At 49.4% G+C, this 121,896-nt stretch overlaps 9 protein-coding genes and 1 non-coding gene across 33 annotated transcripts; 7 read left to right on the top strand and 3 right to left on the bottom strand.

Moving 5' to 3' along the window:
• Positions 1–1,118: 1,118 nt before the first annotated feature.
• CHTOP (chromatin target of PRMT1) lies at positions 1,119–10,600 on the bottom strand. 6 transcript variants are annotated; one of them, XM_032635667.1, is made up of 8 exons: positions 10,297–10,589; positions 9,744–9,810; positions 9,224–9,305; positions 7,720–7,873; positions 7,019–7,102; positions 4,988–5,174; positions 4,024–4,161; positions 1,119–2,336 (listed from the first exon to the last, which is right to left on the bottom strand). In XM_032635667.1, exons 3-8 carry the CDS (start codon positions 9,286–9,288, stop codon positions 2,131–2,133), a joined length of 834 nt encoding a protein of 277 aa, XP_032491558.1. In that variant the 5' UTR covers positions 9,289–9,305; positions 9,744–9,810; positions 10,297–10,589; the 3' UTR covers positions 1,119–2,130. The 6 variants fall into 6 exon arrangements, with proteins under 6 accessions (XP_032491558.1, XP_032491550.1, XP_032491568.1 ...); XM_032635659.1 differs by lacking the exon at positions 9,744–9,810; XM_032635677.1 differs by lacking the exons at positions 7,019–7,102; positions 9,744–9,810 and having other exon boundaries at positions 10,297–10,600.
• A 1,935-nt stretch (positions 10,601–12,535) lies between these two features.
• S100A1 (S100 calcium binding protein A1) lies at positions 12,536–17,248 on the bottom strand. Of its 4 annotated transcripts, none has more exons than XM_032611246.1 (4): positions 17,186–17,248; positions 16,091–16,149; positions 14,016–14,168; positions 12,536–12,846 (listed from the first exon to the last, which is right to left on the bottom strand). In XM_032611246.1, exons 3-4 carry the CDS (start codon positions 14,154–14,156, stop codon positions 12,703–12,705), a joined length of 285 nt encoding a protein of 94 aa, XP_032467137.1. In that variant the 5' UTR covers positions 14,157–14,168; positions 16,091–16,149; positions 17,186–17,248; the 3' UTR covers positions 12,536–12,702. The 4 variants fall into 4 exon arrangements, with proteins under 4 accessions (XP_032467137.1, XP_032467127.1, XP_032467144.1 ...); XM_032611253.1 differs by having other exon boundaries at positions 12,538–12,846; positions 14,016–14,179; positions 17,186–17,243; XM_032611264.1 differs by having other exon boundaries at positions 12,538–12,846; positions 14,016–14,172; positions 17,186–17,243.
• On the top strand, positions 17,040–25,356 carry S100A13 (S100 calcium binding protein A13). 2 transcript variants are annotated; one of them, XM_032611214.1, is made up of 3 exons: positions 17,040–17,167; positions 18,164–18,357; positions 25,113–25,356. In XM_032611214.1, exons 2-3 carry the CDS (start codon positions 18,205–18,207, stop codon positions 25,254–25,256), a joined length of 297 nt encoding a protein of 98 aa, XP_032467105.1. In that variant the 5' UTR covers positions 17,040–17,167; positions 18,164–18,204; the 3' UTR covers positions 25,257–25,356. The 2 variants fall into 2 exon arrangements, with proteins under 2 accessions (XP_032467105.1, XP_032467114.1); XM_032611223.1 differs by lacking the exon at positions 17,040–17,167 and adding an exon at positions 17,708–18,005.
• A 2,116-nt stretch (positions 25,357–27,472) lies between these two features.
• Positions 27,473–33,210, top strand: S100A14 (S100 calcium binding protein A14). Of its 2 annotated transcripts, XR_004347016.1 has the most exons (6): positions 27,473–27,568; positions 27,980–28,078; positions 28,519–28,665; positions 28,889–29,569; positions 33,084–33,088; positions 33,198–33,210. XR_004347016.1 is itself a non-coding variant. In XM_032613935.1 (4 exons), the coding sequence occupies exons 2-4, from the start codon at positions 28,049–28,051 to the stop codon at positions 29,024–29,026; spliced, it is 315 nt and encodes a 104-aa protein (XP_032469826.1). In that variant the 5' UTR covers positions 27,473–27,568; positions 27,980–28,048; the 3' UTR covers positions 29,027–29,660. The 2 variants fall into 2 exon arrangements, 1 of the variants encoding a protein (XP_032469826.1); XM_032613935.1 differs by lacking the exons at positions 33,084–33,088; positions 33,198–33,210 and having other exon boundaries at positions 28,889–29,660.
• On the top strand, positions 30,702–36,673 carry S100A16 (S100 calcium binding protein A16). Of its 3 annotated transcripts, none has more exons than XM_032613956.1 (3): positions 30,702–30,860; positions 35,450–35,627; positions 35,942–36,673. In XM_032613956.1, the coding sequence occupies exons 2-3, from the start codon at positions 35,475–35,477 to the stop codon at positions 36,098–36,100; spliced, it is 312 nt and encodes a 103-aa protein (XP_032469847.1). In that variant the 5' UTR covers positions 30,702–30,860; positions 35,450–35,474; the 3' UTR covers positions 36,101–36,673. The 3 variants fall into 3 exon arrangements, with proteins under 3 accessions (XP_032469847.1, XP_032469837.1, XP_032469842.1); XM_032613946.1 differs by having other exon boundaries at positions 30,703–30,856; XM_032613951.1 differs by lacking the exon at positions 30,702–30,860 and adding an exon at positions 34,665–34,773.
• Positions 36,674–39,404: 2,731 nt separating this feature from the next.
• Positions 39,405–39,477, bottom strand: TRNAD-AUC. Its single transcript has one exon. It is a non-coding gene; the product is annotated as a tRNA-Asp (tRNA).
• A 15,866-nt stretch (positions 39,478–55,343) lies between these two features.
• On the top strand, positions 55,344–69,077 carry S100A3 (S100 calcium binding protein A3). 11 transcript variants are annotated; one of them, XM_032603672.1, is made up of 6 exons: positions 58,336–58,392; positions 59,292–59,371; positions 66,288–66,353; positions 66,605–66,682; positions 68,271–68,413; positions 68,892–69,077. In XM_032603672.1, exons 5-6 carry the CDS (start codon positions 68,276–68,278, stop codon positions 69,054–69,056), a joined length of 303 nt encoding a protein of 100 aa, XP_032459563.1. In that variant the 5' UTR covers positions 58,336–58,392; positions 59,292–59,371; positions 66,288–66,353; positions 66,605–66,682; positions 68,271–68,275; the 3' UTR covers positions 69,057–69,077. The 11 variants fall into 11 exon arrangements, with proteins under 11 accessions (XP_032459589.1, XP_032459533.1, XP_032459540.1 ...); XM_032603663.1 differs by having other exon boundaries at positions 67,607–68,413; XM_032603642.1 differs by lacking the exon at positions 66,605–66,682 and having other exon boundaries at positions 58,258–58,392; positions 59,295–59,371.
• S100A2 (S100 calcium binding protein A2) lies at positions 58,252–59,558 on the top strand. The gene is given in 2 exon segments (XM_032603733.1): positions 58,252–58,392; positions 59,292–59,558. Coding segments are annotated over 2 exon segments (294 nt in total). The 3' UTR covers positions 59,445–59,558.
• Positions 69,078–69,128: 51 nt separating the features above from the next.
• LOC116739354 (protein S100-A4) lies at positions 69,129–73,472 on the top strand. Of its 2 annotated transcripts, none has more exons than XM_032603724.1 (3): positions 69,129–69,373; positions 71,946–72,101; positions 73,174–73,472. In XM_032603724.1, the coding sequence occupies exons 2-3, from the start codon at positions 71,961–71,963 to the stop codon at positions 73,336–73,338; spliced, it is 306 nt and encodes a 101-aa protein (XP_032459615.1). In that variant the 5' UTR covers positions 69,129–69,373; positions 71,946–71,960; the 3' UTR covers positions 73,339–73,472. The 2 variants fall into 2 exon arrangements, with proteins under 2 accessions (XP_032459615.1, XP_032459606.1); XM_032603715.1 differs by lacking the exon at positions 69,129–69,373 and adding an exon at positions 70,945–71,006.
• A 6,836-nt stretch (positions 73,473–80,308) lies between these two features.
• On the top strand, positions 80,309–81,708 carry LOC116747130 (protein S100-A6). The gene is made up of 3 exons (XM_032619297.1): positions 80,309–80,418; positions 80,962–81,120; positions 81,486–81,708. The coding sequence occupies exons 2-3, from the start codon at positions 80,983–80,985 to the stop codon at positions 81,618–81,620; spliced, it is 273 nt and encodes a 90-aa protein (XP_032475188.1). The 5' UTR covers positions 80,309–80,418; positions 80,962–80,982; the 3' UTR covers positions 81,621–81,708.
• The last annotated feature ends 40,188 nt before the right edge of the window (positions 81,709–121,896 follow it).

Below are 121,896 nucleotides of genomic sequence, written 5' to 3'. Positions count from 1 at the left end.
TACCCCACCTCTTGCATAAGCTTCACAAGTGGTGCCTCTTTCACTACTTATTCTTACACAGAGGATCTCAGTGGATTATGGAGAGTGGTACCAAAAGCCACCAGATTAAAAATATCCTGAGGGCACATACCTGTTAGCTGCCTTGAAGGAGGGTCAAAGTATTTGGGAAGGACGGGGCTGGGGATAAAATCCCAGAGACGGGTCAACCCAAGTTGTGTGGTTGGGGGATAGAAAAACTCTCACCCTGCAGCTCCCTCCCTTTCTCCCAAAGGTGTTCTGGAGGCCCTGGAAGATGACAAAAGGCTACCAGTGGATGTGAAGTTCGCAAGGGGTAGCCTGCCCACTGCCAATCAGCACCTCTCCCACAGAAGAGCCTTGGGGGCTGACTGGAGTTTGGCATCTAAGAAATTATCCTTAAAATCGGCCTTGCCCACACAAAAATACCTTTTTCACTCTTTCCGATTAAAGGTTTATAAATACTTGTTTGGGCTAAAGACCTCCAGTCTCACGGTCCACTTCTATTAAGAGTAAGTAGTTACAGTACAGACACTTCAAAACTAGGTCTGATTGGTTATGTCAGCATGGCTCTGTCCTAACTCCGCATGGTCTTTCCAAGCTCTCCCTTCTACAACTAAACTTGCTTCACAATCCAGAGGTTAAGTAGCCCAGGTCATACAAATGGGATTCAAGTTCAGGTTGTCCTGGCCAAAATTTCCTTCCCAGTCTACAATAACACACAACCTCCCAACAGTTTAGGGTACCAGGTAGCTCAATGGCAACTGGTTTGATTAGAGGTGGTTAGCTTCTTCTTTTCCCTTAAACAGCAGAGAAAAAGGGAAACCAGGGCCGGGGTCCTCAACTGCCTCCTGAGACCATTATGTTTGAGCTTCCTATGGACCAAATGTGTTGGTACATTACTTTGTGTGGTTAATCTCACCTCGGGGATTATTCAAAAGAGGGCAAATTGTTCACTTTCTGCCCCAAAGTCACATTCCCCTCCCACCCCAAATTTTAATACAACTATGAAGGACTCTCAACTCTACAAGGGGTGTATCAAAATATTGTTATAGTGGCCATAATATTTCAAAGAGCCCAACAAATAAAGAGAAAGTCCTGACTAGATTTCAGAGAACAATTTGTTATAATGAACCAGAAACAAAAGATTCTACTGAAACTGGAACAGTTGACAGAATAAGGTTGAACTTAATTAAACCTTCAAGGGGAATAAGGGTCAAAGTCAATGAATGAAGCCCAAGATCGGCCTAGTATAAACGTAGCAGCATTTCAGCATGGATATCTTCTGACCCCTCCCACCAGATATCTGCCATCAATTTCCAGTCCTTTCCCTTCTGAAGCATCTGCCAAACCAAATGGCTTTCCCCACTCTTTTGCAGGTGTAAGCCAATCCAAAAATACCCTCTTTGGGCATGATGCAAAGCCAAGAGGAAGTTTATAAATCCCATTCCAGGGTAGAAAGTGCACATACCTGACCCAGTACACTGGTTATGTGGTGTAAATGTACATGGTAATAACTTTAATTAAATCAGAGCTGCTACCGTGTGTAACTTGTTAGGTGGCCCTGTAGCTATGTCAGAGTTCCTAATTTACTTTACTAAAACATCAGCGTGGCAGAATGCATTTTTGAGCTCCACATTTTCTAAACACTTTTAAGAGGCTCTTTAAAGATGATGCAGAACAGAACTGTTATCTCAGAAACCTAGATATTAAGGAGGGACATTGATGGGCTCTTTCTGGGACTTTTTCACAGGAGATGAACAGAGGAAATGTCAGAATGCCAAAGCATATGACAAGTGAGGGAAGGCAGAGCGGGGAAGAGGGTGTACTAGCCACAAGGCCAACACATTCATGTTCAAAGAGAAGTCTGGGCGAAGGGAAAAAAAACCCAACGACAATAAAACAAAACCCAAGTCAGAGGAAAAAAGGGTTTCATACAACACAGTATCAAAAAGTAAAAGGAACACACTAAATGCACAAACTGGTGGCGAGTCAGTCCATAGCCTATTATGGTAGGTCCTTCCAGCATCAATCAAGTTTCTTCTCATCTGTTATCTCAAGGTTATTTACAGATGTGTGACTTTAACAAGAGTCTCACAGGAGGGTGGGCAGGCTTCAATCATTGGTTTCGGGATCTGTCTGAGCCATGTAGGCATCCAACTCAGCATCCAGGTGTCCTTTCGTTTTTGACATGTATGCATCCAGTTGGTTGTCCAGCTGCTCCTTGGTCAGTACAGGGCGAGCAAGGGCACCTCTCCCTCGTCCACGGCCTCGTCCTCTGCCTCCAAAGCCCCCTCTTCCCCGACCTATCATACCCCGACCTGGCCCAAGGGAAAAACAAGAAAAACAGTTACAAGTAAGTTTAATTGGTGCTATGGTAAATGCCCCTTAGAGCAGTGGGGCCTAGCTGAGAAAGGCTGAAGGGCAGGGCAAGAGGAGAAATCTGGAAAAACAGGAAACACACTGGGTAGAAAGCAACACATGGAAAGCACACATAATGAATCCCTCATTACATGCTCATCTCTAAATGCTATTTAAATTTTTTTAATTCTACCAACAAAGTAAGGGAATATAGTTAACTGATAATTAAAAATTTCTTAATCTCTCCTAAGACAGAGAAACTAAAATTTGAGACTCGCTATAAGTTTACAATTAAAATACAAGTACATTAAAGATAACCCCATTTAGCAAGATAGGGAGGAAGTAACAAGGGCACAGAAAACAGGGGTGTGAAGCTAGACAGTTTTCAAATTAAACTTTACTGGAGATCCTTCTGAAAAATTAGCTCGTCTCCTCAAATTTATCAAACCTAATGAACTGATCCTATGTCAGGAGACTGAGGAGTTATTCTGACATAGGAACAATGAAGGGAATTGGGGAAAAACATTTTGAGTAGTCCCAGCCATTTCTATCTCCCGATTCTATTCACATTTTAACAATTATGGTTATCTGAGAGGTGGTTTCAATTCACTTAACAAAACATACCCAGCTTTCTGAAAAGCTACTTCAGACTCCTCCCCGCCCAATCCCTGTGATGTCTCTCTCAGAAACCAAGTCAAGATAATTTGGAAACACGCTATTTCATCCTGAAACCCAAACTAGCTTGTACTTCACTCAATAAGCCAAGCAACATATAATGCGAGAGAAGAAAACAAGCCCTCTGTTATCAAATTTCTTTTCCCAATAGTTATTATCCCTTGGCAACTTCAAGGTCATAAATTATGGAAGACCCACCACACACTTTAAAAAGACCAAAGCAAATATACCCAGGGGCTAAAAGAATATATATTATTTTTCCTGGACAGGTGTTGCTGGGAGTTTTCCACTAAACTCTAAGCCAGAAAACTCCCATGAGATTTGGCATTAACAGCAACACCATTAAAAACTCTCTTCCAGTCTGGGCCATGAGGTCACAGGACAAATATCACCAAGTCTCAAGGTAAGATTATCAACAAGAGTCAGTTAGTTAACTGACACAATACCATCTTGCTTTTTCTACTTTGATCAAAAAGAGTCATCTCTGATTTCGCATAGACACAAACTTTATCTTGAATTTACTTGGTTTCAGAGTCAATACCTAGCTCCAAGTCTCACCATCCTCTTTAACTCTGCTTCATTTTTGTACATCTCCCTCTTCTCTCTTCTTAGACTCAAAGTGGGTTTTGAGCTATGGGGTGGGGTGTGTGGTGGTGGGTCAGGGACAGAAAAAGATAAAACGCCAAACTGACCATTCTGTCATTTTTAACAATACAATTTAAATTTGCAAGAGCCTGAAAGAAGTCTGAATATAATCTGGCTCTGTAACACATACCTGACTGTTCTTGGAAAACCCATGACAGACCTCCACATTACCAGCATGTGAATTTATAAAATAAGCCAGTTTCATAAAACAAACAAGACAAACAAATAAGCCTGCCTATGACTTGAAGCTGTGCAGAAAGGTGGCTCTGAGTTTTGAAGGGAGAGAAATAAGGGGAAGCTAGTCTCTGAAGTTGGTAGCTGACTAACCTCTACCACCGATTCCGCCACGACCCATAGCTCCACGCCCTAGGCCCCCTCTCCCAGGACCTCCACGACCTCGAACACCACCTCTTCTTAAGCCCATTCGGGGAGCTACGGCTCGTCCACCTCGGAGCAGGTTTTGACCTTGGAGAGGAGGCATACAATGTATATGCAGGTAAATCCAAGAGAGACAAAGTAGATTCTAACCAAAGGAAGGCGGTGAGGGTTAAATGAGTTAATTCAGTTAATTTTTAGGTTGGGTGGGGCAAGCTGCACACTGAGTGTGAAAAGATTAAGCTGCTCTTTATTCAATCAATTCAACAAGTCTGACCACAAATCCACTTTTGGAAGAAGCTGGGAGTTAAGTCAATTAGTTAAGTACATACATTTAATGAATATCTATTGAATAATTACAGGTAGGTGCCTAGCATTATGGCAGCTTTAAAAATAAATGATATGGTTCCTGCTCTCAATACATTTTTGTAGGGGACAAGAACTATACAGAGAACAGTATAACAGTGCCTAAAATGTAACATATAGCTAAGTGCTATTGGTCAACTTGTCCTCTTTTTTTCCAGATGTAATAGAGTATTTCACTAGAACCAGGAACAGAGATGATTAATTAAGATATAGGCCAACAGGCCAAGAAGTTTCTTAGATTTGACTTATTTCTAGAACTTGAATGTGCTTTGATTCAAGCAGCAGCAGGTGTTTTAAAATGGAATGGAGATGACATGAATTACCTGTTGTAACGCAGGTCCTAGCCTCTCACCATTGCACATTATCAGAAAAGGAATGGTATCGATAAAAGACATGCAGCACTATTAAAAACACGTCATTTCAAAAGTTATTAATTATATTAATACAAATTCAGGCTTAAAGATGTTAAACAAATGTGTCCGTCCATAAGCAGCCCAAGAGAAAAGGGAAGGGGGTGGGGCCCGACAATTATCAGGTACAGAGCACTGACCTCGGAGCGACATCCCGCCCCTAAGTAGGGTTCTTGTGGCACGTCCCCCACGAAGTCCTCCTCTGGACAAGCCTCTCTGGATAATGGGCAGGCCTCGTCCTCCGATTGCTCCCCTGGCCAGGGTCCCTATTGGTCGGCCTAACCGTGCCTGGATGTTACTCTTACCCAGGCGCTGCTTTAAGCTCTTCTGGAAGAAAAGGTGTTAGGGAATTGAGATCAAAAAAGCAATCCAATGGGATTTAGCAACTCAAAGTGCAGAGAAAAAGAAGCAAGTGAGATGTCTGTGTGGCGGGAGATAAACCTGCACGGGGTGTCATAAGGATCCCAAACCAGAAGCAAGCCTTTGCCTCAGAACATGGTAGAAAACAAGCAGAATTCTGATCCAGAGCTTCTAAGAAGCTTGAGTATGGTCCCATGAAACTGGCATCACCACAAATTACCTCACTAGTTTGGCTACAGAAGTCATATACCACTACTTGGAATGTAAGTTTTAATAAGAACACTGTATTTCAAATCCTGGATTCTGCTGTTTTTGAACCACCAGTTGACAATGACAGGACTGGATTCATACCTGCCCAAGGACTACCACTGTCTTCAAAGGCTTACTCAAACACCATAGGAAGGTCATCACACTCTGGGCAAAGTTTAAATTACAATTTCATTTGAATTCTTGTGACTTAAGAACAAGTTTGATTTCTCAGTCAAAGAGGCCAGTGTGTTCCATTTTTCCTCTGAGTATCTATCTCCAGACGGTCCACTTTTTACCTTAAGATGTAAATAAACACAAAAAAGTCAAATCTCCTTTCCTTACATATCTTAAATAGCTGTAATTCCATGTCTACCTTTGCAAACAGCTCCATTAATTCAGTGTAATGACTTTTAATTCACAATAAACACATAACTCAAATGTATCTCCAGAGAAAGCTAGCCAAACCTGCATTAGAATTAAGACAGTTTAGCTATAATCATAAAACTCAGGGCCACATTTGAGAACAAGGACATACCATAGATAGAAATTTTTCAATAATCTGTCCCTCAAAGAGAAACTACAAAGACCACATCTCAGACAATTAAATTCCTTCAGAGGAAAGGGTGACTGTGTAGCCTTGACCACCACCAAAGCCCTAGCAAACCTGTTCTCCTATAACGCCGTAAGTCAGTATGAACGAAAGTAAATTATGCGTCCTCAGGCTTCACCCACAAACGACTACAACGACTTTCTCTGCAACCATATGCTGCAAGTTATTATTATTAGCTTTCTAGCATGAGATCATAAACTGCTTCTAATCAGAGGGGCAGGCTCTGAACAACATGAGGTCAGGACTTCTTTCTACAAGTCTCTTGTGTTTAGTCATCCCTAGTACATTCTCCCAAGATCTGTGCTTTAAGGGGAGAATGCATAGTACTTAGAAGTTCTTCTCCCTTCCCATCCCTTACTTGCCACCAATACTAGTCTCTAATATTGAAAAGAAGCTGAAGGATGTCAACTGTATCATTCAGTTTCCACTCTAGAGCTGTGCTATATGCTAAGGTAACCACTAGCCACATGTGGCTAATTTAAATTACAAGTAAAAAAATTAATAAAAATAAAAATTTAAGCTCCTCAATGGCACTAGCCACATTTTGAGCACTCAACAGTCAACGTGGCTAATGGCTACTGTATTGGAGAGCACAGATACAGAACATTTCCAACACCGTGGAAAGTTCTATTGGACAGCAGTGCTCTAGAGGCTACTTTCTTCGGCACAGCCTCTGTTCCAAGCTTCTTGTTAAAAGGTCCTTTGCAATAATATGTCAGAGACCTGTCTTCAACAATTTTTATTATTTCCTCTTAGAAAACAGTGGCACCTTTTACTGCTTTCCTGAGTCTGGGATGAATGCAGCCACTCCAGGGCTTAAGGTAGCTAAAGCAGAAGGCCTTGTTTATTTTTGGTCAGTGAGCCCAATGGTTCAGGGTGGGGGTGGAAGGGTGTTATATTTAACTGCTGATTTTATGCACAGCCATGCAGTGCTACCAGTTAAAGTCCTTACAGTTGCATGGCACCGCCCTCCAGACGCCCAGCCACAGCTTGGACATATCCTTCCACAGCCACTGTCCGGACTTGCATATAAAGTCTATGAATAATAAAGAGCAGGTTTTATTTCAGATCTGAATAGGATTATCTCTTACTGGAAATTTGAAAGAGAACCGCTAACTCTTAAATTACTCAGTGTTCTCGCTCTACTTTACTGACAAAACTTTAGGTGCTGTGAAGATGAGGGTCACCCCACTCTTTCTACTGTTTAGCATTGAAAACCTTTGACTAAAAGGCCTTTCAGACTCCCTGTATTAGGGAAGAAAGAATAAAATCATTTCCCTAATTTGTAAACCATTTAGTGAGAAATAAAGGATTTTTTGAAGATCATCTAAAACAGAAACCAAAATTTCTTTGTGGAAAAAGCCAGTGAATCTATTTTAAGGGCAAAGGATCAGAGAACAAAAGAGATTAATACTCATTGATAACACAGAAACAGGCCACCTTGATGGCAAACTCCCTAAAAGAGAAAGACAACAAAAAGTTACTTATTGGTACCTGCCAAAATGGGAATTCTCTGAACTTCTCTTTCCTCCAGAAAAGTTCAGCTTTTGCCCTGAGCCACCTTGTAATTATCCATGGCGTCCTGACAGCCTCAGTGGACTACCTGACAGGGATCACCAGCTGCTTCTGGCGCATTAAGACCCATCCTCTCACCTGCTTAAGTTTTAATGCTGCCTGGACAGAGGGTCTATTCTCCATCTGCTGGGCCAGTCTTCTGTTTCTGGCACTGGCTAGCTGCTGTTGTTGCTGCATCGAAGCCCGAATATTCACTGGCATCGGCTGTTTGTTCTTCAGCATATTAGTAAAGCTTCAAGGTCGAACAAAATGGATGTTTAAATAAACGCTTTATTACAAAACATTTATTGGCATTTTCATGGCTTGCTAGACCAGGAGCTCCAGATCCCACGAACTTTAAGTAAAGTGGTACACTTAGATCAAGGCTGATGTGGGTTAAAGACTCCTCTGCTTCCACAAACTTGCAAGAATCAGAAACTTAGAAATGCAGCTAAGTGTAGCACATTCAATCAAAAGTGATAACAAGGGCTCAGGTAACGGCTTTTAGAGAGGTAGAAAGTATGAAAAGCATGCAATAAGCAGATGTGATGACAAGAGACAGAAGATGTAGTTTCAAAGACAGACAAAGCAAGCCAAAACCTTTGGGGACCTGAGGGTGCATTTTAAGGGCAAATATAAGGAAGGACTAGAGCACCTTCAAAGCCCATGGAAATGATACACCCACATAAATTATAGGAGCATATCACATTCTCTCATGTATTTGTTCACGCAGTAATGTGAATATGGAGAATTAGTGTATCACTAAGGGATAAAGAGAAGTACATATGCTTCAGAAAAGGCAAACAAACATAAGTAAATTTTTTAGTGGTCTAACATTAACTTAATAAAGTCACTGGTCAAAGGCACTCAATGAACAAAGCTCTCAGAGACAGAAAGTGCCTTTAAATGCCTTAACTTTTCTTAGTGTCAAATGATTACTTTTTCTGACTCTAAGTGATTACTTCTGAAAAAGTTAAGATTAGTTTAATCATTTAAGAGCTTGTGAAGACACTCTTCTATTATTCCTGTCAAGGTAAGTTTAATGGAATGAAAGAGAAGAACATTCAATTGTAAAAGAATTGAAAACAAAAACAAACTAAAAGCAGAATGGAAAGAAAGTGAAATGGAGCAAAGCGAGTGCCTCTTACAAGGCCCAAGAATGACATTCAAGGGCCTTTGGACATATTCATAGCTTGCTACCCGCCTCTTACAGGCCAGACACAACACTGCTGGCCTTGGACTGGGCAGCAAGCCTACTGCAGCTAGGGTACCATGCTACCAAGCTGCACCACCCCTGTATCAATGTAAAAAAAAAAAAAAAAAAAAAAAAAAAGTGAAGAAAAGGGAGGGTGTGAGGAGTCTTTTTAAAATACATCCCACCAGATAAATATTTCAGACAGCATAACATAAAAATCTACTGATAAGGGGTTTTGAAACAACCGCCCAATTTGTTTTGTGTACCACATACGATGCAACTAAGAACAGAGGTCTGTAGCCTTCTGTTGGTATTTAGTTTAAAACCGGTTTTTGTGCATTGGACCCCTGGGCCAATTTAAGTAATGTTTTCTTATGAACGAGCTGAAGTTGCTGTTGGCTGCCTCACCGCTCATTTAGAGACATCTTGGTGGTGCTTTTTAGCACAACTTTCGGCGCTGACTGTGCAGCCATCTTCAAATCCCGAGAATCTACAAAGGACAATGGACAGAATGAGCAAATGAGAATGATGACCACCTCATTTCAACAAGTGCCAAAGGCCCAAACCAAAAATGAATGAAAAGGCCTGTATCGATGACTATTGACGATCACACCAAAACTCATTTCAGGTGCTTAAACTTAAGAAGCTAGTTACCTCAAACTAATAAACTCCAAGGCCACAGGACAGAAAATATCTGCTCAAGCCTCCAAAATGGCAGACTTAGACCCAGCCAAAGAAGTATTAAGAGTTTGGCTTTTCATCTAGAGCGATCCTTCTCAACCTTGGCTGCAAGAAGCTTTTTTTTTTAAAAAAAAAACAACAACGAAACACAGAAGCCTGGGCCCAAACTATTTAAAGCACAATCTCTGATGGTGAGGTCTGGGGATCAGCAATTAGAATGGGAAAAAAAAAAAAAAAAAAAGTCTACCTCGAAGGGGTGGGGGGAAGTCTACCTCGGTGCTTCTCTTGTGCAGCCACAACTGAGAACCACTGATCTAGAGACATGACACAAGCATTCCAGTTTCAAAATCAAGTAGGAGACTTAGCAAGGGCCTGCGGAGCTGGGGGAGGGAGGGAGTAGGCAAGGTTTCCCTAAATGGGCATTCACCTGGGAGTTCGCTCCCGGGAGCGCTCCACAAAATTTAACCCTGAAGCCGCCATTACTTTCCAACGTTCCCTAAGGTCGTGCAGTCCTCCTTTGATTGCCCTTCCCTCTCAAAGCCCTGTCAGGACCGCCGACATTGCTCAACCCACCAAACAACATTCTTTTTTAACTCTATCAAATCCCCACCTTTTCCATCAATCCCGTGGCGAGTTTCCAGTTCGGGGTCTCCCCCGCCTCCCTCTCAGGGGCTCCGCCCCCCTCCGGGGCCTCCACCTCGACTACCCTGTCTGCCTCCACATCCCGCCAGCTCCCGTTCCGCGTCCGCCGGACCCCTCCGTTCCCCAGGACTCTTGCCCTCCTCACCACAGACACGTACCGAAGGAAACGGACGCCAGTGCTCCTCCCGGGGCTGCCACCACGGCTGCGGCAGGCGGGCCGGGGGCCGGCCGAACCTGAGTTGACGGTGGAGGGGCTCGGGTTAACTTGGTGGGCGGTTAGTTAGATGTGTTAAGCGGTAGATTTCTAGGTTAGTTCTTTGCTGTTGGCTGGCTGTCCGGTTGGCCCGTCCGCCTGCTAACCGGCCTGCCCTTTCCTGCCTTTCACCGCAGCGGCTGCCGTCAACTCCCGCTCGGTGTCGAAAACAAAATGGCCGCCACACCCAGTGCGGAGAGGGACCGGCTAAAATGGCGTCGACGCAGTTACGTTAGGCGTCAGATCCGCCGCACCACGAAGGGGCGGGAAAATTTGTGCCACGCCTGCGCGGGATTAGGGCGGAGCCCTAGGAAGAAGACGGGGCTTTAGCAAAGTCCTGGTCTGTATTAAACAGCCCCCCCGCCTAGGAAGGGGCGTGGCCAAGTGGCATAGCTCTGTTTATTTTTGGAAAATGGATTATTTTTTAAAGCTTTTAAAAAATATGTATTTATTTGGCAGCATTGGGTCTTAGTTGCAGCATGCGGGATCTTTAGTTGTGGCATGTGAACTCTTAGTTGCAGCATGTGGGATCTAGTTCCCTGACCAGGGATTGAACCTGGTCCCCTTGCATTGAGAGTGCAGAGTCTTAGCCACTGGACCGCCAGGGAAGTCCCTGCTCCCAGGTTTTAAGGGGACTGCAGGTTAGTAATTTGGGTCGCTGGGGCTGATTCGGTCCCCCTGAAAAAGATGTTCATATTTCCTGGCACATCCCTCTGCCCCTCAAGCTAAGGCAGACAAACTACAATTCTTTATGCAGATGTTCCTCGGTCTCTCTCTCCCCCTTTGTTTTCAAAAAATTAATTAATTTTATTATTTATTTTTGGCTGCGTTGGGTCTTTGTTGCTGTGTGTGGGCTTTCTCTAGCTGTGTCGAATGGAGGCTACTCTTCCTTGCGGTGCATGGGCTTCTCACTGCAGTGGCTTCTCGTTTCAGAGCACGGGCTCTAGGCACGCGGGCTTCAGTAGTTGTGGCACGCAGGCTCAATAGTTGTGGCACGCAGGCTCAATAGTTGTGGCACACAGGCTTAGTTGCTCCGCAGCATGTGGGATCTTCCCAGACCAGGGATGGAACCCGTGTCCCCTGCACTGGCAGGTGGATTCTTTTTTTTTTTTTTGCGGTACGCGGGCCTCTCACTGTTGCGGAGCACAGGCTCCGGACGCGCAGGCTCAGCCACTCCGCGGCATTGTGGGATCCTCCCAGACCAGGGCACGAACCCGTGTCCCCTGCACCGGCAGGCAGACTCCCAACCACTGCGCCACCAGGGAAGCCCGGCAGGTGGATTCTTAACCACTGCGCCACCAGGGAAGTCCCTCCTTGGTCTCTCTTGTGGACCACTGGGCCCAGGTAATTTGCACTGGCTCTCCCCTCATCATTTGCCTTGGCCCCGGTCAGAGAGTTGCAGATTGCTGCAAACGCCCCAGCCAAGGCCTGGGGGCCAGTGCTGGGAGCACACCTCTGCTAGATCCTGCACCGCTCATCACCACCCGTCCATATTTTCCTCTTCACTTCCATCCCCAACTTGGCCTGAACATCGTTAAATAGTTATTTGGGGGGGACCTTTGTGTCCCCGCTCCCCCTTCTGTGTCCTCTCTCGCCATCTGCCATCCATGTGGATTTTGATGTAGACCTATGCGGGATTTTCATTATGGCTGGACGCACAATAAAAGGCTCGCATGTTTGAAGAATGAGTGTACGAACACGTCTTCAACACCCCCCCCCCACCCCAATCACGTGCATCAGATCCTTTCATTTTCCTTCCTAGCATGTATGTGTGTATGTTTTGGCATCCCTACTGGACTTTACCTATGTGATGTTGAGAGTCGTGTTTGTTTTGCTCACTGCTGTGTCCCCAGTTCCCATAGGATGTCTAAGCGCATGGTAAGTCTTTAGTAAATATTCTTTGAAGGTTGAAGGGAAATTCTTCTGGCTTTATATCTGAGAAAGCTGATGTCTCCTCCCACTTCCAGCTGGGACATTGAACCCCAATGTTCCTGGGCCTTGAGCATTCCTTAAGTAGGAAGATGTAATGGCCCCTTGACCTCTCTCAAAATAAGATCCCTCCCCAAATAAGGCAAGTTGGGAGTGAGCAGCTTTCACTTCCCCACCCACTTCCATACCCCAAAGGAGACAGACAGCAGCTGGCGGCTTGTGAGAGAAGAGCCTTTAATGAAAGATGAGTTGCAGGCCTGGCCCACTACTCTTGCGCCCTTATTGGTGGGGGAGGGAAAAGTGGGTGAGGGGGAAGCAGGGTTGAAGGGGCAGGTATGGCAGGGTGGAGGCGAAGGGCGCTTGCCCCACTGGGGCTGTCTGCTCAACTGTTCTCCCAGAAGAAGTTGTTACAGGCCACTGTGAGGGCAGCCACCAGCACCACATACTCCTGGAAGTCCACCTCTCCATCTCCATTCTCATCTAACTCCTTCATCACCTTGTCCACAGCATCCGCATCCTTCTGGGCCTGTGGAGGGAGGAGATGGAGAGGTAGGTGTATAGGGAAATGAACAGCACTGAGTCAGGGGCATGGGGGCAGAAGGAGGCAGAGATGAGCAAGAGAGAGAACTACTAATTATGGGACTCTCGCTGCTGTCCTCAAAACTAACAAATATTTCCTGTTGCCTACAGAATCAGCTCCTTAACAAGGCAGAATAATAAAAACAATTACCGTATATTGAGTGCCTACAATGTGAGAAGCACTACACTAGGAGCTTTACAAGCACTGTCTCATTTAATTCTAGCACAAATAGTAAGAAGTAGCTTTCATTAGTCCCATTCTAGAGAAGAAACAAATTGACAGTCGACGGTTAAGGAACATGCCCAAAGTCACACAGCTATTAAGTGGCAGCGCCAGAATTTTTTTTTTTTTTTTTTTTTTTTTTTTTTTCGGTACGCGGGCCTCTCACTGTTGCGGCCTCTCCCGTTGCGGAGCACAGGCTCCGGACACGCAGGCCCAGCGGCCATGGCTCACGGGCCCAGCCGCTCCGCGGCATGTGGGATCCTCCCGGACTGGGGCACGAACCCGTGTCTCCTGCATCGGCAGGCGGACTCTCAACCACTGCGCCACCAGGGAAGCCCTCAGCGCCAGAATTTGAACCCAGGTCTCATAAAACCTCAAAGCTGGTACACTTTCTACTGGCTTCTCTTTTGCATCCTTCAGTCCAGTCAAAACTACCAAGCACGCTCCATCTGCTTTCTCACATGCTCTTGTTCAGATACTATACCTCCTCCTAAAATGTCTACATTTACCCTAATGATCTTCCAGGGGCCTGAGTGCCACCTCTTTGGAGAAGCCGTCCACTTCAGTCAGGTTAATATTCTCCCCATAATTCTTTCTGGGGACATCTGTTAAGGCCCCGGGTGCTTCCTGGTGTTCAAGGTTTACTTTCAAGTGTCAGTCCTTCCCTGCTAGACTGTGTGTTTTGTTATTGATGCATCTACACAAGGCCTAGCCCTTAGCAGGTGGTCAGTAAATCAGGGCATTTTGACTTGAACCCAGAAGAGTAGGGGAGCCTGGGAGAGGAAGGAGATGGTTGGGCTGAGCTGGGGTGGGATGGGGATGTGGCAGGGAGGTGCCCACTCTGTTCCCCCACCCCTCGCCCACTCCACCCTGTACCCCCACCCTGTGCTCACGTCCAGGAAGCCGGAGAGCTCCGTCTGCAGCAGCTCTTTCAGCTCCTTCTTGCTCAGCTTGTACTTGTCCCCCTCCTTGCCCGAGTGGGCGTGGAACACATTGATGAGAGTCTCCATTGCCGTCTCCAGCTCAGAGCCCATCTTGTAGCTCACCTACCCACGTCCCACCATGGAAGTGAGCTGGGGACCGTGCCTGGGGTAGCTGGGGTTGGGGTAGGGGCCCACAGCTCAAAGAGCCATGAGATCGAAGCCCCACCACAACTGATCAGACCTAAGTCTAGCCTCATTCTCTGTGCCCTTCAGTCCACACCCCAGCCAGAGGGAATCAGGGCTTTGGGCATGGAGGTAGAACAGCTGGAGCTGGGCTGGCTCTAGAGGCCTGCAGTGCACTTTGCAGTTGCTCCTGGCTGCCTGCACACTGAGGAGGGTGGGGCAGGCAGGTAGGGGTGGTCACAGGACCCGGCCTGGCTTCCTCTGGCTCTATTTTTACCCTGGACTTGCCTGCCCAGCACAGCCAAGATCTGCTGTTGGGGATGGTGGGCTGGGCTCCCCTCTATAGCCTTGACTCTGCTGCCCACCCCGAGCAAGGAGTCAATCTGGTGCCCTTAGTCGGCCTGGTGGATAGGGTGGCAGTCTGAGTGGGTGGCCCAAGGTTCATGGGGACGGGGGCGTCTCACTGCCTCTGAGTTTCTTGTCAGCAGACCGGGGGCCTCTCTTGGTCCTTCTACACTGCTCTCTCCTGAACATGTCACTTTGGCTTCCCTCTGTTACCTCTAGTTTGGTTCGCCTTGCTTCTCTGCAGATTCAGCCCTTCTACTGTGTGGTGGAGGGAAGGGAAAGAGGGATGTCTGAGCCTTTTTCTTGGAGCCAGGGCTTCCAGGGAGGGGGAGAGGACACTTGTGGGATCTTGTCCCTGCCACTCCCACCCCCAGGCCCAACTTGGGTGATGTGGGGACATGGCAGCAGGGAGAATGGGGCTGGTATGTGTTAGGGGAGATAAAGGCTGAGTGCATGAGGGGCTGGGAGAGAGGAGGGGAAAAATGGAGGGGTCTGTTGAGGAGAGGGGACTGCCAAGCCAGGGGGTCTCTTTCCCTTGGCCTTGGGACGGTTGGCCCCTCCACAGCCTCAAGGGGCAGCTCAGGTGTCTCAGATCAGGTGTCCCCATCCTTCCCCAGACCTGAGGGGCTGGACAATGGGCCCTGATCGGATGACATCCTAGCTCTTCAATGGGGCCCTTGTGAATGTCACCTGAACTCCGGACGTGAGAAGCGGTTGTCACAGAGACACGGGGGAGATGGAACCCAAGCCGGGGCTGATGGAGGGGATAAGCTGGGGGGTGGGTGGGGGGCGGAGGGAGGGGTGCTGGTGGCTCAGTTATCAGCCCCATCCAGGAGAGGCACATAGAGGTTTCCTGGAGACCTCAAGCAGCCTGGGATTTTGCGTAGGGGCCATTCTTGGCAGGGAGGGGGCAGACAGAAAAACAAAGGGAAAGAATGAGAGGAAAGAGGAGTGGAGAAACTGGGCCAAGAAAGAGGAGGAGGAGAAAGGGGACGTCACATGAAGGGACAGTGGGAGTGGGTATAGTACCCTAGTGCCCCCTTCCTGGTATCACATGATTCATGCTCTGCCACCCCCGCCCCCCAACTTCCCTGGGACCTGAGCTCTTGGCAAGGCTGGGTGGGGTGGCAGAGAGACCACGGCTGGGGGGGTGGTGGGTGGGCAGAAGGAGCTGGTCCATCTGCTTTCTTATTCTTACACCGCTGGAAGCAAGGCGAGAGCTGGGTCTCCTCCCCAGCACCTGGGAGATGGAGGGAGCCTTGCGGGGGCACGTGAGAGCTCTGTGGGAGGAGGGCCTGGTCTCCTGGAAACTCAGTGGCTGCGTTCCCCACTGGCTTCCTTATTCACTGAGCTCCCAGATCTCCCTCTGACCTTCACTTGCCTCCCCTCACCACCTTCCAAACACTGTCTCCCCCAAATCCCGAGCTCTTCCCCAGACTTTTGGAGCCCTGCTGAAGTCCCCTTTCCACAAGGCTGGCCAGGGCAGGGACCCAGGGCAGATGGGGCAGGATACTCACTGTCAGCCTGGGAGCAGGTTCTGGACAGACAGACGAGGCTGCAAATGTGGCTACCGGAGCTGTGTGGGGAGACCTGTCTTCAGTCGTCCTTCCCCCTCCCCCCCCCGCCCCCCCCCCCCCCCCGCCGACACCCCCACTGGCTCCACCCCTTCACAGACAGACACCCAGTGGGGCAAGGGGCCAGGAGTGGACAGAGGCGCCCTCTGTCTCCTGGGCTGGAACAGGCTGGCCTGTGTCCTCTTCTCCAGCCTCCCCTGCCTCCCCCTACGCTGGGTCCCAAAAGGCAGGGCCCAGGAGGAAGGCAGGTGGGAAAGGTCCTGGGAAGAAGGAACACTCAGAGGCCTTCTCGGCTCCCCCGGCCTCCCGCAGTACTGGGTATGCTGCTAGGCTAGGAAGAGGTACACGCACTTGGCTGAGGGGCTCAGCGGGGGAACTTCTCAGTGAATAATTTAGTCTTGGTAGTCTCCCCGAGGGGTTTCAGCCTGAGACCCCACTGCGGGATTTCAATCCAGGGTCTCCTCTATCGGGGGCTCGGCCTGGGTCCCCCTCTGTTTGTGGGGTCTCAGTCTGGATCCTCTGTAGGGGTCTAGGGCTGCAGGGTCCTTGGTGGGATCCCATTCTGAGGGCCCTCTTGTGGTGTTTCTTAGATGGGACCTCTCAGTGCCGAGCTCCCTCAGTTGATTTTTTGAATTTACAGTGGCCTCCCCACGCCCCAACATACATACTCCAGATCAGACGGGGCGGGTGTAGTGGGGCAGCAGGCTCCCTGTGTTGGGAGGGATGGGACCCCAGGATGCCTGCTGAATGGAATCTGGCCAGGCAGCTCCAGGCGGGCCCTCCCCCTCACCAAGTGGAGGCTGCGGTGGGCTGCGTTGGGTGGGGCCAGGGTTCCAGGCCTGATTGCTTGGGGTGGGGAGGGCCGGGCGGGAGGCGTGACTGGGCGCGCTCCTCTCTTCAGAATGCACGACGGAAACTTGACACCTCCGGGCTTGGGAGGGGCTCTTTCCTCCCTCCAGGGAAGCTTATAAACCTCAGCCCTAGGGCTCCTGTCTCGCTGCATCCCATCTCCTTGCCCCGGTGAGTCGCAACCCTTACCCCTGGAGGGTTCCTGGGGAGCCTTTTTCCGCCCTGGCCTCCCAGGTTCCTACCCTGGAGCCGGCTCAGACTGGGATTCAGGAAATGGCTTTGGGAAATCCAGCAGCAGTCCTTGCAGAGGGCAGGGGGTGGGTGGGAAAAGGGAGGATGATTGGGCATGACCCCTTGCCCCAGCCGTACCCGTACCCTCCCTCCGCCCCCGGCGCCCCTCCACTCCGGGCGCTGTGGGTGAGTGCCAGTACCAAATCCCTCCTGGGCGCCGGCAGTCAGCGGAGCCCCATCCAGGACCTGTTGCTGGGAGACGGGGACGGGGAGGGCTATGGGGTCCTGGGCTCCGCACTCTGCCCAGCTGCCCCCGAGGGGAGGGGCGAGCGGGACGACAGAGAGGCGGGGTCTGCCCAGACCAAGCCAGCCCTGACCACAGCTGGGCATTTGCCAGACCCCGGCCTCTCTGCTGGGAAGAGCAGCCAGTGTGTGTGTGTGTGTGTGTGTGTGTGTGTGTGTGTGTGTGTGTGTGTAGACCCAGGTCCTTGCACAAACAAGCTTTGGAGACAAACAACCCCATGACCCTTTGAGGCCGGTTAAGCTCCAAGAAAGGACCCTTGGGACTGAACCCCACAGAGGGGCCACCAGACTGAGAGGACTCCAAAGAAGGACCCCAGACTGAAAGCCTGCTCCCAGACAGAGGGGTCTCCAGACTGAGGGACCACCACACACGGGTCCCTGAGACACGGACACTTCAAAAGGACCCCCAGACTGTGAGACCTAGAGAGGAAGGGGTTTCTGGAAGTGAACATTTCTTCCCCCCACCTACACTGAGGTACCATTGCCTGGTCCCCTGCCCCAAGCTCCATCCCTGCATCCCTGTCCCTTCCCTGCTTCCCCTTGAGGCCTCCTCCAGGCAGAGGCTTGAGGTGGCAGCGCCAGGGCAGCGGCGCTCTGGCCTGTCCTGACTCTCTCTTCTTCCCCCTCCTGCAGATCAGCCCTGTGAGGACATCAGCTCCAGCCCCAGGGTCCTAATGGCAGCCGAACCACTGACTGAGCTGGAGGCGGCCATTGAGACTGTGGTCACCACCTTCTTCACCTTTGCAGGGCAGGAGGGCCGGAAGGGCAGCCTCAGCATCAATGAGTTTAAGGAACTGGTCACTCAGCAGTTGCCTCACCTGCTCAAGGTAGGTGGGGGTCTCTGGGTGTGAGGTTTTGGGAGCCAGTGGCTGTGGGACCCTGTGTATATGAGGAGATATTACTGAGCATGATAAGGTGACCACAGGTGTACTGTGGAGGAGGGTGTGATGACTGCACATGTAAATGGTTCTGGGTGTTCTTGCTTGGTGTGTGTTTGTGTGTATAGTTAGGTAATATTATGTCTGTGTGAGTGCGAGTGTTGTATTGGGATTTGTGCTCCCATCAGATGATGCTGTTGGGTTCTCGTGGTGTCTCTCTGTGCCTCTCTGGTCTCATTTCCCCAGCACAGGACTGGACCCAGAGCTGGCTTCCAGGAGATTCATAGGCCATCAGAGCTAGAAGGAGGCCAAGAGAAAACACGGTCCAAATTCCTCGCTTCACGTATATAGAAACCGAGGCCCAGCTATGGGAAAGGGTTTGTCAAAAATCAAAACACAGCCAAATTAATGGAGTCATAGAATCTCAGTATAGGAGGTTCCTGTAAGTGGTCTGTGATTATTCCCCACCTGCTCTGGGAATCCCCTCAATAATGCAACTGACAGGATTATTCTTTCTCTCCTGTTCACAGGAGGGAGTAGGGATTTACATTTCATCTGCTCTGGGTTGGCACATCATCCCAGGCCTGTTAACAGTTTCTTTTTACATCCTTTCTAAAAATTCAAAGCACATAAAAGTGTGTGAACATGGATTAAAAAAAAAACAACACAAACTAGTCTCTGAAATTCATAGTCTATCATTTGCAATATCTCCTACATCCTTAGACTTTTCCCTTCCTCTTCTCACAGGAAACTTCAGGCTCTGCCCTGAAAGTACAGCATTCCCTGTAGCCTTGTCAAATAATTGACTGGTTTTTCTTCCAAATCCGACTCCCTCTGGGCCTGGAAATGCAGATAGTGACCCTTTGCTTTTCCTTGCAACTTCCAGATCTTAGTTTCTTCTTCTTCTTTTTTTATTGGCTGCACCCCGTGCAGCTTGTGAGATTTTAGTTCCCCGACCAGGGGTTAAAACCCGGGCCCTCAGCAGTGAGAGCACACAGTCCTAACCACTGGACTGCCAGGGAATTCCCTGTTTCTCCTTCCTAAGACACCCAGCTCCTTGGAAGCTTGTATGTACCACGTGCCACCCTTCTAATCGCACACCTTATAGCGCTTCAGCTTCTGGCTTTTTACTGTTTTTCTTCTCATCACTGCCACTGTCATTACCTTCAGTATCCACACAGACAACTTATTCAACACCTGGGCCTTTCAGTTTCTTTTTTTTTTGGCCACGCTGCACGGCATGTGGAATCTTAGTTCCCAGACAAGTGATCGAACCCACGCCCACTGCATTGGGAGCACGGCATCATAACCACTGGACCACCATGGAAGTCCCTGGGCCTTTCCAATTTCTTCAACTCCTTACTTTCAAAGGTTCTGTCTTCCTGCACCTCAGCATCCCTGCCCCTCCACTCTGCTGCCCTGTCCATTCTTTAGTCTTGTCATTACCAATGCGCCATCTCCAAAATTTGCAATTTCAGGCCTCTCTTCCTCTGCCTACCGCCTCCTGTCATTACAGTTCTATTCCTCTATCTATTTCCTCCCACTCCATGACTTCCTGACTCCACTGGGAACTTCAGTCTCTTGACCCCTATCACTTTTTTCATCTTCTATCAACCATCCCTCGAGACCTTATTTCCCTTCTTACTCAGCTGGGTTCTAAGGCTCACCACTATAATCACTTGCTCAACTCCCTTGATTCTCTTTCTCTCTGTCCTAGTTATTTGGCAAAATCCCAACTCAGGTTAATCCAACATTTCAGCTTCATTAGCTTGTTGGTGAAACCCACCGTTCTGTGTCTGCGCTTGTACAGCTGAATCTGGTAGAGAAAATGCACTGCCATGTTGTTGATTTGTCTCACTTTAAATCTATAACCACAGCCCCAATAGGACCCTTAGCAATACCTGGAAATTCTTCTACATTTCCCTATTAATTCATTTACTAGCTCTTTCAGGTGATTATTTCACAACTTTTCCTTTCTCCTTAAACTCCAGTACCTCTTTTCATAGTCTCCCTCTCACTGAGAAATTTTCTTACTGAGAAAAATAAAAGCCATCGGGAAACTTCTAATGTGCTTCCTCCCCCAAACTACCAACGGATCAGCACATTTCCTGCCTTCCTTCCTGTTAACACGAATGATCTGTCTCTGCTGCTAAGGCCAGCCCCTCCACTGGTGCACTAAATCCCATCCCTTCTCACCTACTTAAAGACATTACTCTTTGAATTCTTCCTCCTTTTTTTTTTCTTAAAATTAATTAATTAATTAAATTTATTTTGGCTGCATTGGGTCCTCGTAGCTGTGCACGGGCTTTCTCTAGTTGCGCAGAGCAGGGGCTACTCCTCGTTGCAGTGTGCAGGCATCTCATTGTGGTGGCTTCTCTTGTTGTGGAGCATGGGCTCTAGGTGCGTGGGCTTCAGTGGTTGTGGCATGCAGGCTCAGCAGTTGTGGCTTGCGGCTCTAGAGCGCAGGCTCAGTAGTTGTGGCGCACGGGCTTAGTTGCTCCGCGGCATGTGGGGTCTTCCCAGCCCAGGGCTCAAACCCGTGTCCCCTGCATTGTCAGGCGGATTCTTAACCACTGCGCCATCAGGGAAGCCCTCAATTCTTCCTCTTCTCTCTTGCATCATCAAAATTTCTGTCTCTACTAGGTTGTTCTGATCAGTTTACAAATATGCTGTACTATCTCCCGTCTTAAAAGAAAACCTCCCTTGACCCTATAATTCCCTCCAGCTATGCCTTACATCTCTGTTCCCCTTTGTAGTAAAACTCCTCAAAAGCAGTGAGAGTTATTTATACTCTCCACTTTATGCTGTCTCTACTTTTCCTCTCCTGGTTCAGAATGCTCATACCCCAGGTATCTGCTAGGCTTATTCCTCATTTGACAGATTTCTGCTTAGATGGCAAATCCTCAGCATGACCTTCCTTCACCACTGAGTACAGAGATCACCTCCTTGTGTTCTGTTCCTTTACCTTGGGCTATTTTCTTTCAGAACACTTCCTTCACAACTTAGCTTCCATTATACAATTTTACGTTACCGAGAAGTAACATATAATTTTCTTCCTTTCCATGTAGGAAACATTCTTGTTCTATAAAGGAAAGGAATCTGCTCACTGTTTTATCCCCAGCACTTAGTGTCTGACTCCTAGTTAGGTGCTCAATAAAATACTGAGAGAGGGCTTCCCTGGTGGCGCAGTGGTTGAGAGTCCGCCTGCCGATGCAGGGGACACGGGTTCGTGCCCCGGTCTGGGAAGATCCCACGTGCCGCGGAGCGGCTGGGCCTGTGAGCCATGGCCGCTGAGCCTGCGCGTCCGGAGCCTGTGCTCCGCAACAGGAGAGGCCACAACAGTGAGAGGCCCGTGTACCGCAAAAAAAAAAAAAAAATACTGAGGGAATAAGTGAGATAGTAAAAAAGTTTAAAAGAAGTAAAAATTGTTGAGTGAGTGAATGAATAAATGCATCTTACCTACGGTTCTACAAATAGCTTTTTAAAAATGTAACAATGCATATAGGCTGTTTTCCCAGTTTAAAAAATGATGTACTGTATTCTAATATGTAGCTTAACACAAATTTATGTAGTCAATCCTCTATTGATGAACATTTCTCTTGTGTTCACTTTTCCCTTTTGCAAACGTTGTTTATATAGATATATCTTTACATACTAAAGGGAAAATATTTATAGAGTAAATGTCTGGCAGTATAAATATTAGGTCAAAAGGTTTGTTCTTAATTTTTATGGATATTATTAATTTGCCTCCCAACAAGTTTGTACTTGTTTTCATGGCCAACAGCAATGCATGCGACTGCCTGTTTCCCACATCCTTGCCCCAAATGGGTCTAACTGAGAGTTTATTTTTTAATTTAATTTTTTTTGTTTTTATAAATTTATTTATTTTATTTTTGGCTGCATTGGTTCTTCTTGCTGGGCGCAGGCTTTCTCTAGTTGCGGAGAGCAGGGGCTACTCTTTGTTGCGGTGCGCGGGCTTCTCATTGCTGTGGCTTCTCTTGTTGTGGAGCACGGGCTGTAGGCGCGTGGGCATCAGTAGTTGTGGCACGTGGGCTCGGTAGTTGTGGCTCGCGGGCTCTAGAGCGCAGGCTCAGTAGTTGTGGCACACATGGCATGTGGGATCTTCCCTGACCGGGGCTCAAACCCGTGCCCCCTGCATTGGCAGGCGGATTCTTAACCACTGCACCACCAGGGAAGCCCTTACTGAGCTTTTAAATTTTGCCAATCTAATATGTGGAAATGGTGTCTTGTTCTGATTTACACTTCTTTAATTCTGAGTGTAATAGAACTTTAAAAAATATTTTTGATAGGCATATATATTGCCTTTTGTGAACTTCTTGTTTCTTTTATCAAAGTGTTTTTCTTTTCATATTGATTTATTATAGCTCTTTATAAATAAAGAAAATAGCCTTTGTCTGTTATGTGCATTGCAAACATTTCCCCCTAATTTGCCTTTTCGTCCTTTGAGTTTGTTTTTGGTCTTTTTTGCCATACAGAATATAAAAAATTTTTATGTAGTCAAATTTGTCAAACTTTTCCTGAATGGCTTCTGTGTTTTATGCCATGTTTAGAAATGTCTTCCTCAGTTTAACTTATTAAAAAAACTCCCAGACTTTATTTTATTATTAAAATTTTCTTATTGATGTTAAATACCCCACTTATTATTTATTCAATTCCCATGTATATTTTGGGGCTCTTTATTCTGTTTCATTGATGTTTATTATTTAGAAACATTCTCATTTAATTACTGTGGTTTTAAAATATGCTTTGATAACCTGTAGGGTTGGTTCTCCCTCATTATTGTTTTCTTTTCAGAATTTTACCAGTAGATCCCACATGTTGATTTTTCAAGAAGAATTTTAGTAACATTTAATCATATTAAAAAGAATCCTGTAAATATTTTAATTGGGATTATATAAAAATGTTATTTTAGGGAAAATTGACATCTTTACACTATTGAATCTTTCTCTGTTAAAAAAAGTATGTTTTTCTATTTATTCTTGTTTTCTTTCATATCCTTCAGTTCAGTTTTCTTCACAAAAGCTTAATAGAGTCCTACATTTTTTCCTGAGTGCTTTATTTTATTTTTTACTATTTTAAGTGGGATTTTTCATATTATATTTTCAAACTGGTATTTGTTTTTGTGTATTAATATTGTCACCTGATACTTTATCATTTCTAATAGTTTTTTGGGGGAAGAAATACAGATTAGTGGGTAAGAGCATAAGCTCTGAGTCAGACAATCTAGGTTCAAATGCAGGGTCTAGCTTGTCATCCCGGGTTAGTTATTTAATCTTTCTGAGCCTTCATTTCTCATCTGTGAAATGGACTCATAGTAATACTGTTCTTGTTGGATTGGTCTTGCATTTATTCAGTCAGTATTTATTGAGTGCCTACTGCGTTCTGTTCTGACACTGTCCTAGGCTTTGGGTTATAGTGGTGAACAAGCCTCCGCTATGTGCCAGACATTCTCCCAGGCACTGGCATTATGGTGGTGAACAAGACGGACAAGGTCCTTGTGCTCAGGAGACTTTCATCCTAGCAGATTATGAAGATTAAATGATGTAAAGCATGTAGGGTGTTCAGCATATGCTCAGAACGGTCAGCACTATTACGTGCTTACACTTGTTGAAATGTTAACCTTTATCACTCTTTCGTTTTTTTCTAGGTATACAATTATATAATTGCTAATATAAGAGGTGAATTTACGTCTTCTTTCCCAACAATTTTACCTTTTATTTCTTTCTCTTGACTAATTGTATGTTTTCCCCCTCCATCTGTGTGTTACACTGGGCATCGTTGCCTTCCACTGGCAATGCTTATAGTATTTTATAAATAAGCATGATTGTAGCTTTAAAAAACGTCTTGTTTAGCTCTTCTATAAATTAGCTTTGTGCCATCTATAGATTTGGCAAGCCTTCTCTGCCTTCCTCCAAATGTTGATTCAAATGTTTAGCATGAGCTCCTCCTGAGGCACCCTTGTCTGGTTTGACATGGATCCATTGTTCAACAGTCAACTTTCTGGTTGTGGTTACTTACCTGGCAACCAATCCTTTGATCACGATGGTCCAACTTAGAATATCCTTAGATTTCACAGGTCTGCTGGGAGAGACTTTGCCAAGGGCCCCCTGGGAAACCACATACCTTGTGTCCTTGCCATTCCTCTGATCTACCAGGCTAGTGACCCAACTGGAAGAATGAGAAGACACTAGGATTATGCAAATGGGCAGCCAAGTGCTGTGAACTTCTCCAGCTTTCTGTAAAGGAGGAGTGTGGCCTGAGAAGGCTCTGTGGGTGGTCAGAGTGAGTCAAGGCCTACAAGGGCTCCCCTAGTGTCTTTGGGCTTATCCCAGGACTTGCACAGCGGCGTGCTGGAGCCCACCCATACCTGCCGTTGAAGGCTCGTTGTGTGCAGCTCTTCCCCTCTCTGCGTTCAGTGACATCATGTTTATGGTTCATGATCTGCCACGGTGGGTATATTTAGACCACAGCAAACACTATAACCAGGCTCCCCACTTCCCTCCTCTGCTTCCCCCTGGAGTTGGGCACCAGGGCGGTGCTGTGTTGGGGCTGCAGCTTCGTCCTGAAGGTTTGGGGCAGATCCTAGTGCTCTCTGAGGGAAGGGAGTGGCGATTGGCAATTCTTCCCTCCCTGTGTCAAAACCCTCGTTTCTAACCCCACTCTTCCCTGTGGTGTCTCCTCAGGATGTGGGCTCCTTAGAGGAGAAGATGAAGAGCTTGGATGTGAATCAGGACTCAGAGCTCAAGTTCAATGAGTACTGGAGACTGATTGGGGAGCTGGCCAAGGAGATCAGGAAGGAGAAGGCCCTGCAGATCCGAAAGAAGTAAAGCCGGCTGGCCGGGATGGGGGTGGGCATGGCAGGGCTGGGCAGTACCCCACTCCCCACAAATAAAGCTTTCTCCTTGAAACACAGATGTTTCTTACTCACACCCACCTTGATGATTTCTTCTCTTGAGACTAGGGGGTGGGAAAGCTCTGTCCCCACCTGAGGTTGGGTCCAAAAATTATGAGCTCCTTGAGGACCAGGAATGTTATTCATCTTCAGATACTCTGCAGCATCAGATCTTGTACAGGATAGGTGCTCAATAAATACATGGTTGATGAATGAATATCTGAAAGGTAGAGACAGATCTCTGGGGCAGGTGAGGTGACTCATATCCCACCAGGTCTCAGGGGCTTGGTCTTGGTTCCCACTTTCTTATTCCTGGGTTTTGTGTCATTGGATGGTAATGATAGCGGTGAACATGTGTTGAGGGCTTGCTCTGTGCCAGGAACAGGGCTGAACATTTTCTTGTATTATTTTAGTTAATGCTCACAGCCTGTTGAGGTAGGTACTGTTTTTAAGTCTTGTATTAAAGATGAGGAAACAGATTTTAGAGAGGTTAAGTCACAAAGACAAGAATAGGTAGAACTGGGTTGAAATTCCAGAGCCTCTGTAATGAACCAGGATCCTCTCTGGATGGGTGCTTGGGAACCCTGGACCCTCCTCTCCTCCCTCCTACCATGGCAGGGGTGAAGCAGAAGGATGAACACAGGGTTCTGGTTCGAGGACTGGGGTGAGGGTGGCGGTCGTGCTGCAGGAAGCAGAACTTTAGGGCACCCAAGCGCTGCTCTCCCCATCCTTCTTGGCTAGAGAGGCATGTGGTTTGAACTGTCTGCCACCAGAGGGAGCAGGGGTGGGGCAGCCCAGCAGGCACTGCCTTCCAAGGACTGTCACTGCCTTACTGTCAGGTGTCCATCATTTGAGGCAGCTGTGAGTCCAGAGGAACATTTAGGCTGAGACAAGCTCCCCATCACACACCATGAAAGGGTCCTAGATTGAGACCTTCCATCTAAGTGCCCCTGGACTGAGAGACCTCAGAGGGACTGCCAGGCTGGGACTCTGAGGGTCCATTTGAGACATTCCAGAGGGGCTCCCTCACAGTGAGAGACTGAGACATTCCAGAGGGACCCCCAGACTGAGACATTAGAGACCTCCGTCTTGGAGAAACCCTGAAATCGAGATAGCCTCAGAGGGGTCCCCAGATCGAGACACTTATAGACACCCAGTGGAGGCCAAAAGTACATAGGAGCCCTAGAAGGAGACCCGTGGAGGGGCACTGGGAGGTATGCTTTGATCTCAGAGTTTAGGAAAGGAGTCCAGGAACTCTGGCTCTCAGCACTGCCCCCTTCTTTCCTGATTCACACAGACTCCCCTGCCTTCTCCCTTTCTCTTCCCTCATCAGGTGGGGAAGGCCATGGGGTTGGGCTGAATTCCCCCCAGACCTACAGCCCAGGATCCCTGGGATGTTATCCCAGGTGCTGGATTGGGCGGGGCGGGGAGGGCGGTTTGCTGTGGAGTCTCTGGGTTAGGGAAGGCATGGGATTCTGAGGGAGGGAGGAGCAGGTAGCCCAACCAGTTTGGAGAGGTTGTTAGCTGACAGATAACCCATCTGGGCCTCCCATACGTGCATGCTGGCTGCGGGGAGCTGAAAGGACATCAGGACAACACTCATTCTGCCCCCTTCACCAGGCTACCCTTCTCTGGCTCCTTCCTCCAGACCCAAATTTCTGCCATTAGGACTCGGCAAGGCTGGGCAGGCTTGAGTGTCACTATCTAAATCGGCCTTGAGGGGAGGAATGTGTGTGTGTGACACATTAAAGTACTTCAACCCACGTGTCCCTCATTCCTTCAAGGCCACAAAACCCGCCTTGACCAGCCTCTGCTTCTCCTTCTTTCCTGGTGACTGACTCAGAGCCCCCTAAGAACCCTTTCCTGTCCTACATTTCCTCCAGGCCTTTCCTCCCAGGCTCCACGCCACAGCGTTTCCAAGTCCTCCCCCACCCCCACCCCACCCCCCGCCCCCAGCTTCCCCTCCCTATCTTCCCTGGACTCTGCCTGCTGGTCTGGGGCCAGGGGCATCCCAGACCCAGCTCTCCATGGTTCCCTCCTCGTGGCCCGGGTGCGGGGCGGGATCTCGGAGCTGCGGCCAATGGAGGTGGGGCCCCCGCTGGGCTGGCTCACAGCCCAGGCGGCTGCAGGAGCAGGGCTGGCTTCGGGATGAGGCCCAGCCCCCTGCCTCCCCTCCCTTCCCCCAGGTATAAGAGCTGAGCTCAGGTGCACTGGCTCTTCCAGTCCTGTCTCAGCGGTTGCCAGCAGGTAAGGAGTCCCAGGGCTTTTCACCCAAAATGGGCTGTCCCCGGTCCAGAAGGCATGCTTAACCTATCCTACCCTAGTCTGCCAGGGGAGGGTCTGGGGGACCAGGCCCTGGAGGCTGGTGTGTGTGTTTGTGTGTGTGTGTGTGTGTGTGTGTGTGTATGGAACGGGTGGGGGGGTTGGAAGGGATGGGAGGAAGGAGGCTAAGGTGAGGCTCAAGGAATTCCCTCTAAATAGGTTGGCGTGGGGGCTGTGACCTTAGCTCCGGGAGCCTGGGCAGGGATGGGGCTTGTGTGGAGTTGGCTCTGACCCCCTGGGTGAGGCACAGAATATCTGGGGTGCAGCCAAAGGGGATAGTTGAGAAAGAAATGCTGAGTTCTCTCCTTAGCTCAGCCTCCCCCCTCCTCTGAGCAGATCATGAGACATCAGCTCCTCTGGGGCCGGCTGTAGGACGACAACACTCTCACCAAAGGACCAAGCACCATGGGACAGTGTGGGTCAGCCAACGTGCAGGTGGGCCCATTCATTCCTGGCCTTTCTGTTCCCACTCTCCCCTCCTTCACCCTGAGCGTCTATGTCCCTCACTGACTTCTGCCCCCTCACCTTGGCCTTGCTCTGCACTCCAGACCCTGCCTGTGAGACCTGAACCCTCTCTGGTGCCTACATAGGGTGATGCAGATGGGCCCTCCCTGGAAGAGGACGCCTGGGTCTCATGCTGGGACCTGCCCTGCCTGGAGGCTGGGGGGAGGTGGGGAGGAAGCCTTGCCCGACACATGGCTCAGGGCAGAGGACAGTGGGGGCAAAGGGGCTGGATGCTGGGCTCTGGAGTGGGCGAGGGCCCACGTTCCTGCCAGCTGTCTTCTGCCCTGTTGGCTCTGCCGGGCTCCTGGGGAAACGGGGTGTCATAGGATGGGTGGGACCTCTGCAACATGGGCCATGTCCCTTGCCCTCAGGATGCCCAGGAATTCAGTGACGTGGAGAGGGCCATCGAGACCCTGATCAAGAACTTCCACCAGTATTCGGTGGAGGGTGGGAAGGAGACGCTGACCCCCTCCGAGCTACGGGACCTGGTCACCCAGCAGCTGCCCCACCTCATGCCGGTACTGAGGGAGTGGACCCCGCCCCAGACAGTACCCTGACTTCCCAAGCAAGTACTCCAAGACCCCACCCACACTGCCAAGGCCCCTGGCACTGGCAAACCCCAGCCCTTCCCCTTGTCAGTGCCAGGTAGGCTCAGGACCTGCTTTCTGCCCCTGGGTAGGGCGGAGTGGGAAGATTGGAAGGTGCTGCTTGGCTGAGCTGTGGTGTCTTCCCTCCTTTCAGAACAACTGTGGGCTGGAAGAGAAAATTGCCAACTTGGGCAGCTGTAAAGACTCTAAACTGGAGTTCGGGACTTTCTGGGAGCTGATTGGAGAAGCAGCCAAGAGTGTGAAGCTGGAGAGCCCTGTCCGGGGGAGTTGAAAACCTTCCCCTGGAATTCGGCGGCGGGGGGATATTGGGGAAAGGGGGCCTCCAGAGCCTGGGGGGCCTGGAAATAAAACTCCTCTCTCCACCACCCCCGCACTATTCCCCAGCCCCACCTGTCTCACCTCTGCAACGTTCAGGTTCATCATGGCCCTTCCTGGGGCCTCTGTGTACTTCATCCCTGGGAGCTCCGTGGGGCTAATGGGTCCAGGGGTCCCCACCTGGGGGAGGCTCAGGGGGTGGCTGGGGCCAGGGATGTATTGGAGGGCTGCTGGAGGGTTGAGGATGCTGTAAGGGCCAAGTCATTTAGTAGTGGTGGAAGGGCAGAGAGGAGCTGAGCTATGGGAACTGATTTGAAGGGGGTGGAAGGAGGAATGGATATTCGGTACTAAAAAGGGTCTCTACGAACCTACCCCTCCTAATCTCTTCCCCAACCCCAACCGCCTGTCCAGTGCTGTCCCTCCCTGCCCCCAGCTCTGCCCCAGCCTCCTCTCAGGACCCTGTCTCCCTGGCTTAGGGCAGGGGAAGAGAGAGAGCAGGGTGAGTTTTGGAAGTGAGAGGACCAGCTGGGTGCTTGGGCATTTACAGAATGATAGTTGTTTTGTATCATTTGATTAATAAAGAAGATGGAAAAAATGAAAGACGTTGTCTTGACTGAACCCCATCCCCACCCCAAGTGTCCGTGGGTGAGGAGGTGTTGGGGTGAATGGCAGAGTCATTGGGTGGCACGGTACCTGTGGGACTGCAGTGGTCGGCAGTGGAGGCAAATAGGGGCCTCACTTTCCCCCGTGGATTTGGGTTGAGGATGGCAAAAGGCCTAAAAGGTGGAAGACCTGGTTCTCTCTGAGGGACAGGCTGTACTTTGCCAGTGACCTGGCCCTCTGACAGGAGAGGCGGGCGTGTGTGCACATGTGGGGAGAAGAATATGAACCCAGGTGAGCCTGGCTGACTGGTAGCAGGGGAAATGTGAGGCCGAGAAACAGGCTGACCAACCTGGGTTTGAATCCCAGCTCTGCCACGTACTATCTTTGGAACTTGGGGCGTATTCTCAGAGTATCAGTTTCCTCATCTGTAAAATGGGGATGGGACACAAGATGTAAAGCACTTAGCAGAGAGCCTGACACAGAGTGAGAGGCCAGTGAGCAGAAGTCACTGGAGTGGGGGGATGGGTCCCTTCTGGCGTCAGCTGTTGCCTCTGGGACATCAAACTGGCCAATCTCCTTGGGTATCTTGGAGAAGGGGTGGAGGGGTGTTTCCAGAGGGATCCGCTGCTGCACACAAGAGGTCCTAGGGACGGGTGCACTGGAGGTGGAAGGCAAGGAACCATGCTCTGGGCCCTTTTGACTGTAGCCCACGGAAATCCCAACAGCAAGGAGATTTAAGCGGCCAGCCAGGCTGGCCTGGAATACTAACTGAACTTGCCTGTTAGGGGTCCCTGAAACGGGGCTCCCAGTGACCCAGGTGAGAAGGGCAGGTGACAGTCTTTCCCTTCCTTTCTCAAAGTTGTAAATTCTGTTCAGGCCCTGCAGGGTTAGGAGGGTGGGGTTGGGGGAGCGCCAGCTTGCACCACTCCCTCTGGGGTGGGGGCAGAAGGGTGTTAAAAAGGTGTGTATCCCTTTAACATGGGCCCAACCCCAGGGCCAAGTCAAGAGGGAGCTCAGACCTTACCTCCCCACTGAGCCAGCTGCGCCAGGCAGGGCTGGGAGGGAGTGGGACAGATTCTGGGAGTGCAGCGGGGAGGAGTCCTGGCTGGCTGAGCTCGTAGCTACTTGGCAGTGCCAGAGCCCAGGTCTCAGAGCCCTGCAGGAGAGGAGGTGGACCAAGAAGGTAGGTGAGCACCCCAGGCCCGTCCTGGGAGGTCTGGGGCTGCCGGAGGGGCCCTGCAGGCTTGGGAGGCCCGGACAAGGGGCAGTGAAGGGGGCCTGAGGAGGGGGGCCTGCAGAGACTGAGCAGGAAGATTTCGTCAATTGTTAACTTTCCCAAAAGGCCAGTACGGGAATGGAGCGTTCCGGTGGACTTGGGGGTTGGAGAGGCCTTCAGATGAGTGGATGGGGTGGCAAGACCCCCTCCCCAGCCCAGCAGCTGACCGGGTTCCTCTCCCAGGGCTGGGCCACCGGGCAGAGTGTTCAGAAGCTTTGCTCTCAGCTGCTCTGATTTTCCCCAGCAGAAAAAGGGCAGATGTGTTTGGTGGAGGTTGGGGAGTAGCCAGACCCTGGACACAGGCCTCGCTGGGCGCTGTGTCTGGGAGAGGTGATGGGGTCCAGGAGAAGCCAGGGAGGGCCCAGGGAGCCTGAGAGCAGCCCGAGGAGGGGAGGCAGGGGCCTGGGTTGCTTCTCTCGACTCAGGTAGGTGCCGGACACTGGCCCCAAGTGCTCTGGGAGCTGTTTCTTGGGAGGGACGATGGGGCCCAGGAGGAACCTGGGTGAGGCCCCCCTGGAGCCTGAACTCCAGGAGAGGGGCCCAGAAACTGGGCAGCTTCTCCTCTACCTCAAGACCCAGGCAGGTTCTGGCTTGACTTGCTTTGCTTGGTGGAGTCCCCTGCCCTGTAGAGCATTTGCCCTGCCTGGCCCAGGTCGGAGGGAATGAGGGCTGGTGTGCTTAGAGACCCACGACGGAGCCCTGGAGTGCCGGTGAGCAGGAGCTCATTTCCCCATCGACTAGAAAAGAGCTCTCTTGGTGTTGGTGAGGCCTGGGGCAGCAGTGTGTGTGTGTGTCCACACCAAACTCCTCCAACTTCACTTGTTTGGAAAGAAATTTCTGAGGAATAGTCGTCTTCCTCCAGCTACGTATTCTGAAAGCAGAAGAGTTTGGAGGGTAGATGGGTCACCCAAGCAGAGGGTATCAGAAATGGCAGAATTCCTTGCTCATTGTGATTGTGTACATTTGTGTGGATTAGATGCAGTGAGTCCTGTGAGGGTGGGGCTGGGGGGTAGGCAGGGACACTTGTGTGAGATAGTAGCCTCTGGAACTGGGAAAAGAGCAGGAGAAGAGGGAACAGAGAATGGAGCTGGAGAGGCTGGAGAGGTTAATTTGAAACAACCTTGCAAATTGAGTAAAGCATTACCAGCCCAGTGTAGATTGCAGCCTTCCCTGTGTATTGCAGGCAGCTGGGGCAAATGAGTGAATTAAGTAGGAAATGAAGGAGAGAGTAAGCGAGTGAATGGTGGATAAATGAGTGAACAAATTCAAGGTAGATGAAAGGAATGCAGAGAATGCCAAATTGAGGCTTGAGAGTGGCCTAGGCTCTAGAGGAGAGGTGACTAGGAGGGATAGGAGTCCAGGGACATATCCCAACACTTGGGAACAATTTAAGACTCAAGAAATGTGTGTGGAGGTGGGAAGAGGAGGTGAGTTTTAGAGGGTGTGGTGGATGTTCAGGGCTCCACACGGAAAGGGACTGGGGAGTTGAAGAGATGGAGGGTGAAGAGGAGGCACTTGGAGGGGTGGGGCCCAGCACCTGGGGGTGGGAGGGTGAGGCTGGAGTGGCTGAGACCCAGGAGCATGGTGTCAGGGCAATTTGGGCTTTTGGAGAAGTCAGCAAGCTGGGCTGAGGTGGGCAGGGTGGGGGCCTCTTGGTTGCTCAGTGATGAATCAGCCAAGGAGGAGACAGTGAACATTGCAGGAGGGTTGGGGGCCCAGGTGAGAGGGTCCTTTGGAGGCTGAGTCCCTCCATTCTCATTGTTTTGGAAGGCTCCAGTGTACTGTCCACCTCCTCCCTCCCCCTCAGGCCAGGATCAACCTGTGGCAAAGTCAATGCAGGAGTTACCTCCTGCCCCACCCTTCCCAGGGAGGGGCTGACGGGATGGCCCACCACCTCCCCTCCCCCCAACCACATGCCTGGGGACCCTCTGGCCTGGTTTGGTGGGAGGACTGAGCAGGCAGGAGGGGCAGGTGACCTTGGCATGGGTGTGGTGGCAGAGCCTGTCTCCTGACCCCCAGGGAAGGGAGGGAGAAAGGGTAATGACACCTGACTCTTCTTTTCCTTCAGAAGAAGCTTCAGAAAAGCATTTGTCCAAATTGTTAACTCCAGCATTGTCCAATTGATCAGAAGAAGGTGGGGTGGGGACTACTGGGAGGCCTGGGAGCTGAAGCGCAGCTCTCTGGGGTGACTGTGTACCTGACAGCAGGTGCTGAGATGTCTCCTGGGAGCTCACCTGTGTCTTGCCAGGTAGAGGCTGAGGCATGGTATCAAGGAAGGGCAGGACTGGGCTCCAAGATGGCAGGTGGTGGGAGGGGAGTGCTTGGCCAGTGGCGAGAGGGACAGAGACACACTGCCCCCCAAACCCATTTATTATCCTTTCCTCTCCCTGACTATTTCCCACAGGATTCCTCACTTGGGGAACAAGGTCTGGGATGGTGAAAGTGGGGGATTCTCTGAACTTTCTCCCCACTCCCAAGGCTGGTTGGGAGTAGGGCATGACACAGTCCTTGCCGACACGGGTGCAGCTTTCGGAATCCCCAGGAATACTGGTCGTAGGCCTGGGCAACTGCCCACCCAAGGGCAGCAGGGCAGACAGTTCATGGATTGAAACATTTTTGTCCTCATTTGTGAATGTTAGAGCATTTGTATGAAAGTCTTACAAAGGTATAAACATTGAACTGCACAATTACACACAATAAATAAAAAGTACTGGAAAAAGAAAATGGTTTCCTACAGTCCTGGTTCCATACTTCATTCTTTCGGCCACAGACCAGAGTGGTCAGGTGGACAAGGCAGGAGAGAGAAGGGTAGGATTCCTGGTTAGAGTTGCCCTAAACTGACCCCTCTCCCTCTCAACTCTCCTTCCTTCCTCCATCCTGGCTTAGTCCTTCTGGGTCTCACCCTTTCTCCAGAAGAAGTTTAGTAAAAGAAAAATCTTCGAAGAGTGGTCAGGGGCCTTGGATACCTGGTATCAGGGCTGGCAGGAGGTGGAATATTTATAGAGCATCTACCTTGAGCAAAGCATTGGGCCAGGCCACGTGGGCGAGAGGAGATGCAGAGATTAAAAGCAGGGAGGTTGTATATCCAGGATTTAAAAATTTTTTAAAGTTGTATATCCAGAATTTTTGGGACTCACTTGGTCCCAAAGTCTCCCAGTCCTAACACAATGGCTGCATATAAGAAACACTATCCTTGCTTCAAGGAAGTTCTGGTGTCTGGGGAGAGATGATCCAGGAAGAGACTGCAGTCACAGCAGCTAGTGGGCCCAGCCAAGGCTGGCTGAGAGTCTGTGGGAGTCAGGGGAGGAGGACCAGAGGGCAAGGGTCAGGGCAGTCTTCCCTGGAGGTGCGGTTTGGGCAGGCTTCAGCTAGGTGGAGAGGGCAGGGCAATGGGCACAGGAGGAGGGATGGATGGTCAGGAGGAGGATTAGAAAGCAGGTGGCAGGGGCAGGGGCTGCGGTGGGGCTCGGGGAAGCAGACTTCCCTTCCATTATCGAACCATGAGATGCCCTGGTGGCGGTGTCCACCTTCCCTTGCCAAGACCCGATGGGCAAGGCAGCTGCAACTCATTCCTGGGCTTGGGGGCGGGAAGGGAGGCTCATTTGCCAGGGTTCACTTGGGGGGGCTCTGGGCATGGGCGGCGACTCACAGAGGAGATCCGCCTGTTCCCCTCATATCCTGTTATTCAGTAGGCTGTATCCGCTTGCAATGTGAGTGCCTTTTGTCCTGGAGCAGGGGGCTGTTGTGTGTAGCCTCTGGCTGGCTGTGGAGGCTCCATCTTCAGCTGTCTCCAGCTGGGGCTGAACCTCTGGGCTCCTCCTTAGGTAATGGGGTGGGGAGGGGCCCTTGTATCCTGCTGTATATTTTGGGGTGGGTATGAGGGAGGTTAGGCTAGCCGGGGCTGGCTGGGGGCCTGCACAAAGCCTCACTTGATGGATCGGGACATCATCCTTTATCAGAGAAGGGCAGCCATGGCCTGAGACCCGGGACGCACTGTCCTGGAGCCTGGCGGAAAGGACTGAGGAGAGCCTAGGTCCCCGCCTCCTGCTTTGTTGCCTGGGGCAGGGGTCTCGGCCAGCCCTGGGGGTGGGGGACGTGGCCCGTCCTAGCAGTTTCTAGCTGTGCTTGTCCCCGGGCCAGGGCCTCTGGGTGGGCCAGGTATGGAGAAGGCGGAAGGATGGGCACCGGCTCTCATCCTCTTCCCAGGAGCCTCTTGTTCTCTCTGGGGCTCTGACAAGCTCAGTGCCTGGGGCTGGGGAAGTGCCTGGAAAACCCGTTGAGGCTGTTGAGCTGGAGAGCACCTGGATGAGAGGAGACACATAGTTCTCATTCCAGGCCCACCCTGGGTTCCCCTTTCCCTGCTTACTTCCTCCTGAGGACCAGCCAGCCTGGGGGGCCAGATGCCCAGGGGGTGGGCCCAGCGGGTGGACAGGGGCAGAGAGGCGAAGGAGCAGGTGTGGCCTGTGGCGTCTCCTCACCTCCCCTCATCCTGGCACCCAGGCCCTGCGAGGTGTGAGGCTGTGAGATGGCGGACTCCTACACAGAGCTGGAGAAGGCGGTGGTCGTCCTGGTGGAAAACTTCTACAAATACGTGTCCAAGCACAGCCTGGCCAAGGACAAGATCAGCAAAAGCAGCTTCCGGAAGATGCTTCAGAAGGAGCTCAACCATATGCTGACGGTGAGGTCCCCCCACCCAAGGGCCTGGCCTCTCCGTGCCCCTACCCCACCCAGCTCCTGAAGCTCTTGCCCTCTCTGGGTTTCCTTCCCCACCTCCGCTTCTGTCCTTTCAGAGTTATCCCCCCAAAACCAGGGGTCTCCACCCCGCCCAGCCCTCTGTCCTCAGGGTGCCCAGGCCTGAGCCAGTGAGGGCTCTGTTCCCATCTTCCAAGGGCAGCAGCAGCCCAGGCCAGACCCTGGACTCTGCCTAGGGTCCTTGCTGGGGCCTCTGTAGAGCTGCCACCTCAGTATTGCTGACCCTCAGTTCCTCGCCAGGACACCGGGAACCGAAGGGCTGCTGATAAGCTCATCCAGAACCTGGACGCCAACCACGATGGGCGCATCAGCTTCGACGAGTACTGGATCTTGATAGGCGGCATCACTAGTCCCATCGCCAACCTTATCCGCCAGCAGGAGCAGCAGAGCAGCAGCTAGAGGACCCTCCCACCGTCCCCTCCCCCATGCTCTTCCTAGGCTCCCTCCTCTGCCCACCCAGACCCCTGTCCTCTCTTCTCCCTCTAGACCTTCTCCTGACAATTGCTGAACGGGGCAAGGGGGGATGTCAGGGCCTCTTTGTGAGTGTCTCTGTCTGGGGGTGTCTCCCTGAGGGTCTCAGTCCCTGGAGCCAGCAGACCCTGGGGCCCCTCTGTGACAGTGCTGTATGGGGACCCAAGAGTTTCCCCACCTGTTATCTACCCTTCTGACCTCTGATGTTCCTGCCTGATTCCGGGTCTCTCCTGACCTTAGAGGTCAGCTTGCTGCTTCAGGTCTCCCTGTTCCTGGTAACACCAGCAGAGACTCCTCTCTCCCCTTTCCCTCAGCCCCTCTGCTGGGTAGAGGAGACTTCCAGGGATTGCCCTCCAGCTGCCTCTGGGTCTGGAAACAGGGTTGAGCCCCCTCCCTCCTGAGCCACTGAAATGGGCAACAAAGGCTGGATTTGGAGTTTGTGTCCCCCTCACCAAGTCCCTTTGTGATGTTCATTAAAACCTTTCCACTCCTTGGAACTTCCTCATGCCTTGGTGATCTTTGCCATGGGCCCCGGTGCAAGGGGGGTGGCAAGGGGAAATCTCACCGAGAGGGCAGAGCAAGAAAGAAGTAGAACTCTGGGTCCCAGCTGGTGCTGTCAGCCCCGGGTCAGCACCTACTTCCCTCCTCCATAAAGGGCCAAAGGCCACACGTGTCATCACCTCTGGGCCCTCCTAGACCAAGCTCAACTCACATTCAACTTCTGGGCACACAGTGTATCCCATTTTGTCCTCACTGAAATTCCATGAGAGAGGCGCTGCAACCCTCAGTCTTGAGTCATGAATAGCACAGAGATACTGAATTCTCATGTACAGATTGTTCTAATACACAGAGAAGTTTATGGGATGAGAAAGTGGGTTGCAAAGAAAGAGGGGTGTGGAAGGCCAGAGTTGGGACTTGTGCCTGGTGTAGGGGACAATGACAGCTTCTATGTTTCTCCCCTGCCATAGAAAGACAGCACATGCCCCCAAGAGAAACGGGGCAGGAAATCCAGCCTGTGCGCTCTGGATCAATGGTTTTCAACCCAGGGCAGCTTACCCCTAGGGTTTAAGGTTTTTCTAAAGATGCACAGGCATAGACAGTTTTATTGGAATCCATTACAGATCCTCAACCTTCTAAAAGTGACCTGCCTCAGAATGGGCTTGCAGTCAAGGTAGCACACTAGTCTTCTTTACCATCTCTCCTTCACAGCAACCCTTCTCTAGTTAAAAATGTAAAGAACAGGGACTTCCCTGGTGGCACAGTGGTTAAGAATCCGCCTGCCAATGCAGGGGACACGGGTTCGAGACCTGGTCTGGGAAGATCCCACATGCCGTGGAGCAACTAAGCCAGTGCGCCACAACTACTGAGCCTGCGCTCTAGAGCCTGTGAGCTACAAATACTGAGCCCACATGCCACAACTACTGAAGCCCGCGTGCCTAGAGCCTGTGCTCTGCAGCAAGAGAAGCCACCGCAAGGAGAAGCCCGCGCATTGTAGAGAAGACCCAATATAGCCAAAAAAAGAGTAAAGAACACCCTTTGCCTGTCCTGGGGAGTCACAATGCTACCTTGACTGAATGGTGAAGAACTCATTCACATTATCTATATATAATTGTGATAAAATACACACATCAATTTACTCTCTTCATAAATTTTAAGTGCACATTGTTGTACAGCCGATCTCTAGAGCTTTTTCATCTTACAGGACTGAACCTCTATAGTCACTGAACAGCAACTCCCCATTCCCCACCTCTCAGGCCCTGGCAACCACCATTCTACTTTCTGTTTCTATGAGTTTGATTACTTTAGTTACCTCATATTAAGTGGAATCATGCAGTACTTGCCCTTTTGTGACTGGCTAATTTCACTTAACATAATATCCTCAAGGTTCATCCATGTTGTAGCATATGACAGAATTTCCTTTTTTTGGAAGGCTGAATGATATTCCATTGTATGTATATACAACATTTTCTTTATCCTTTCATCTGTCAATGGGCATTTAGGTTGCTTCTAGATCTTGGCTAATGTGAATAAAGCTGTAATGAACATGGGAGTGATACTATCTCTTCAAGATCCTATTTTTAATTTTTTTCTCTTCTTTTTTAAAGAATTTTTTGGCCGCACAGCATGGCATGTGGGATCTTAATTCCCCGACCAGGGATCGAACTCATGTCCCCTGCAGTGGAAGCACGGAGTCTTAACCACTGGACAGCCAGGGAAGTCCCTTCAATTATTTTCGATGTATACCCAGAAGTGGGATTGCTGGGTTATATGGCAGTTCTATTTAAAAAATTTTGAGGAACCTCCATACTATTCCATAGTGGATGCACCATTTTACATTCCCACCAACAGTGCACAAGGGTTCCAATTTCTCCACATTCTCACCAATACTTGTTATTTTCTGTTTTAATTTTTTTTGATAGTAACCATCCTAATGAAAGTGAGGTGATATCTTATGTCTTTTTCTTTTTAATTTGCATTTCACTAATAATTAGTGATGTTGAGCATCTTTTCATATGCTTCTTGGCCATTTGTGTAATCTACTTTGGAGAAATGTCTATTCAAATCCTTTGCTCATTTTTAAGTGGGTTATTTTTTGTTTTATTTTGTTGAGTTGTAGTTCTTTATACATCCTGGATATTAATTAACCTGTTATCTGACATATGGCTTGCAAATATTTTCCCCCATTCTGTAAGTTATCTTTTTACTTTGTTGATTATTTCCTTTGTTCCCCAGAAGTTTTTAAGTTTAATGTAGTCCTATTTGTCTATTTTTTGCTTTTGTTATCTTTTTTTGGTGTCATATTCAAGGAATCTTTGCTTGTTACAATGTCATGAGGGTTTTCCTTGATGTTTTCTTCTAGGAGTTTTATAGTTTCAGGTCTTACTTTTAGGTTTCCATTTTGAGTTAATTTTTGTATATGGTATAAGGTAAGGGTCCAAATTCATTCTTTTGTATATGAATATACAGTTTTCCTAACACCATTTGTTGAAGAGACTATCATTCCCCATTGTGTGTTCTTGATATCCTTGTTGAAAATCATTCAATCAAATATGTGAGGGTGTATTTTTGGGCTCTCCATTCTGGTCCATTGGTCTGTCTGTCTTTTTAATTAATTAATTGATTTTGGTTGCACTGGGTCTTAGTTGTGGCACGCAGGATTTTCATTGTGGCATGTGGGATCTTTTAGTTGTGGCATGCGAACTCTTAGTTGTGGCATGCATGTGGGATCTAGTTCCCTGACCAGGGATCGAACCTGGGCCCCCTGCATTGATAGCGCAGTGTCTTACCCACTGGACCACCAGTGAAGTCCCTGTATGTCTGTCTGTCTTTTTGCCAGTTCCATACTGTTTTGATTACTGTAGCTTTATAATACGTTTTGAAATCAGGAAGTGTGACACTTCCAGCTTTACTCTTCTCTCTCAAGACTGTTTTGGCTATTTGGGGTCCTTTGAGATTCCATATGACTTTTAGGATAGTTTTATTTCTAAAAAAATGCCACTGGGATTTTGATAGGGATTGTATTTAATCTGTAGGTCACTTTGGATAGTATGGATATTTAATGATATTAAGTCTTCTAATACATGAACATGGGATGTCTTTCCCTCTATTTGTGCCTTCTTCAATTTCTTTCAGCAATGGTTTGTCATTTTCAGTGTACAAGTCTTTTGCCAAGGACTTGATATGAAGCCTAAGGTGTGGGGATGGCATGAGAGATCCCGGAGGCAACTCAGAATAGAGCTCCCTTCACTGCCCCTGGTTTGTGTCTGGAAACAAACACTTCATTGGTCAAGACTTAAGAGCAGCTGGCAGGAAATGAGCTGGTGTGTGACCCCAGTTACAGGCCTGTTTCTAAAGGGGTCTAAGTGTAAGCCTAGAGCACTGGGGAGGATGCTGAGCTTCAGTGGAGGTCAGAGAAACTTAACAACAATCAAGGATTGGGCTCCAGGGCCTGGAGCCAGAGAGGCCCTAAAGGAGCAAAAGCAGCTACTTTGAGGTCAGGCAGCTCAGCTGGAGGACTCTCTGGGGAGTGTTGGGGCCAGAGAAGGGTGGGCCTTCCTCCTTCACCCAGGAGTCCAAGGACCAGATGGCCTGAGCAGGGCCCGAGCAGAGCAGGAGATAGGGGGCCAGAACAGGCCCCTGTGGGGGTCCCACAGTGGAGCTGAGAAGGGTCCCTCTGCCTTGTGTCTCACACTGGCCTGGCCTAGTGTCTAAACTATTGGGACTGACGTGTAGCCAGGCTTGTCATTCTATGGGATGAGAACCCGGCTTATCTTGCCACATTAGGGTAAGGAAACTAAAGCCACCTGGGTCAGCTTTTGTACCTCCTGTGTATTTGGCTTTTCTTTCCATTTCAATTCCTAGTAAAGTTCCCTTTTGGAAAATAAAACAATTCTTTCTGTTTGTTCAATGTTAAAAGTTTTAAAAAACACTTTCTCATCCAAGGCTCATTTGGTCCTCCTTAACCCTGTGAGATAAGAATCATGGTCCACATTTTACAGATGAAGATATGGGGGCTCAGAGAGGTGACGTGACTTAGTCAAAGACACACTGCTGGTGACCAGCAGACCTGCCACTCAGACCCCCTCTCTTACTAACTCTGTGAACTGCCCAAAGGGCAGAGACTGTCGTCTGTGTCTTGGTCCCGATAACTATGAAGGGTTAAGCCCTTTACAGGCCCTGTATGGTGGTTGTGGTTGCTTCTGCTGAGGACCCATTCATTCATTTATTCATTCACTCATTCAGAAGGTAGTACTTTGTATGTGCCAGGCACAGTAGATACTGCAATAAAAAGAGGAGGAAAAATATGTTTCCTGATTTTATGGGGCTTTCAGTTTAGAGAAGACAATAAATAACCACGTGATAACACAAACAAGTGGATAATTACAAATTGAGGTCAACTGCTAAGGGATCAAATTTACAGTAATTTTTTTTTCTTTTTGGCCACACCACATGGCTTGCGGACTCTTAGTTCCTTGACCACAGATTGAACCCAGGCCACGGCACTGAAAGTGCTGAGTCCTAACCACTGGACCACCAGGGAATTCCCTATGGTAATTTTAAACAAAGAAACTTGAATTTTAGTCTGGGAGTGGGGAATGTCATTATGGAAGTGACTCTTGAGTTGAAATCTGAAAGATGAGCAGAAGTTATCCAGGCAAAGGGAGGAGGGAGGGTGAGAGTGAAGTTGAGGGGAGGAAGTGCTACCTAGATAGAAGGACCATTATATGCAAAGGCTCTGTGGCAGGAAGGGGGCATGATGAGTTACTGAGGGAAAGTTAAGTGTGGCTAAAACCCAAGAACAAGGTGGAGAGAGATACGAGGTGAGCCTGGAGGCGTGGGCAAGACCCTGAGGGACATGTTAAGGATTGGTAGCTGCTGAATGGTTTTTTCAGCAATGTGAGTGTGTGTGTGTGTGTGTGTGTGTGTGCGCTTGGGTGTGCGACATGATCAGAGTTGCACTTTGAAAAATTTCACTTAAAATTCCATTTTGCAATAATGGAAAAGATTAAGAGAGGGGGTAGAGTTGGGACAGAGAGCCCAGTGAAGAGGTAATTTAACAAATAATAGCAAATAATTGCTAATTGTTACTGAGTACTTACTCTATACCAGGCATTGTTCTATTTCACAGATATTAACTCCCTAATCCCCACAACCCAATGAAGTAAGTACTTTTGTTATCTCCATTTTACAGGTGAGGAAACTGAGGCACAGAGAAGTTACATAACTTGCCAGAGATCATAGAACTGACAAGTGGTGGAACCCAGGCAGTCTGATTTGGGAGCTGCTGTTCTTAACTACGATTATCTCCTGAACTCGGGTGGAGAGAGTGTAGGTCATTCATCCAGTCAACACGTGCTTATTTAGTGCTCACTACATGCCAGGCACTATTCTATCTCTATGGAGCTTGGAGTCTAGGCAGGTGGAGATACGTGAGCAGCAAACAAACAAAGAAATCATATGATGTGTAAAGAAAAATAAAGCAGAGATGAAGAACAGTGAGTTCTGGGGAGTGGTGTGGTGGGGAAATGTGAGAAGTGGATGCGTTCATGAGAGATTTAGGGGGTAAAATAGTCAGGCCTTGATGGGCTGGACATGATGGATCAGGGAGAGGCAGGTGTGCATGTGACTCCCGTATTTCTGGCTTGTGAAACCAAATACATGGTGGTGCCGTTTATCGCCACAGGGAAAACTGGAGGATGCCCAGATTTGGGGCAGTAGGTGTGTGGATATTGCAATTTTAGTTTTAGACATCTTCTTGTAATAGTCCCATGGTAACGTCAAAGAAGTAGTTGGATATACACATCCAGAGTTCAGAGAGGAGGGCTGGATTGGCAGTTTGGGAGGCAGAAACATAGATGGAAACCTAAGCATTGGGCATGGATGAGCACGCCAAGGGATAGAGCATGGAGTGAGAAGAGAAGAGGTTGTGTCTAAAAAGCATCTGCAATTCTGACACCAATTCCAATTCAATGTGTGAGATTTTCCCCCATGCCACCAAGCAATTCTCTGACACTAGCTGGGTCTCTTATAATTCAGCTCAATTCTGAAACTATCTACCTGGAGATAGCATCAGATCTACAGGTTAAGGGCTCAGTCCTACAAAACGTCCCCCCGAATTCCCCCCCCTCATTTCAGATACCAATTGAACTTCTGCCTATAAATCAGAGGTTCCCACTATCCCCTCTTTGGGTGCTAGAGAAGAACTCTCTTCCCCAGATAGTCACATGGCCTCTCCCTCATCTACTTCAGGTCTTTGATCAAATATCTCTCTCCCAGTGGAAAATTCCTTGACCACTTTATTTAAAATTGAACCTCTTGAGACTTCCCTGGTGGTCCAGTGGTTAAGACCACACGCTCCCAATGCAGGGGACCTGGGTTCGATCCCTGGTCAGGGAACTAGATGCTGCATGCTGCAACTAAGAGCCTGCGTGCTGCAACAAAGATCCCGCGTACCGCAGCTAAGACCTGGTGCAGCCAAATAAATAAATTAAAAAAATAAATATTAAAAAAAAATTGAACCTCTCCACAGGCTGTTATACCCTATTCCTGCTTCCTGCTTTATTTTTCCTCATGGCACTTGTGACCTCTAAAATACTATGTGTTTTACTTATTGTTTCTTTTTAATTTTTATTTAAAAAAATTTTTATTATTTAAAAAAAATTATTTTATTTTATTTATTTTTGGCTGTGCTTGGTCTTTGTTGCTGTGCGCGGGCTTTCTTTAGTTGCGGCGAGTGGGGGCTACTCTTTGTTACGTTGCGCGGGCTTCTCACTGTGGTGGCTTCTTTTGTTGCGGAGCACGGGCTCTAGGTGTGTGGGCTTCAGTAGTTGTGGCATGCAGGCTCAGTAGTTGTGGCTCGTGGGCTCTAGAGCACAGGCTCAGTAGTTGTGGCACACAGGCTTAGTCACTCTGCGGCAGGTGGGATCTTCCCAGACCAGGGCTCGAACCCGTGTCCCCTGCATTGGCAGGCGGATTCTTCCCGGTAAGTCCCTACTTATTGTTTATTGCAAGCACCACGAGGGAAGATTTCATTGTCTCTCTTGTTCACTGTAGCATCCCACAGTGCCTAGCACATAGTAAGTGTAAATCCATATAACATTGTTCAAAATAGAGTAACGCCTGTCAAGGGCCACTATCAAGTCTCTTTCAGACACCCAAGGACTGGGAAACTTCTGAAGACAAAAAGTTACAGATTCTCAGAGAAAACACACCCCGTAGAAGCACATCCAATTTTGAAACAACTCTGGACCAAAATAGATATGAACCCACCCCCTCTTTCCTGCACCTTGCCCTTTGAAGCCCAGTGAAAGGCTCAAACCCCCAGCCTTTGGGGCTAATGCCACTCTATTCATCTGGCCTCTTTCCTCCCTCAGAAAGTGAATAACTTTCTCTTTTTCCCTTGTTAATACTTCTGTGAATTCTTTCACAACCCGTGTTGGCTCACCTAACAGTAAGTACTCAATATTTGTTGAATAAATGAACTTCCACATGGATGTCTCACAGTATATGAACTGACCCAAGTCCAAAAACAAACTCCTGGTTTTCCCTCCAAATCCACATCCTCAACCCCACCTTCCCATATAAACGACACTACAATCTGCTCAGCCGTACAAGTCAAATCCAGAAGTTTTCTTGGGGTCTTCCTTACCTCTCACTCCCCATACCTAACTGATCAGCAAGTTCTATTGGTTCTACCTCAAAAACAAACCTCAAATATTTTCACTTCTTTTCCTCTCTAATGCCCTTCCATCATTTCAAAACCATCACCATCTCCCCCACTGCAAGGGCCAATCTCCTCTGCTTCCCACAAGTCCTCCCTTGATCCATTCCTGAAATTACTGCCAAGGTCATCTTTTCTGTTTCTTCTGAAAGAATGCCCATGACCCATATCTATTAGCAGCAGCAACAACAGCAACAATTAAGCAGCAAAATACAGAGAAGAAAGAAAAAAATTAATCACTATCCACCACCCAGAAATAAGCATTAACATTTGTTGAATACCATTTGGCTCTCTATCAGTATAGACAGCTAGAGAGACTGATAGACAGACTTACAGAAAAAACAGTTACAAAAAATGGGACCACAATACATGTTATTCATAATAAAAAGTACTCTTTAAGTTTTACTTGTAGATAACAAAAGGGAAAAATGGAAAATGAACAAATTACTAAATTTTATGAAATAAAATAAATCTCGTGGTGAAAAATAAATTATTTTTCATCATGAGAAATATTAGCTTGTAAAAGAGTCAGAGATAAAAAACAACTCCTCACCACCTACCAGAAGGATGAGGAAAACAGTATATTTACACTTATTCCCATTTCCCCTGCCCCAATCTACCAATTTCTGATAGTTATATTAGTTAATTTAAAAATGTCGATGTATACAGTATTCGCATTCTGTTTTGTAAACATGATTTCCAATGCAAATTTGGTCTTAGTTCTAGTTCTATGATTCATCTCTCACAAAACAGACCTTTTAGCCTGGCTTCTTCATTCTGGCATCCTTTATTTGAGTCATTATTTGGTTGGTTGGATTTCAAAGGGCTCTTGGCTTCTGTATTCCCTGGAGTTCTTTCAGCTTGAGACTGTTGCTGCTTGGCAGGGCATAAAATTGTCAGGTCATACATTCTTTCTCTCTGTGCCCTGTAGACATGGCTCCTCTGTTTGCTGCCATTGTTTGTTCCATGGGAAATCTCAGGCTAACTGGATTTTTCCTACCTTGTCTGTGGCTGGCTTTCCTTCCATGGATGCTCTCATCTTCTTTTCTTTCTTTTCTTTTCCTACTATTTTAATGTAGAAATATTTCAAGCATACAGAAGAGTATAGAAAATAGCACATTATCCAGTCATAAGCTTTGTTGAATTTAAAAAATATTTGCTTTAGATCCCTTAAAACAAAGAAATTTACAGATCTAGGTGAAGGCCTCCACATGCTATCCTATATTGCACTGGCCCTCTCCACAGCTGTAGCCACTATTGGGAGGAAGAAATTTCCTCTGCCCTTCTAGGTTCTTCTGGCTGGTCTAAGAATTAAATTGACATGAGACAGATTAACAGGAGAAAATCAAACAGAAGGTTAATAAGATGTATACATGGGCGAGACCTAGGAAAACTAAGTAACTCACCAAAATGGTCAAAAACCCTTACCTTAAATACAATCTTCAGCTAAAGACAAAAGGAATTTGGGGTAGTTGTTTGGAACTTCAAAAGAGAGGAAGACAATTCAGTAAGAGATAGCGAAGCAAATATTTTGTAAATAAATATTTGCTTGGCCATGCAGAGACAATCGGACACTAGTGGACTCTGATGTCTCCCTACCACATCTAGCCTATATTCTTTGCAGATAGCTCTGGTGATAGCTTTATTCTGGCTTTTATCAAATTCTTTAGGCAGCAAAGGGGACGTTAATAGAAAGACTTCCCGAGTCTTATGTTTCTTAAAATTAAATTAATCTTCAAGCCAAAGAGACACATTTTGGGGTGGCAAATTTTGCTCCTGAATTATGAGTTTATAGTTTTTTACCGCTATCCTGAATTATGCATTTATGATTCCCTTGATTAAAAAAATAATTTTGATCACATGTGTACATATTCCTAAGCAATATGTTATTTAGTATTGCATGTTTTTTGCACTTTACATAAATAGTACCATAACGCATGGATTCTTCTGCAACTTCCTCTCTTGTTTTATCCATATTGATGAAGTTCATCCATTTACATTACTGTGTCATATTTCATTGTTTAAATATGCTCTAGGGCTTCCCTGGTGGTGCAGTGGTTGAGAGTCCGCCTGCCGATGCAGGGGACACGGGTTTGTGCCCTGGTCCGGGAAGATCCCACATGCCGCAGAGCAGCTGGGCCCGTGAGCCATGGCCGCTGAGCCTGCACATCCGGAGCCTGTGCTCCACAAGAGTGAGAGGCCCGCGTACCAGAAAAAAAAAAAAAAAGCTCTAATTTATTTCTCTATACTGTTGATGAACAGTAGGGCTGTTTTCATTTTTTTTCTGTTTCTTTTAAAACTATTTTATTATCTATTAATTAAAATTATTATTGTATTATAGTAAGAAAACATAATCTGTGTAATAATGATTCTTTGAATTTATTGAGACTTCTGTTTGTGTCCTAGAGCTTATTCAATATTACATGATCCACATGTGCTAGAAAAAATGTTTATGTTCTCTTGTTGGGTGTAGGATTCTCTATATATACCAAATAGTTTGAATTTACCAATAACATTATTCAGTTATTTTATATTTCTGCTTTTTTTTGTCTCCTTGATCAGTTTCTGAGAAGAGTGCATTACAATTTCTAACCATAATTTATTTATTCTTCCAGAAGTTTTGTTAGCTGTTGCTTTATATATTTTGAGGCTATATTATTGGTGTTTTAATGTTCATGATGTTTGTATTTTCTTGTATTATGTTCCTCTTGTCTCATATTTTTTCATCTTGAATTCTCTTTTATCAAATATCAAAATTACTTCCATGATATTTCTTATGCTTTATATTTCCCTGGTGTATTTTCTCCTGTTCTTTTATTTAAAATATTTAAAATTTAAACATTTAATACATTTTTCTTTTAAATGTTTCTCTTGTATGCAACATATTGCTGAAAAAAATTTTAAACCCAACTTGGGAATCTTTGTCTTTTAACAAGTATGTTTATTTTGTTCATCTTTATTACAGATTCCTTTATAGTATTAGGACTTATTCTGACATTAAAATTTTCTGTATACTGTGCCTTTTTTGTCGTTTTTTTCTTTCTTGCTTTCCAACGGATGGAGCCAACTTTCTTCTTATATTGTAAAAGTTATATATTCTATATTTTTACAATGTTGTGATTGCTTTAATTTAACTCCATGTTCCTCCTTTGAATAATTTCTAAATGTATCATTCATTTTATATTTCCCTTAATAGCAAAAGTACTTTTTCACACCCTCATATCCTTTTAGTCTTGCCCTTTCCTCTCTCTTCTCTCATCATCTTGACAGTTCTTAAAATTCAGTTTGATTCTTCTTTTGTGTAATTCCCCAACCAAAGGCTAGCTGTCTTGTCCCTCAGGTACTTTTCCTCAAGCCGATGATAAAATTGTGTGCCAAGTCCTTTTTTTGCAAATATAACCTGCGGCAACTGGAGACGCTGCTCTCCAACCAACCATTTCATTCTCTCTCTCTCTCTCTCTCTCCCTTGCCCTTTGGCTTTTAAAAATAATCAGTTTTATTATATTATTTAACCAGTTTTACTCCCCATGTCTCAGGCATCATCCTCATTTCTCTCTTCTTATTTGAGTACTTTCTCTAAGAGTGTTGTTTTCTTTAAAAAAATAAATTTATTTATTATTTTTGGCTGTGTTGGGTCTTTGTTGCTGCATGCGGGCTTTCTCTAGTTGTGGTGAGCAGGCGCTACTCTTTGTTGCAGTGCGAGGGCTTCTCATTGTGGTGGCTTCTCTTGTTGCAGAGCATGGGCTCTAGGCACGCAGGCTTCAGTAGTTGTGGCACGAGGTCTCAGTAGTTGTGGTGCACGGGATTAGTTGCTCCATGGCATGTGGGATCTTCCCGGACCAGGGCTCGAACCCGTGTCCCCTGCATTGACAGGCGGATTCTTAACCACTGTGTCACCAGGGAAGTCCCGAAGAGTGTTTTTTTTTTTTTTTTTTTTTTTTTTGCGGTACGCAGGCCTCTCACTGTTGTGACCTCTCCCGTTGCGGAGCACAGGCTCCAGACGCACAGGCTCAGTGGCCATGGCTCACGGGCCCAGCTGCTACATGGCATGTGGGATCTTCCCGGGCCGGGGCACGAACCCGTGTTCCCTGCATCAGCAGGCAGACTATCAACCACTGCGCCACCAGGGAAGCCCCCGAAGAGTGTTTTTAATGTTGGCCTTTTTCCTGAGGCCTACTATGCCTGAGGATTTTTTTTTTTTGGCTGTGCCAGGCTGCTTGTGGGATCCTATTTCCCCCACCAGGGATTGAACCCGGCCCCAGGCAGCGGAAGAGCAGTCCCAACCCCTGGACCACCAGAGTTTAATACCCTCGCATTGGAATGACTATTTGGCTATTTTGACTATTTCTTTCAACGTTTAAAAACATTGCTACTTTGTCTTCTTGCGTCTAGTGTTTCTGTTGAGAAGTCTGATGCAGTTTGATTTTTGTTCCTTTGTATTTCTTTTGGAGATGTTTATAATTTTATCTGATTTGATACACTTAAATTTCAGTATGAGTCTAAATGTGTTTTTTTCCCCTCCTTAGTTACCCCAGTTACCACTCTGTGAGCCATTTCAAGCTGAGAACTTTCACCTTACTCTAACTCTCAGAAATGTATTACCATATTTCTTCAACTATTCCCCCCTACCTTTTTTTCTTCCTCTCTTTGGGGAATCCTATTATCCTGATCTCACACTTTTATTCTCTATGTCATTTAGCTCCTTTTGAAGTATTCTCTCTTTAATCTTTTCTTCTGCCCTCTGGGAGATTTTCTCAGTCTGATCTCCCAGTTCACTCATTTGTTCTCCAGCTGTATCCATCCTTTATTTTTTCCATTTGTTGTGTTCTTAATGTCAACAAATATATTTTTTTATATTTGATATGTCTACTTGGTTCTTTTTTTATGACCTCTTGTTCTTATTTCTATCAGTTGTTCTTTATCTTTTTGACGATATTTATTATTTTAATTTCTTGGTTCATCAATTTCAACAATTCTACTTCAAATGGTTTAGCTTGCTCTTATTATGTCATTATAATGGCTATACACCTCAGGTTCTGATTATTTTGGCTTGTAAGTACATGTTTCCTGGGCTGGGGTGGGGTTTGTTCTCAGTTATTGTGTCTGGTGATGGGTATTGGGGCCCTCAGTGTGGACAGCCAAAGACACCAGAGAACTAGGGTCACTATTCTCTTTGCTGTCACTCTACTAGGCAACATTCTGGGAAGGGCTATGCCTTCGAACTTTAATTTAAAACACAGCTCTGGGAAGAGGCAGTCTCTTTAGGTCGTAATCCTCCAGCTCTGGGGATTTGCAGGAGGGGGCTTTGCTGCCCCAGGTCAGCCCACACCTAGGTTCATCCGTGTCTTATCCCAACAGGGCTTTTATGTTGCACTGTTTGTAGTCAGCAGTCAGGGTTCTTGTTTTTCCATGGAGACAATTGTATCATCTTGTTATTTTTTCCTAATCCTTAGACCTTAAGAAAAATGGCCATACTCTTCAGTTTAACGTAGAGTGAAGTGATAATAGTGGGAATCCTTTCCTTGTTCTTGACTTTAATAAGAATGATTTAGGGACTTCCCTGGTGGTGCAGTGGTTAAGAATCTGCCTGCTAATGTAGGGGACACAGGTTCGAGCCCTGGTCGGGGAAGATCCCACATGCCGCGGAGCAACTAATCCCGTGTGCCACAACTACTAAGCCTGCTCTCTAGAGCCCGTGTGCCACAACGACTGAGCCCACGTGCCACAACTACTGAAGCCTGCACACCTAGATCCCATGCTCCACAAAAAGAGGAGCCACAACAGTGAGAAGCCTGCGCACCACAACGAAGAGTAGCCCCTGCTCGCCGCAACCAGAGAAAGCCTGCGTGCGGCAACGAAGACCCAATGCAGCCAAAAATAAATAAATTTATATTAAAAAAAGAATAATTTAAATCATTTACTATTGAGAATGAAATTGAACTAAGTTTTTGATAGATGCCCTTTGTTGGTCAAGATATTTCTTTTCCATTCCTAGATTACTAAGAGTTTCATTATGAATGGGTATTGAATTTATTCTGGCATCTCTTGAGATAATCATATAATTTTAATTTTTAATCTGTTAATGGGGTGACTTATATTAATACATTTGCTCATGTTAAAACCATCTCTGCATTCATGATGTTGACCCAACTTAGGCATGATGCATTTTTCTTAAGTATAATGATGGATTCCATTTGCTAATAGTTTACTGAGGATTTTGTATCTGTAAGCATAATTGAGATTGGTTTCTAATTTTCCTTTCTCATATGGTACATTTCTGGCGTTCACATGTAGGGCGATTTACTTAGTACACAGATTTGGCTGTGTGTAACAAATACCAAAAATAGCAGAGGCAAGGAGGAAGAAGTTGACTGCTTTGTCACGTACTGTCTGGAGGTTTATGGTCTAGGGCTAGTTTGGGGGTTCTGCTCAGCTATCCCTGGTTTGTATGGTCCAAATGGCTCATCTGTATTCTAAACAGCAGTGAAAGAACAGCATGTTCTCTGCCATTAAGGGCATGAATCAGAAGTTGCATCTATCGCTGTTACTGGCCAGAGTTGGAATCAAACTCAGATTTGGCTCAAAAGTCAATGTTCGAGAGACAAGGGTTGGTGGAAAAAGATGCTTTATACAGGAAGCTGGCAACCTGGGAAGATGGTGGACTAGTGCCCCCCAAACCATCTCCAAGTTGCCAGTTAGAGGGAAAAGGATTTTATAGGAAAAAACTGGGAAGATTCAGGGGTGTGCAGGCTGGGGCTATGTGCCGAACAGTAACAGTCAACTCTGACAATCATCTCAGAACTGGTCATGCAGTGATCTGGTCAGCATCATCTTGATTGTTTTAAGAGCAGTCAATCTATAGCTCCAGGGTTGCTTTGTTCCCATTTCCTTGAGGCCAGTTTCTGGAATTAGGCAAGCCATAGATTTAGTACTGCTCAGGATGGAGCAGCTTATATCATGGCTATAGTCTGGTTACCATGTAGTTAGCTTTTTCCCTCTGGTGGTGGTTTTAGTATCTGCAAAACAACTCAGGAATGTGCATCAGACTCTGTTCTCTGTGTCCTTCAGGGAGGAGTGAGCGATTCTGTGACTGCCATGTGGCTGACCTGTTTAAATTGTTACCAGTTCTCCTGGCCAAACTGCTATCTTTTGTTACTATATGTTCCCATTCTTTCAATCCTTGACTCTTGAGACTGCATTTTGTGACTCATGGGAGGCCTTGGAGACCAAAGCTTTTCTACAAATAAGAGGCAGGAGGAGGACATGGTGGTGTGGGGGAGGTCTGTCCGGGGAAGTCTCCATAATGTCCTGCTCAGTAACATCACTTCTGTTTACTTCTCTAGGCCAGAGCTCAGTCATGTGGCTACTCCTAGATGCAAGGAAGGCTGGGGAGTGTGGCCTTTATTTGAACTTAAAAGTACAGATTCTTTTGCTATGAGAGACAAGAGAATAGGTAATGGCGCAACCAGCAGTCTTTACTGCAAAGCTTATTTCATATCTGCCACATAAAATAAGCTGGGCACTCTTTCCTTTTTTTCTAGAAATATAAGTTTGTATAAGTTTTTTTTCTTGGCTATTTGATAAACTTGCCTGCAAAAATCATTTGGATCGGTTTTATTTATTTATTATTTTTTTTGTGGTACGCGGACCTCTCACTGTTGTGACCTCTCCCATTGCGGAGCACAGGCTCCGGATGCGCAGGCTCAGTGGCCATGGCTCACGGGCCCAGCCACTCCATGGCATGTGGGATCTTCCCAGACTGGGGCACGAACCCGTGTCCCCTGCATCGGCAGGCGGACTCTAAACCGCTGCGCCACCAGGGAAGCCCGGATCTGTTTTATTTTTAATTTTTATCATTATTGTGTGGATCTATACTACAGATCAATTTCTTTAATAGTTATAGGTCTTCAGATTTCCTCTCTCTTAGTCAATTTTGGTGAATTATATATATATATATATATAAATATATTTTCCCCCTGCAAAGCTGCCTATTTTATGTAATTTTTCAAATTTCACTCTCAGTTTTTTTTTTTAAGATTGATTGATTGATTAGCTGTGTTGGGTCTTCTTTGCTGTGCGGGCTTCTCATTGCGGTGGCTTCTCTTGTTGCAGAGCACGGGCTCTAGGCGCACGGGCTCAGTAGTTGTGGCTCGCCGGCTCTAGAGTGCAGGCTCGGTAGTTGTGGCTCACAGTTGCTCCGCGGCATGTGGGATCCTCCCGGACCAGGGCTCGAACCCGTGTCCCCTGCATTGACAGGTGGATTCTTAACCACTGTGCCACCAGGGAAGCCCCTCTTGGAGATTCTTGGTGATTGGACATTATAGGGGAGGTTTACCATTGTGATCATCTGTGTTTAAGTCATGCCTCATTCATTGTGTGAGCTTGGGGAAACTTCCCTGAACCTCATTTTTCTCCTTTGTAAAGTGGGGTAAGACTGTACTAATTTCCAGGGATTGTTCTGTAAATTAAACGGGATGATATACAGACAGTTACCCAGCACACAGCAGGTGTCCCATAATGTCAGTCTGCACCCCTCCAGCAAAGGGAATGACAAATGCATTACACACGGCAGATCCAGAATGACCCACACCCAGTGTGATAATGCAGGTTCTCTCATGCTGAGCAGGCTGTCAGGGGATAGTAGATAAATTATTTCATAAAGTTTGCTAAGAGAAAATATTTAAAAGCATATTTGCGGGGGGCTGGGTGGGGAGAAGAAGAATAAAAGGGGTCCTTGTAGTGAAAAAGTTTAAGCTCAGAGGTTGGTGCAACTCCCCCAAAGTCACACGGTAAGTCAGGAGAAAGCCAGGGCTTGAATCTGGGGCCCCAACAGCAAGACCATTTCTCTTCCCGCCAAGTTGCCCCCGGGATAGTGAGTGGGTTGGCAGAGCTTGGCAGTGTTCAGCCCCTCACTTCTGCCACCTAGTTCCCTCCTGACTCCTCCCTGTGGCTTTTAAACAGTTTACAGGCGTACAGTTTCCATCTTAGAAGTCCACCTGGGCTGGAAAAACTTCATACATCAGGCAGGTGTGAGAGGTGTGGGTGTGGGAAGGCTCGCTGGAGATGAATCAGCACTGCCTACTCCTGCCTGAGTCAGGAGCAGGGCAGGGCAAGAACAGGCAGACCCCGACGGGAGGGAGGGAAAGGAGAGCCCAGAGACCAGCCTGCAATGCCACGTCGCAACCACCAGGAGGCATAAACAAGACAGGCAAAGCCCAGGAGCCGCTGGTGGGAAACCTCTGACACCTGGAGCTGGGGCGAGGGAATGGACGGAAAGCAGACACCCAGTTTCCCAGTCTGGGCATGGGCACAGTCACTGCCAGGATGTGCCCACTGCCTGCCTGTGTCCTGGCTTCTCTGCCTTCATGGAGAAGTGGAGAATGTAGAGCGGGATTGGAATCTAGGGGTCGGTCAATCCAATCCTCCTGTTCTGCCAGGAGGGGGAGGGAATTGCTCTAGATCACACAGCAAGTTAGTGGCAAATTATGTGATTTTCATCAGTCTCAGGAATATGGCCCCTTGATGGGCACTGTCCTGGCCTCAGTTCCTATTTAAGGACAGGTGTCCAGGTAGTGCCCCTAGCAATCAGTGGCGCTCTTGTCCTCTCTCTCTCTCTCATCTTTCTGGTCTTCTTCCCTTTTCCCTCACAGTCCCGTTGTTTCTGTGACTCTATTTTTCTCAGACCTTTTCTCCCAGTTTCCATCCGTCTGCCTCCCATCTCCATCCCTGCCCGCTGGGGAGTTTGCTCTGCTCCTTCCCTCACAGGGTCCACGAGCGTGAGGTTTCCTGCAGTCACTTCTCAGGGATTCATAGCTCTCTGAAGCTCCATTTTCCAACCCAGTGTCTCAGTTCCACTCCTGGGATCCAGAGGAGAAGTTATGATTTGGTAGCATAATCAGTGATGTGATTTGGGGAGGTGGGAAGGCCCCCTGGCTCCTAAATACTGCCCCCAGCACGCCACCCCGCATTCGGTAACCATAAACTCCCGGTTATCACCTGGTGTGGGCAAGACCCTTTGCTCATGCAGTCCCTGCCCTGTGAGCTCACCATGTGGGAGTGAGGGCGAGAGGAGACAAGCACACGAGTGATTCAATGGACAGCAGAATGCTCTGAGCACACAGGACAGAAGGAGTGCTTGGTGCGGGACAGAGCAGGTAGAGACAGAATTGGGGGCAGGCTCTGGGAGGTCGGGGGCATTAAAATGGCCTTTGAAGGATAGGTGGGATTTCAGCAGGAAGGGGTGTGGTGAGTGGGCACATTCTAAGCAGAAGGATGAACATGAACGGAGTCTTGGCCACCCCAGGTGCACGTACCCCCATGTGCTCAGGTACAGTGAGCAGGCAGTTAGGAGATACACAGGGGAGGTTGGAGTGCAGGTGGGGGGTCAAAGCCTGAAGCACGTCACTGCCAGCAAGAGCCATGGGGACACCACTGTAGTTTCTGAGCAGAAGTGGCGTCTGCTGAAGTCCTCAGTTAAAATGGAAGAGCTGCTGTAAAAAGCAATGCATTGCACCCCAGTGGTCTTTAACCTCAGGGTGAACAACTTTTATTCCAGGCTCGGCCTGAAGTAGGTTTTGATGGGGAAGAGCAGTAGCATGAGGGGTCCAAGTGCCTTGGGGAGGAGGGACACTGGGTGGTTTGCAAGGTGTAGGAGAGGATGCTGGGGGCCGCAAGGCCTGACTTCATGTATGCCGCTCAGGTTGCCTCCAAGTCCCACGGTGGCCTGCGGGAAGACAGCAGCCCGGCTTGATGTCTGACCCTCTGTGGGTGCTCAGTCTGAGCTTCTCTGTGGTATCATGATCCGAAACTCCTTGGGTGGGCCTGATGCGGGGTGTCTGTGCCAGTGCTCTCTCCTCCCAAGCTGGGTTGGGATTTCTGCCTACTGCCCTGGGACTGCGGCTGCCCTGGCCCTGGGAGAGGAGGGCGGTGCCGCTGACTCATTGCCTGGGCATCTGGGCCTGGAACCACGGGTGAGTCACCTAGGACTAGCGGTGCTGGGGGAGGGGAAATAAGCTGGTGGACGTCTGGAAGGGGGAGGGGAGCTGGTCCCACAGGAAGTGCGGTGCCGGGACTGGATTGGGGCAGTAGGCGACGGGGGCCTGGGAAGGGGCAGCGTGAAGCCCGCTCTTCTCTGAAAGCCCCTTCCCTGGGCTGGGTCCTGAAAGGCCTCAGTGTTTGCCTTTCTCTGGGGAGGGGCCTGGAGGAGTGGGGTGAGGGAGGCTGTGGCCTCACCCAGGCCTGGCCACCGGGCTTGGGGAGCTGTCCGGCCCCTCGTCACCTGCCCACGTCGCAATCTGCAGGAGGCCCGAGTTTTCTCCTCTCCCTTCAACCCTCCCGGGGCGTCCTTACACCCCACAGACCGCTGCTCACCCCAGCTGACTATAACAGAGCCATCTCCACCTCTCACTGCCTTCCTGCCTCCTGCCAGACCCTCCTCCTACCCAAAGGGGGCTTTTCCAGGTATGTTCTGGTGCCGGCTATTAAAAGTAACTTTGGGGACTTCCCTGGTGGTCCAGTGGCTAAGACTCCGCGCTCCTAATGCAGGGGGCCCACGTTCGATCTCTGGTCAGGGAACTAGAACCCGTGTGCCGCAACTAAGACCCGGTGCAGCCAAATAAATAAATAAATGAATATTAAGCCAAAACAGTGACTTTGTCTCCCTCATTCCCTGAGGTGACCCCTGCCCTCTTCTTCCTGATGACCCCCCAGTTGCCTTCTGGCTTCTCCAGCGCACATACACAGGCCTGTGCAGTCCCAGCGGGCACCTGCAGCCACTGACACACCAGTGAGCTGGGACTCGCAGGCGTGTGTTATGAGAACAAAGCCTGGCCTGAGTCACCAGGCCCTGCAAACAGGGGCTGTCTCCCCTGCTCTGGGCCCAGGCTACCCCTTCCCCATGACACCTCCCACTCCCCTCTGTGGCGTGGGTGGGGCTGGGGAAGGGGCTGCCCTTGGCTGGCCTAGAGCTCTCCCCGAGCTGAGCTGGCCAGCTGGCGGTGCCCCTGGCAGTCTCTGGGATGGACGAGGCTGGGAGTGGCAGGAGGCCAGGCTTTGGCAGGATCAGGTTAGGGCAGGTTTGGTTTTCTTAAAATACAATGTTGGGGGCCAGTGGGGTTGACGTATAAATCCCCACTCTGGGCACCTGGCCCTTTGCTTTCCTTCCCGGGTGTCTCTCTGCTATCAGGTCTGGTAAGTACCTCTGTCCTGCTGAGGGCTGGGTGGGGCCGACCCCCATGGGTCTCTACCTTTGTCCCTTTGTCTTTTTATTTTTATTTATTTATTTATTTGTGGTACGTGGGCCTCTCACTGTTGTGGCCTCTCCCGTTGCGGAGCACAGGCTCCAGACGCGCAGGCTCAGCGGCCATGGCTCACAGGCCCAGCCGCTCTGCGGCATGTGGGATCTTCCGGACCCGGGAACAAACCCGCGTCCCCTGCATCGGCAGGCGGACTGTCAACCACTGCGCCGCCCGGGAAGCCCTGTCTTTTTTTTTTAATTAAATTTTATTGGAGCATAGTTGATTTACAATGTTGTGCTACTTTGTGCCGTCTGTCCCTTTGTCTTGATCTCTGTCTCCTGCTGGCTCCCTTGGTGGAAGAGGCCTGGGGCTTCTGTGGGTCTCTGCATCTGGGGGGACCTCCTGTGAAGTGTCAGACTGAGGCCTTTTCCACGTTCCTCTGTGGTGTTTAGGGGTTACTCTGAGGCTCTCTCTTGGGTCTCGCAGTCCGGCTGTCAGTCTAGAGGCACTTCTTGGGGCTTTAGGCCCAGGAGTATGAAGCGTGCATGGGGCGGGTGAGGGTGGGATGGGTGCTTTAAGGAGGATCCTGGGTTTGTTTGGGTTTTGTTTTTGTTGTTTTGCAAAGTCCTGGATTCCAGCAGGACTGAGGAACAAAAGCCAGGGATCTGGAGCATGCAGGCTGGGTTCCTGCCCACTGCTTCTTCCTGTCTTCTCCTACCTCCCGAAGGCAGGGCTGGCAGGATGGGCCCCGGGGCTCTTCTCGCTTCTGGTGCCAGCTCCTCTGGCCTCACCCTGCGACCCGCTTAACCCTCCTGGGGTGGTGTGACCATTCTCAGAGGCAGAGCCTTGGAAAAGATGACCTCCGAGGTCTGTCCTTGGTCTTAGATTCCGCCCTGATCCCAGGGTGCTGGGCTTTTAATTTCTTTAATTCCAGTCCCAATAGGACTCTTCCTGGTGGGGAGGGTGTTTGGTTGCCTCCACCCTACCCATGCCCTGTCTGCATAGAGCCAGCACCCCTGCTCAGGGGCCTCCAGTATGAGGGGACACACATTCCCTACCTGGTGAGAGCCCCTAGTCTGAGGGAAGATATGAGCCCACCCAAGGGAGCTTCCAGTTAGATGGGAGAGCGACACCCTCTGGCAGAGTAAGGAATTGACTCCTCAGGGAACCTCGTACCCCTGCGCCATAGCCATGGCCACTGCCAGAGCCCAGTGAGCCCCACTGACTAGCCCATGGAGACGCCCATCTCCGCAGCACTGGCACAGAGCCCACTGGCCTGTGGAAGGAGCTGCACAGAGAGGATCCCAAAGGGGACTCTGGCTACCCTGCCATTTCCTTTCCACAGATGCTCAAAGAGGGGAGCCCTGCACTCAGGGGTGGGCCCCAAGTGTGATGGGAGGAGACATGAGGCCCTTCCAAATACAGAGGAAGGTCTAGCATCTGCCCGCAGTGTGAGTTGGAGGTATGGCCCCTGCCCAGGGAGCCATAGGCCGAGCGGGAGATGCAGCCCTGTTTGCCCATTCAGAGAGGGGCTTGGAGAGGCAGTTTGGGGCAGAAGTGGGTCCTGCAGGCTGGGCTGAGGCGTCTCCATTACTTGCCAGCCCTGCAGCCCCAGATCTAAGATGTCCAGTCCTCTGGAGTAGGCGCTGGCTGTGATGGTCACCACCTTCCACAAGTACTCTGGCCAAGAGGGTGACAACTTCAAGCTGAGTAAGGGGGAGATGAAGAAACTTCTGCACAAGGAGCTGCCCAGCTTTGTGGGGGTGAGTGGGGCCGGCCTGGGATGGGGAGGGTCCTGGTGTGTGCGTGCAGGGGCACAGGTTGAATCTCTTCTCCCTTCCTCGAGGGTGCCTGCTGACACCGACACCAGGGTGGGATCGAGCCCTCCACGGCCTCACTGGAGTGAGAGTTGAGGCCCGTGTGTGAATGCGTGTGTGAATGCTCTATTGCTGGCTCTTCCCCGCAGCTTTCCAGAGAATGGGTGTGCTGTCAGAGCCCAGAGAGGGGGAGAGACCGGCTCAAGATTACACAGCTCTCACGTGTGATCTCTCTCTCTTTCATTTTCCATATTTATATGCCAAACTAAGAAGGTGTGTAGGGAGAGAAAAGCCCAGCTAAGACACTCACCCTGAGATATTTTGCAGAGAAATGCCGTCAACTCTCAACTTGCCCCTCGCCCTTCTCTTGCCGACTCCTGGATAATCCCAAAGTCAGGTCTCAGGCTTTGAACGTATGAGGCATGTCCTTCTTTTTTTAAAAAAATTGTTTTGGTCACACTTTTCTAATTTGGTTTCATTTTGTCTGGTATAAAAAAGAGTCCGTCTTTTTTGAATTCACTTTTCTGGTGATGGGGAGTGGTGGTGGCTTCAGAAAGCTTTAGTTTCCTCCTCAGCAAACTGGGGGTAATGCCCACCTTGCTGGGCTCCTGTGGGGAGTAGAGCTGATCCTGCGCCTAGGGAATGCCTGGCGTGCTCCCCACTCCCAGCAGGGAGCGCTGGAGACTCCCACTGATGCACTTCTCTCTGTCCTCACTCACTGGGCCTCCTAGTGGCTCCCAGGGGCTCCCTGCCCACCACATACCTGGCTGCCCAGTGTGGAAGGAGAGCTGGGCTCTGACCCGTGAGAGCAGCCTGGTGATAACCCCCTTGTCTCTCACTTTTAGAAGAAGGTGGATGAGGAGGGCCCGAAGAGGATGATGGGTGATCTGGATAAGAACAGAGACCAGGAGGTGGACTTCCAGGGGTATGCTCTCTCCCTCGCCCTCGACGCTATCATGTGCAACGACTTCTTCCAGGGCTTCCCAGCACAGTCCTGATGTAGAGCTCGTGGTTCCCTCCATGGGTTTCTTGGGCCCAGGAGGACTCTCTACCTTTTTTAGTTTTATACTCAGTAAACTCTTTTGCTTGTTGACAATATTTTAATTGCTCAGTGATGCCCTGTCACCTGGCTGGCTCAAAGACTCAAAGCTTCTTTCTTTTTTTTTTTTTTTTTTTTTTTTTTTTGCGGTACGCGGGCCTCTCACTGTTGTGGCCTCTCCCGTTGCGGAGCACAGGCTCCGGACGCGCAGGCTCAGCGGCCATGGCTCAAGGGCCCATCCGCTCCACGGCATGTGGGATCTTCTCGGACCGGGGCACGAACGTGTTTCCCCTGCATCAGCAGGCGGACTCTCAGCCACTGCGCCACCAGGGAAGCCCCTCAAAACTTCTTTTCTTTTGAGCTGTCTCTATCCCTTTCAGTCCAAGATGATATAATGCCTTTAAAAATGTTGTGGGCTTCCTGTGTATCAACTTATAATTCACTTAATTAGACAAAAAAACATATCTTCAAATTTCTTTGAGACTGGCCCTCTGTACCTTAGAGGTAGAGAGCTGTTAGAAAATACCCTTATGATTCTTAGAGGCCCTCTTGCCTGAAAGAGACACACTGCTAAAATTATTAGAAGCCTTATTGGTGTTTTTTTGTTTGTTTTTGGCTGCGTTGGGTCTTCGTTGCTGTGCATGGGCTTTCTCTAGTTGTGGCAAGTGCGGGCTACTCTTCGTTGTGGTTCACGGGCTTACTCATTGCAGTGGCTTCCCTTGTTGCGTAGCACGGGCTCTAGGCATGCGGCCTTTAGTAATTGCAGCACACGGGCTCAGTAGTTGCGACGCATGAGCTGTAGGGCGTGTGGGCTCAGTAGTTGTGGCGCACAGGCTTAGTTGCTCCACGGCATGTGGGATCTTCCCAGACCAGGGATTGAACCTGTGTCCCCCTGAATTGGCAAGCAGATTCTTAACCACTGCGTCACCAGGGAAGTCCCTAGAAGCCTTGTTGTCTATCTGAGATCTGAGAATTGCCCTTTAATCTTTTTGAAGTTTCCATGAAAGATCTCATCTTTGACTTTATCTTACCCCTGAGGCCCTTTTTGTTGGCAGGGCCATGGATTTGATCTTTGCCCTGAGGCCATTTATTACTTTGAGAGCCATTTGCTGCCTGGAAAGACTGTCCTGGGCCCTCTATATTTCCTCTAAATTCCACTCAGAATTGAAGAGTTCCTTCTTTAGTTCATCTCTTTCTTCTCATATTTTACCATAGGCAGCCAGAAGAAGCCAATTGGCATTTTCAGTATTCTGTCCAAAAAGCTCCTTAGCCCATCCATGCGTTCATTATGTAATCTTTCTATTTTCCACGTTACCATGGATAATAGTGTTTCCAGACATTCCACCACTACATAATAGGGGTTGCCTTTTCTTCAGTCTCCAGTAACAATTTCCTCACTGCCCTTCAAATTATTACTAGCAATCTTCTTGAGATCCTTCTACCTTTCACCCATGGCTTTGTCCCAAAGCCAGTAACACCTGCTTTAGGTTTTTGTAATAGAAGCCTCCTTCTCTTTCAGGTCTTTGATGAAAGATTCATGGAGCCAACTCATGCTGATTTTCTAAGCTTTTCCTACCACTTCCTCTATCACTACACCTAGGTTTCCATTTGGTCTGCATCCCAAGATACATCAGGGGACAATTTGACTAAATATTTTGTCATTTCATAACAAACGTCCTTGACTTTCAGCCTGCGCATATTGGGTCCTCATATCTCACTGTCTTCCCTCCTCCACTTGGTCAATTCCACATTTTATCTTATTTTATTTTATTTTTCTCGGTACGCAGGCCTCCCACTGCTGTGGCCTCTCCCATTGTGGAGCACAGGCTCTGGACGCGCAGGCTCAGCGGCCACGGCTCACGGGCCCAGCCGCTCCGCGGCATGCGGGATCTTTCCGGACCGGGGCACGAACCCGTGTCCCCTGTATCGGCAGGCGGACTCTCAACTACTGCACCACCAGGGAAGCCCCCAATTCCACATTTTAGATTCTTTTGTTTGAGGACTCTGCTTTATGAATTTATTAAGCTTTGAGTTACAGATCACCTGACTAACAGTGGCTTTAATTGTCTTACATAACAAGACATCTGAGACAGGCAGTTCAGGGTTAATTCAAGGTTGGTTCAGGGGCCCAGAGATGTCATATGACACCTATTTTTTGCTCTGTAATCTACAGCATGTATACCTTTTCCCTCATGCATGTTGCTTCATGATCACAAGATGGCTGCTCTACCTCCAGGTCTCACTGTCCATGTTCCAGGCTAACAGACAGAGGAAGTATAGGGTGCAGAAAGCTTTTCCTCAGGAGACTTTGCCTTTTTATTATACAAGAAATACTCTCTCCAAAGATTTCTACTTATATCTCTTTGGCCTTAACTATGTAATATGGCTGTGACCAAGTAGTTTTAGCTGGGCATGTTGACACTTTGAAAGAAAAGAAAAAAGGTTTTAATAATAAGGAAAGGGGGGGATGGATAGCAGACAAGCAATAGACAATATTTTTCTGAATTGTTTTCTTACTTTTCTTACTTCCCTGGGAAGCTCTGATGCTTGGGAACTGCTTACAGAGTAGCTCAGAAAAGAGCTCCCCAAAGACAGAAAGGAGTGAGAAGGTTCTGGGACACACTGCTTATTCTCACTGTTCCAACTGCATGTCTGGGGCTGGTGAGGCAAGGCTGGGCAGGCCCCAGCAATGAAAAGAGAGAGGCCCACTTTCCTAATATCCTATAGGAAAAGGAGCTGGTGAATATAGGTCAGGGACTCATCATAATGGTAATTAACATTTCCACAGCAGTTCCCAAAGCTTCTTTCATGCCCACTGTCACTTCAGCCTCATGGTAACCCCCAATAGAGCTATCATTAGGCCCTTTTTACAGACAAGGAAACCCAGAGGATGCAGCATCTGCCATTCATGGAGCATCCCCTCCGGCCAGGCTCTCTGCTAGGCCTGTTCTAGCCTCATCTCGTTGAATCCTCACAGCACTTGGATGAGGGATGTGTTATTAGTTTCTGCATTTCACAGAGGAGGAAATAGGGGCTGGGAGAGGTTAAATGAGTAGTGTTGGGACTTGACCTAGGTTGTAAGAAAGGGTCTCACCCCTATGGGACATGGGGGTGGCAGCTTGGGCCTTCCTCCCCTTCCTCCAAAGCCTTGGAGATGAAGGGGACCTGGCTGGGCAGAGTCCAGATGCTCTTGGTGTCTCAATCCTGAATCCACGGGGAAGTGGGTCCACTTGCTGGTGATTGCACGACTGTAGTCTGTTTGCTCACAGTGGATCCCGGCTTCTGCAGGGGCTCAGTTCCAGGTTCTGGGGCTGTTCTGGCTGGTGGATACTGGCATGGGCTGGCTGCCTCTGGAGCTTTCCCCGGCTGGCTAGGCACCCGATGGGACTAATTTCGTTCTGTATATTTGACAGACTAACAAACACGTGACTTTCTTAGCTGGTCTCAATAATCTTCCCTCATCCTGCCCCTTCCTGCAAATCTTCCTGCTGAGGCAGAGACGAGGAGGGTCCAGAATATGGTGCTGTTCAAAGGCCCGCTGGCCGGATTCTCTCTCACTTCCTCCTGGAATTGCGGCAGGGAGGAGAGCCTCAGGGATCCATATGTCACCTCCCATAGTGTCGCTTTGCTCTTTGTTCTTTTGGGTCTATCCTTGCAATCTGTTGACCCTCCAAGAAAAGAGAGACTGGAGGCAAAGGTGGATTCTGAGGCAGGGGAGTGACTGAAATAGGGCTCCCCATGCTCCCATCTTTAGGTCACTTGGTCTCCCCTCTAACTCAGTTCTCCCATCTGGAAAATGGGCAGTCAGGCATAGGTCTAAGCCCCACAGGCTCTCCTTGATCCCAGTTCAGATCCTCTCCCCACCCCCATCCCCTAATTCTGTAGCAAAGGCCTCCCTGGCTCCAGCGTCAGTAATCAAATACCCACTCCCACCCTCTCCCTACCTTGGGCTCAGATGATGAGAAAGGAGATGAATCAGTGTGACGAGGTTCATGGACCCCCATGGGGCTATGAGATTGGGGTGGTGTCACCCTGTCCCTCGAGCCCAGGTCCTTTTGGCGCAAGCACATGAACGTCCAGACGCTCTAAGACACTTCATCTTATTTCTCCCTGAGGTGCAGAACCAGACACTGACTTTCATGGCGCAAGGTGGTTTCCCAGAGGATTTTGTAAGGTGATGGTGATGATAGTGGGGGACGGAGGCAGGGAGACAGGACGGGAGAGAGAGGGACAGTCCTGCCGGGTCAGAGAGCATCTGCGCCCACCCTCCCTCATGCTGCTCCTGTTGGGGAGAGACCCTTACCTTCCCCTTGGGGCACACTTCTCTGTAGTCAGCTCTACATCTGCAGTGGAGCAGCACGAATGACAGGCCAAGGGTGTTGAGCTCCACTCCCAGGTAGAGAATCAAGTGGACAGTGTGGACAGCAGAGGGTGGGAAAGGAAGAGGATGCTCCCTGTCTGGGCCTCGGAGGAGCGGCTAGTGTCGTGTGCATTTGGGGGATTCAGGGTAGATGCTGGCGAAGAACTCCCAGCAGGGCAGGAAGATTCTAATCCCTGTAAGAACAACTTGGGAAAGCAAGATAAGAAAGGCTGCAGCTCTGCCTCTAGCCTATGGGGATGCAGAAGGCTGGACAAAATGACCTGGGGGTTAGGCGGGGGAGGAGGTTTGGTTCTCTCCCTGCTGCCCCCATCGAGGGGACTTAGCGTGTGGTTGTTGAGTTAGACTCCGAGACCTCTGCCCTGACACCATCCACAGGACCAGCAAAGCACTTTCACATCGGAGTCTCAGGGTAGGAATCTTCCAAATCCATTTTGGGGGCAAAAAATTAAGGCCCAAACAAGGTAAAGGACATGCTCGGGGTGGAGGCAAGAGGATGGTGGATCTTGGAGTGAGGGTCCAGTAAGGGTTCTTCCCACGACGGTCCTCCAGCCCCAAAGCGCCTGCACCCAGACCTCTCCGTCCACCAACCTGCCCCTCAGCTGTTGCCTCCCTGGGGAAGCTCCTGCCTTCCCTGCACCCCACCTCAGTCGGAGCCTCTCCCAGTGGGCAAACAAAGGTGAGGCCTCCCAGAGGGGCGTGGCCAGGCTTCGAAATGTGAAAGGCTGGGGGATAAGGACTCAGGCCGGGAACAGGCTGCCCAGCCCTTCCCTGACCATGCATATAAAGTACCCCAGGCCCCACCACCATTTTTCCCCCTTAGCCCTGCTTTATTGTTCTTCCTAGCATTTATGTCGCTGGTCTATCATACATTTATTTACTTGTTACTGTCTGTTGTGTGCATTAGATGGCTTTTGTCTGTTTTGTTTATGGCTGTACCTCCAATGCTTAGGACAGGCGCCTCTAAATATTCACATGAAAAATGAATGGCTCTCACCCTGCCACAAATTAGTTGTGTGACTTGGGCAAGTTACCTACCTCTCAGTTAACATTTATGCCCTTACCATGTGCCAGCACTATTTATCTATGAGCTTTGTACATAGAAAGCCCTTTAAGCCTCACGGCAATCCTATGAACTTATGACCATTATTCTCCTTGGTCATTGGCAGGTGAGGAAAATGAGGCCCAGAGAGGTGAGGTGACCTGCTTAAGGGAGGTGGCTGTTGGCAGAGATGGGCTGTCACAGGTGGGAATAAGGGCTTGACCTAGAACTGAATGAATTGCTGGTCTACTCTGGCCTCTGCTTCTGTCCCCTACTCCCCATAATTCCTTGCCTATAAAACAGGGTTAATCACAGCCCTCCTTTCCCTGCCCCCCCCCACCCCCACTGTTCGCTCCCATCACCCACAGGGGCTGAGTCTTCGGGGAGGTGATGGCACAGTTGAGGTTTGGGGGCAGGGGGCCTGGGAAGAGGCCAAGGTGTCATGAGCTCTCTGGCTGCCCCACAAGTATTAGGGCTTCTTCAGAGGCCTGGGGGTTGACTCCTCTTCCCCTTCCCACACTCTTCTGGTCTTGGGTTCCCTTTCTGTGAAATGGGGAGGGGTCTCTCAGGCCCAGGGATGAGGGCGGGAGAAGTGATACGAAGAGATTTCCGTTTCTGGCAACATGGTGGTCTGTGCCAGCTCCGGCTGAAAAGAAAACAAAAAGTGCTGGATAGAATAAAAACACCTTTTTCAAAGCGTTGAAGAGCTCACAAGGCATTAAAGAATGGGATCAAAATCTTAGCGAAAGCAGACTCCAGGAAGTGAGTGGGGCACTGGGGCCCCTCATGCCCTGAGGGCATCGGCCAAACTGAGCCAAAGTGACCTTTGGCTTTGACGGAGTGTGGAGTGAGGAGGGGCTCGCTTGAGGGGGGGAGGCAAGGGGGACACCCCACATAACGCTGAGACCCCAAAGGGCTACACGCTTAAGCCAAAAACCAGAGGAAATCTACCCGCACCCCATGGGAGTGTAGGGAACTTGGCCTTGGTGCTGAATGGAGCCAGGGAGGACAGGAAACAGGCCTTAGGAGCTCAAGCTCCAGGCCACCCTGGTGTGAGTCTGAACTAGGGGAGGAGGAGGGGCACCAGGAGAACACAGCCTAGACTTCTGGAAGCGCCCCTAGGAGCAGCACACCTTCCTCCCGGGCCTCAAAGACATCCTACGGGTGACCTTCCCGGGGAAGCAAGCAGTTCTCAGCCCAAAGCATCCAAGGACCATCGATCTGGAGATCAGGCAGCAAGGGTGTCTCACAGGCTCAGAGCTCTCACCGTAAATGAGGGGGCTTAACCAGGGGCACACCAAGATCCCCTCTGGCAGAGGGATTCTCCGGGGGTGAGGCGAAAGTGTGTCCCCACTTTGTCTTCTTCTGGGGTGCCTTTTCAGGGTGAAGACATAGGGGATGGCTGTGATGAATGACCTGTCTTCTCTAACCAGGCTGGAAGGAGATGGGTAGGAGGCTGTGCCCGGATCCCAGCTCTGGGGGAGGGCAGAGGGAAAATGACGAGGTGGTGGTGTCTGCCGCCCAGACGGGACCTTTGATGGGTGCATGGCAAGGTGGGCGGGTGGGGTCTGTAATATGGGTTGCCAGGGAAGGAGGCAGGGGAACCCCTGGGGGCATCCTTAGCTTGACCTACTTGGGCCCCCCATAATTGCTCCCTTCCTTCCTTGGGAGGCTACAAGTAGGGATGCCCTGTCTCTAGGCTCCTCCAGCTGAAACGCCAACACCTGTGGTGGGTGCCGGCTGCTTAGGTCCTGTCCTGGGCGTCCGGCAGCTCCAGGTCTGTCTCCTGGCCCAGGGTCTGGGCTTTTGGGGGCAGAGGGATGACCACAGCAGGGACTGATGAGGTGAAGGAAGTCAGATATGATGGGTTCAGGGGTTCCCTTGTACAGTGAGGGGCTGCTGGGGAACCTGGGTTTAGGGGGTGTGCAGAGCTGAGGTCTGGCGGAGGGGTCGGGGGAATGCTGCTGTTGCCCTCAGTCAGCTCCCCCTTCGCCCACACCTTCCATTCCTGCCAACGGGTTGAGATGGGCCAGGGCTGTGGGGAAGAGAGGATTCCCTCCAGTCTCCAGGCACCGAGCTTCTGACAAAGCAACAGTGGTGGCGCCAGGCAGGCTGGCAGGAGCCCAGAAGGGCAACTCGGCCCCTCTGAGGTTCCCTATTCCCTGCGATCACGGCCCTTTCCTCTCCTGGGAACCCGGAACCCTACTCCAAGCCTGGGCTGTCACAAAGCGTTAGACCCCAGGCAGCACTTAACCCCATTCTTCTTCCCTCCGACCGTGACCATCTACAGGGCCTGGCAGAGAGTAAATCATTAGGGAGAGGGCCTTGGCCCAGGCTGCCTCGTGCTACAGGACTCCTGTCCCCTGGGGGCACCAGGAGTGAGTCACTGGGCTCACATGGAAACAACACATGCCTTCCTGGCTGCCTTAGGATTTTTCCAGACTGGAGGCATCTCCCAGAAGGGCGGTGGGAGGGGCCCGTGGAATGGGGGTGAGTGAGCAATTCTGGGAAGCGCTTCCTCTCTAACAGAATGGGGTACCCCTCTGCAGAGCCTTCTGTCTCAAGAGCCCCAGAGGTCAGGGGGATGGCCTCAGGGAGAGCAGATTACAGATTGGTACATACCTGAGCTCGCTGTCTCCAGAGACCAACTGGTTCAGGTCCCTGACGAGGCCTGTGAGGGGGGAGTAACCCTATTTTACAGATAAGGCACCTGAGACCCAGACAGGGTAAATGGCTCATCTTCCGCTGCACGGCTGGTCAGAGGCATAGAGTGTCGCGGCAGATTTTCCTTTGGTTGCAGCTTCCCTGAGTTCAGCGCAGGAGGGATGGTGATGGGGTCGTGGTGAGGCGGTGGAGGTTCTTCTGAGACCTGACTCTCCCTGAGAAGGTCCAGCTTCGCCAAGGGCCTGAGGCCGGGAGCATGGGGCAAGGGTGCTCCCCTGTGCAGGAGCTCTGGGGTCCTGAGGGCGATGAGGCTTCTAGGGCCAGGGGGCTGTGTCTCAGAGGGTGCTACAGAGCTGGACTGGGCGTCCGATGAGAAAAGCTGGAGAGAATCAGGGAGTCCTCAGGGACCCCCAGTGTGCGGGGTGCAGGTAAAGGGTGGGCACCTCTCCCTGAGGAGTTTGCAGTGAGGTTGGGCAAATGAGGCCTCTGTCCAGAAATAGGGGGGCAGTCGGGAAATAAATGAGGAGGGGCTGGTGTAGTCAGGGAGGGCTGCTCAGAGGAGGGGGAGCTTGTGGGGTGGGAAGGCTGCAGGGGATTAAGTCAGGTCTGGGTGCATTTCCTGGGGCGCATGGAGGGCAGAGTTGAGCAGGGGGTCTGACTCGGCCTCTGCCGTGAGTCACACCCTTGTTCTTCTGTGACAGTAACGATGGCGCCTCTGGAGCAGGCCGTGGCTGCTATTGTGTGCACCTTCCAGGAATATTCAGGGCCCTGTTGGAGACAAGTAAAGCTCTGCCAGGCAGAGCGCAAGGAGCTGCTAGAGAAGGAGCTGCCCACCTGGACCCCGGTGAGCACCTGGGGTGAGTCCCCATGGGAAGCACTGCTTGGATGCTGCAAAGAGACACCTGGAGACGAGCTCTGAGCATTGGACAGCAAGCGGGGGGAAGCTAGACTGTGGGGAGGGGATGCTGGGAGGGGGACGGGCACAGCAGGAATCTCAGTTTCCTCATCTGCAAAGTGGGAGGATGAACATCTCAAGGGCTGCCTGGCCTGGCTGTTGGGGGCACTGAGCGAGAGCTCTGTGAAGAACCCCTGACACAGGGTTGGCACTCAGTAGCAAGTAGTAGGTGCTCTGTAAATGGTCTGAGAGAGGATTTGGGAGGGGGATTGACAATGGAGAATGATCAGAACAGGGAGGCTGAGGTTGGCCCCCAGAGGGCTGTGGGTTGGGATGGCTGGGACCCCACAGGAGGGGAGGGAGGGAAGCGGGATGTGCGCACCAGGCTGTTCTGCACTCCTCACCCTGCCATCCCCGCCCTGCACAGACAGAGCTTCGGGAATGTGACCACAATAAGTTCATGAGTGTCCTGGACACCAGCAAGGATCGAGAGGTGGACTTTGTGGAGTACACGTGCCTGCTTGCCTGCCTCTGCGCCTGCTGCCATGAGTACTTCAAGAACTGCGCCCTGGGCCCCCACTGCTCCCAGTAATGGGCGGGGCTGCCATCGGAGGGTAGGGGTCTGGGTCTACTCCGGACCTGCTCCATCTCTGCCCTGAGGTCATCCTGGGCATGTCAGCTCTCCCCCCTCCCCCCTCTCCCCTCCTTTGTCCTCTCCCTCTAGAATCTCCCAGGTTGGCCCCTGGTATGTTAACCCCTTTTACCCATGAGTCTAGGAGACGTGAGGGGACCTTCCCCGGGATCACAGCCAGTGACCTGTAGAACAGCCAGCCGCTGACTCCCCACTGTGGCCCATGATGGACGAAGGCTGTCAAGGCCCAGCAGAGCGTGTGAGGGAAGGAGACCACGGTGGGAAAGGGCCTATTTTGCTCCTTATAAAGAACTGGCATCCCTTGGCTCGGCTTGGTTCTTCTGAGAGGACAGCCGGGGCCTGGGAACAGAGTCCTGCTGAGGCTTCACTCCCCTCTGGCCTTTTCCACTGGAGGACAGGAGGCTGAGGGCACTTTCAGACCTCGTGGAAATGAAATGGTCTTAAAGTCCTGCAGGAGGGGGTGGGGTCAACACGGGAACAATGTCCATGGGAGGCTGGTGTGTGTGTGGGTCTCTCTCTCTCTCTCTCTCTCTCTCTGGGGTGTCTCTGAAGGAGAAGCTCCCTTGGGGACTTCCCTGGTGGTCCAGTGGTTAAGACTCCGCACCCCCAATGCAGGGGCCCTAGGTTTGATCCCTGGTCAGGGAACTAGATCCCGCGTGGGGCAACTAAGACCCGGCGCAGCCTAAATAAATAAATAAGTAAATAAATATCGTTTTTTTAAAAAAGAAGCTCCCTTGGGCTGTCTAGGAGGGTGAGAGGGTACGGAACTCAGTCCACTGGACAGGATGTTCTGAGGGGAGGGGAGGGCCGTAGTGGAGGGGGTGGGTCTGTTCCCTGCCCGGGGCTGTGGGAACCCAGAGTGCAGTACTAATAGGATTAGGGTGTCTGAGGTCCAACTAGGGTGTTTCTCCCTGATGTAGGGGGTGCCCTACATTGGAGGGGAAAGGGGAGACCTGCAGGCCGACCCCCTCCCTGAAGCCACAGCCACCTGAGGGGCTTCACATCCCCTCTCCTGACCCTCTCTCAATCCCTGAGTTCATACCCTACCCTGAGAGGTTCCCCTGACCCCTGCCTCCCCCATTCTGTGCTGTATCACCTCTAACTTTCCACCGCAACCTGCCCTCTTCATTCCCGATGCCCATCCTAACTCTAAATCCCCCTCCTGACACCCTCCTCTTTCCCATGTGCTCGTGGTCCCGTCAGTCGATCCCTGAGACCCGAGGCCTGACGCCCCTCCCCATTCCATCACTCCGTCATCCAGGTCCTTTCTCCACAGATGTGTCTTTGGGGGTCCCGACGCCTCCTTTGGGTGTTAGCCTGTTCCCCCTCCCAGACCCCCCAGCTCCTGTCCTGGGCCTCACTCAGCATGGTAGAAAGCCCCCTTGGGAGGGGAGAAGGGCAGTGTGAGCTGTCCCCAGCACTGAACCTGGGGTCCCCTCCCTGCGTTCCAGGGCAACCCCATTCCAGGACCACCTCCCACCTGTCACCCCCCACCCCTTAATCCCCTTTCCTTTATGCCGGCTGCCCAGTGGGACCACTCCCTTCCCTGTCCCTCATGCCCCAGGCACAGCCTGCCCTTCCCCCAGCTCCCTAAAACTCAATCCGAGCTGCGCACACCCACCCACTGAGGCCCCTGCCCGTGCCCACTGGGGCTCTCCCATTGTCCATGTGTGCGTGCCCACAGCAGGAAGCTGGGTTCCCAGGCTGGCTGGTGGAGGGACCCGTAGCCGTTACCATATCGGCCCAGGATAGGAGGGCTGTCTCCCGCTCTTCTCCATCCCCTGACATGGGCAGGGCCTGGCCAGGGGTATAAATAGGTCAGACTGCAGGGCTTCCCCCACTCTTCCTCTCTCTCCAACCCTCTCTCTTCGGCACTTCTCTCTTGGCCTGGTGAGTTGCGGTCGCATGGCTGGCATGCAAGTGGTGTGCAAGGGGTGTCAGGCCGAGGCTGGGGCAGGAGAAGGGGAGGCTGGTGGGGGCCAGATGTGCTAAGTGGGTCCAGATGTGAGATTCCGATGTGGAGGCTCTGGGGAGGGATGTGTGTGTGTGCACATGTACGTGTGTGTGCATGCAAGAGACAAAAAACAAAAAGTGTGCAGGTGGCTGAGGGGGAGCTATCGGAGCCGTCCTGTGATTCTGGGGCTTGCACGCGTTGTTGCTGTAGTATGTTTTGGGGTGCGTGTGACTAGGGGGTATGCATGTTGGCTTGTGTTTGCTGGGTTGCCCTAGCCTGTGCGTGCACACTCACGGGGCGTAGGAAGCACAGTGAAGGCAGGAGGCGACGGCGGGCTTTTGTCTGGTTGTGTCCTAGGAGGCTCTGCCCTGCACGCAGCAGCCTGACCCAAGGGAGGGTGGCCTCCCCATCCCTCCTGCATCTGTGCCCCTGCCACCGCACCCTGCCCCTCCCCATGCTAGGCGCTAGGCCACTGGTTTTTTCCGCTACAGGGCCCTGGGCAGGCTGCCAGCAGCCTCGCCCAGCCCAACGACCCAGCCCAACGCTTGGAGGGAGAAGAATGGGCTGGGGTGGGGCTGCTGTAGACTAAGCGTGGGAGTGAATGGACCGCGTGAGGGGTGAAGAAAGCGCTCTTGTGGAGCTGGCTTTCCGAAACGCAGAGCCTGTGCCCCGGGCCCTGCAGGGGTTCGCTGCCCCAAGCACGGATTTCCCATTGTGCACACCCATCCGCCAGGAGCCGAACCCCACTTTTTGGGCTGCCTCTATGGTGGGAGCACCAAGTGCTCCCTGAGGGATGGGATTGGGGTGGGCATTCTGAATACATAGCCGGGGGTGGGGTGGGGAAAATTAGGGTGTCTCTGTGACCCTGCCCCCAGGTCCTGACTGCCGGCATGGCGTGCCCCCTGGAGAAGGCCCTCGATGTGATGGTGTCCACCTTCCACAAGTACTCAGGCAAGGAGGGTGACAAGTTCAAGCTCAACAAGTCTGAGCTGAAGGAGCTGTTGACCCGGGAGCTGCCCAGCTTCTTGGGGGTGAGTGATACAGCCTGGGAGGCACCTGTTTTCTGCGAAGCATTAGCTACAGCTGGCGTCTATAGCTGTCGATCAGCCATCTTGCTGAGACGGGCAAGTCGGGGCAGAGAGCTTGCTCTGATTGCCTGGGGTGGAAGCACAGTGAGCACCCACTGCTCACTTCCTGGCTCTCTGCAGAAAGATGGCTGAGAACAAGCCGGTAGGCTATGGGTCAGACTCTGCCAGGTGTTTGCACAACTTAACTGGAGGTAAACTGAAGCTCAGAGAGGCTACATAACTTTCCAAGGTAGTCAGTGTATAAAGCCGAGATCCATAAGCCAGGACGTTCCGACACTTGCCATCACTACAGCAATGAACAATTTTTTTTTTTTTTACGATTGTATGAAAATTGTGTGTCTTCTTTTTTTTTAAAATTGAAGTATAGTTAATTTACAATGTTGTGTTAGTTTCAGGTGTACAGCAAAGTGATTCAGTTATATATACACATATATATTTTTTCAGATTCTTTTCCACTATAGGTTATTACAATATATTGAATATAGTTCCCTATGTTATACAGTAAATCCTTGTTGCTTATCTATTTTATATATAGTAGTGTGTATCTGTTAATCCCATATTCCTAATTTATCCCCCCAACCCCAAACCATTTTTGAGTTTCTATTTGGCTTGTGGATGTGAAGACACAGTTATGGAGACCCTCATACACCTACAGACTCCCCCTGAGCAATCATAGATGCCATCCGTATCAACCTTTATGCAGTTTATACATTGCTTTCATGACCATTGTCTGATTGGATTCTTAAAATGACCTTGGCAGAAGATGCTGTGGTCCCCTTTATCCAGTTGTACCCAGGTACTCAAGACTTCTTTGTCTGAGGGGTGGCCTTCCTCCAGCTCTAGCCTAGCCCCCAGGGCTAGAGGTCCAAAGCTGGGTCCCCCAAGGAGTGGCTAAGCCTTCTTGGGCTCCCATCTGGAGGTGCAAACCTGGTCTAGTCCTAGCTCTGGCCACTCCCACACCTGCCCTGCCCGGCCCCGACTCCTAGTTTCTACCTGCAGCCTCTTCTTCCTGCAGAAAAAGACAGATGAAGCTGCATTCCAGAAGCTGATGAGCAACCTAGACAGCAACAAGGACAACGAGGTGGACTTCCAGGAGTACTGCGTCTTCCTGTCCTGCATCGCCATGATGTGCAACGAGTTCTTCGAAGGCTGCCCCGATAAGCAACCCCGGAAGAAATGAAGTCTCCTCAGATGTGCGGGGCGGGGCCTGCCAGCTGGGGTCTTCCCTGTTGGCGGTGGGCACAGCGCCTCACACTGGTTTCTCCAGATGTGAGCACGATACTAAACAAGTTCAATAAAGATTCTTGAAAGCTATGAGGCTGATGGTCTGAGAGACTCTGGGGGCGCTGGGAGCTGAGCTGCGGTTTTGTGGCAAGTGGAGAGCAGACCAGAGAAGGTGGGAGATGGATATGGGTGACTGTGCACACGTGTGGGGGACAGAGTTGACTGTGGATGGAGCGGAAGGCAGGGAAAGGGACCCCCAGAGGCTTGGAACTGTAGGATCTTAGCCAGGACACTCAACCATCCCACCTCCCCAACATTGCCTCTGGCAGGACCTCTGAGTGAGGCTGGGATGGGATCGAAGATCACATCTGCTCCTGGTTGGGGTCCGGAATGGAGTGTGGGTGCCCTGGGGGTGGGGGGTTGGTGGGGGAAGGGCTGAGTCATGGGGAGGAAGTAGTGAGGCCAGAGTGGGATGGGGAGGAAGGCTCAGTCCTGACATTTACGGCCCAGGTGCTGCCTGCCACCCCTTCCAGTGCCCTGGCTTCAAAGCCCAGGGATGGATGAATCCTACCATTCCACAGTCAGATCAGGGAGGTGATGTGGAGGAAGAGAAACCACAGCATGAGAATATCATCCTTCCCTAACTCCCATCTCTGTCCCAGGGGCCCTAGGATGGGATTCATTACCAGTTAGCAGTCATGCTCCAACAGAGGAGGACAAAGGATCTTGGGAGGGATGAGGGGAGGATAGTGGCTGGGGTGGGAGGGAGGGAGGGAGGTGGTGGGAGGTGACCATAGTTTTGGAGACAAAATTCCCGGCATAGGGATCTGATAAATGAAGTTGAGATTTTTTTCCCCCCAGAAAATATCAGGCATGGTATTAGTTCTCCTTAGGTTGAAGCCAACAGTTCTAGCCTGCAGTGGGTGGGATTGTGGTTAGTTTCCAGGTCATGCCTGGGTGGTACAGGGATCTTCAAGGAAGAGGTGAGTAGAGGGCAGGTCCAGAGGCAGGGAAGGTCTGGTTCCCTTGACTTTTCTAGCTTTCCCGTTTCCTTCTCATCACATTGTGTTTTTGTCTCAAGTTTCAGAGGAGTGGGGTAGGTGACTCAGATGTTCCCTCAGAGTGTGACTATAGAGACTTGGGTAGAATTTTGATCCAGGAAAGAGTTTGCCACTTCCCCCTTCTCCCTCCCCCCAGCCCCCCGTCTGCCCATCTTCCACGGAGTGCCCTCCCCTGGGCCTCCTCCTGCATCACTCCCTACTTGGGAAACTCCTGTTGCTTAGCGACCAGTCCCTGCTGCCTCTCTACCTGGGCAGCTGGGGGTGGGAGTGGAGTGGGGGGCAGTGGGGACCACCCAGGCAGGCTAGGGTGGGGCTAAGCCCCTAACTCCATTCTGTTCTCATATTTGGACTGGTTGGTGGTAGAACAATGTCTGAGTCTCTCCTAGCATACAAGCAACTCTCCCTGATCCCCACCCTGGTCATTTCTGCACCCTGAACCAGTTCCCCACAGTCCACAGCCTCTACCCCATCACCCAGCCCTATCCTTCCCTGATCTCTGCCTCAGTCCCTGATTCTCAGTTCTCCACTCCAAGAGTCTCTGACAATTCTTTCCCATGGTGATGAGTGAGGTTTAGAAGAAATCATTCATTGAAAAGCCTTTTAAAAATCTTAGGCTCCATACTTGCTGATGACCTTGACTATGCCCTTGGCAGGAAACATCTTCCCCCACTGATTCCCATCTTGAGATGTCTGTTCTGCTTTTGGAGTGGGTGGGAGGGCCCCAATGTGGACAGTGGCCTAGGGTATGGGTGGACACCCTGCATTTGTCCTGTACCTCCTGAATCTTCTTTCCAGGGAGCCTGGCTGTTGACCCATCAGACGGTGAGTTCTGATTTTTGGTTGGGAAGACAAAGCTTCCAGGACTGAAGACGTGTGTGCCGTGGTAAACTCAGTGTGCACCCCCGTCCCATCCTTGTTTGGAAACAAGGAAGGTGAGATTGGCAGAGGGGGTTTCTCCCCACCTGTGTCCCAGGAGGCTCTGACCTGGGCCTCCTTGTCTCCGGACCCTTCTTATTGGCCCTCTCTCTTCCCTGGTTCCCTGGGGACTGGAGCAAGGGAATTAAAGTCAGAGACCAGTGGGAGGGAGCCTGCTTCTGCTGCGTGGGTTCTCTGGCTCTCTCCTTCCTTGGTGAGTCCTTCTCATCTCCCTGCTCATTTATATGGTGGGGCAAGCTGGGCGATGAGGCCACAGGGTGACTAGCTCTGGTGACCTCCGCCAAGGAAGGCCGGGCCCGATGAGTGGGCACGTGTTTGGAGAGGAGAGGGCAGAGTATTTGGAATCGTGGCCCTGGGGGTGGAGGTGGGGATCAGAACCAGCCAGGACGTTGCTGCAGATGCCCAGAGGCCTCGCCTTCCACTGTGGTCCTGGTTGAGTCTCCTGGCAGTGGGGAGAGGCTGAGGGTTTGGGGTGGTAAGAGATGAATTTCAGGTCCAGTTCAAGAATCGTCAGGTGGGCTTTGGTCTGTAGGTAAGAGGCAGCAGCTTCTTCCTCCTTTCCTTGCTCCAGACTCAACACAGATTTACCTGTAGCCCCCAGCTTCTTGGGTGTTGGCTCCTTCCTGCCTAAGAGGGAAGTGGTTTCCAAGTCTGAGTCACAGGAGCTCCAGCTGCTTCTTCTCTTGGGCGGGTGTGGCTGTGCTGATGGACTGGGGGGCCCCATTTAGACCCAACCTCCGGATCCAGCTCTCAGAATGATCCTGGAGGTTTCAACAGTCCCACCCCCTTCATTGCCTCGGGGCTAGTCTGTATGTACAGTTCTCTGGGCCAGAGGCTGGTGACCAGCTGGACAAGTCCTGGCACCCCTCCCCGATTTCCTGTTGAGATCTTACCTTCCAGTTCCAGCCCCAGCCTCCTCCAACCCCTGGACTCTCTCTTTGCCCTGCCCCCCACTTCTATAATGGGACACTCCCTGATATTAGGTGATTCAGGGACCCGGGCCAAGGAGGGTGACTTGGGTGAGGACGGCCTCTGGAAAATGAGTGTCCAAGATGGATCGGGCAGGGAGAAAATCCTGACCCTTCACTGGCTCCACCATCTGTCACCAGTTCTTCTTTTGGGGAGGCCATCCTGTCACCCCTCTGTCCCTAGACCCCTTTTTCAACATCTCCTAAGTGGGAGAGTGTGCAGTGTCCTTCCGGCCTGGTCAGTCTCACTGCTCCTGCTGATCCAAGTCTGCCTTGGTTCTCACTACAACCTGTCCTGAGACATTGGGGTCCGCTTGGTAGATTTTGATCTCATCGTGGGTTCCAGTAGCTGGTCCTTGAGGGAGAGGCTTGGAGGTGGGCTAGTGCTGGGGGGAAGCAGAAGGTCCAGCTTCCTGGGAAATGGGATCGTTTCCTTTCCCTTCAGCCCCCAGAACTGTACACCATGCTGGAGATGTCTTTGGAGAAGGCCCTGACCACTGTGGTCACCACTTTCCATAATATTCAGGGAGAGAGGGCAGCAAACTGACTCTGAGTGGGAAGGAGCTGAAGGAACTGATTGAGAAAGACCTGTGTCTTGGTGAGGTAGGTGTCAGTCCCTCCCCTGCACCCCAGAGTCCCAGTGCTCCATGCTCTGTGGGCACCGTGGGGGAGGGGACGGAAAAAAAGAGGAAGCACTGATGCCACCCCCGAGGGCTTCCCAGCATGAGGTGGGAGGCCCAGCGTGAGGGGATACACACCTACCCGCAGGGTACACTAGTCTCAGCAAGGACAGGATGGCCAAAGGGTACAGACAGAGACCCAAGGAAGAGGGTGAACATCTTGGGCCACGCCTGGGGATGAGTCAGGTCTCACTGGGAATGGAGACGGGCAGTGTCTGGAGGGTGGACCTCAGTGTGCACGAAGGTTTAGAGAAGGAGATCAAGGAAACTTCCATGTTGAGGCATGGCTCTCACAGCTGTGGAGGTTGTACAAGGGATGGAGTGGGGGTGGGCGAGGTGATTCAGGGTTCCAGGTCAGCTGTGCACAGCTCAAGGGCAGGGCCCCCCCCGGCTCTCCTCCATGTACCTGGCACGTCTGGGGCTCTCAGCTGGTGCTGACACGGGAACCAAAAGGATCCTTCTACTAGTTTGTGAACACAGTTTGGAAGGGGGAAGAACAGATTCTTACCAGATGGAGATGGTGGGCGGGAAGCAACTGACAAAGGGAAAGGCCTATAAGGTAGTCATTATGTTATTATTACAGTTAAAAAATAAATTGAGGCTCAGATATGTTATATAACTTGTCTGAGGACACCCAGCTAGTGAGAGGCTGGAATTCCAGCCCGGGCCCATGTATCAACCTCCCTCATTCCTTTAAAATCAGCCTGCGGGCCTCTCCTGTCGCATCTTGAACCCTAGTGGACCTCCCCAGAGAGAAGCTCCACCTAGTGTGTCCCTGTGGACAGGGGACCAAAGCAGGCGTGGGTGTCACCAGGCCTCCCCTCTGGCCTTCCTGCCAAGCTCTCTGCATTCTGGAGTTAATGAGGACAGAGGGAGGGGCCATGGGTCCAGCAGGGTTAACTACAAGGGGACAGAGGCCCTGGGGAGGGCCTGGCTATAACAGGAGCCCAGACTGGGGACAAGGGTGGCGTCACAGAGAGGCTGTTTCCATCTCTATGTCCCGAAGTCCTGTCTCCTGTGGAAAAGTTGGAGGTGAGGGCAGTGAAGGGGAGAGGGCAGGATGTGTCTGTATTTTCTTCCTGTTCCCCCTGAGGGTGCTGTCTCCATCCTCTTGGTGGAGCTGGGCTGGTTGGGCAGGGGACCAGACAAGGAAGAGGACTGGATGCCAGGCACTCACCCTATGCAGCTGTCCTGCAGGGATGGAATAAGGCTTGGATCTCGCTTAGTGCCACATAGTCACCAAGCCGTTTCTATTAGGTGCTGTATGAAATCTAGCTTATTATTTCTCTGGGTGGTAGAAAGTGTCGAGGGGAAGGGGGGCTGCACTAGCCTTCCTCTTGTAATTGATTCCGATTCAGGAGTCAGGTCACTGAGCTCTGCTTGGTGGCACCCTGTGCTGGGTGTGGCCTGGGGGGAGACTCTGGGGGTTGAGATGCTCCGTTGCTGACTCACCTGGGGATCAGCCTGAGGCTGCCTTCCCAGGGGTCAGGGCAGGGCTGGGAGGGGTGGCTGACCTGTCTCTCTACCTGGGCCCTCGAAGAAGATGAGGGAGAGCAGCATCGATGACCTGATGAAGAGCTTGGACAAGAACAGCGACCAGGAGATCGACTTCAAGGAGTACTCGGGGACTTCCCTGGTGGCGCAGTGGTTAAGAATCCACCTGCCAATGCAGGGGACACGGGTTTGAACCATGGTCCTGGAAGATCCCACATGCCGCGGAGCAACTAAGCCTGGGCGCCACAACTACTGAGCCTGCACTCTAGAGTCCACGAGCCACAACTACTGAGCCGTGTGCCACAACTACTGAAGCCCACGTGCCTAGAGCCTGTGCTCTGCAACAAGAGAAGCCGAAGCCCGTGCACTGCAATGAAGAGTAGCCCCCACTCGCCGCAACTAGAGAAAGCCTGTGCGCAGCAATGAAGACCCATCGCAGCCAAAAATAAATAAATGAATAAACAAATTTATTAAAAAAACCAACAAAAAAACAAACAAAAAAAGGAGTACTCGGTGTTCCCAACCATGCTGTGCGTGGCCTACAACGACTTCTTCCTGGCGGACAACCAATGACTGGGCCCTGGCCCCTGGCCCCTGCAGCTCCTCTCACAGACCCTCCGTAGCCCCTTGCCTTCTTCTCCCTCCCAGATGGACCCTGCTTCAGCCTTCCCTTCCAGCAGAGGAAATAAAGGTTTTTGATTCCAGGTGTCCAGGGCTGGTTTGGAACATTCTTGTCCACCTTGGCTGGGGGTGGGGTGGGACCAGGCAGAGCTTCTCCTTAAGTGGGTGGGCAGCCTCTGGGTGTTCGCGTTCTGGGTTTCCACCCCACTTCCTGTTCTTCAGTGCAGAGGTGACTAATCTTATCCAGGCTTAGTTTGGCCCTCCAGGAAAATGAGGAAGTGGGATCAGGCTTTTGCTTGCCTCCAGGGAATGCTGCAAATATGCAGAGAAAGCTAAGGGGGAAAGTGCTCTGAGAGTGAGGACACTGGGGGTGGCTGGGATGCGGTCCCTGAGGGCAGTGGTGGACAGGCCTCTCTGACTTGCCACCAGCTCACAGGAGGCCCCCACTGAGGACACTGGTAAGAAGGGGGAGTCTGGCCTTGACCTCCACACCGGCCCCCTTTCCTTCTCCTCCGTTTCCCCCCCAGCAACAAGCCCTACCATCATCTCTGGGATCCAGGGCTTTCCGCTCTCCCCACCTCCCTCCCCGTATCAGAATCCTTTCTTGGGAGAGGATCGGACAGACTTTGCATTGGAGGGTAAATAACTAATGACACTTACGGGGCTTGACTCTGGTGTGTGTGTGCACTTCAATGGGCAAGAGGCTGCGGGTGGAATTCAGGTGGGGGGATGGGGGAAGGGATCGAGGGTGGTGGTATTTTTCCCTGGGGGGATGTGTGTTCTAGGTGTCCTTTAAATCGTATCCTGTAGACCACTGGCTGCTCCCCGTCCTTCATCTAGGGTTCGCCCCCGTTTCCCCCGGCGCCGGGGAGCGGCACCCTTCTCCCCGCCCTTCCCCCTACACACACACACACACACACACACACACACACACACACACACACAGACACACACTCTGACACTGCCCGGCTCTCCGCCTCCTCCTCTTGTCACATCGCGACGGGGGGCAAACTGAGTTTTGGAGATTAGGTGGGAGCTCGAGGTCACTGGGCTGGCCGCGGTCTCCCCTCGGCGCCCCCGCCCCGCGGAGCCCCGAACAGCCCCGGGGCAGGAGGCGTGGAAAGTTTTGGGGCGAGGATGTTGTGTAAAGGGCGGGCAGGGTGGGGCGCGGGCGGGCAGTGGGCGGCCGGCCTCCCGGAAGCGCCGCTATAAGGCTGGCGGGCTGGCCACACGGCCATCCCCCTCGGCCGCTCCTTCTCGCTTCGCTGCAGCCGCGGTGAGTCCTCGCTAGGCAGGGCAGCTCCCGTCCTTCGGGGCCGGCCCGCCCCGGGTTAGTCCGCCCGCATCCAGACTGGGGCCGGCAGGGAGAGGCGGGAGCGGCCGGGCCGGCCCCGGGCTAAGGCATCCGGTGGGGCGGCTCCCCACTGTGGCCCTTCTGGGGTTGGGAGAGTGTGTCCCGGGGTGTGTCCGTGCCGCAGTGTGTGGTCCTGTGAGGCTGTGTGTGTGTAGGGCTGGGTGTGCAGCCTCCACCCTCACTCACAACATATTACCCAACTTTTCTTGGAACCCCTGGAAGACAGTTCTCAGCTGTGGTTCTTTGTTCCTTAGAATTCTTGAACCACCTCTGCTCTGGTCCTCTGTAGGGCACTCACCTCTTGGCCTTAGACTCTGCCCTCTCCCTCCTCTACAAGCCCTGGGCTGTCTCCTGATGTCACCTGACACTTAGTGGTTTGGCACGGGTAGTCAAAGGGAGTTGGGGGGTATGGGTGAGTGAGAAGGCCCTGCTATCCAGGGCTCTGAGCAGCCTCTCTGCCCTCAGCTCTGAGCCCAGCCTTCAGCCATGGCGTGCCCCCTGGATCAGGCTATTGGCCTCCTGGTGACCATCTTCCACAAGTACTCCAGTCAGGAGGGTGACAAGAACACCCTGAGCAAGAGTGAACTGAAGGAGCTGATCCAGAAGGAGCTCACCATTGGCGCGGTGAGTGAGCCTCCCCAGGCCCCCTCTCCCCACCTCTCGCCCTTTAGAAGCAGGATTCGGAGAGGTTGAGGTGCCAGGTGCATGACTCAGGCTTACCCACATTCTGGGGCCCTAGACCATGTGCCTTACTGGACCACTGGTCCACACCCCTGAGGGGCTGGGGAAACTGGTAGCCTGGTATTCACTCCTCCTGAGTGAGGAACAGAGGAGAAGTAAAGCCAAGTGAACCCAAAGTGGGCTTGGATCTTTGGTGACAAGTGAGCACAGAGCCATTTGTATGAGAGGGGGCTGCCTGGGAGGGGGAAAGGCAGAGAACCCAAGGTCTCAAAACCATTGAGTCTGGATTTCCCATTCTAACACGTTAGAAGCTGCAGGATGCTGAAATTGCAAAGCTGATGGACGACCTGGACCGGAACAAGGACCAGGTGGTGAACTTCCAAGAATATGTCACCTTCCTGGGGGCCTTGGCCATGATCTACAATGACATCCTCCGGGGCTGAAAATAAATTGGGAAGGTGGAGACACCCTCTAGCTGGCCTGTCTAGTGGTGGGTAATTGTACAATAAATTTTTTTTTTGGTTAAATCTATCCCTGTGTCCTGGCTTCCCAATGATTTCCGTTTCCTCCTCTGCTTGGTGCTACATCGCCACCAGAGGGTTTTCTCACAGTTACCTCTGGGAGTGACTCAGTGACTCACCAGGCCAGGGGAGCTGGTGGGAGGGTCCACAAAATGGTGGATGCACCCTAACAAAGCGGTTATGAGCTCATTAAGTTGCCTTTATGTGAATTAGAAAAAGATGCCCACTCTGGGTGAAGCCATCTTAAGGAAAGGCTCAGGTGGTCCCCCGTGAAAGGGGTTCTGAGATGGGCTTGGAGAAGGAAATGGTGCTTGAGCCAGGCTGTGATGAGTCCAGAGTGTGGCAGAGATAGTCCTAGCAGGGTCTCTGAAGACAAAGACGTGTTTTTCCTCTGGGCGTGGTGAGAGGGGAAGGGCCAGAAGGGCCTTGGGGCGGGGCCGGTCCACTTTCTCACCACAGTGAAATGGGGGCAGAGAAGGCATATCTGGCATTCCCAGAGCCTGGCCGGGGAGTGTTCTGCTATTCTGTCGGAGACCACTGCGGACGGACGCTGTATGGTTGAGTTCGATTCTGCTGTCTATGCCCTGGTTGGTCAAAGGTGGGAGGCACGCTTTAAGAGTCTGTCCCTGCATTCAGGGACAGGGTCCTTTGTGCCAGGGGTGGTGGTCTGAGAAGCTGGCAGCTGTGCGAATACATGACTCATGGGGTGTTCATGAAAGGGGTGGGCTGAGGGTCCTCGGGGTGGAGTGGTGGGGTCTCCGGGGCTGGGCACCTGCGCCTTCAAGCCTTTCTGTCAATATTGAGCCAGTCCATGCCTACGGCCTCAGCAGAAAGAATCACCCCAGGTATTCCACCAGAGCCAAGCCTGGCTCTCAGCCTCCATCAGGGAAAATGACTAATTGAATTATTGTCTGAGTTCACTGTTTGCATTAGCGTTTTCAGGCAGGCGGGTAGGGGAAGCGGGTAAATTGTGTTTCAGGGCCATGGGGCAGTTCTGTCCCCTCCAGGCCTAGCGTATGCCAGGCAAGTTCCTCTGTAGGCTCTGGGGACCCCAGAGGGAGACCATATCCTCCTTCCCCTCTTACTCACCTCCCCACTTCCCAGGGGGCCCAACTCCGATGAATTGAGTCTTCTTCCTCCAGGGGGTGGGGATGAGCCAACAGTCCCAAGAGGGCTGGAAACCTCACCTCTTGGCGTCCCTCTAGTGGCCTCTCCTTCCCCGCAGGGACTAGGGACTGGCACAGCTGGGAACCAGGAAGGGACCCAGGCTGAGCTCCCGGTCTGCACAGCCGTGTCCAAGCCTTGGCTCTATCCGCCCCCGCAAAGATACCTTCCCGGCGTCGCGGCGGCCAGCATAGTGGGGCGTGGAGCGAGCGCCCTCGTGTGGACAGAGAGCAGGACGCCGCGGGGCCGTTGTGGTTGGTTTTCTCGAACCCCTAGGGAGGGGCCAGTGGCGGAGGGAGCCAAGGTGGAGCCCTTCCAGTGAAGAGAGAAACACCACTTGGTGCTCTGGGAATGTCAGCCGGGGGATCTCTTGGCTCCCAGCAATTAACCCCCCAATAAAGCAACTCGCAACTCAGCCTTTACCTAAGACGCACGTGCCACGAGCAAGTCCATGAAAGGAAGGCGGTTTGCAAAGACAAACAATCTGAACCCTGTCCCCCGCCCCTCCCGCTTTCAGGGCCTAGAAGACCTTCGTACAAAGAGGGAGGAGGGGTCATTTCAGTGGGTGAAGACCTACTGCCCTGCCCAGGGAGGGGCTGCTCAGACAAGGCCTTCGGTCATACATCTGCAGGGAGCTCTGGTGGGTGGGCAGGCGAGAGCTTTAGGAGAATCGGTAAACGTGCACAGTTCACCTGCTAAATAAACAGGCGTGTCCTTTAGCGGCTGCCTTTCCATAATAGTGGAGGGGAACAGGAACACGGATTTAAAAGATAAAACAAACCCCCAAACATGTAACAAATCTTTTGTTTGCTTTGAGGGTGTGGTCTTTAAGGCTTTTTTGAGGGATGGTGGGAGGAAGCAGTATTTACAATGGAACATGGTGGGTGCTCTACTCAAAGGGTGGGACTGTGTGTGGATGGGGCACAGACTGGTCACTTTTTATTGCATTTGCATCCAACTGATGTAATGGAAATGAGGCCTTTAGTTCACTCTGTGGAACAGGGGCCTGGGCTTAGGGCAGACGGAGACGTGCAGATGTGAGCTGGGGGCTTCACACCCTGTCCCCTTGCTGAGGCAGATCCGGGCCACTGGTGGAAGTGGCTCTGCGTTCCTCCATGCCCCTCGCTGAGGCTCCTTTTTCCCTCGTTGTGCATAAATGGGCATTAATCCTACAACCTAGTCAGCCTGACACCCAGGAAGCTGAAAGAGCTGCACCACAGCCCATGTCTGTAAGCTGGGGCGGGCCCCAGTGGGAGGGGTTTTGGACTAAGTCACAGTATGTAGCTCTTTGTTCTCTGCCAAGCATATCTGATACTGTCGGGAATAAAGCCACTGTACGTTTGTATAGCACTTTTATTTTTACAAGGCACTTTCATATCCATTCTTTTGTGATGCTCAGAAGGTTTATGTGTAGTATGTATTATTAACCCTGTTGAACAAGTGAAAAGACCAATAGAGGACTAAGTGCTTCCACCCAGGGCAAACTGTAAATTCAGAACTGGGCCCTCTCCATTCCCTTTGCCAGTTCATTAGTGCTTATCACATCATGACATAGTTTGGCCATTTCTTCTTCATGTTTTCCTCTTAAATGTTTTAATCACATATTGAGAGTGTACAAAATGACTTATAGAAATAATCAGTGAGTCAGGGCTGCCTTGGCCTGGGTCTTATCTTGGGCTAGGTCTCATTCAAGGACCAGACATTCAAAGGCAAGTGACAAGGAAAGATGGTTTTTCACTACTTATAAAGAGGGAAAGGGAACCGGTTCTCCTCTCCTTCTGAAAGGGTCTCCTTGGGAATGTTGCGGTGCTAAATCCTAACACCACTCTCTGGAACGTAAATAAAATTTCTCTAGGAACCAGATAGCTCCAGGAGTCTCCAGTTTTTAGGTCCTAGAGATCTCTAAATACTGAGTCTTCATCTCTTTTGAAGTATAAATACCTAGAGAGGAGCTTTCCGGTCTCCTGAGCTCCTTGGGGCTTAACCTTGGGACCTACTGCAGGTGGTAAGCATTTGACTCTCTCTCTTTGGGAAACAAGAGAAGTTTTATTATCCTTTTGGATCAAGCAATTAACGACACAAATGGCTATGAGTCTAATCCTCAAGGCCTGTGAAGAGTCCCAGGAGGCTAGGGTTTGTACTGGGGCACTGAGAAATTCACTGACAAGTTTTATTTTCTTGCACTCAAATAACCAGTGTTAATAAACTAGGATGCCTTATTCCATAGCTTTCTAAAACACTGTATAAATATAGTTCCACATATAAGACATGTGTATGATGTAATTGCGTTATAAACATGGAATCATGATATATATATATATATATATATATATATTTCTCTCATTTTATGTTTTCTCCATTTAACAATATATCACGAAAATCCCTTCAAGTCAACTGGTAGAGGTCTAAATCCTTTTTTTTTTTTTTTTTTTTTTTCAATACGCGGGCCTCTCACTGCTGTGGCCTCTCCCATTGTGGAGCACAGGCTCCGGACACGTAGGCTCAGCGGCCATGGCTCACGGGCCCAGCCGCTCCGCTCCGCGGCATGTGGGATCCTCCCAGACTGGGGCACGAACCCGTGTCCCCTGCATTGGCAGGCGGACTCTCAACCATTGCGCCACCAGGGAAGCCCTAAATCCTTCTTTTTAATGGCTGTAGGTTATTCCACGGTACAGAAGCACCAAAATTTATCTGATCATTTCCTATTTCCCTAGTGGTGGGCATTTCCTACCCCCAACTTTTTCACTACAAGCAATAATAATATTGCTGAATAAACATCTCTGTATACACATTCTTAAGGACTGATGGTTTTATTTATTTAGTACAGAATCCCAGGAGTGAAACTGCTGGCTTGAAGGGCATATACATACTTAGTTTAAATAGCTATTGCTGTATTACTTTCCACGACAGCAGTAACAATTCACACTTCCCATTAGTGGTAAATGATCCAGCATCCTGGACAGCCTTAGGCAGTATTGTTTGAAAAAGTTTTAGCCAGTCTGATAGGATCTAGTTGATGTTGAACTACAAGAGCTCTAGTGGGTTCTCAGAGGTAGCTTAGGGGCTTGCCCATGGTGGCGTGGTGGCTCAGACAGGACAGCTTCTGGCCACTTACCCTGTTTTAGCCAGAGCTCTGTATTTTGCGTGGACCAGCCTCCTGCGTTATGTTTTCTTTTAAGAAAGGGTTCCAGGGAATGTTTAAAAGCCCTGCTTCTAAGCTATGGGTGTGCGGTGGGTATTGAAGGTTTTGAATAGAGTGGTGATTTGTTAAAGGCCTGGACTTCAAAGAGATCTGGACCCTGGGGAAGAGGCAGGAAGCTGCTGGCCACTGCAGGTGGGACGGTGAGGATCTGACCTGGAGTGCAGTGGGGTGGCAGGAAGAGGGCAGGCAGGTGCCCAAAGATGAACAGGTAGGGTCTGCTGGATGTGTGGCGGGGGTGGAGTCGTAGAGGCTAGCAGGCCCCAGGTTGGCACCTGGGTGGGTGGCCAGGAGGCCTGTGATGGCACTCCTGGAGCAAGCACCCCAGTCTTCCTGGCACTTTGGGACTTAACCTGCGGACCTAGTCCAGCTGGTGAGCAGGGACAGACCCAGAGGAGCCTGAAAAGGGAGATGGGTAAGGGGAGGTGGGGTGTGTGTAGGGTCAGCCACTGGCCATTGCTCAGTGGGATGCCCGAGCAGACCCTTTCCCCTGTCCTCTGAGTGCCCTGCCTGTGTCCTCCCAGAATCTAGGGGAGAGCAACCCAGCCCTCTGTCCAGAGGGAAGGGGAAAGGTGGGGAGGGTCCTGAGGCACCCCCTTACGCCTCTCTTCAAGAAGGCTACACTCACGGCATCAGAAGGTTCTCCTGCTTCCAGGTCAGTGTAGGGCTTTCAGGTGGGGAGACCTGCAGGATGCTCCCTCCGTGGAGGTCTCCCCCACCCACAGTTCTTCAAGCCTCCAAACGCTAAGTTGCCACACCCATCCCTTAGGACACCCCACTGTTCTTCTTATATAAGGATGTCCCAGCGTTTAGGCCCTTGGCGTTTTGGAAGCTAATGGAGCTTTCCTATGCCAGGCTCTGCCTGCTCTGGGGGTTCTGGGTTGGGGGGCATTTCTAGACCTAGGAGTGGGGACGCTGATGAGAGTCCCAATCCTGGTTCTTTCTCTGCAGCGTGTGACAGCTGTGACCGATTTCCTGACAAATTACCTAGGAGCAAGCCTGCTTTTGACTTCTATGGGCTCTAGGTACTTTTGCCTCTGTGGAATTTTTCTTCCATAGGAAAATATTAAAAATATTTTGTGAACCAAGATGGATTCATTATTATATATTCACATTATATTTTCAGGTTTCTTGTACTTTTAAACGAAATGAAAATGTTTTCGGGGCCCTGGGCACAGTGCCTTCTGTGTATAATGGGTGCCCTGCACCCAGAGGCCAGCATCTCACCCAGAGAGTATTTTCATTTCAAGAAAAAAATAGCCTAGGGACTTCCCTGGTGGTCCAGTGGTTAAAACTCTGCTCTCCCAATGGAGGGGGCACTGATTCAATCCCTGATCGGGGGAAGTAAGATCCCTGCATGACAAAAGGCATGGGCAAAAAAACAAAAAGCCCAAGAAAAAATAGCCTTATCTTTTTCTTTTCTGTGTGTGGTACGCGGGCCTCTCACTGCCGTGGCCTCTCCCCTTGTGGGGCACAGGCTCCGGATGCGTCAGGCTCGGTGGCCATGGCTCACGGGCCCAGCCGCTCTGCGGCATGTGGGATCTTTCCGGACCGGGGCACGAACCCGTGTTCTCTGCATCGGCAGACGGACTCTCAACCACTGCACCATCAGGGAAACTTTGTCTCTTTCTCTTTTAAACAGCTTTGTTGAGGTGTTTCTCTGTGAGAAATTAGGCTCTCACAGAGACATCTGGCCTCCCATGTTCATTGCATAGTTACACACAATAGCCAAGATCTGGAAACAATCTAAGGGACGTTCAATGGATATATACTCAATGAAGTATTATTCCTTCATGAGAGAAAAGGAAACCCTGCCATTTGTGACAACATGGATGGACCCCGAGGGCATTATGTTAAGTGAGATGTCAGACAAAGAAAGACAAACCCAGTATGTTCTTACTCATATGTAGAATCTAGCAAAGTCGAATTCAGAGAAATAGAGAATAGAGTGGTGGTTACCAGGGGTTGGGGGTTGGGGGAAATGGGGAGATGTTAGGCAAAGGGTCAAAAGGATCTAAACTTAGAGTTGTAAGCTTAAGTTCTGGGGCTCTAATGTCTAGCATGATGATTATAGCTAACAATACTGTGTTATTAAGTACTTGAATGTTCTAAGAAAGTAGATCTTAAATGCTCTCACCACAAAAAAGAACGGGTGACTATGTGAGGGCATGCAGGTGGTAGCTATGCTATGGCAGTCATCATTTTGCCATATAAACATTTATCAAACCAACACTTTGTACACCTTGAACATACACAATGTTATGAGTCAATTATGTCTCATAAAGCTGGGAAAAAAAACAAACCAAACCAAATAAAGCCAAAACACACACACAAACAAAAGCTTTATTGCGATATAATTCATGCATCATAAAATTGACCCTTTTCAAGTGTACAATCCAGTGGGGATTTGGAGGGGGTTAAAATAACAGAAATTTATTCTTTCACAGTCCTGTAGGCCAGACGTCTGAAATCAAGGGGTTGTGGGTAGGGCCACACTCCCTCCAAAGGCTCTAGAGGAAAATTGGTTTGTTGTCCCTTTCGGCATCTGGTGGCTGCTGGCGTTGCTTGACTTGTGTCTGCACCACTTGTGTCTGCAGTCATTGCCTCTGTGGTCGCACTGCCTCCTCTGTGTCAAATCTCTCCTGGCCTCACTTTTTTTTCCCAGTTGAAAAAAATTATAGCAGAATACAGGCATACCTTGGAGATAAGGCAGGTTTGGTTCCAGACCATCGCAAAAAAGCGAATATAACAATAAAGTGAGTCACACAAATTTTTTGGTTTTCCAGCGCATGTAAAAGTTACGTTTGCACTATTAGTCTATTAGTATAGTATTATGCTTAAAAAATGTACATACCTTAATTTAAAAATACTTTATTGATAAAAAATGCTAACCATCATCTGAGTCTTTGGCGAGTCATAATCGTTTTGCAAGCTTACCATCAAATATCACTGATCACAGATCACCATAACAAATATAATAATAATGGAAAAGTTTGAAATATTATGAGAAATACCAAGATGTGACACAGAGACATGATGTGAGCAAATGCTCTTGGAAAAATTGGGCCTATAGACTTGCTTGACACAGCGTGGCCACAAGTCTTCAGTCTGTAATAACCACAATATCTGTGAAGTGCAAAAAAGTGAAGCCCAGTAAAATGAGGTATGCTGTACACATAACATAAAATGAACCTTTGAAAAGTGTACATTCTGTGGTATTAAATACATTCACATTGTTGCACAGCCATCTCTACCATCCATCTCCGTAGTTCTTTTCATCTTTTGTAAAATTGAAACTCTGTATCTATTAAAGAGTAATTCCCTATCCCCCCTCTTTCCCCAGCTCTGCTTTCTGTCTCTATGAATTTGACTAAGTGTTTTGTACAAGTGGAATCATGCAGTATTTGTATTTTTAGGACTGGCTTTATTTCACTTAGCATAATGTCCTCAGATTTCATCCATGTGGTAGCATCTGTCAGAATTTCCTTCCTTTTTAAGGCGGAATAATGTTCCGCTATTTGAATATACCACATTTTGCTTATCTATTCCTTTGTTGCGGGACACTTGGGTTGCTAGTACATTTTAGCAATTGTGAATAATGCTGCTATGAACATGGGTGTACATATATCCATTTGGGACTCTGCTTTCAATTCTTCATTCTTCCAGGTGTAGCAGAGGTAGCTCCTCTCCACCACCCCACTAGATGTCTTGGGGTGCTCTTTGGTTGTACAGTTGTCCTAGAGGTGCTATGGAAATCTGTTCTTTGAGTGTGTGAGTGTGTTTGAGTGTGTGTGTGTACAGCTGTGGCAGAGTGATGACTGTCACTGGCCAGGCATTCCTCACTGGGTGGTCAGCTGGTAGGGTGCTTGGTGCAGAGAAGGAAGTTTTCACTCACAGGAAGACTTGAACCTTGGGTGCTGATGGTGTGAATACTGAAGGGTTAGCCAGTAGGGGCTAGGTTCCACCCCATCTCATGGAAGGCCCTTTGCATGGTTCCTTCCCTCAGCCCTGTTACCCAGCACCCCCTGGACAATGAGTGGCTGACTCCCTGACAATTCTTTCAGTTCTGCTCTCCCCAGGTACCCACACTGCAGACTCCACTTTCCTTCTCTCATTTTTCCCTGGCTCCGCCAAGTTCCCTCTCACCATTTTCATTCCTGTACCCCAGAAACTCTGTTCTAACTGTACCTTAAATTCTTAGCAACAGAAAAACCAGTTGAGCCAGGAAAACTCATTCTTAGTGATTGTTATATGAGAGCAAAATATCAATACCTGTGTTTTGGTTTTTGTTGTGCACATTATTAAAATATGGGGTTGAATACTTGTAGTCTATGTAAAGGTTTTCAGAATTTATAACATTAAAAACACTGGAATTATGTATTAAAATATTTCAAAAAATTAGAAACACAGACAAGTGTCAAATAAAAGCAAAAACTTCAGGGCTTCCCTGGTGGCGCAGTGGTTGAGAGTCCGCCTGCCGATGCAGGGGACACGGGTTCGTGCCCCGGTCCGGGAGGATCCCACATGCCACGGAGCGGCTGGGCCCGTGAGCCATGGCTGCTGAGCGTGCGTGTCCGGAGCCTGTGCTCCGTGACGGGAGAGGCCACAGCGGTGAGAGGCCCGCGTACAGCAAAAAAAAAAAAAAAAAAAAAAGCAAAAACTTCAAATATAAACATAAACATAAAGATGCATTATTCTTCCAATCTAAATTAGTAGGTAAAATTAATAAAATATTATTCAAAAAGTAATCCAAACACTATATAAATATAAAGAAAACTTAACTTGATAAAAGGAAGATGAAATGATATCTTTAAAAAAACACAATCTTATTACTATAAACAATTATATGTGAATAAAATGGACAACTGAGAAAAAGTGGATAAATTTCTTGAAATGTACAATTTCCCAAGACTGAATCAGGAAGAAATAGAAAATGTGAACAGACTTATTTCCAGTAATTAAATTCAATCAGTAATTTTAAAACTTCCAACAAGCAAAAGTGTGGGACTGGATGGCTTCACAGATGAATTCTACCAAACATTTAAAAAAGAATCAGGGCTTCTCTGGTGGTGCAGTGATTAAGAGTCCGCCTGCTGATGCAGGGGACACAGGTTCGTGCCCCGGTACGGGAAGATCCCACATGTCGCGGGGCGGCTGGGCCCGTGAGCCATGGCTGCTCAGCCTGTGTGTCTGGAGCCTGTGCTCCGCAACGGGAGAGGCCACAGCAGTGAGAGGCCCACGTACTGCAAAAAATAATAATAATAATAATAAAAATAAAAAAATAAAAAAGAATTAACACTTATTCTTCTCAAACTATTCCAAAAAAATTGAAGAATATGGAACACTTCTGAACTCATTCTATAAGGCCAGCATTGCTGATACGAAAACCAGATAAAGGCACCATAAAAAAAAGAAAATTATAGGCCAATATCACTGATGAGCAACATAGGTGCAAAAATCCTCAACAAAATATTAGCAAACTGAATTCAACAATACGTTAAAAGATCATATACCACGATCAAGTGAGATTTATCCCAGGGATGCAAGGATGGTTCAATATCCACAAATCAGTCAACATGATTCACCATATTAATAAATGGAAGAATAAAAATGATATGTTCATCTCAATAGATGTAGGAAAAGCTTTTGACAGAATTCAACATCTATTTATGATAAAACCCCAACAAAGTGGGTAATAAAGTCCCCTGCATTTGCAGGCAGATTCTTAACCACTGTGCCACCAGGGAAGTCCCTCTGATAACTTTTAGATAATACCACTGAACTAGGTAAGAAATTACAGAACTCTAATGAAAAAGCTGATGGCTTCATAAAAATACTAACAAAAGATCAAGATCAGTAAACTAGACTGGATTCTGAATTCTTCTAGCTTCCTCAAATATTTGGCTCCAGCTCTCCAAACTAATGTTTCTACTTTTTCTCCCACTTTGACTTGGAATCATTGAGAACTAAAGTGGCCCTTTTCCTGAAGTCCTGCAAATGGAAACTGAACAACTTGATATAAGCTTAAGGGAGACCCCTGCAATAGCCCATGTTTAGACAATCTTTGTGCCTGCTGCTGTGTAAGCCACTCGGAAAGTTTACCTGAGTACCTGATGACATCACCAGAGATATTTCAAACTGCAAAAGATGCTTCAGCCTTGACATCTAGAAATCTTCGACTGGCAACTCTCAGGACTCAGAAAATTTGCTCCAATCATTAACCTTTGTTTTTCTTTTTCTGCATAGAAATGCCTCTTTTTTTTTTTTTTTTTTTTTTTTTTTTTTTTTTTGCGTTACGCGGGCCTCTCAATGTTGTGGCCTCTCCCGTTGCGGAGCACAGGCTCCGGACGCGCAGGCTCAGCGGCCATGGCTCACGGGCCCAGCCGCTCCGCGGCATGTGGGATCTTCCCGGACCGGGGCACGAACCCGTGTCCCCTGCATCGGCAGGCGGACTCTCAACCACTGCGCCACCAGGGAAGCCCGAAATGCCTCTTTTTAAATACCTGATTGCTTGGACTCTAAAGCCCTAACCTTGAGAGCCCACCTGCATTACAGCCTCTTGAAATGAGTAACTGAACTGACCTACTGTCAGGACTAAGAGACCGGTTCAATGAGATATAAAGCAACTGATCAACTCAACTTCTGGTCTATGAAACTTCTTAAAAGAGATTTCAAAGGTGGGACTGGAGGGGAGCAAGACTTGCCCCCTAAAATGTATCTCTTTGGCATGAGGATTAGATTAGGATGATCATTTTTAAGAATCAGAAGTCTCAGGAAACCTCCTCCTTAGCTGCCTAAAGAATCTAGAATAGAGCTATCACCAGAGATTTGTGCAAAGAATATGGGCTAGGTGTGGTGTGGGAAGCTCCACTGGGCCTGGATATCAGAGTCCACTCTGTCGCTTTGTCTGCAAGGCCCAGCGAACATTTGTTTGCCAAACATCTGCTTTTCCATCTCCTTGTGAAACGCCTTCTTCCTCGCTAAAGTCCCAAATCACTACCCCCAATTCCTCTTTTGTCTTTAGCTCAAGATGGTATTTAAGGTGCACAATTCACCTATTTTGGTGAGTTCCTCAGTTTTCTTGGGTTTCTCCTATGTATATATGTTATTAACCTTTCGTTTGATTTTTTTCCTGTTAATCTGTCTCATGTCAGTTTAATTTCTTAGACCAGCCAGAAGAACCTAGAAGGGCAGAGGAAAATTTCTTCCTCTCTGACAGAATAAACTAGTGATTGCTAGGGGAGGGAGATGGGGGGAGAATGAATGAAATAGGTGAGGGAGATTAAGAGGCACAAACTTCCAGTTATAAAATAAATAAGTCATGGGGATGTAACGTACAGCATAGAGAATATAGTCAATAATATTGTAATAACTCTGTATGGTGACGGATGGTAATTAGACTAATTGTGGTGGTCATTTTGTAATGTATAGAAAAATTGAGTCACTATGTTGTACACCTGAAACTAACATAATACTAATATTTCAGTTAAAAAATAGCACAATTTTAAAAAGCAATCATCATCAGTGGTGCTGTCCTTGAGCTGTGAATGTAATTTTGTGGACGGTTTGCCAGCTACTGAAAGCACTGTCATCTTCATCTAGATTGATAGGGGTGAGGGACAGCCGATTCCATCTTCTAATAACCTCATTTCTTGTTTAGTAACTTTGAGATGCTTTGGAATATTTTTCAGGGCCTGCGGTCTTTGTTGTTAATTGTAAGCCAGTTTCTATTTTAAAGAGCATATGTTCAATTTGCGTTGCCTTCCTTAATTACTTCATTTATGAACAGGGATGACAACGCAGAGGAATTGGTATCAATTTCAGTACTGAAACGTCCAACACCCTTTGCTCAGATATAATGAGAATTATTTTTTACTTTGTTGATTGCCACTTTCTGTCGTCTTTTGCAGATTATGGAGGTATAGAAGAATGCTTTCTAATAGCGTTAACATTTGTTTGATTTGAAATTTTAATGTAACCTATAGGTTACATTATGTACCTCTCAAATTCTTAGGTACATCTCAATACATAAATGGTTAAGAGTTCAGGTTTTGAAAAATACTGAATTAATGTTGCTATATGGACAAAAATGCTAATATTTTGGTACCTAAAAGTTACACAATATACCAGAATACGGAAATATAGAAAACAGGCATTGTAATCACTTATTCTTTAAAACGAGTGAGCAAGCAAATTCCCAACCAAGCGGGAAGCTCTTCTGCCTGCCCTCACTCTCTCAGCGGGAGGGGAAGACTAGGTTTGCCTCCAGGAATGAGTCAAAACTATTTTTAATGCATCCCCCTTCCCCCGCAAAAAGAAGAGACAAGCATTTCTACTTTCTTTTCTTAAAAAAATTTATTTATTTATTTATTTCAGCTGCTCTGGGTCTTAGTTGCAGCATGCGGGATGTGGGATGTGGGATCTAGTTCCCTGACTAGGAATGAACCCGGGCCCCCTGCGTTGGGAGTGCAGAGTCTTAGCCACTGGACCACTGGGGAAGTCCTCATTTCTACTTTCTTACCGAATTTTCCTACAAGTGTATAATTTCCATTTTAATGACGACACACTGTTCCTTCCTGCTGATGTTCAACATTTGGTAACGTTCCTTAATTTTGGACATTTAGATGGTTTCTGGGTGTCCTTTCCTCCTCCCAGCTGCAGGTCACCTGTGGTAACTATATTACTAAATACAGTTTTTAGCTTGTGAGTTACTCTCAAGAGTGCGGAATTATTACCAGATCAGAATCAGTTCCGGGGCTCTCGCCCAGCTCTGGCTTGTGATTTTACGTTCTGAGAAGCGTCCTTGTTCATAGCTCAGAGCCACGGTGTTAGTTTAGGAATACACAAAAGTATGATCCAAAACTTGATCAGGAAATTGCTGAGTTTGGTGAGTAAAAACTTCTCTAAGAAACTGGGAAGAGCCTTAAAAAAAAGTATGTGTGTGTGTTTGCCCTGAATTTGGGGGAAAAAATCCACCTCCTTCCTTTTCTGACCTCCTATTTGAGGTCAGAGTATGGATGGGAGCGGGGGCGAGGGGAGGAGGAGGCTGGGAATGATGGAGCCCAGGGGATCAGGCTGTGCCAGGGTCTGGAACCTGGAAGGCTTCCCTTTTCACCACGTGGCAGGAAGGCTCTGACCAGCCCTGTGACTGTCCAATCACCAGTCCTTTGGTGCCCCCTGCTGACCATTCAGTCCCCACTCAGTGTGGTCCTGCCTAGGAGAGATGCCTGAGAGCCTGGGGTGGTGAGATTTTGCCAAGGGATTGCCTGGGAAAATCTGATGGCCAGATGTTTGGACCAGAAGCCAGACCCTTCTGCTCCTCTTCAGGGTTGAGTCACACAGCCCTGTTAATGCGCAGCCCCACAGTGTAAGGAAAAATTGAGTTAGACCCAGTTTGTCCAACATTGCTGTCAAATTTGTCTTTCTGGCAAATAAAGCTGGTTCAGTAGCTTAAAATCCTATATTGACCTCTGCTATGGACTGAATGTTTGTTTCCCCCAAATTCATATGTTAGTCTGCAATATGATGGTATTGATATTTAGAGGTTGGGGCCTCTGGGAAATAATTGGGTTTGGATGAAGTCATGGGAGTCGAGCCCTCAGGATGGGATTGGTGCCCTTGTAAGGACACCCTCTGCTGGTAGAAAGGAACACTGCACACGTGCTGGACACTTGCCTTGGTCTGATCTTGCCATGTCCATTCCATGATTTGCTCATGCAATTTCTTCTGTCTCCTGGGAAACCCACTTCAGGTTCAAATGTCACCTCCTTTGTGATATCTCAGGTCCCTACTCTTATCTCCCACAGCAGCCCCTACACACCTCTATACTAGTCCTATTACATAGTAGTATTGATATGGACATCTGTTTACAAGCCTGTCCCCCTCTGCTTCTCCTTCCTTCCATCCCTTCTCCTGATACTCACACTGGGAGCTACTCAGAGTGAGGGACCGTGTCATCCTCATCTTTATTTTTTATTTTTAAAAATTTGTTTATTTATTTATGGCTGCACTGGGTCTTCATTCCTGCACACCATCTCTCTCTAGTTGTGGCGAGCGGGGGCTACTCTTCATTGTCGTGTGTGAGCTTCTCATTGTGGTGGCTCCTCTTGTTGTGGAGCACAGGCTCTAGGCATGCAGGCTTCAGTAGTTGTGGTACTCTGGCTCAGTAGTTGTGGCTCACAGGCTCAGTAGTTGTGACTCACGGGCTTAGTTGCTCTGCAGCATGTGGGATCTTCCCAGACCAGGGCTCGAACTCACATCCTCTTCATTGGCAGGCAGATTCACCACTGCGCCACCAGGGAAGTCCCCTCATCTTTATTTAGCACAGGGTCTGCCACATAATAGGTGTCCCATAAATCTTTGTTGCATGGATGAACACACTTCCACACTGTGGAAGGTTGTGGGATAAAGGGCTAGGGGTGGGGACCTGCAGAAGAATTTTTTATGTAGGACTCGGATCCGCACAAATCCTGGAGCTGGAGGACACGTTCAGCTCTGAGGCAGGGGGAGGGAAGCATTGATTATTTGAGATCAAGCCCAACACGTGGGTTCCGCGTCTGTACATGCCAAGCAGAGGGTATCCATGAGTCACCTGCTCAGGAATACGGCAAGGGCTCAGTCCTGCTGCTCAGGGGTGCTGGGGAAGTTAATAGTCTCGGTCAGGCTTCAGAGGCAGTAATAGGCCTTTGAGCAGACAAAGACCCTGAAGGTGCTAAACTGCCGGACTATGTGTAAGTCAGTAGAAACGACCTAGCAAGCCCGAGAACCGACAGATAAGGGAGGGAGTAAGTCACGAAGCTTCCTGGGCCTTGGGAATCTGGCCACTTCCCAGGATCAGCGAACATTTGGAGACGTAGGACTGGAGAGCAAGGCATTTCTGATAACAGCCAGAGCTGCATATTTGCGCATAAGCTGGTGATTATCAGCTTGCGGCTTGGCATTAAAAGGACTCCTTTGAGCAGTACTCTGAAGTCTCACCTGTGGGGTGGACACACCGCTTGGGACCTTCCAACTGGGACTCCGGACTGCCATTTCAGGGACTTGCCAGTGCTGTCTGGATCCGGATGTAGGTGTTTCCCCAATTTGGTGATTGTATATACATTTATTTCTTACCATTTTGCTTATCTTTGTGCTACAATTTATAATTAACCTAATAAACTTTCTTATCTCTTAATTAAGTGTAATTAAGTGGTTATCTTGCTGATAAATCCTTTGAACTTAAACCCGAGAGTTAGTCTCTCAGCAAGACAGGGGGTGGTGGGGAGACACAGCTGTGGGTGGACACAGACCCAGAATTCCACTCTCACGTGAACTCCGGCAGGGCACGAGGAACCCTGGATGTGTTCATTGCTGTGTCTCTCATTCCCAGCACCTTGCGGGGCATAGAGCAGGTGCTTTGCGAAACACAACCAGCGTAGAGAATGCACAGCACTCAGTGAAGCGCAGACGGAAACAGATCTCTATTCTCTCCAAATACTCTCCAATAAACCTGCTTTCTACCATTACTCTTCTCTATCCTTGGATGAAATCTTGCAGGTCCTACAGCCTTTCTAGTCACTCAGCTCTTGATTTCCAGTTCAGTCCAAAGTCTCTTATCCCAGTGAAAGTGCCCGGCCTGCCCCTTGGGGGCCTGGATGTCGGCCTGCCTCTTTACTGGTCCCACCGGCCCTTTCGCCCTCCTTCCCTGCTCACCGTGTCTCCTCTGGCCCTTCTCGGGGGCAGAGACAGGAGAGACAAGGGGTCATCATCTGGCCTTGGAGTCCTCACGGGCGGGGGTTCAAATGTTGACTGTCTCGGGGGGGAGGTAATTTTGTGGGTTCATCAGAGCGCCCCCCCTTCAGCTGATCCTTTACAGCATCCCACCTCCACTCTGCCCTGACTTCCAGTGGAAGTCTCCAAGCAGACTCTCCATTGGGGTCCCTCTGTCCTGGAGGTCGGCTCCCTTTGGTGGGGTCCGCATGTAGCCACAGGACCTTGACAATTGCCCCACCACTGGGGGGAGGGTAACCTCATCCCTTCACAGGCATCTTTTCATACCTGCTTTGGGGCAGCCAGCCTCTTCCCTTGAGAGTTTAAGTGTCCACAGGACACGGCCCATGTCCTGAGTGGTTCTCACTTAGGTTAAGGTGAAGGTCAAGCGCCTTGCCCTCTACCTCTTTGGGGGATGTGGTGGGAAACCGATAGCAGCCCTGCCAACACCCTGCTTCCCTCCTGCCTCTGACCAACCCCGGCCTCTCCTGATAGGTAAAGACATTGTGTTTCTGGTTCACCTCCTTCCTAGAAAGTCCTCCATAGCTGGTCAAGAGCCTCTGTTTAGAATGTGTAGAAACTTAACCCTTTGTCCTCAGCATTGGGGCCACAGTAAAAAAAGATTCAGTTGAAAACGTTCTTTTTTGATCATCCTGTTAGGTCGGGGCTGTCGGACGACAATCAGTATCAAGGCCTAAAAGAACAAAGAACATTATTTGGGCTCTTAAGAATTGCAGTTTGGGAGACACAGATCTAGGTCAACCAGAAACAGTGTTCTGAGGAAGAGACAGTCAGGGGCTCACAAGGACGAAAGCCACAAGGCTGTCCTCTGACACAAGGAAGGAAATATTTGTTGTTAAGGGATAGGCTGTCATGAGTCATTTTAGGGTAAGGGTCTGATAAGTGTCTTGAGGTCTGGAACATTGGGCAGATGTTCTAGATGTCTTTGTGAAGACAGTGAGTGGTCAAAACGTCCGCTTATATCTGGGTTGAGACACGCATATGTCTCACTTCCTCAGTGGCCTACTGGCTCCACTTTAGGGAGCTCTTTTAGCAACACCGACTCCAGGGTTTGTGGGGTGAATAAAGGGGGCTTCCTGGGTGAGCCATGAAGAGGCAGGAGAGCAGCCATGGGGGGCCCAGCTCGGGATCCCCAGAGCAGACTTGGACTGGAACGCTGGCTCTCTCATTTCTTGGTCGTGTGTTTTTGGGAAAGCTATGTATTCTCTCTACAATTGGCTCGTCCTTAAAATAGGGATCATTATAGAATCCACCATATACAGGGTTAGGATGAATGAGATGATGTAGACTCGAGTTTGGCTGCAGGAGAGCCTTCACTCTGGTCGCAATATCGCTTGGGGGTTATTGTTCCTCAGAGGCCAGGGGCGGCTGTACCAGCAGGGTGGGGTAATTTCTGACCTCAGGCTCGGCTGGAAGCAGCAGGAGGGGAACGGGAGGGAGGTGGGAGACGGGGAGTGAGGAATTCAGTGCAGAGTGGAAGCCAGTTTCTGGCTCCTGGGTTGAGCAGCTGTCAGAGGAGAAAGCCAGAGACGATCCCCCTCCCCAGGCACCCCCCACCCCCACCTCCTGCAGTCCCCCAGCCCCCCAGCTGAGTTGCTGGCAACCTGCACTGTCAGACTTCTCACTCCCTCTGCAGGGAGGACAAGCTCAGTCCTGAGTCTGGTCCCTGGAGAGTAGCCCTGGTGGGCGGGAGAGAGGGTCCTGTGCCTTCTCCCCTCCCCCTCCTCTCTGCAGGTCCAGGTTCTCCCCTCCCCCTCCTCTCTGCAGTGTCAGTCCCTCCTCCCTGGCTGACCTGCCCCAGGACCGGGGCCTTGGCCCAGACAGCTGACTCATAAGTTCTCCCAGTTCTCTGGCAAACAATTCCACAGCCTTTCCTCTCTGGTCTTGGAAATGGAAACTCTTCTTCATGGAGCCAGTGAAGGAAACCAGCTGCACAGAGCTGGCGAGTCAAACTGCACCAGATGACTGGTGAGAAAGGGCTCGGTAAGGTCAGATGCCCTGCGAAGGCCCGTGGAGGCCAGTCAGCCCTTGGTGTCCTTGCAGCGTTCATTTTCATACACACAGGTCTGACCACTATCTCTTCCCCTTTTGAGGAACTTTCCTTCCCCACTTTCATTTCATTCTGGTGGTGCTCCCAATTACACTGCCTTACTCCTGCGTGCCCCAGTGTAGGCTTATGACTGCAGGCAGGCCTGTTTGACATCCCTGTCCGCTGACGTTGTGGGTCCTAGCCAGCCTGCTGTGCTCAGTCCCTCCTGGACCTGGAAGAGCGGAGGCACCTGATGGATGGTGGTCAACCAGCCATCCTGACCTGGCTGCAATGTGGCTCTGCATACATGAGTGATACAGCAAGATGGGGCTCGTAGCCAAGAAGAAATTGTGCCTGGAGCCTGGAGGTTGGATCTAGGTGAGGTGGTTTCCTGAAGGCCGGTTTTGAAACCATGTCAGGCTGGAGTTTCAGTATGACAAGGTTGAGAGCCTGAGGGGGAATTAGAAAACTGTTCAGAGAACACCTTGCAGCCTGACATCCTGTGGAATGTCCTGTGGGATGGAATTTCCTGGGTCTTTCACAATAAACACAAACCACCTAAATGAAGTGTCAGAACGCTCTTTTCTCCAAGCCTCAAATCCAGCTCTTGTGGATGATGTCAGTCTGGCCACAGGGATTGTTGAAGGGGTGGTCGTGTGACCTAAACTGGGCCAATCAGGGTCCTTTCCTGGGGGAAGGTTGCTAGAGGAAGAAAGCCCTCTTTGCCTTGTGATTGCCATATGTGGATGATGAAAGCCGGGAGCCGACTGTCTCCTCATGGATGAAGGTCTCCTAAGGCAGGGGAGAAGGTGATCTCTTAAGAGAGAGACAGGGCATCAGTGGATCCATCCATCTAGAAACCAGGTGATATCATTTGAGTCTTGGCATTTATCCGTGTTCTCCAGTGATATGATTCTTTTTTTTTTCCTGACGCTACTTTTAGTTTTGTTCTTTTCAGCCAAAAGAGTCCTGCCTAAGACGTCCCTTCAGGAGCCCCCGCATTCACACTCTGTCACAGCAGCTTACATCCTTGGTGACTCCTCTACCCTCCCCACACACTCCTTGGGACATTGTCCTTTGCCCACGTCCCCTCCCCCACATACACATACAACGGGGGATAATTAAGAGATTACTACTGTACTGGTGTCCTCTTCTCCCACCTGGCTCTCTAAATGACTGTGAGGCAGGTGGGTCGGGCAGGTCAGGTGTACCCCTACCTTATAGGTGAGGAGACCGAGGCTCAGACAAGTGAAGTTCTGTGCCCATGGCTCAGGGCTGGTGGCAGGGCACACACTCAGGTATTCTGGTGCTGGACGGCATTGCAGAAGGGAGGGAGTTGAACTCAGACTTAGAAAAAGGCAGCTGACTTCTCTGAAACTTAGTTTCTTCAGCTGGAAAGTGGGGATAACATGACCCATCCCACAAAGCTGCCGTGAGATTGCAAAGAGAGCTTCCGGTTGAAAAGGGGTTTAGGCTGCAGCCCCTGACACCGCCATGTTCTCATGGAATGATTCACGAAGGTCGCGAGAAAGACAAAATCTCTACATTAGCCAGCCCCACAGACACCAAATCCGTGGAAGTACGAGGACTGAGAAAATCTGGCATCACTTTCTCTTCTGTCTTCTCTCGGGGGAGTTTCTTCCGCCTGCGAAAACGTGGGAAGACATTTGGTATCTGAGCCATGGTTCCCAAACTCCAGCATGCATCAGAGTCACCCGAGGTGCTTGTTAATACACAGATCGCAGGACCATCTGAGTTTCTAACACAGCAGGTCGGCTGGGGCTGAGAATTTGCATTTCCAGCTGGTGCTGCTGTTCTGTGGACTGCACTTTGAGAACCACTGTCCTCAAGGGTCTGCTCTGCAAGGGCTCAGAGATGGGGTTGGGGGCCCTTTGTGTTCTTCCCTCCTCTGGCTTCACTGAGTGATACCCCTGAGCCCTCCCACTACTTAGGCTGCTGGACCAGAGTCATTGTGGCTTTAAGGATGTGGTTAGCGCAGAACCTGAAAAAACATAGGCGTCACATTTTTGGTGCTTGCATTTTAAAAAGCTGGGGTAGAGTTGCAAGATAATAAAGATTTGGATGTGTATGTAATCCTTCCCTAAGACCCCTCCCCTGCTCCCCACAAGGAGCCAGGGCAATGACGAAGTGGGGTGGAGGAGAAGAGAGAGATCACTGAGCTTACAAAACAAGCTCTGGCTCTGAGATGGCGCCTCTTGGAGCTGATCAGGGCCAACACCTCCTGGTTCAGCAGGAAGGTGACCCTGGGCCTGGAGACTTGGTTGAACTTCCCATCTCACCCTCCAATGACCCACATGGATGGTGGGGGCTTGGATACCTAGAAGAATGGTGATGCTTAGAAAGGGTAGGGCATCCCCTCCCACCACATCAGCACAGATGGCAGCTCCTGGTTACACAGGGTTATCATCAACAGACGAGTCTCTTGCAGGGTTTCTTTATTTTACGCGTGTGTTTGCAATCCTATCTTTCTCTCTACCCATCGGAGGCAGCCAGAGCCCTGAAATCCTTCCTGATCTTCCCAATCTTTCATTATCTCATAAGAACCCTAGGGCAGGAAGAAGGTGTAAAAGAGAAGAAAGAGGAGACCGAAAGTGGTCTGTGACATTATAACAATAATGGTAGCCGCTAAGAGTGTCCAATAGAATTGCAGGTTGTCACTCATGGAAGGCCTGGGCCATCAACACAGGTGAGGTCAGTATAGCAAATCAACAGCAACAACAAATCCCAAACTTTCTCTAGAGCTGTAGCATTCGCCACATGGATTAGCTTTTTATATTATTAAATGTAATAATTCATATTAATGCTTGAATATCTTCATTGCACACAGATAAATTAGAGGGTGAAATCATTCATATTACAAAAAAATTATTGGGTTATATAAAAGGGTTACAACAATTCTACTTCACTCTGCTGTGTGGTAGAAATAAATACAACACTGTAAAACAACTATACCCCAATAAAAAAAAATTAAAAAAAAAAAGGTTTGCAACATCTTAACACTCTTAACAGAGGGAAAAATTAACAACACAGTTATTCCGAGCACTGTGGATTAAGTATCAAGCACAAATTAAGATGAAGCAAATCTGAAATTGTAATCATAAAGAAGTTTTTTCCCTTGTTCTTCCTTTCTTTCTACTTGATTTTGAACAAGAAGATAAAACTTCAGGTACCTTGCAACCTGATATTCTCAGGTACCAGTCACTGTGCTAATCCATTTATAAGCATCATATTTACTCCTTGCAAAGTATTATTACTCTGTTTTCACACATGAGGAAACAGCTTTAGGAAGATTAATAAACATGCCCAAGACCACAGAGCTTGTTGGATGGGAACTGGAGTGTGACCCCAGGTGGACATTTAATCTCAGCACCGTCCTGTGTGGTTATGGTTGTTCCTGAGAAAGAGGGCAGGATAAATAGAGCAGAAGTAATTATTTACAATACAAAGAAAGAAAACCTTCCTGAGATGAAAAAGATACAAGAATGTGTGGGAGGAGGGCTTACTGCAATCCATGTAAAATTTATAAAGACAGAGATGCCTAGACACGCTCTGAAAAAAGTATTGGATTATAAGGGGGAAAATGTTATCTAGAAAGGAACAACTCAAGTATCTGGTGTTTCTTAGAATTTACTCGTAAGGATCACAAGTGAACAAAATCTTCAGTTTTGTGGGGAAAAAAAGTTTGTGACTCAGAATTTTATAACTAAGTTGTTGGCTATCTGTAAAGACACCAGAAAAATATTCTCAGATATGCCAAGGTCCATAAAATGTTCTAATTATATTCTCTTCTGGAAGTAAATATACCGATTATATTTTCTTCTTGCAGTAAATTACTGGAAGTACTACCCCTGCTTGAAAGATGAATCAAAATTAAGAACTTCTTTCCTGGCATCCCAGAATAAAGCCTTCCTGCTTCTGGCATAAGTGGTGGGTTGCCTGTCAGTTCACTCAAGTGCAGCTTGCCGTGCCACATAAACGGTACTGCTAAGTGCCTTCCTATGCAGGAGACAAACCAGTTGGGGGAATAGATAAATGTTCATAATAGTGAGGAAAGCCTGCATCAGCTATAAGCTACTTGGAATAACTAATTCACTCTTTCATTCCTAAGAATATAAAATCGCCAAATTGTGAAGAATGCTGGCAGCACGAAAGAGAAAGGATAAAATATCAAGCAGAATAACCAGTGGCGCTAGAAGATGCAGAAAAAATACAGGAGCCAGAAGAAAACCACATCCTCGAAGAGACTCACAAAGTGGATTTCCAGAAAAATGACTTTAGTGGAAAAATTTCATGTAATAGAAGCTAGACGACAGTAGTGTTATAATGTAATAAGCATAGGTTCCTTTATTTAACAAGCAAGGGGAAAAAAAATCCCACAAAAAACAAATCCAAAGCAATTAGAGACTTGAGATAAAATAGAAAACAATAAGAAAGTCAAGGTCCAGAAACAAAGCATCCTAAAATGTCGCATGATTCTGAGCAACGCACAGGGTGAAAGAAAAGACTTTGACTTTGATGATAGGTCTGTCCTGTAAGAAACCAGGAGTGTGACCCTGGACCATTAGATAAAGCAGAGTCATCTTAGCAACTTCTGGCTATGGAGTAAATAATTATGTTGCCATAACAATGTAAGCCCTGTGTTTGGTTTCAGTTATTTATACTAAACCTATAAACAAAGTCTGAAGATTTAATTATGATCCAGAATGGAATGTGAATGTTTTGCACAACAATGTAAAAGACAGAAGGTGGGAGGAGAAGGGAGGGGGCGGTTCGAGGCACTGGCTGAAAGGAAACAAAGGGAGGCTTCAGTTTCTTAAAGGCAAGTTAGGGACTTCCTTGGCAGTGCAGTGGTTGACTCAGTGCTTCCACTGCAGGGGCACGGGTTAGGTCCCTAGTTGGGGAACTAAGATCCCACATGCCGTGCGTTGCTGCGGGGGGGAAAAAAAACCAAAAAAAAAAAAAAAAAAAACAAACCCAAAAAATAAAAACCAGGCAAGTTAATCTTTATTGTTCATTGTAGGCATTCAGTAGATAATGTCTAAAGTCAGTGCCTGGAGTAATAGAAGCATAAACCATACTATTAAAATGATGGTGGTAAACAGAATGAGCATAGAATAAGTGAAAGAGAAACGGTTAAAATGATTGCATTTGAGGAGAAGAGCTGCAGGAGGGGCAGGGAATGTTCATTTTTTTTATTATTATAAGCTTTTCTGAACGATTTAACTTTTAAAAAGCTAGGCACATGCATTAATTGGATGAATATATAAAAAAGGAGGAAGCACTAGAAAATAAATAAGTAAAACTCACTTGTAACATGAATGGCTCTTATTTTCTATTTTATGTGCTTTTGTATAATCCAAGTTTTCTGTAATGAGGATGGATTATTTTTTATAATTAATAAAAGAGAAAAGACAGGAAAAATAAAGAATGACTGCTTGAATCTCAGACTTCGAACTCTGGGAGGGCAAGGATCCTGCTTGTTTTGATTGTTTCTCCAGAGCCCAGGGCAGCCTGGCCCCCAGCAGGTGCTAAGTGAATTGAATGCAGGAAGACAGACCTGGGAGAGGAGGCATTTGGGAGAGAAGGGAGGCAGTGATGCGTCTCAACTCTGATCTGCGTTGTCTGGAGACTTAGGCCTTTCCCTACTGGCCTCTCAGAACCTACTCATCCTACACCACTTTGAGGTCTCTGGATCCTCCAAGCTGGATTTGGAATGTTGGCTCTTACCCTCTAAGACCCCCAGTATCTGTGTCTGTCATAGCCTGTGTGGCTGGTCCATGATGTTGTCTGGGGAGCCCAGAAGGATACAGAAGGAGGTGATGGAAGGCAGATAGGGGTGAAGCACCGGCCATGCGGGCAATAAAGGCCCTGGGCCCTGAGGAAAGGTGAGCTCATTGCTTGCTCTCATGGGAGGCGGGTGGGAGAGCCACACCAGTGGTCAGGGAGGAGCTTACGTGTTCTGCACTATAATAATGGGATTAATCTCTGAGAAAAAAAGTCCACATACCTTGGGAGTGGATCTTCCTTGTCTCAGCAAAGCTCAGAGCAGGGGTGACCCCAGCCTGTCCTCACCAGCTGGGAGTTCACCTGCCATGTTCTCCCTGGCTTGTAGCTAGAGGCCTGGCCTGCTGCCACTCTGTTCCTTATCTTGTCCTCAGCTGCCTGAGGAAGCCAGGAGAAGGAGGGGCTATGCCCTAACCATAGAGTGACCCCTAGGAATCTCCCAGTTTAAGGGGGTGAGGCCCAAGTCCTGTTCTGAGGGGGAGACAGACCCTGCCCACTGGAGTTGCTGGTCTAATGGTAAGGATAGGGCTTCTCTCTGTGTGGGTCAGAACAGGCCCATCAATCCCTCCCTTGCCCCTCCAGTCTGATGCCCAGAAGGTCAGGATGTATCCTTGCGTCCTGGGAGGAGTAGCTGTGGGGTGGGCTATATGTGAGGGCTGGGGACATCAGCCCTCTCAATTCAGAGAAGCAGGCAGGACAACGGGAGCTGGCTGCAGAACTGTCCAGGGCCATTACCAAGATAGGCCAGGAGGGGCAGCAGTGTTACGTTAGTAAGAGGGAGGGAGGGGCTGGGGCGGAGGGAAAAAGGGAAGCTGTTTCCTATTTAGGGGGCTCTCAGCAAGAGGGTGGGGGGTGGTTTGCTGGGAGCTGGTAGGCGCAGAGGTTAGGGGAGCTAGGAAGGGGCCCATCCTACTTCACATCTTGGCTTTGGGAGGGGAGGTTTGCATGTTCTTCTGGGCTGCCCATGGAAGGGCTCTGATCACTAGAAGTTCACAGCCTCTGTTTTATCTGATTCTGGGTGAGGGAGGTTGACTTTTTCTCTGCCTCCACCCACTTCTAGTAACACCTAGTTTTGACGAAAAATACCTTCTTCTAGCATATTCTGAGTTTTCTCTAATGTCAGGAAAGGCTGTTGGCTTTTCTTTCTTTCTTTTTTTTTTTTAACATCTTTATTGGGGTATAATTGCTTTACAATGGTGTGTTAGTTTCTGCTTTATAACAAAGTGAATCAGTTATACATATACATATGTTCCCATATGTCTTCCCTCTTGCGTCTCCCTCCTCCCACCCTCCCTATCCCACCCCTCCAGGCTGTCACAAAGCACCGAGCCGATATCCCTGTGCCATGTGGCTGCTTCTCACTAGCTATCTACCTTATGTTTGTTAGTGTGTATATGTCCATGACTCTCTCTCGCCCTGTAACAGCTTACCCTTCCCCCTCCCCATATCCTCAAGTCCATTCTCTAGTAGGTCTGTGTCTTTATTCTTGTCTTACCCCTGTGTTCTTCATGACATTTTTCCCCCTTAAATTCCATATATATGTGTTAGCATATGGTATTTGTCTTTCTCTTTCTGACTTACTTCACTCTGTATGACAGACTCTAGGTCCATCCACCTCACTACAAATAGCTCAATTTCGTTTCTTTTATGGCTGAGTAATATTCCATTGTATATATGTGCCACATCTTCTTTATCAATTCATCTGATGATGGACACTTAGGTTGTTTCCATCTCCTGGCTATTGTAAATAGAGCTGCAATGAATATTTTGGTACATGACTCTTTTTGAATTATGGTTTTCTCAGGGTATACGCCCAGTAGTGGGATTGCTGGGTTGTATGGCAGTTCTATTTGTAGATTGTTAAGGAACCTCCATACTGTTCTCCATAGTGGCTGTACCAATTCACATTCCCACCTGCTGTGCAGGAGTGTTCCCTTTTCTCCAAACCCTCTCCAGCATTTATTGTTTCTAGATTTTTTGATGATGGCTATTCTGACTGCTGTGAGATGATATCTCATTGTAGTTTCATTTGCATTTCTCTAATGATTAATGATGCTAAACATTCTTTCATGTGTTTGTTGGGAGTCGGTATATCTTCTTTGGAGAAATGTCTATTTAGATCTTCTGCCCATTTTTGGATTGGGTTGTTTGTTTTTTTGATATTGAGCTGCATGAGCTGCTTGTAAATTTTGGAGATTAATCCTTTGTCAGTTGCTTCATTGGCAAATATTTTCTTCCATTCTGAGGTTTGTCTTTTGGTCTTGTTTATGGTTTCCATTGCTGTGCAAAGCTTTTAAGTTTCATTAGGTCCCATTTGTTTATTTTTGCCTTTTTTTCCATTTCTCTAGGAGGTGGGTCAAAAAGGATCTTGCTGTGATTTATGTCATAGAGTGTTCTGCCTATGTTTTCCTCTAAGAGTTTGATAGTTTCTGGCCTTATATTTAGGCCTTTAATCCATTTTGAGCTTCTTTTTGTGTATGGTGTTAGGGAGTGATCTAATCTCATACTTTTACATGTACCTGTCCAGTTTTCCCAGCACCACTTATTGAAGAGGCTGTCCTTTCTCCACTGTACATTCCTGCCTCCTTTATCAAAGATAAGGTGACCATATGTGTGTGGGTTTATCTCTGGGCTTTCTATCCTGTTCCATTGATCTGTATTTCTGTTTTTGTGTCATTACCATACTGTCTTGATTACTGTAGTTTTGTAGTATAGTCTGAAGTCAGGGAGTCTGATTCTCCCAGCTCCGTTTTTCGTTCTCAGGACTGCTTTGGCTATTTGGGGTCTTTTGTGTTTCCATACGAATTGTGAAATCTTTTGTTCTAGTCCTGTGAAAAATGCCAGAGGTACTTTGATCGGGATTGCATTGAATCTGTAGATTGCTTTGGGTAGTAGAGTCATTTTCACAATGTTGATTCTTCCAATCCAAGAACATGGTATATCTCTCCATCTATTTGTATCATCTTTAATTTCTTTCATCAGTGTCTTATAATTTTCTGCATACAGGTCTTTTGTCTCCTTAGGTAGGTTTATTCCTAAATATTTTGTTCTTTTTGTTGCAATGATAAATGGGAGTGTTTTCTTAATTTCACTTTCAGATTTTTCATGATTAGTATATAGGAATGCCAGAGATTTCTGTGCATTAATTTTGTATCCTGCTAGTTTATCAGATTCATTGATTAGCTCTAGTAGTTTTCTGTTAGCATCTTTAGGATTCTCTATGTATAGTAAAATGTCATCTGCAAACAGTGACAACTTTACTTCTTTTCCGATTTGGATTCCTTTTATTTCTTTTTCTTCTCTGATTGCTGTGGCTAGAACCTCCAAAACTATGTTGAATGATAGTGGTGAGAGTGGGCAACCTTGTCTTGTTCCTGATCTGAGTGGAAATGCTTTCAGTTTTTCACCATTGAGGATGATGTTGGCTGTTGGTTTGTCATATATGGCCTTTATTATGTTGAGGAAAGTTCCCTCTATGCCTACTTTCTGCAGGGTTTTTATCATAAATGGGTGTTGAATTTTGTCGAAAGCTTTCTCTGCATCTATTGAGATGATCATATGGTTTTTCTGATACGGTGATTTTTCATATGGTGATTCATTTGCATATGTTGAAGAATCCTTGCATTCCTGGAATAAACCCCACTTGATCATGGTGTATGATCCTTTTAATGTACTGTTGGATTCTGTTTGCTAGTATTTTGTTGAGGATTTTTGCATCTATGTTCATTAGAGATATTGGCCTGTAGTTTTCTTTCTATGTGACATCCTTGTCTGGTTTTGGTATAAAGGTGATGGTGGCCTTGTAGAATGAATTTGGGAGTGTTCCTCCCTCTGCTATATTTTGTAAGAGTTTGAGAAGGATAGCTGTTAGCTCTTCTCTAAATGTTTGATAGAATTCGCCTTTGAAGCCATCTGGTCTTGGCCTTTTGTTTGTTGGAAGATTTTTAATCACAGTTTCAATTTCAGTGCTTGTGATTGGTCTGTTCATATTTTCTATTTCTTCCTGATTCAGTCTTGGCAGGTTGTGCATTTGTAAGAATTTGTCCATTTCTTCCAGATTGTCCATTTTATTGGCATAGAGTTGCTTGTAGTAATCTCTCATGATCTTTTGTATTTCGGCAGTGTCAGTTGTTCCTTCTCCTTTTTCATTTCTAATTCTATTGATGTGAGTCTTCTCCCTGTTTTTTCTTGATGAGTCTGGCTAATGGTTTATCTGTTTTTTTTAATCTTCTCAAAGAACCAGCTTTTAGTTTTATTGATCTTTGCTATCATTTCCTTCATTTCTTTTTTTTATTTATTTCTGATCTGCTTTTTATGATTTCCTTCCTTCTGCTAACTTTGGGGTTTTTTGTTCTTCTTTGTCTAATTGCTTTAGGTGCAAGTTTAGGTTGTTTATTCGAGATGTTTCCTGTTTCTTAAGGTGGGCTTGTATTGCTATAAACTTCCCTCTTAGCTCTACTTTTGCTACATCCCATAGGTTTTGGGTCGTCTTGTCTCCATTGTCATTTTTTTCTAGGTATTTTTTTATTTCCTCTTTGATTTCTTCAGTGATCACTTCGCTATTAAGTAGTGTATTGTTTAGCCTCCATGTGTTTGTATTTTTTACAGATCTTTTCCTGTAATTGATATCTAGTCTCATAGTGTTGTCGTCGGAAAAGATACTTGATACAATCTCAATTTTCTTAAATTTACCAAGGCTTGATTTGTGACCCAAGATATGATCTATCCTGGAGAATCTTCCATGAGCACTTGAGAAAAATGTGTATTCTGTTGTTTTTGGATGGAATGTCCTATAAATATCAATTAAGTCCATCTTGTTTGATGTATCATTTAAAGCTTGTAGTTCATTATTTATTTTCATTTTGGATGATCTGTCCATTGGTGAAAGTGGGGTGTTAAATTCCCCTACTATGAATGTGTTACTGTCGATTTCTCCTTGTATGGCTGTTAGTATTTGCCTTATGTATTGATGTGCTCTTATGTTGGGTGCATAAATATTCACAATTTTTATATCTTCTTCTTGGATTGATCACTTGATCATTATGTAGTGTCCTTCTTTGTCTCTTCTAATAGTCTTTATTTTAAAGTCTATTTTGCCTGATATGAGAATTGCTACTCCAGCTTTCTTTTGGTTTCCATTTGCATGAAATATCTTTTTCCATCCACTTACTTTCAGTCTGTATGTGTCCATAGGTCTGAAGTGGGTCTCTTGTAGACAGTATATATATGGGTCTTGTTTTTATATCCATTCAGCCAATCTGTGTCTTTTGGTGGGAGCATTTAGTCCATTTACATTTATGGTAATTATTGATATGTATGATCCTATTCCCATTTCCTAAATTGTTTTGGGTTTGTCATTGTAGGTCTTTTCCTTCTCTTGTGTTTCTTGCCTAGAGAAGTTCCTTTAGCATTTGTTGTAAAGCTGGTTTGGTGGTGCTGAACTCTCTCAGCTTTTGCTTGTCTGTAAAGGTTTTAATTTCTCCATCAAATCTGAATGAGATCCTTGCTGGGTAGAGTAATCTTGGTTGTAGGTTTTTCTCCTTCAACACTTTCAATATGTCCTGCCAGTCCCTTCTGGTTTGCAGAGTTTCTGCTGAAATATCAGCTGTTAACCATATGGGGATTCCCTTGTGTGTAATTTGTTGTTTTTCCCCTGCTGCTTTTAATATGCTTTCTTTGTATATAATTTCTGACAGTTTGATTAATATGTGTCTTAGCGTATTTCTCCTTGGATTTATCTTGTATGGGACTCTCTGTGCTTCCTGGACTTGATTAACCATTTCCTTTCCCATATTAGGGAAGTTTTCAACTATAATCTCTTCAAATATTTTCTGAGTCCCTTTCTTTTTCTCTTCTTCTTCTGCAACCCCTATAATTCGAATATTGGTGCGTTTAATGTTGTCCCAGAGGTCTCTGAGACTGTCCTCAGTTCTTTTCATTCTTTTTTCTTTATTCTGCTCTGCAGTAGTTATTTCCACTATTTCATCTTCCAGGTCACATATCCGTTCTTCTGCCTCAGTTATTCTGCTATTGTTCCCATCTAGAGTATTTTTCATTTCATTTATTGTGTTGTTCATCGTTGTTTGTTTCATCTTCAGTTCTAGGTCCTTGTTAAATGTTTCTTGCATTTTGTCTATTCTATTTCCAAGATTTTAGATCATCTTTACTCTCATTATTCTGAATTCTTTTTCTGGTAGACTGCCTATTTCCTCTTCATTTGTTAGGTCTGTTGGGTTTTTATCTTGGTCCGTCATCTGCTGTGTGTTTTTCTGTCTTCTCATTTTGCTTATCTTACTGTGTTTGGGGTCTCCTTTTTGCAGGCTGCAGGTTCATAGTTCCCGTTGTTTTTGATGTCTGTCCCCAGTGGCTAAAGTTCGTTCAGTGGGTTGTGTAGGCTTCCTGGTGGAGGGGACTAGTGCCTGTGTTCTGGTGGATGAGGCTGGATCTTGTCTCTCTGGTGGGCATGTCCACGTCTTTTGGTGTGTTTTGGGGTGTCTGTGGCCTTTTTATGATTTTAGGCAGCCTCTCTGCTAATGAGTGGGGATGTGTTCCTGTTTTGCTAGTTGTTTGGCATAGGGTGTCCAGCACTGTAGCTTGCTGGTCGTTGAGTGAAGCTGGGTGCTGGCGTTGAGATGGAGATCTCTGGGAGATTTTCGCCATTTGATATTATGTGGAGCTGGGAGGTCTCTTGTGGACCAGTGTCCCTAAGTTGCCTCTCCCACCTCAGAGGCACAGCACTGACTCCTGGCTGCAGCAGCAAGAACCTTTCATCCACATGGCTCAGAATAAAAGGGAGAAAATGTAGAGAGAAAGAATTAGTAGAAGTAGGAAGAAAGAAAAAAGGAAGGAAGGAAGGAAGGAAGGAAGGAAGAAAGAAAGAAAGAAAGAAGGAAAGAAGGAAAGAAAGAAAGAAAGGAAGGTGGGAGGGAGCGACGGTGGGAGGAAGGAAGGAAGAAAGGAAGGAGGGAAGGAAGGAAAAAAGAAAGAAAGAAAGAAGGTAAAGTGATAATAAAGTTATTAAATTAAAAAATAATTATTAAGAAAAAAATTAAAAAAAAGAAAAAAACGGACAGATAGAACCCTAGGACAAATGGTGGAAGCAAAGCTATACAGAGAAAATCTCACACAGAAGCATACACATACACACTAACAAAAAGAGGAAAAGGGGAAAAAATCATAAGTCTTGCTCTCAAAGTCCACCTCCTCAATTTGGGATGATTCGTTGTCTCTTCATGTATTCCACAGATGCAGGGTACATCAAGTTGATTGTGGAGCTTTAATCTGCTGGTTCTGAGGCTGCTGGGAGAGATTTCCCTTTCCCTTCTTTGTTCGCACAGCTCCCAGGGTTTAGCTTTGGATTTGGCCCCGCCTCTGCGTGTAGGTCGCCGAAGGGCGTCTCTTTTTTGCTCAGACAGGACGGGGTTAAAGGAGCCGCTGATTCGGGGGCTCTGGCTCACTCAGGCCGGGGGGAGGGAGGGGTACGGATGTGGGGCGAGCCTGCGGCGGCAGAGGCCAGCGTGATGTTGCACCAGCCTGAGGCTCGCCGTGCGTTCTCCCGGGGAAGTTGTCCCTGGATCCCGGGAACCAGTGGCGGGCTGCACAGGCTTCCCGGAAGGGAGGTGTGGATAGTGACCTGTGCTCGCACACAGGCTTCTTGGTGGCGGCAGCAGCAGCCTTAGCGTCTGCTGCCCGTCTCTGGGGTCCGCGCTGTTAGCCGCGGCTCGCGCCCGTCTCTGGAGCTCCTTTAAGCGCTCTTAATCCCCTCTCCTCGAGCACCAGGAAACAAAGAGGGAAGAAAAATTCTCTCGCCTCTTCGGCAGTTCCAGACCTTTTCCCGGACTCCCTCCCGGCGGTGCACTAACCCCTTTAGGCTGTGTTCACGCTGCCAACCCCAGTCCTCTCCCTGCGCTCTGACCAAAGCCCGAGTCTCAGCTCGCAGCCCTGTCCGCCCCCGCTGGTGAGCAGACAAGCCTTTCGGGCTGGTGAAGAGCTGGTCAGCACTGATCCTCTGTGCGGGAATCTCCCCGCTTTACCCTCCGCACCCCTGTTGCTGCGCTCTCCTCCGCGGCTCCGAAGCTCCCCAACCCCGCCAGCCGCAGTCTCCGCCCGTGAAGGGGATTCCTAGTGTGTGGAAACCTTTCCTCCTTCACAGCTCCTTCCCGCTGGTGCAGGTCCCATCCCTATCCTTTTGTCTCTGTTTATTCTTTTTTTTTTGCCCTACTCAGGTACCTGGGGACTTTCTTGCCTTTTGGGAGGTCTGAGGTCTTCTGCCAGCGTTCAGTAGGTGTTCTGTAAGAGTTGTTCCACGTGTAGATGTATTTCTGGTGTATCTGTGGGGAGGAAGGTGATCTCCGCGTCTTACTCTTCCGCCATCTTCCCCTCGTCCCTCTATCAGCTACTTTCTATGCACAGGATAAAGTTGCAGCTCTAGCTCGGCACACAGGGCCCTTCGCGTTTTGTCTCCATCCCACCTCTCCAGCCCTGTTTCTTCCAGCTTGTCATGATGTACCCTGTGGACTTCATCCCCTAAGCAGGCCACTCTCTCTCATGCCCCGGAGCCTTTGTCCATGCTGTTTCCTCTGTCTGGAGTGCCTGGTCCTCCATGCACCTCCTTGCAATCAAATTTTCAAGTGCCATGACAAATAGCATCACCCTAAGGAAATCTTCCTCACGTCTCCAGGCAGAAGGTGCTCCTTGGGTGCCCAGGGTACCCTGTTCATGCCACTAAGTTAGTAGTGTTCACAGTGCTTCTTGCCGGTGTGTGACTCTGTCCCCTCCACGCATCCCCGTCCTGTGAGCTGACCCCATGTCTTACTCTTATTGCCTAGAAAGGGCCAGGTGCTCGAGAAATATTTGTTGGATGAGTGAATGTGCTTCATGACTGTGGAGTCTGGGGGTTCGCTAATTGGGGGAAGACATCCCAGGAACATGTATTTAAGTTGTGTGTCTGACTCCACCCAAGCCCTGGAGCTGGGATGATGAACTCTGAGGCAGGAAGATGGATAACAAGATCTTCTGTGGTTCTGAGATGTTTCAGGCCAGGCGCTAAGGGCAGGTGGGTCCCTGAAACTGACTGAGTTAATTGTAGGAGGCAAGTGTCACGTGATGGCATCTCAGGGTTGCAATTTAGACTCAGTCATGCTGCCAGGAACCTGCGAAGAGTCACAGCACTGGCTGCCATAATTGGAGGCACCATGGATGGGCAGGATGCGGGACTGGGCGGTGGAGCCAGTGCTCCCACAACTGCCTCCTTCCCGAGCACAGGGGAATCTCTAGCATAAAACACAGATTGGGACGGTGGATTCGCAGCAGCCTCAGCCCAGCAGTGACTGAGGTCAGCACCCCATCCAAGAGAGCTGTAGGGGTGAGCTGGGCTGTGTTGGGTCTGCACAGGTCCAGGAAAGCAGAGAGGGGCTGCTTACCCATTTTGGAGAATGTGTGCCTTGTAGATGGATGTCCCAACAGCATAACTGTGGCCCCGAAGGGGTTAAGGGCCCCAAATTATAAGCATGTCTTTGGGGTTGTTCCCAAAGGCATTGGTTGAATCTAGCTGGAGGTGGTCATTTGTGTGATTTGGGGAAATTTACTTAACCTCTCTGGATTTCATTTCCTCCTTAGGAAAATGAGGGAATGATGCCTCCCTTACAAGGTCATTGTGAGGATTACATGGGATGTTGTATATAAGGGGCTTCTCCCAGTGCCTGGCTGGCTCTGTAAGAGTTGGAACCAGTTGTCCTGAGTCTTATCTGCCCAGAATCCAAGGAGGACAGCTGACCCGACAGGACAGCCCTGCCTCCCGAAAACAGGGATCTCATCTCCAAAAGAAGTGGGGAGTGGGGGGCTCAGGGCATGTGTCCCTCACCTGTGCAGAACACCGGGATGGGGCTTCAGGGGGATGGGAGAGGCTGCAGTGCCCCTGCCCGCCCCCGCCACTGGGCACTGAACAGCCTCAGCGCACAGAAGCTATGGGAGGCCGCAGGGCCATGCAGATGGCACACAGACTCCTTCAGAGAGGGTCACGGCAGGGGTAGGAGAAAGATGGGGATCCCTGTGCAGTCTGTATTCAACCAAGAAAAGAAAACAACATTTGAGCAGGCCTGGGCTTTGGGATGGTGTAATTATTTCAATATTCTGTTTGTGGTACAAAATAGTCTATGGTAGTGGGGATCTTGCCTTCTCAAGAGGTTTAAAAATATTTCCACTGGAAAACACCATCTTGCTTCGAAGAATCTAGTTTTTTCTCATTCTCGATTTCGGGGACTCCTAAGCTGAGGGCAGGGTTGTGGGGTGGAGAACACAGCTCCTGTCCCCTGGAAGACTCCCGTCTCAGGGAAGGGACAGAGCCCTGTCCTAAGAGTTCACGGCAAAGTTTCCTGCAGGGCGGGGACTCTGAGCCAAGTTTGCAAGGGGTCAGATGGAGGGCAGGGAGGGCGCCTGAGACAGGTTGGGCAGAGGATTCTTGGAGGAAGTGCCCACCTGCTGTGGCCTGGCCTCAGTGTGGCCTGCTGTGCTGTGCTCTCCCCAAGATTCTCCACTGTCCCCTGCTGCTCCCCCGCTGCATCTCCGGAGCTGCCCCTGTGCTGGGCCCAGGCCCAGCCACCATGACAGACACGCCAGTGGAAGAATCCCTCTTCCAAATCATCCACTGCTACCACCAGTATGCGGCCCGGGAGGGGGACTTGGAGACCCTGTCCCTGGAGGAGTTGAAGGCCCTACTCATGGACAACGTGCCCCGCTTCGTGGAGACCTTGGTGTGTGGGGTCTGAGGTCAGGTGGGGATGAAGTAGGGGGTTGGTTGTGGGGTTGGAAGTGAGTGGTGGGAGTGCAGGTACAGCTGTCTCCCAAGAGCATTTCCACCTAGGGGAGGGGGCTTGGGGGAGGGGGCTTGAGGAAGGGTGGAGGGCAGGATCTGCGGTGGGGGGAACATGGCCCAGCCCAGCCTTATTTTCTGTCTTTCCCTGTCCTGAAACTTCCTGCCTGAAACTTAGTCCTAACCCCAAACCTGTTTATTCTTCTGCCTGACCTGCTTCTGGCGAGAACGGGTCCTAAATCTTCCCTCTGCCCACAGGCCAGTTCAATCAGCGCCTGGCCCCCGGACTGCCCTTTGAACCCCAGCTCCTTCTCCTGGGGTCTGCACAAGCCGCTCCCCCCATTCCCCCGGAACCCAGGCTGGGCTCAACCACCCTCCGCAGGCCGGTGCATCTCCTCTGTCATCAGGCCCAGCCCCATGATTACTGGGCTCCTTGGGGACAGCAAGGCCGGTGGAGTGTCTGTGGGGTGCTGCCCGCGGCCCTTGGTGCCCAGCCCCGGCGGGGCCTCTGGACTGTTATGTCCAGAGGACTTCAGGTCGTGCCGGACTCAAGGCCCCGCGTTCCAGGAGAGGCACCTCCTCTGGTCACTTCTTGTGTCCCCTGACTGCCTTTGGGATACATCAGAGGAGGCAGACTTGCCCTCAGTTTATTGGAGTGTAGCCATGAGGATCACTAAGGTGGGGGCTAGGGTGACTGTTTAGTCCCTGTTTCTAGGGAGACCTTTTTCTTTCCAGGGCCAGTTGTTTATGTTGTGGGGCTGGGCAAGGACCCTCAGATCCTGCACTCGGGGGCTCACAGGGCAGACATAGCAGCCTGGGCAGGGGGCTGAGATGAGGGAAGCCGGGGTGAGCCTGCCCAAGGCCATAGGCCTCCAGTTTCCCGGGTCAACCAGCTTTGCAGAGGAAATAAGATTATAAGAAGTAGATGGTGGGGCAGTGGGGAAGTTGGAGGGGTAGACCTGCCATGAGGATGAAGGTCGCCACCAGGCCCACAGCTGCTTACGGCTGCAGCGACGTCCTTCCTGGAAGCTTTCTGAGAACTTCAGGCCGGCTTCCCCATGCCCATCAGCCAAATCCTGTTGAAAGCTGCCTCACCCACACTGCCGAGCGCTCCACCTTGTTGTCATCTGCCCTCTGACCCCTGGCTGTCCCTTCCACTTCAAATGCTCCTTTCCTCCCTACACCATCCCCAGTTCTCAGCCCTGAGGGCCACCTCCTCTGGGACATCCTGGCCAGCTCCGGGGCCCACGGCTCTGGCCTTTCCCTTGATCTACCCCTTCCATAGGTGACATGGGCCCAGTGTCATAAACGGTTCCTGGGCCAGTGCCACAGCATGCAGACATGTGACCCCGCCTGGTGCTGGCCCTGCAGCAGTGCTGGAGACGCAGACATGAGGGGCGGTGGGCTCTGCCCTGGGAGCTCCCAGTGTGGAGAAGGTGGGCACAGCTGTCTACCCCGAAGCCCCTGGGCTGGGCTGTCCCTGCAGGGGAGACAGTCTTAAACAGCCTCCGATGGTGGACGAATGTGGATTGTGTTGTGGGGTGTGCAGTCAGCCAGCAAATGGAGCCCTGCCCGCACCCTCTGTCTCCCATGCAGCCCCAGGTCCAGTTAGCTGAGGTGCCCACCATGCCGCTGCCTCTTTGGCCGGATTCTGCCGCATAGGCTGTCCTGGCCACTGACTGTTTGAGTGAGGAGCTATGTCCTGCAAGCCTCCTCCAGGCAGGGCCAGGCCACAGTCCCCCACCCTGTCCTCCCACCGGCAGGCAGCGGAGGGCCTGGCCATTGCTGCGGGGCGATGCCTGGGTGCGTGGTTGACCCTCTGCCCACCCCTCAGGGCCGGAAGGAGCCGTGCTCCATCACGGAATTGTTCTGGGTGGCAGACAAGAACAAGGACAACCAGATCTGCTTTGAGGGGTTCCTCTACCGCTTGGGCAAGCTGCCGAAGGACTACCATCCGCAGTAGCACCAGCAGCTGTGCGCCCGGCACAGCGCCCAGCACAGACTCTATCAAGGGGAGCAAAGGCAGCCTCCCCACAGGGGCCAGCTGGGGAGCAGGTGCGACCTGGCTACGGACAGCTGAAGGGACAGCTCTGCCGTGTGTGTCTGTGGTAAGGACAGCCGTGAAGGAAGAGAATAAAGCAACTTTGTAAACATTTTGGGATGTTGTTGAGTTCCTGGTTCTGGGCATCTGCTCCAGGTCCAGAAAGAGGAGGTTTGGTCCTACTTTGAGGATCATCCGTTTTGGGTGAGAGACAGCCCCTGCCCCCAGGAGCCCCTGTCTGAGCAGAGAGACAGAGCCCCTGCCCTCAACTTTCAGTCTGAGAGCAAGTAGTCTCTTCTCTTGGGGAGCTGGGTCCTTGACAAGGAAACCAGGCCTCACCAGTGATGTTCTGATCAGTCGTTCACTACTCACACATGACTGCATATGAGTTAGGAGGGCAGAAGTTCTTCCAACTTCAAAAGAGAGTCCCAACAAAGGCGGAGCAGCCTGGGCCTGGGAAGGGGCCAGGACAGGGAGGGGAAGATGACACTGGTAACTGACATCGGGTGGTAGGTCCGGGCCGGTCTGGGAGGGGAGATTGTGAGGTGGATTTTTCCCACTACGAGTTAGAGATGGGGTCAAGGGCAAAGCCAGCAATGCAGCCTTTCAAAGGGAAGAGTGGAGTGGGATGTGGGTGACTGTCAATCAGGGAAGGCTTCCTGGAGAAGAGGAGGGTTTGGTCTGGTTTTTACTAAGAAAAAAATGATGAGGGATGCGGGCGTTTTTCTGAATCTGGGCTATTTGTGACTCCCTGATCCCTCCCTGCTGAGACCTTCCCCTGCCCTGTTTCTGCGTTGTTTGTTTTTGTCTCTCCCTGGGAGCCCACGTATCTGATGCAGAGTCTCTTGGGGAGGTCTCCTCTGCCTTCAGGCCCTGCTGGGTCCTTCTTGGCAGGTTTATTCTCTGAGGATGGTCTGAGGACCCACGTCCTGAGCGCATTGTGATAGAAACGATGAGTTTTAGAGGAATAATGGATAATCATCTGTGTTGCTCCCCTGTGCAGATGATTGGGGGTGTCATCTAAGGGACTTGGTTCCCTTTGGTAGCTGGGTCTGTGAACCAAACATGGGGAGCAGTGCCCTGCAGCCGAGCCAGGGACCTTTGTTCCTGATCAGTGGAGCTTGGAAGCAGGCCTGCCATGAATGCCCGTCCACGCTTGCCAATCCCCAGTGCTCGTCTTTTAAAAGTCAGCAGCCCCCCTCCCCCATTTCCATCTGGACTTCCCCTGTGGAGGTGCCTGTCCTGCTGCATGGAGGTGTGTTGCTGTCTGTGTCCTCTGCCAAGACAGGCACCACGTCCTGTCGTCTCCGTGTCCCGCACAGGGCCCGGCATTGTCACACAGAGCGTGCTCAGGGAGGGAGTGATGCAGGGATGGTGCCTGCTGATTGGAATCCCATGACCCAGGTCTGTGTTGCCTCCTGTAGGTCGCTTAGTCACGTCCAGAGACTTGGAGACAGTTGGCCTGGTGACTCAGGACAGCCTTGCCCCAGGCCCAGGTGGGTCTTCCCTGCCTGTCTCACCTGAAATGTGTTGTGTTCTACAGGCTTTGGGTATGAAGGGGTGGCTCAGCCCATTCCTCCTGCCCCTCCCCGGAGGGTTTCTCCACCGACCCTGCGGGTTCTCTCCACATTTCCTTAGCTGCGGGCAAGAGCCTGGTATTGGGACACGCAGCTGGGACTGAGCTGTTTCTTGTAAACAGGACTCGGTTCCGCTCCCCGTGGTTGCCCCATGTCTGTCAGTCTGATTACAGGAGCTGCCTTTTCCCCCATGTGCTTACCCAATTCCTGACACCCTCTCCTGTCAGGTCAGCTCAGCCTGGTCCTGCTCTCCTCGAGGCCCCCAAGGCTGCCTGTCCAGGGGGAGCATCTCTGGGGGCAGCATTTCATAGCCTCGCTGGTCAGCAGGCTCCATGGACAAGCACATGAGGCTGGAGGGGGTCATGGCTCATGTCTCCCTTGCTGGACCTGGGGCTTTGTTTTCCTTCCTTTCTGGATGAAGAAAGCTGTCTCCACAAGGACATTCTCAGGGGAGCTGCTTCAAGGCAGGCATCTCCCAAGGGGTCCGGGGTCTGGGAAAAACATCATCTTCATCAACCTCACCATCAACCCCCTTGAAAGAGGTCAGCGTGAGCTCCATGCCGGGCTAGTGAACAAAGCCGAAATAGAATCTCAGAAAAAGTGACCCTGTTGTTCTAAAGCGTGCTTTTTGGCACCTAAGCACCAACACAAAGCAGAATGCATGCCCAGAGGAACTTAGGTGACTCCCCGTGCCTCAGTTTTCTCATCTGTCACATAGGGATAATTGTACCTGTGATGTCCATTTCACAGGGTTATCAAAAGAGTTAGTGGATGTAAAAACACTTTGAAAATATGATGCGCTATTTGGGGTAAGATGGTATTGTGCCAGGTCATATAGAAGGGGCCTGGCAAATAAGAGGTATGCACCAACTGCTTGATCATTGGCTGAAAACTTGTCATATTAGATGTCGGAAACAGCCCTATTTTCCTGTTAAGAGGTTGACTAGCCAAGGAAGGTAGACTGCATTTGGTTGATGGATCTATATCCTGTCTTGCTCCAAAAACCACTTAAAGTGGCTGGGTATGACAAAGGGAATTTTTGCATTGGGTAAGGGCTAGATCAATGTTCAATTTTGCATTCACTTATCCCCTCAGTAGGTATTAACTGAGCCCCTAGTAGGCGCCAGGGCCCGGGATGTGATGTGGTTTCTGCTCTAAAGGGGCTCCCAGACCTAAAGAAAAGACAGGCAATAAACAGGTGAACCCTAATACAGCAGGGCAAATGCTGGGATGCAGAAGGGTTTGGTAGCGTGGAGGAGAGAAGAATTAACTCCGTGTTGATAAGAGTGGGGGGAGGAGAGTCAGGGATGGATGAGAGCAGATGGTGCCTGGGCTGGGGCAGGAAGGATGAGGACGACTTTAATGGCAAAGAGACATTCCAGGCAGGTGCAGAAAGTAGATGCTGTCACAGCGGGTCATAAGCCGTCTAAGTCCTCTGATGCACCAAATGTTGTATCTCTGTGGCCCTCAGCTTCCTCTTCTGTAAAGTGGGAATTATGATAGAACATAACTCATAGGATTACTGTGAGGATTAAATGATCTGATGTAAGTAAAGCACTTGCAGTGATTCCTGGTGTATGGTAAGAACCCAGTAAATACTAGCTATTATTTTGCTATTTGTTCTTATTGATTGTTGTTGCTGTTATAGTATATGCCAGGCACTGTGCTGGGTCCCAGGGAGGCAGAGGTGGATGAGCCAGTCTGGGTCCTCGAAGGTTCACAGCCCAGCTGGGGAATCAGACACATTTACAGAGCAGTAATCACGCTGTACACTCACACAGTGCTTGCTTACTATGCACTGCTT

The sequence above is a fragment of the Phocoena sinus genome, chromosome 1, assembly GCF_008692025.1.
Source record: "Phocoena sinus isolate mPhoSin1 chromosome 1, mPhoSin1.pri, whole genome shotgun sequence".
Lineage (NCBI taxonomy): Eukaryota > Metazoa > Chordata > Mammalia > Artiodactyla > Phocoenidae > Phocoena > Phocoena sinus.
This window is presented reverse-complemented; position numbering and strand designations above follow the sequence as displayed.

What these genes read in the sequence shown, in the direction of transcription:
- S100A3 (XM_032603621.1), top strand. Translation starts at nt 67,302, where the DNA reads ATGGAAACAACACATGCCTTCCTGGCTGCCTTAGGATTTTTCCAGACT. An exon ending in GAGGGGCCCGTGGAATGGGG is followed by an intron (nt 67,396 to 68,270) that starts GTGAGTGAGCAA and finishes CTTCTGTGACAG; the next exon opens with TAACGATGGCGCCTCTGGAG. An exon ending in AGCTGCCCACCTGGACCCCG is followed by an intron (nt 68,414 to 68,891) that starts GTGAGCACCTGG and finishes CGCCCTGCACAG; the next exon opens with ACAGAGCTTCGGGAATGTGA.
- S100A13 (XM_032611214.1), top strand. Translation starts at nt 18,205, where the DNA reads ATGGCAGCCGAACCACTGACTGAGCTGGAGGCGGCCATTGAGACTGTG. An exon ending in AGTTGCCTCACCTGCTCAAG is followed by an intron (nt 18,358 to 25,112) that starts GTAGGTGGGGGT and finishes GTGTCTCCTCAG; the next exon opens with GATGTGGGCTCCTTAGAGGA.
- CHTOP (XM_032635667.1), bottom strand. Translation starts at nt 9,288, where the DNA reads ATGGCTGCACAGTCAGCGCCGAAAGTTGTGCTAAAAAGCACCACCAAG. An exon ending in AAGATGTCTCTAAATGAGCG is followed by an intron (nt 7,874 to 9,223) that starts GTGAGGCAGCCA and finishes TCGACCTTGAAG; the next exon opens with CTTTACTAATATGCTGAAGA. An exon ending in GGGCGGGATGTCGCTCCGAG is followed by an intron (nt 4,162 to 4,987) that starts GTCAGTGCTCTG and finishes CTCCTCTCCAAG; the next exon opens with GTCAAAACCTGCTCCGAGGT.
- S100A14 (XM_032613935.1), top strand. Translation starts at nt 28,049, where the DNA reads ATGGGACAGTGTGGGTCAGCCAACGTGCAG. An exon ending in GTGGGTCAGCCAACGTGCAG is followed by an intron (nt 28,079 to 28,518) that starts GTGGGCCCATTC and finishes CCTTGCCCTCAG; the next exon opens with GATGCCCAGGAATTCAGTGA. An exon ending in AGCTGCCCCACCTCATGCCG is followed by an intron (nt 28,666 to 28,888) that starts GTACTGAGGGAG and finishes CCCTCCTTTCAG; the next exon opens with AACAACTGTGGGCTGGAAGA.
- S100A16 (XM_032613956.1), top strand. Translation starts at nt 35,475, where the DNA reads ATGGCGGACTCCTACACAGAGCTGGAGAAGGCGGTGGTCGTCCTGGTG. An exon ending in AGCTCAACCATATGCTGACG is followed by an intron (nt 35,628 to 35,941) that starts GTGAGGTCCCCC and finishes GTTCCTCGCCAG; the next exon opens with GACACCGGGAACCGAAGGGC.
- LOC116747130 (XM_032619297.1), top strand. Translation starts at nt 80,983, where the DNA reads ATGGCGTGCCCCCTGGATCAGGCTATTGGCCTCCTGGTGACCATCTTC. An exon ending in AGGAGCTCACCATTGGCGCG is followed by an intron (nt 81,121 to 81,485) that starts GTGAGTGAGCCT and finishes CTAACACGTTAG; the next exon opens with AAGCTGCAGGATGCTGAAAT.
- LOC116739354 (XM_032603724.1), top strand. Translation starts at nt 71,961, where the DNA reads ATGGCGTGCCCCCTGGAGAAGGCCCTCGATGTGATGGTGTCCACCTTC. An exon ending in AGCTGCCCAGCTTCTTGGGG is followed by an intron (nt 72,102 to 73,173) that starts GTGAGTGATACA and finishes TTCTTCCTGCAG; the next exon opens with AAAAAGACAGATGAAGCTGC.
- S100A1 (XM_032611246.1), bottom strand. Translation starts at nt 14,156, where the DNA reads ATGGGCTCTGAGCTGGAGACGGCAATGGAGACTCTCATCAATGTGTTC. An exon ending in AGCTCTCCGGCTTCCTGGAC is followed by an intron (nt 12,847 to 14,015) that starts GTGAGCACAGGG and finishes CTCCCTCCACAG; the next exon opens with GCCCAGAAGGATGCGGATGC.